The sequence below is a fragment of the Manihot esculenta genome, chromosome 16, assembly GCF_001659605.2.
Source record: "Manihot esculenta cultivar AM560-2 chromosome 16, M.esculenta_v8, whole genome shotgun sequence".
Lineage (NCBI taxonomy): Eukaryota > Viridiplantae > Streptophyta > Magnoliopsida > Malpighiales > Euphorbiaceae > Manihot > Manihot esculenta.
Window position 1 is genome coordinate 2585148 of NC_035176.2, and position 132722 is coordinate 2717869.

The window sequence follows — 132722 nt, forward strand, 5'->3', positions numbered from 1 at the left end:
TATTTAAATTTCTTTATAATCACTTTATTCAACGTAGAGATCTTTCTATCTATTTTTTTTTTCATTAACAACATAAATATGTCTTTACTTTTTTTTTAAATAGATAAAATATAATTTAATTTTTAATTTTTAATATAATTAAGGAATTACTATTTTTTTTTTGAAATAGGGATTGGGGAGTCGAACCTTAGACCTTTCAAGACTACATGATGCACTTTCCACCAGGCTAAATCTTGGAGTACAAGGAATTACTATTTTTAAAACTAAATACTTAAATTGCTTTATAATTAATTTATCTAAACTTCAATTTTTCCATTTATTTCTTGCTGTTAAAAATATAAAAATTTATTTTTTGCCGTTAAAAATATGAAAAATCTCTATGTTACTCCCTTATAAAATTAAAAATATTAAGCATTTGGAGTTTTATCCATTTTTCTACATCTATTAAAATTTAAATACATTAAACCTTTATTTTCATTTGAAAAAAAACATTTAAATCCCTACTGATTTTTGTCCAAATTACCACATTCAATTAATTTTTAGTATTTATATCCTTCAATTTTCATTTATTAAAATATTTCAACATCTGATAACTTTAAAAATTTCAAAAAATGCTTACAATTTCAGACTTTTTAAATGATAAAGTAAACTTTAAGTAGGTTATGAACTTTTACAAAAAGTATTTTAAAAAGAAAATTATACTTTTAGAAATTTGATCACCCACTGACTTTAAACTAATATTTATAATAAATGAAAAAAATTGTGATTTTGCATGAATATAGATAAATTTAAGAATTTAGTTTTAAAAATAAAATAATTGATATATTAATTACGCTAAAATTTCTGAATTTTAGCGCGTCTTATACCTATTTTAAATGTTGTTGGAAACAAGTACACTTTTAGAAGTTGTGTCAAAAGGATTATTTTATTTATATGTCTTAGTATGTAGCTTGTTCATGATTTTTATGCCTTCATGTAAGAAGAAAAAGTACACGTGACAGGATACAACTATTTATTGGCAATAGATGAAGAGGAATCCATAATTTGACGGGTGCTTAAGTAATTAAGTTTCTTACTTCTAATATACTATTCATACAGCTTATATAATGCTAGCAATGGCTAGAGCACTTGTTGCACTGTGCAACTGTGCATAATTCTAATTTTCAATTTGAAATTTACATTCTAACATCGACCACAATCAAATTTATAGAATAATAAAGGACAGAGTCATATTTGAACTTTAATTTCCAAACAAACTGTATTATAGATTACGTTATGGGTACAAACATACTTATGAACAGAACCCAACTTTAAATCCGGAAATCAAACAGATAACTCTCATCTATCAAACTGTATTCAATTTTGATTTTTGATTTTAGCTACTTATATTGATGATTCTTAGCACTATAAAAAGGGGATTCTGATGTATCTGACATCTCATCTTATCTTTCATCTCCTATTTTTAATCATGAATATGTGTGACTAAATTTTTTCTTTTCAGTTAAAATATAATTAAAGTTTCAATCCAATCGGTTGTGAGATTTGTTAGATTCTATAGTTCTCTCAATTATTCTTGATATTTATATTATTTATGTGTTTATTGTTTAATATCATTCTGTGGATTGTTGCATTATCAATTGATAGAATGATAGATTACTATTCAGATTAGTTAAATCCATAATTGTTTAATTAAACTAAAAATATTTAGTGAATTAGGTTGCGTAAAACCTTCTTAAGGAATAGTATAATATAATTTAAATGAACTGAGCCTCTCGCGTTTGTTAGTTAGAATTAGATTCTTTTAATTCCTAATGCAATAATTGGATTAAATTCTAGGAGCGTCTACGGTTGTTAAAAAGTTAGGGCTAATTAACGAGCATCTCTGAACTAATTTAAAATTAATTGAATGAATTTATAAATTCATATGATAATACAACTTGAGTGCTCTAATTTTTATTTTTTACCATTGATCTATATCTTCTCATAACTCAATTTTTTCGTTTCAAGACCTACTAACTTTTCCTTGATTCATATTTTAAATGTGGTTGGAAAACAAAAATCCTTTTAGAAGTTGCATTATTTTCATAAGCACAATTGACACTACATAACTGTATATTGACAATAGATGAAGAGAAAGACAAAACTTAAGGATGTTTTCTAATATTTATTCAATTAATCAAGTTTATATATATATATATATATATATATATATATATATATATATATATATATATATATAATTTATATTAATAATTAACTTTAAAATTTAAATTATAATTCAAATATAATTTTTCACGAAAAAATTATATAAATTTATTTTAAGAACGGAAAACTACAACAATAATGAATTGAATCGAAACTAAAGAAATGAAAATCGTACTAAATTAGAGTCAAAATAATAAAAGATCAAACCAAAACTACATTTAATTGTAATTCTTAAATAACCTCAAACTGAAATCGAAATCACACGCTCATGGTCGATATCACTTTCATAAGTTTTTAGTACATTACATATCAGCACATAGGGGAGAGCATAAATCGGTCTGAATTAAAAAATCGAACCGAATTGATCAATTTCGATTTAATGGTTCAATTAATCGGAAGGTTCGGTTAGTATTTTTCAATTTATTTGGTTTTTGATTCGGTTCAGTTTAAACGTGTTAAATAACCGAAAAATCGAAAAACCGATTTTATACATAGAAATACTGATTTTATATATATTTTTAAATTTTATATGGATTTTTATGGATTTTTTTAAGTATTCTTATTATTATGTATTCAAACAATATTTATTGATAAATTTATGTGAAATATTTATTAAATTATTCTATTGAAATTAAAAGTAAAAAATTAAAAAAAATTACAGATTTTGGTTTGAATCAAACCGAACCGAACTAAACCGATTTTTATCGATTCGATTCGGTTATATTTTTATAATTAATTTTTTTGATTTTTAATATTTTTATAATCTGATTTTCAGTTTTTTTGATTTGATTTGATTTGAAACTGAACCGACCGATTGTAGAGCCGTATCAGCATGGGTATCAGCCACACAAACTAGATCATGTCCCTGCAAAGGTTTTTTTTTTTTTTTTTAAATTATTCTCTTTGATAAGGATTACCATTTGTGTGTTTTTTTTTTCATCAAATAACCATTTGTATCTTTTTTTTTATCAGATAACCATTTAATTTTAGGGTAAAGTGTAATTTAGTTCCTCTGGTTTAGTGAAATATAACCTTTCGTCCCTCTGTTTTAAAAAACCTTCAATTTAGTCCCTGTGATTTTTAAAAACTATAACATTAGTCCCTCCGTTAGATTTTCAGTTAAATCACCGTTAATTTTAATTAAAAAGACTAAAATACCCATTCTCTCTCCTTCCTCTTCCTCTTCTTCTTCTTCTTCTTCTCCTTCCCCATCTCCTTCTTCTTCTTTTTCTTCTTCTTCTTCTTCTTCTTCTTCTCTTTTCCGATCTCTCTCCTTCCTCTTCTTCTTCTGCAACCCAGTACTCTTCCAAGAATCTATTCAAATAAACAAAGACCAAAAAGATGAAGCAAGAACAGAACCCCGAGGTGAAGATGGTGAAGTGGTTGAAAATCTTTAATCTTTCTTGTTTTTGTTGGTTTCTCTCTTGTTCTTGCTTATTTGCAAAGGAAGCTGTGCTGGGTTGAGTTTTAAGATAAGAATCATTTTAGAGAGAGAGAAAGAGAGGTTTGGGGATTTAAAGCGTTAGATTTGTCACAAAATTCACTTACTGGTAGCTTACCTCCAAGCCTGTTTCAGCTTCAGAACCTGACAAAGCTTCTCTTAATTGCTAACGACATTTTCGGTTCGATTCCTCCTGAGGTGGGAAACTGTGTCTCTCTTATTCGTCTTCGGCTTGTTAATAACAGAATCAGTGGAGAAATTCCAAAAGAAATCGGGCTCCTGAAAAACCTCAGTTTCCTCGACTTGTCTGAAAACCATATTGGTGGAACGCTGCCAACAGAAATTGGCAATTGCAATGAGCTGCAGATGCTGAACTTAAGCAACAATACCCTTCGAGGCACTCTGCCTAGCTCTTTATCTTCTTTGACAAGGCTTGAGGTATTGGATCTTTCTATAAATCAATTTGTGGGTGAAATTTCAAGTGGTTTTGGCAAATTTAGTTCACTCAACAGACTCATCCTCAACAAGAACTCTCTGTTTAGAGCAATCCCTTCCTCTCTTGGCCATTGTTTGAGCTTCAACTTCTTGATCTTAGTAGCAATGCACTATCTGGCATGATCCCAGTGGAACTTTTTGATATTGAAGGTCTTGATATTGCTTTGAATTTGAGTTGTAATGCACTCACTGGGACGATTCCACCCCAGATTTCTGCTCTGAACAAATTATCCATTCTTGATCTCTCACACAATGATTCTTGTTTTATCTACGCTGGCAGGGACAGAGCACTTTGTTTCATAGAATTTTTGGTCATGAGGCTGGAGGGTATGTAAACCTCTGCCATGAGTATTTCATGTGTCTGATCCGAGCACATGTTCACATTTTTATCTTTTTTTTTCTGGGGGGGGGGTTTAAGGATTGTGGAGAGTGTTGGTGAGGGTGTGACAGAACTCGAACCAGGCGATCACGTCCTGCCTATATTCACAGGCGAATGCAAGGAATGTGCACAGTGCAAATCGAAACAGAGCAATATGTGTGAGCTCCTCAAGGTTAATATAGACAGAGGTGTGATGATTGAAGATGGAAAATCAAGATTTTCGATCGAAAAAGAAGAAGAAGACGGAGATCGAAAAAGAGAAGAAGAAGAAGAAGAAGAAAGGAGATCGGGAAGGAGAAGAGAAGAAGAAGAAGAGGAAGAGGAAGGAGAGAGGATGGGTATTTTAGTCTTTTTAACTAAAATTAACGGTGATTTAACTGAAAATCTAACGGGAGGGACTAATTGCATAGTTTTTAAAAATTACAGTGACTAAATTAAAGGTTTTTTAAAACAGAAGGACGAAAGGTTACATTTCACTAAACCAGAGGGACTAAATTACACTTTACCCTTAATTTTATTCACTCCACTTGAACACAATAGTAAATGTAATTTTATATAGACTAACAGATATTTGATATTGGGAGGGTTTGATATTGGGAGTTACAGCCCTCCCGAACTGATTTTCATCAGTCCAGCTCACCTAGACAAAACCAGAGCTTTCATAAGATACAGAACCACGCCTTGAATCCTAATTGAACCCAACCCTAACCCTAACCCAAACCCAGTCATTCTAGTATGAGCATTACCAAAATCCGAGCTTATGGAGCCCTGCTATCATCACACATGACAATAGATCTTATGATTAATTCAAAATTTTAGTAGTTTTACAACGAGAGTTTTTCTTTTTTTAATTTTATTTTTCATTCTAACCAATCTTCTATAATATGTTTCTTTCTGGGGTTGGCCAATAATTTCTGGGCTTGCAGTTAAAACTTTGTTTTTTTTTTTAATAAAAAGAAAAAAAGAAAGCAGAATTGAGCCATCCTGTTAAATCAATCTCAACAAGTAATGCTGCCTCAGTAGTTGATTGCAAATATCCAATGTTGCTTAGTTGGTAATGTCGAAACTGCAAGACGGTGATTTACCGGTGGATGTCAGTGGTTCAAGTCCGCTCGTGAACTTAGCAGACACAAAGCTCTACCCTAGGGTAGTATAATTCTTTTCAATTATTATAATTTTTTTTCTCTTGAAAATTGTCAACTCAAGAACACGAGGAAAAGAAAATGCACTTGAATTTCAGCACAAACATATACCTTCAACATAGAAGCTTCCCAAAACGCCAGAAGATCTAAAAGATTACATCTCACATATGCTTCATCTCATCATAAAAGCTGCCTTAAACTCACCCAACTTCTGCTGATTTAACTTCTTCCTTAAGAATGTGGGGTGAGGATATACATCTTGCAAGCATGAGGGGCAACGTAAGCAGTTAGCCTATATCGCTTGCTCATCGAAACAACTGAATGCTGCAGATTATTAAAGAAAAGGCGAAATTACGAAAACTTTCTTTCTTCTTGTTTATCATGATATGAAGATGTGTTTGCAAAAGCATTAGGAAGCTAAAGTTTGTTACTTACCGCCCACAAGTCTCTAACAATGACTGGACTAAATGGAGAAAGTCCGATTTCTCTCCATCCAACCGATATAGGAGCCTGAGATCCACTCCTATTCAATAGAACCACCACCACTCTTTTTCTCGACAGTGGCCCTGCCCAAATCTGCATAAAATTGATGGAATCACATAGCCTCATCTCAGTTCTGAACTAAATAATGATTCCTGAAGAAATAAACCTTTTAAAGAAATTAGCAAAGGCGAAATTTGCATTCGGAACATACCTCTAGACCAGCGTTTGATCGTATTTTCCTGCCTTGAACTCCCAGTGGATCCTGATTAACATCTATTACCTCTTTGTTTCCAAGGATCCTAAGTGTCTGTCTGCTTGCGGATCGGACGTCGCATCCGATGAGCAGAGGAGCCTATAACAACAAGGTTTGGAGATTATTTACGTTGAAGATATGGAGACAAAAAAAGGCTCCAGGATCAGGAAACACACTTTCATTAAAGCCCAAATGCTAAAATGAGAGCGATACTCCTCGAGGCTCATCCCTCCATTGCCCACTTCTAACATGTCCGGATCTATTATGATTATTGTCGCATAGTACAGTGTAATGAAGTCAGATAAACAAGCATAACTTTTCACCGTTCACAAAAGATTAATGCTAAAAAATTGTTTTGTTACCATTCCACCTGCCAGGCCCTGCGTATCTTCCCCAATTGTTGTTTTCGTCTGCAATTGACGTTACACTGAAATAACAAGCTAACAAAACCTCAACTTAGGATCCTGTTTAACAAAAGATCAGAAACCAGAAAAAGGCGAAGAGCCAGAGAGCAGGACCTTCCCCAGGTGTCATTAATGTCCCCTGTGGTTCTCCAAGCATTACCATACTGGCCGGCCCATTTCGCTGGGTACTCTTCTCCCCTGTGAGAATGTTGGTTGGTTAAAACTCTTATCTAATTGTATCAAACAACTTCTGAATACATCATGAGACTAAACACTTTAATGCCTAATTTTGAATCTCCCACTTTATAGAACACCATCAGAACAAGAAGCAATATAGACATGCACACAATATAGAACATGCCTAAGAGAAATTTGGAGACTAATTTGATGGTCTCGTATGGTCAACTTACCATTCGCATATAGAGTAAAGAATTGGCCGGCCCACCTTATGCAACGCATCACTCATCCTGGCATACCTGTTGCCAAAGGAAAAAAAAAAAAATTGCTTGGTGATAGTGAAACTTTATGAAAAGCTACAATTTATGCCACATTACTTGGCATATGGCTGATTTGAGTTTATTGAATAAACTTTTCATGAAAATTGAGAATAAAATATGGAAATGTACCTGTCTTGAGGTGTGGAGCCGTCATGGTAGCAATTATCATACTTCAAATAGTCCACACCCTGTAACCAAATTTAACATATATAAATGAAATTATCAATCTTTCAGCTGGTTCAAATTAAATCTTAAAGAGAAAATAATAATAATAATAAAAAAAAAACTCAACCACCATAAGTGAATAAAGCATTAGCAGACTAGTAGAACACTGACCCACTGGGCAAAGGTGCTTGCATCTTGCTGTTCATGCCCAAGAGAGCCTGGCATTTTCTTGCTGCAGGTTGTATATCTGAGGAAATAAAGAAAATGGAAATTGTCTACTGTCTTTAGTCCATGTTAATTATTGCACTAATTCTACACGTATAACGTATAGAAATTACCCTGCATCAGAATATATGCCAAGTTTTAAGCCTCTAGCATGGACATAATCAGCAAGAGCCTTAATTCCAGAGGGAAAAGTTGAGGACTTTGGCCTCAGATTACCCTTCGAGTCTCTGCTCTCTTCAGCCCAACAATCATCTGCCCTTTACAAAACAATTTAGGAAGATGATCATCTGCCATTGATAATGAAGAAATTTTATTATACAACAGTTGTATGTACAACGGTTTTATTACAACCATTGATTATGGTATGTCCCACATAGGTCCTATCATAATCAATGATCAATATCTAACCGTTGGACGTACAACGATGGCATTGTAATAATTTTTCTGGATAATGACCCTAGTAAAATATATAGATCTTTTTGACTGGGACCAGAGAAAGACAGCCATTTGCATACCTATATTAACATATTTGTACCCAAGTGCAGCTAACCCAGTTGAAACAAGAGCATCAGCTGTCCTCAGAAATCAAAAAAGAGAGTCAATGTTGGCAAAAAGGGGGCATTGGAAATAAATAGACAACAGTTCTTAAATTCTATGTCTCATTACACAAGTTAGCTTAGCTTGTCGTAAGGTATGACTATTTCTCTCTTGATTTTTTTTTTTATTGGTCCAATTCAAACACTCCCACCATATGGACTCACACGCTTAACTGATTAATCGGAGATCATATAATAATTAAGAAAGTTCTTTGCGCATTTCTAGTTGAGTACAATAGGGGCGAAAAGTGCCAAAACAGAGTATTCACAGTCATCTTCAAACATTTGACAATTGATATCTGAAAACTAAGTAACAAGGGAATGGAGTTGCAGATTTCATTAACTAGTGAAAAGCTGTAGACCTTGTGTTGAAGATTAGTGCAGTGAAATTTCCATTTTCACAAAAGAAAAGGCAGCAGCTAGCAGTCCTTTAGAATAGTACAAGTACTTGTTGGTGGTGGTCATGGTCAACAAATTAATTAATGAAATATTCAAAGCATGTGAAACCCATTAAGATCTCTAGAGTCTTCTGGGTATGATATTAGGAAAGTGATGATTTGATTTTGAACAATTCTACAAAGGAAAAAGAAAAAGTCATTCTTTACCAGTAGTCTTAACAGTCCACTCATCTATATTGCATTGGAAGTGATTCCAGCTATTCCAACTGCGAACCACAAAAAAGCAAAGAATAACTCAAACTTTGACACAGTCGTCACCTTCAAAAGCAACAAAAAAACTTAAAGGAGATGTATAATTTAATTACCCCATTGGCGGTGTACGTCCCACGCCATTAGCCAAGAGGAACTGAGTGTAGTCTCCATCCGAGTTGCTTCCATTATTCACTGAAATTGTCAACTTACAGAAGCTTAGAACAAGAACGAAGACAAACCCAATTCTGAATATGGATTTCATCTTCTATAGAGAGAAATTTTTTAAAGAAATTTAGCTTATTGTGGTATATATAGGGAGGAATTCCACAGGAAAAATTGTAAAGATTAATGAAAATTGGTGGTAAGTAGTACAGTGGTATTATGTCGGTGGGAAACACTGGGATCTTAGCTGCAACAATTGTTTAAGTAATATCCAGGTGCTGTGGGGACAAATTTATCTTCTGTTTATGTGTTTTTTCATCGAAAGTACCGTCGGAAGAATCCGCGCGTGTCCTAGCAGAAAGATATGGACCCCTTAATCAGCTACCTAACATCATTATGTCCGCCCCATGCCCGCGCGTTGCGACGGCAATAATTATATATAAAATATTTTTTAAATTAAAATTAAATAATAAAAATAAATTATTTTATCAAAAAATATTTTTTATAAAAAATCTTTTTTGAATACAAATTATTTTGTATTATAATTAAATAGAATTTTAATTTTAAAATTAAGATTTTATTTTTTTCACGAAAAAAAAATATTTTTTATATTTTTTACTGTCACAAATTTTTTTTTTTGTAAATAAATGAAAGTTTAATTTTATATCTGATTCTTAAAAATGCACATATTTAATTTTTATTTATCTGTTAAAAATAATTTATATTTAAAAATATACAAATATTTTATAATAAAATAATTTATTTTTTTATTTATTAAATTATAATTTAAAAAATAAAATATATTAATAAATTTATATAAATATCTTAATAGAAAAACTAAAACATAAAAAATAAAAAGTTATTATTCTTAAAATGATTTAATTTTTTTATTTGAAATATATTTTTTATTTTTTAAATTTTTTAAATACTTTAACGTTAAAAAATATAAAAAATGTTTTTTTTAGAAAATATTTTTTATAAATCAAACGAAATTTAAAGTACTTATAAATAAATAATGTCTTTATTTAGAATAGTTAATTTTGAGAGAATTTAAATAAATTGAATTTTTTTTTAATTTTTATGTTTGACAAAATTAAAAATATAAGATTTCAATTGTATTAAATTATTATAAAAAATGATTTTAAATTAAAAGTAAATACCGTTAAAATTGTTAAGATTTAGTTATTCATATTAAAATTACTTAAATAGCTTTTTTAAAACTCCAAATTTTATTTCTTTTCCTTAATCCTAGGGTGAGCAGTATTCGGTTCAAATCGAAAAACTTGATTGAACCGAATCGATTTGAAAATTTGATCCAATTTTTTATATATTTCGGTTCGGTTCAATTTTTAATTTTAAAAATTTTGGTTATTTCAATTCGGTTCGGTTTTAATAAAAAAAAAACTGAAAAAATCGAACTGAATCGATTAGTGATAATAATATGTTTTTTCAATAATATTGAGAAATTAAATCATATTAAGATTAAAATATTTTAATTAAATTTTAAAATATTAAAAATAAATTGTAAAAAATAAAAAAATTATTAAAAATCGAAACCGATCAAATCGAACTGAATCGAACCGAATCAGACCGGTTCGGTTCGATTCGGTTTTTGACCAAAATCGATTCGGTTCGATTTTCATAAACACTAAAATTTTGATTTTCATTTTATTCGGTACGGTTCGATTTTGAACTGAACAAACCGAATGCTCACCTCTGCTTAATCCTGTAATTTTTTTTTATTTAAGCTTTAAATTTGCTTGTGCTTGTTTTAATTATTAACTTATCTTTTAAAATTTAATTTAATATTAAGTATTAGTATTTAATGCATCTGTAATTCCATTTCAAAAGAAAATGCATCTGTAATTAATATTTAAAAAAATTATTACCTTATTTTGTTAATTTTTTTAAAAAAGAGTCCATTTTAATTTATATTTCCTTAATGATAAAAAAATTATATAAAGTTTTAAATTTTAAATATTGTAAAAATTATTTTTAATGTGATAAAAATAAAAAAGAAATATTTATATTTAATTTAGAAATAATAAGGATAAAAATGAAATAAATCAATTTAAATTTGTTAAAATAAAAAAATTTAATTGAATTCTATTGTTTTAATATTTATTTTAAGGAAAACAAATTTTATAAATAGAAATTAATTGTATTCTATTAATAAAATTTTTAAAAATTATATTAAATATAGTGGGACCCAAATTTTAATTATCTAAATATAAAATAAATTTTATATTACTTTAAATTATTTGAATATGTTTTCTATTATACATCCTAATTTAGATTGGTATTACAAAAATTACAGAATAAATTTTATATTTATTTTTCATTTGGAATTAGATTTTCCATTCAAAATACCTCTAATTCAATTTTACAAACAATTAATTTAAAAATAATTTAATTTTTAATTTAAAATAAAATTATAATATTATTTATAATTTGTGAATTTAAGCAATAATGAAAAAAGGTTTTCCAAATCAGCACGGCAGGGACAAACTTTTGCTTTTATTTGCTTGAAATTCAACTCTCTTTCTTCTTTTTGTTTGTTTTTTCTTGCATACGACATCGATGCATAGACCACAACACACAGAAAATGTTAAAAACGCTGTCGCTTTCAAGATTGTCTTTTCAATTCCCCAGAATGACAAAAACTTGCACATGTATCTTTTGTCTCTTTAAAGACATGCTATCTCAACCTCAATCATCTTCTTCTTCTTCTCTGATGAGTGAGATGCGAAACTTTCGGCGATGATGATATTGGCCGTGGGTCCAACATTACGGCGGTGGTTTGCCTAATTTTCTCTCTCCATGACCATTTCTCCGGCAGAATGCCTGCATTATAGAAACTTCTGTATGTAACTCTAATGAGAAAATTCAATTCATCATATGATAAATTATTTGTTTGTATTTAAAGAAATTAATATCATTTTAGTTAAAGAAAAAAATTAAATTTCACAAGGTTGAATTATATAAATTTTAATTTTGTCAATGCAATAAATTTGGATGAGTGGAATAATCAATTTTTATCACAATTAAATTTAAATTATTTTCAAACCTTCAAAAACTTATCATGTTATTTATTATATATAAAAATATATTAAAATATCAATGATATTTTTAAAAATATTTATTAATTAGTTAATGATATTTAAATTTTTTTATTTAAATTATTTAAAATATTAAATAATAAATTTTAAAATTTTTTTAATATATCATGTACAATTAATTAATAAATTTTATCATATACATATATTAAATAATAATTTTTTTTATATATGGGTTTATTTTTCACAATTACTTGGTTGATATCCGGTTCATAGTCTTAATTATCATATCAGTTGTTCATTTAATTTAATTATTTCAACAACATAATCATGAAATAAACACATTTCATCCCAAAACATTCTTAGTCTCATTCTGTCGTTATTTCTTCAGCATTTTCACTAATTAATCAGAGATCTGAAAGTTATCAGATGAGGATATTTGAGGAATAGTTTGATTTTTGTGAGCAAATCAATGGATTTAACGAGCTCCGGTGAATATTATGCGGTAGTTTAAATTAAAAAAATTGATTGAACTGAATTAATTTAAAATTTTAGTTTGATTTTTTATTTATTTCGATTCGATTCGATTTTTAATTTTAAAAATTTCAGTTCAGTTCGATTTTGATAAAAAAAATCAAAAAAAATTGAACCGAACCAATTAGTGATAATAATATATTATTTTTAATAATATAGAGATTAGACATTAAGTTAAAATATTTTAATTAAATTTTAAAATACTAAAAGTAAATTTAAAAAAATAAAAAATTTATTAAAAGTTCAAACTAATTAAATCGAACTGAATTAGACTGATTCGATTCAATTTAATTCAATTTCTTATCAAAATCAATTTGATTTTTATAAATATTAAAATTTTGATTTTCATTTTATACGATTTGATTCGATTTTAAATCGAACCGACCGAATACTCACCTCTCATGAGAAGTAAATGCAAGAAATAAATAAGAGCTAACTAATGAGGTGTTGAATTTGAAAATGTTAAAATTTATTGAGGAAAGACAAGATGGTGGATTAAGTAAGAGTTAGGAATGTCCCGAACTTGGATTAAACGAGTGATATATATGTATCACTGGACATTTTGACATCTCCTATGTCACGTCCTATTGAATTGGTTTGGGATATCTTTTTACAGATATGTCAGATTGCTAATGAATTATAAATACGGAGCCGGTTAATTTATACATTTTTATCGTGTGCTCTTTAATTTACTGCATATGCATTTATGAATTTAAAAATATACAGAGGAGACGTACCAGTCTATAGAAGATCGATATTCTACTTTAATTTTTTTAAATCATGTGCGGCCTATTCGATCTATATCGAATTCTGATCGGATTATAAATACGTGTTTCGATAAGAGAAATTTTATACCTTATATGTTATAAGACTTCATTAAGACAATGAAAATGTGACAAAGAAGAATTTAAGCACCTTTACTTGAAACAAGAGTACAAGATTTACAGTTCATTGAAGAGTCATTCTAATCCTGTTACAAAAAGATCTCAATTTAATAATCAGCTAGCATACATGGGTTAATTAGCTATAATCAGAATAAACCAACAAATCAAAAAGGGCAAAAATCGAAAAAAAAAAATCCTTTGAATTAATGAATTGGACATCATTAATTGCACTGCTTGCTCCTTATTCAAGATCATGCATGGAGATCGTCGTGCATGTTTGGTCTTTATTGCTTTGGACAAAGACAAGCTTTTCTTATCTTCATTCACAACTTCTGCACAAAATTTTTACGGTTCTTACGAGCTCTTTCTCCCTCTAGTTCAATCAAGTTTTTTACAATCGCAGACGTCGCCGTCGTCAAGAATTCCGACCAGTCCCTGCACGTAAAATCATATCACTTGAATATTTTAATATATTTTTTAAAACTGAAGAACCAATAAATTATAATTTTTTTTAATTATTATAATTTATTAGTTTAATTAGAGTAGGAGAGTGGAGCTTAAAGGAAAAGTTTTACGTAGGTCTCTCTATGAAAATTAAAGAAACCCATTTGTGTTTTGGAGATTATGTAAGATTTTAACATACCCTTTATGCGAGTCAAATGTAAGTCCCACCGTGTACTTTGCCTCTTCAAGAGCATCTTCAAATCTTTGAAGCTCATGGGGAGGACAGCTTCCATTGTTCTTAACACGAAGCTGAGAAGGCTTAACGTCGTAAAAGATTGGAATCACTCTTTTCTTAGTCTCCATTATCAAAGACAACTCATGCAGACAAAAATACGAATCACAATAACGAGGGGAGAAAACCGCAACCCCTAGCTTGCATTCTTCAATGGCAGAATCAATTTTTTCATATAATCTATCACCAGGCTTCATGTTCTTGCTATCCAAGAAAGGCTTGATGCCGAGTCTTGAAAGATGGTCATAGAGCAATCCTGCAATGGTTCTCTTGGTATCAATTCCTCGATGATTAATGAAAACATCACAGGGTGGTTTACTGGCGCCGGGGACTCGGCTGTGAAGTTGGTGGTAGTGGTGGTGGTGCAAGATATTACGAGACAAGTTCTTAGCAATGGAGGACAATTTTTGCATGGCTCCTTGAAGAATTTGCAGTATTAATTAGAGAGAAAAAATGGGTTGTTTCAGCATTTGATTGATCTGGTGTTGATGGGTATTTATATAAATGTGTAGTTAATAAAATCAATGAAAGAGAGAGATTTTGATTTTGAATTTGAAGAGAAAATGCAAGAATTCTAAATTAGCCAACAACTGAAGAGAGAAAATACCAGGTATTGTCGCAACAAGAGGAAGTAAAAAAATTTAAAAGGTTTGACTCATTGGATTGAGGCTCTTTTGTGCTTAATCCTTCAAACACGTCTATTCAATCTCTTTTTCTTTTTCATTTCGCTGAAGTAGTCGTTCTTATTATTCTTCAATTTTTCTTTTCTTTATTTTAGTATAAAAATCTTTAAATTTTGAAAATAATTCAGATATAAATAATTTAATAATAAAATGATTACCGTATGGATCAACTACTTTAATTTTTTATTTTGATCAATTTCAATACAGATTCGTTTTAGGGACATTAATTAAATATTAAAAGTTATTTTTATAAATTTTTTAAAAATAAAATAAAATAAAATAGAATTAGAGTAGTTAATTTATATATTAACATAATTTAAAAAAATGGTTATTAAAAATTTTAAAATAATTAAAAATAATAATAAAAATTATGGAAATGATGAAATATTGGTTTTAGCAAAAAAATATCAAAATAACTTTATTATATTTTTTTAATGAAACAATTAACTATCTAAAATTTTAGTTCACACTAAAAAAAGAGATTATTTGCGACCAAAAATACGTTAATGTCGGTAACTTTTGGGACGGGTTTATCAACAACAGAAAAACATGGCAAATAATGAACAAAATAATTGCTTAATTAAAATTTTATTTTAAATGATAAATGTGTTTTTATATAATCAAAATATAAATACAGATTTTAAATGCTATCAGTAAAAGAAAATAATAAAAAAAATCAATGTATTAACTAGCACTTTTTCATACGAAAATTGGTAAGTGGTCGGTTTGATGGGTATGGCCGCACTAAACTTTTCAATGTATCCTGCCATCAAACAATGATATCGCGGCCATGCAAAATAAATACCCGCTTAGACTAAGTCACATCCTACGAAGGTAGATCAGTCTCTAAGTTCGGAACACTTTTAAACAGAGCTGTCCAACAGTTTCGACTCAAACTTCAATATGCATGACAGGCCGGATCGTCCACGAGTTCAAGCCCGAAAAGAAGGAAGTCGGCCCGGTGATAAAATATGGAAAGAAACAAGCAGGCCTGTCCCTTCTCCCTTTGCAACTCTATTCGCATGTGTACCGGAAAAAATTAAATGGCCGCCTGACAATAAAGTAACTGATACTGTACGTACGGGTCTGACCGACAGAGACAGAGACAGATACCACAGAGAGGCCATAAGAGGCTATTAGCAAATCAGAATACATGATACAGGGGAGGAAAAAGAAACCTTTTTAATTTTTAAGATTACACACCTACTTAAAACCTTATTCTCTGAATTTCAGATTATCAATAATAAATTAATAGATTAATAATAAAAAATAAAAAAATTATTACTTGACTTTTATAATATATAAAAATTTATTAATTAATCTTTTAATTTTTAAAAATATATTTAATATTTTAAAAATATATTAATTAATTTTTTTATTAATTTTAACAAGTTAAATATTATAAAAAAATATTTTTTTATATAAAAAATTAATTATTAATTTTATAAAATTAAAGAAATTAATTAATAAGTTTTTTAAAATTATAAACAATAAATAATAAAATAATTTAAAAAATTTAATGAAAGACTTTATTTTTAAATCGTTAAAAACATAATTTTTCAAAATTAAAAAATTAATTAAAAAATTTTTTGATATCATAAAAATTAAATATTAATTTTATTTAAAAAATATTTAATCTTTATAATTTAATTAAAATATAACCATATAGTCTCATATTTTAAAAAATGTGCTAAATAATCCCATTAACTTTTTAATAGTTAATTATTTAATCTCTATTTATTAAAGCCGCTATTAATGTTTAAAATACTAAAATATCCTTTCATTTATTGAATTTATATAATTTAAAAATATAATTATTTAATATATAATTTTAAAATTATAAATATTTAGTATCTATAATTTTAAAATAATAATTATTTAGTTATTACAATAAAGAAACTAAATTATTAACGGTTTATAAAGTTAAATTAATTAATTACTATATGAAAAATTAAATAATTTTCACTTACAATCTCTTAATTTTATTCATATTTTAAATTTAATTATTAATTTCATTTTTTAAAATCTCATTCAATTTTAATTTAATTATCGTAAAATTTTTTTGAATTGCTTGAGATATTGTTTTGGAATATATAGTTTATTTTATAAAAAAATTAAAATAAATTATTTCACAATCATTTAGTATCTTTATTTTTTGAAGTAATTTTTTATAAGAGAATTTAATAAAAGGAAATTAATTAAAATGAATTTATATAAAAAATTTTATTTAAAATAAGAAAAGAATGAGTGACAAAATGGAAGGAGGGACGGAGCCAGAAGTATGAATACGGTACGGAGCCGTGATGTTGAACAACGTGGGTCTGACTCGGTGGGGGTCTTTTGACTCCGAACCATTCGCTTTCTGTCTATTCCATTGAATTAAATTGAATTAAATAAATTAAAAAATAAAATTTTAATATTTATAAAAATCAAATTAAATTGATTTTAATTAAAAATTAAAATTTAAGTTTGATTGATTTAAATTTTTAATTTTTATAATTTATTTTTAATAATTTTAAAATTTAATTAAAATATTTTAATTTTAATATAATCTAATTTTTCTATATTATTATAAATAATACATTATTATCTCTAATCGATTCGATTTGATTTTTTTAATTTTTTTTAATTAAAATCAAATGAATTAAAATAATTAAAATTTTTAAAATTAAAAAGTGAATCGATTCGAAATAAATAAAAAATTAAACTGAATTTTTAAATTAATTCAGTTCGATTGATTTTTTCGATTTGATCCGAATACTGTTGACTCCGATCTATTATTCATTAAAATATTATTATCTATAAATATTTAATATTTTTTTGGTGTACAGTATTTTATAATTAATTCAATTAATAATTATTATTATTATTATTGATGCTTTTATTTTATCCGTTAACATATTTTTTCCCAAATATGTTTTTTTAATTTAAAAAATTATAACATTTTTTTATAAAAATTGAAGGTTATAAATATGTGTTTAGTAAAAATAAAAAAAATCAATTTGGGTACACTATGAATTAAACAAGAATCATATTATTTGATTTTACTATTGAAAATGTTATTAATATTTTTTAGAAATATTAGTTAAAAATTATTAAAATTAATTTAACATATTTTAATCATTTAATATCCCCTTTCAAGATTCAATCTTCATGTATCACGCGCATGGAAATGAAGTGAAATTGTGAGGAAATTACAAAGGGAAGCTAGTACTTATTTAATGTTAATTATTAAAAAAAATATTATTTAATCCTATTATATAAAAAAAATTAATTAATTAATTTTTTATTTTTATAAAATATATTAAAATATTTTTTAAATTTTAAAAAAATTATTAATTAATTTTTTGATTAATTTTAACAGTTAAGTATCGTAGAAGGAAGAAAAGCGCATCAGATCTACTGCGAAAAGACCAGAAACCCACTAGATCAATTGGAAAGCAACTGTTAATACTCAGAAAACATAGGCATAGAAAGTCTTACACAACTGAAATCTTGCATGTTGCAAACAAACCTCAAACTCCAACAAAAGAAACCATTGCTCACCTTCATCACTCATGCGACCAGGTTCAAGGATGGAGCAGAAGAAAGATCATGAAGCAGTCACCATCAAAAGGAAGAAAGAAGAGCTTTGGGCGTCCCACTCACACCTTATGGGTGGCCATTCTTTTCACCTTCAATCCAATGAGTTTCCATCTATTCTGCCGCCGCCTTTAATATAGAAAATCCTCGACTCACAACATAAGTTCTCAAAGAAAACACAGTCACTCAGGGGCGGAGGGAAGATACAGCAAGGGCACGTGCCGTACCGGCGACCGGGCGACCAGAAAATGCTTTGATGGAGATGAAGGTGCCGCAGCGGCGCAGCCGGTGCCTTAAGCTCCCGGCTCCGCCACTGGCACTTAACCTCTCCCTTTCACTCTCCTTTCTCTCACCATCAGTTTCTTCATTCTCACATATAACTCATCCTCTTGCATGTTCAAAACATGCCCTCTACCTCTTCACCTTGCAGCAGTATCCTTTCAATCCATATCTCATACGGACATGGTTGGCTTTTTTCAGCAGTTGCTTCAGTCTGATGGTTGAAATTTCTGGCGTCGAAAGTTTAACCAACAATCCTATCAAGAGCTAAAAATCATTTCCAGCAACCATCTCCTCATCATGTAAAATGAGATTGCTTTCTTGATCACCCTAGTTTTTTTTTCCTTCTCTTTTGAACCTAATACAGTAATATAACGAACTCCACTTCAGCAAATATCATCAAAGGTGAGCAACAAATGACTGTTAAGACGGGTTGTTCTCACTGTTCGCAATCTAGGCATCAATGATTATTTTATAAAAAAGTTATAATAACTATTGCTATTGAACTCTCCTTAATTTCATTAGTACAGGTTTTTTTTTTAAAAAAACAAAATTATAAATCTGTATTTTTTTAATCAAATCAAAATAATAAAAAAATACTGATACAAATTGTCTTTATATGATATTTGCTATCAACTATCACCTTTTATGATATTTATACATTTTTTTTATATTTATTTACATATTTAAGTGAGTATAACGTGAGTATCTTTTTTATAAAATTAATTAAATATTTTTATAATATAAGTATTTTTTTTATAAAATAAATTTATAGAAAATATAATCTAATAATTAATTTATAATTATTATTTTTAATGAGGTAATTATATAATTAAAAATAACAAATATATATTATTAATGTTTTGTATTGCTATATATAAACTATAAAATAAAAATATATTTAGATTTTAGATGGCTGGTAAAAAAATTTAGGAATTAAAATATTTATATATATTATTATTTTAAATCCTACAGAATAAGTCACATATGTGTTTCGCTGAAAAATTCAATCGAAATTTTATTTGAGTGACTATTTTCAAAAAATATTTAAACGTTAATAATTTTTCTGCAACAGATTGAAGTTCACTCACCATAATAAATAATAACTAAAATTTGGTGACCATGAATAAAAATTACTCTATATTCGTCAGTTTTTAAAGTTATTTTTTTAACTTTTCTAATTAATAACTTTGATTAAAATATGAGAGCACACTAAATAAACTCCACATAAGTCTATAGATAAGTCGCTATTGTTTGATTTCCACTTATAAGATTGCTCTTTTTTTCTCAAAAATAATTTTAAAAAAATGCTCATCAAAATAGTGTTGTTTTCATATTATTTATTTAATTTAGATTTTTTTTACATAAACATAGGATTATTTAAAATTTAATATTTTCTCCATTCCATAATTTATCTATTTTTTATTATTTTAACTTTTATTTTTATATCATAGTAATATATAAATCGATTATTATAACTCTATTTAGTTTATTTTATTTTCATAAAATTTTTTAAAATATTTCTTAATATTTAATAAAATTTAATACTTTTAAAGAGAATCTTTGCATTTAATTATGTCGGAAATATTTTAATTTTGCATTTAAAAAACCATCACAACCCACTTTGGGCAGAGGCAGCTACTACAGAGAACAAATAATAATAATAAGAGTAAAGCTTAACGGTTGGTAGTTGCAGTATGTGTCCTAGTGCTAAAAAAGGAAGATGCAGTTTCCTAAAGAAACTACACAACTAATGTTGATTCCTGTGATATGTGATATTCTTAGGAAAATTTATAAATTTTAGAATAATTCAAGAAGTGGGTAGTTTTTTTTTTGTTTTGATGAGGCAGTGTTGAAGACATATACAAATTTAGGAAAATATGATTAATTAAAACAACCTTAACACAGATATTAATGTAATTAGCTGTCCAGTCCCAATTATCATGCAATAAAAGAAAAACATTTGTCTAGATTAACATTAGAAGTTGAGCTCCTCCAATCCCAAAACTTTAGACGCTAAAGGGTAATAACAGAAACGAACCATAGCAGCAAGACAGGAACAGCTTCTGCCGGAGGGAGGCCAGCAATAAAAAGGCAAGCTATCTTCTCTGTCTCTTTGGCTCTCTCTCTCTATCAGAGGATTTCCAGAGACTTTTTTTTTCTTTAGGAATTTTAATTCTTGCACTTCCAATGTTTTTTGTACCAAACCCCTTTGCATTTTGAATGTTCTTCTGTTATCCTGCAAAAAAAGGGGGAAAAAAAAAAGAATTTTGAAATGCAAAAAGCTAGAATTCTCTCAGGAATTCAGCCTGATAATGTTTTGAGGTACTGCAAATGGAAGAAGCTTCCGAAAACTGGAAATGTTTTATGAATATGCTTTGAATATTGAAATATTACACACCTGGATAACTTATCTGGTGTTGTCCTACCAATTCTGACAGAAACACCAATATTGCTGCAGATACTGAAAATGGCTCTCCAATCAAAAAATCAGAAAAATGAATTGAGCGGACCAAAGATGGAGTGGCCGCACGAATGTGCAGGCAACTTCATCTTGATAATGGAACTTAGGAAGAAGATCTTCACCTTCAGAGACATCATTGACCTGCCACCTTGTGATGGCACTGAAAGCATAAATGAAGTAGGACTACTCATCTTTTTCTTTGCAACAAATAAAAATATAAGAAACATTGTATTGAATCTCAAACCATTTGTGTTCTTGCAGTTAGTTTCAAGAACAATGATAGATCTGCACAATTTTCATCCTGATAGCATATCGAGAAGCCAACTGTCAGAAATTAGAGGAGCATCTATCGACAAGGTTTGCCATTTTAATACATCATGAATTCTCCTGATGTAATTGTTGAATGCTATTTTCATGAACATCTAAGTTAATTCCTTAATGATCAAACAGGTTCTATTTTGCTATTGTGAGGCTTTGATATCCATTGGAGATTCGTGGATGGTGAATCAATCATGGATAGAAGAAGTGACATCTGATAAGTTTAGCAATATTGAAAACCTCACTTCAGAAAAACTTGGTACGCTATACTTCATCCCATAATTTTTATTCATCTTACTTTTTCACATAAAGATATTAAATTTTATTAAATATTAAAAGCTATTTTCACGATTAATGAAAGATTGATTTTGAAATAAAGATAAAATTAAATAGGATTATAATAGTCGATTTATATATTAACTATGTATAAAAAAGAAAAATGGACGATAATTTTGAGATAACAAAAAAAAGAAAGATTGATAAAAATTATAAAAATTATGGGACAGAAGAAGTACAATTAATTATTTTGAAACAAAATAAAATTAAATAGGATTATAATAGTCAATTTAGATTAACATGTATAAAAAAGAAAAATAGACGATAATTTTAGGCTAATAAAAAAAGAAAAATTGAATAAAAATTATAAAAATTATGGGACACAAGGAGTATAATTAATTCTTTTTGGATGTTGAGCTAAGGAAATAATATGATTAGGAAACATTAAGAAAGAACACATTTGAGAACTTTTGAGCAATTTCCTTCTCTTTCCCCATGACTTCCCAATAACTAATAACAAAATGAAACCCCAAAAAACTTTTAAGTTTCTTGATCGACTCTGACAGCATTTATTTGTTATTTTTGCTTCTCTTGGCAGTTGAAATGACACTGGTAATACTCAATTGCCTAATAAACATAGCAAAAGAGAAGTTTGATATTATGGACGAAGATGAGCAGTGGGAACATACTATACCTGCTAGTGCATTTGGAAAAGTTTTGATGGCCTCCTATTCAGAAATCAACACCTCCTACGGCACTTCTCCTGTCACCCCAACATCTGTTCTGCCCTCACAGTTTATGGGTTCTCTGACTTCAGATGAATTTGGAAATATTTCGTGTTCATCACCTCTTCTCCGGTCTTTGAGAGTTCAAGCTGTGGGGAAATTGAACCCAGTTGATATGAAACGCCTCTCGTTCCACATGCCTCCAAATATGGGAGGTCGAGGCTACAGAACTTCGAACCTAAAGAAAAATGAGGATGATGAGATAATGGAAGATGTAGAAGCTGAGAGTAAATCCTTGAACCAAAGGAACAACGTAGATGAAGAAATGGTATTTGAAATAGAAGCAGGTGACAATTCTGAGGGAACAGAAGTTGCAAAAGTCAACAATGAAAGCGATTGCTGTATGGAAAATAGCACACCAGAGATTGAAATGGCTGAGGCAACTCTGACCCCTGAAGCCAGAGAATTTTTAAATACACCAGATATATTGTCACACTATGTAGAATCAGCTCCGCCACCCACTTCCACACTGATATCACCCATGTCATGGGCTGATGTAGGAGCACCATTGCCACGATGTGATCCACTGCCAGCACCTATGCTGCAACCAAATAGAGCAGCCCTACCTCCTCCACCACTATTTGTGCAGCAACCAAATGTGAAGCGGCAACTACCACCATCCCCACTATCACTGCCTCCACCCATGTTGCAGCACAATATAGCAAAAGCAGTTGCCGAGCTGTCACAATTGCCTTTGCAAATACTCTTGCCACTACTGCTGCCACCACCACCCATGTCACTGCCTAATGTAGCAGCACAAGTAGGTGCTCTAAAGGTCCTGCCACCACCAACACACACCCCTATGCAATCAGAAACATTAACAGGAGTACTACCACTGCCACCACCACCACCTCCATCATCCACGATTTCTTCAAATGGATCAATGTCATTGATGCCTGCACCACCCTCAGCACAAGCAAAGAGAGCTGCTCCACCACCACCTCCACCTGGTGCCACAAGATCCTTATGCCCAAAGAAGGCACAGACAAAACTGAGGAGATCAAAACAAATGGGTAATTTGTATCATATTCTCAAAAGAAAGGTGGAAGGAGGAAATCCAAATATTAGGTCAGCCGTACGAAGAAAGGGTTCACCTCCATCCTGCAGTGGTGGAAAACAAGGATTGGCTGATGCACTAGCAGAGATGACAAAGAGGTTTACTCATTAAAGACTTTTTAAAAAATAGATTATGATCCATTTAAATTAATTTCATCTGAGGGACACTGGAAAATCCATGAAAATTCTCTTCTTTGTCTTTCAGATCAGCTTATTTCCGACAAATTGAAGAAGATATTCAAAAGTATTCAAAGGCTATCACGGAGCTGAAGACTGCTATCATTAGTTTCAAAAATAAGGACATGGCTGAGCTTATAAAGTTCCACAAACAAGTTGAATCTGTCCTTGAACATTTAACTGATGAAACACAGGTAATAACAGCAGAATACTTAGTTTGGTTCCACTACTGCAAAAAGGTTCTATTCATAATCAGACCAGCAATTTCTCTATGTTGCAGGTGCTTGCAAGGTTTGACGGTTTCCCAGAAAAAAAGTTGGAAGCATTAAGGACAGCAGCTGGACTACACTCAAAGCTGAATAGAATAGTACATGAACTTCAGAATTGGGAGATTGTGGCTCCCTTGGGGCAACTCCTTGAAAAGACAGAACGTTATTTCAGCAAGGCGAGTTTTAAATTTTAAGAGTTATTGATATGTAAGCTTTGCTAATTCCAAACTTTATAACTCACTGAAAGAGAACATACAGATCAAAGGAGAAATGGACACCTTGGAGAGAACCAAAGATGAGGAATCCAAGAACTTTCAAAGTCATAATATCCACTTTAACTTCCATATCCTTGTGCAAATCAAGGAATCACTGGTGGATGTTTCTTCCAACTGCATGGAACTTGCACTGAAGGTAGTTGCATTAACATTTGTTATAAGGCAGATGCCATGATCATTTGCCAAATGGGTTGACTAGGAGATTTTTCTTTCTATTCATTTTTCTTTCTTTCTTTTTGGATGTATTCAGGAGAAGAGAGAAGCAAGAACAGCAAACCGTAATAAAACTAATGGTAAAATGTTATGGAGAGCTTTTCAATTCGCATTCCGAGTTTATTCCTTTGCTGGTGGACATGATGATCGTGCAGACAAGTTGACAAGGGAATTGGCTCATGAAATAGAGACTGATCCCCATCACAAGTAATTACTTGAAAAACATACATAACCCTTCAAAGAAAACAAAAAAAAAATGTACATATATGTTTGTAGATTAAAAAGAAAAAGGAAAGAAAACCCCATTGTTTACTACATCTGTTTTTATTTTGAGGATGTAGGACTTACAGCTAGAATTTTAATCACTTATTTCATGTGAATTTTAATCACTTATTTCTATCAAAGAATCGATAATAATAGACCGTTAGCTAATGCCCATTTCTCGTATATAGGCAACAAAACACTTATTTTAACAATTTGTTTAAAGAGTGAATACTTCACTCACAAACATAACAACAAACATGTGGCGTGCAAAAATTACCAAGCATTTCCATAACCTGGAAAAGATTGTAAGGCTAGAACTTACCCTGTGAAGAATAATGCATCGCCATCTTGCAGTGAGCCAACCTGTTGTTCTCCTCTTAGCCAAAATTTCGCAGTAGCCGGGGCCCTTTCTTACATGTACTCGGACCCTTGCGACTAGGATGGGCGAGTTGGACGGTCCAGTATTTGATTTAATTTAATTTAATTTTTTTTTTTTTAATTTGTTTTGACTTTTAAAATTTGTCTTTTTAGTTGAATTCACTGCTAGAATAGAAGATTAATCGCAATAAAATTTAACTTTTTGTCAATTATTATAAATTTCTAAATTTTTATAAAATTTATTAATTAATTTGCATTTCAAAATCTCTAAATTAAAACATGCTATATCTTATAAAAATTAACTTTTTAATTATTGTATTAAAAAAACTATTAATTACTTTAAATATTTTTTTTTTATCTTTATTATTTTAGTTATATATTAATTAATTTTATAATTTTAAATATTCATTTAATAAAAAATTAAAATAATTAATAATTTATTTAATAAAAAGCTAAAAAAATTTAACTTTATAAAATAAAAAGTATTTTAATTGAGTGATTTTAAAATATTAATAAAATAATAATTTTTTTAAAATTATAATAATAATAATTCCTTTAATCTTCATCCATTCACTTAATTATGAACATGTAAACAAAGAAAATAATATATATATATATATATATATATATATATATATATCCAATAAGCATTTTTAGAGATAATCAGTAGCTATCTTATTTCTTATTCTTCTTCCTGCTTTTTCTTTCGAGTAGAGCAATTCCATCTGCTACCTACTGCTTGGCTGGCTGGCCAGCCACTGATGTTCCCTTCATGGCTGGCCAGCAGCATTCTGCCCCCAGCTCAGCCACCAATCAGACAAGTTGGTCTCACTGAAGAGCAGGTGATTCCTTCTTCTCCCCAGCAGCTGAGATTGGCTTCCTGTGCTTAATTTTATGAGAACAATTGCAGGCTATGAAAGGATATGGCGACATCAATTCTGCACAGCAAATTTCAGGCCGTTGAAGGATTGAAAACTCAAGATATAAGCTTTGATCCTTCATCTTAATTATATAAGATTTCAATGAAAAATTTTTAAGTTAAGAGAATTGAGCTCTTTCATTCTAAAAGAGAGACATAGCATTGGTTAAATAAAGCAAACAAAATATTTGAGATACAGTCTGTGTGATTCCCTCAATTCATTGATATAAGCTTTGATCCTTCATCTTCTCTTTATTCTTGTTATTTTTCTAATTTGAGATCAGAAAGACCTTGTTCTCTCCGAGCACAAAGCAATAAACTCAAAATTGGGAACGAAATTCATCAAAGGGATTGTAGTGGTTCACTATGAATTATGAGATAATGAGATTATGCGAAATTGGGGATTTTTGGGATTTGGAAGCTGCTCCAAATAGCATATTCAAAACTCAAGATGCCTACTAGCCCTCAATATCCGGGAGGCAAGATAGCAGTAAACTTAAACCAAGGTAACAAGGACAACCATAGTAGAAAGCACTAGATTTTCATCAAATAGCAACACCTTATCCAAAAACCTGACTTGCAGCATTGTATTTGTATCATTAATAAAAAAAATGCAGAAAACCCTTCCGCAGCTAAACCTAATGGCAGAAAAACCTAAAGATGTTACAATCACCAAATATGGAAACAAAACTTTGTTGACAAAACAGAAAGATTGAAAACTCGGATAACCTTACTTAGTCCCCAGATCACGAGATGCAGCTTTGAGGCATTTTCCACTTGACAACTCTCATGGAACCTCAATCAACTCAACACCTCAAGCAAAAATGAATAGTGTCTATCTGAATCACCTGTACCGTTATAAACATGAACCCGAAATATGAGGTGCCAGAATCAGCACACCAGCAACACGTATTTGATCTACGCATGATGGTAATGATGCAACTTGTATAGCAATACTTTCCCAGCAGCATTTCCTACAGCCATGAAACCTCCACCAGGACTGAAATCCAAACAGCGGGGATAATGTAGACTCCTATTTGCTGGAGGCCAGTTAGAGAATGTTGTAAATGATGGGACATGTATCAACTTTAAACTGCTCTTCTTCATGTGTGAACAAATGGCTAATATCTGAGCGTCATTATTAAATTTCAAAAAATCCACTTTAGTGGTCAAATTCTCAATTGCCTTTATTGGTTTTCTCTTCCCACCTAAAAACTCCTCTCTGTTGTAAACATTCACAATCCCACTGTCCGAACCAGCAGCAAAGAAGCTTCCATTAGGGGAAGTGCAAAGAGCCGTGCCATTTATGCAGCCTTCATCAACAGCCTTATGGATGCACATCCTTGTTCTCAGATCCCAGTGGTACACCTGCCCATCACCCCCATGGCTTAATAATTGATGTCCATCATCAGCAAAAGCTAAAGCTCGAGCAGTTCCATTCATCTTTAGGGTTCCAATGAGTTCCTTTGTTTTGGATGATACCAGTAGGATATAACCTTCATTTCCCACAAAAGCAATTGTACAAGAGTCTGGGGATACCTCAAAAACTTCCAAGCTCTTCTCCTCCCTGCCAACCAGTGGGCCTATTTTATCAACTTTAGCTTTCACTAAATCAAAACTGTAAAAGAACTTTCTTCTTCCAGATATAATAACTTGTGAACCATCAGGTAAGAAAGATGCCTTGCGAATAGGGCAATCATCAATGAAGATGCTCTGAATTTTTGTATTACGTTTCCCATCAATCTGAAAAAATCTAAGCCTTCGATCCAATCCAGCAGCAAGCAGCAACTGTGCATTCCGATGGAACTGAACAGAATTTATTGAACCATTGGATGCATCCTGAGCATTTGCATCCACAAGTCTTGAGTACTCAAGAAGCCCAGGCAACAGTTTGGTTCTGCTCTTCACTACAAGATCTTCATTTGTTCGAAGGATGTCATCAAAACCTTCAACATGCTCATAACCACGTGCTGTCACAATGCTGTTCTCCTCATCTGATGATTCATATTGATAATCTTTTGACTGAAAATCAAGTTGGGCCCACTCAGTCCGTGGATTAAGCTTTGCGTGCTGAGCCCTTAATCTTGCAACATATTCCCGGCCAGAAATCAAACTCTCATCCTCTTCCTTCCTCAGCTTCCTTAATCTATTAGTCGTAGCAATATTAACTGTGTTGTTTTCCTCATCATCATCAACCCAAGCAGCTTGTCGCTGTTTGTTTTCCTCTTCGACATCACTTCTCTCAGTGAATCCCATATCGTCTTCATAAACAGACTGTACACTATTTGCTGAACGGTCCACAAAGAACAAAGCAGAACCATCTCCAGCCTCATCATGAGCCTTTTCCTCCTTATTCTTTCCAAATTCAATAGGGGAATATAGGGATCCAAACAAAAAGTTCTCCAACCTTTTCATTTCCCTCCCTTCATCAGCTTCCAATTGTTCTCCCTTTTCTTTCTTTCTCTTTTTTTCCCTCAACATAACCAACTCAGTTTCCCTTCCATCCTCATTCTCTTTATTTCCTTCCATAAATGCAGGTTCCTCGGCCCCCTCCTCTTTAGACTTAACTCTGTTTTTAGAGCCAACATTTTGAGAAATCAAACTCATCTTTTTCACTGAAGTAACTCAGCGCCTGCAAAATGGAACCCACTTTAAAAAGGCTGCTATAAAATTTGCAACACAGTTTTGACGATTATATAAATAAACCAAAGCATGATAAAAATTATAGAAGCTACAAATAAACATCAAACTCCCTAAAATGACAATCTATTAATAGAAATAAGCTCAGAACTTCAAAAGCCATTTGTTTCTAGGTTTTGAAAAAGCTCTCTTTGCAATGAATATTGCATTCAAATATCGTCATATGCACACAAACCTCAGCATTTCAGAAACAGAACCAGACCCGTTCAAAGACAAAAACCCATTAAGCCACAGAATAAAAACCCATTCAAACACCAAAAAACATTCAGCAATAAATATCAACTATTCAAACAAACCTGCACCGTGACCCTGGGAGACAGAAGCAGCGGCGATGGAGGATGGACAGCAGCGAAGAGACGGTAGCAGACTCCAGAGAGCAGCGGCTGCAATGGAAGAGCTGCAGAGGCGAGACACCAGCGCGACTGATGATGAGCAGCGCGACGACTAATGATAAGCAGCAGCGGTGACGGCAAAGGACGCACGGCTAAAGGCGGGTTGGGGGCGGCTTTGTGTTTTTCTGACGAGTGGTTTTAGAGTTTAGGTTTACTTGTATTCTTTTTGATATTTCAATTAAATTATATGGGAATTTTTTTCAAGGGAGATTTACAATTAAATTAGATACGTCTTTGGATTTTAACGTGCATTGGCTCTAACTATGATTTGATTTGTATTGGGCTCTTAATTATGTAGCTATTTGAAATCTAGTGGTTACCTTTATGGGCCTATGGCCTGCCTGCGCAATGGGCTTTACGCCTTTTTAGTTAAATTATTACCTTCTGATAAAAAAAAATATTTTGAATATGTATCACATCCGCCATGTCACGATCATCGTCATCTTATAGGAACTAGTATTGGATCTTCAGTCAACTTCTTTTTGACAATAAAATGTTTAGAGAGAATTTTTTTTTTATGCGTCTGTAATTAACGAATTCGTCATTTTACTTTTAAAAATTAATATTCTTGACATTTAATTTTATTAAAATTAAAAATATTTCTATCAAAAATACGGTTAATAATAACAAAATAATCGAACTATTTTTTTAAATTTAACACTTTAATTTTTAAAATTTAATTTTTATAAATTTATAAATTTTTTTCTTAAATAATTGAAAGAAAAAATATATTTTTATCTCTAAAATATTAAATAACTAATATATTTATCCCTTTATTTTTTAAATTCAACACTTTAATTTTTAAAGTTTAATTTTATCAAAATTTAAAAAAAAAAATTTCAAACTCAATCTCCATAAATAAATAAAAATTTCAATAAATTTAATATTCAAATATTAAAATATATAAAATTTAAATTATTAAAAATAAAAAAATTAAAACTCAATAAAAATTATTTTTATGATGCCGCTCGTTATCGATTACTTCTTATCCTTTAAAAAATTCATTAAAATATTTTTGACATTTTAAAAATTTTACTAGTCAGTCTTTTTATTAATTTTAATCATTAAGCATTATAAAAAAATTTTTAAAATACTCCTAATATAAAGAGACTAATTAGTAAATTTTTAAATAATTTGAGAAATTAATTAATAATTTTTTTAATTTATTAATTTTAATGGAAATTTTATTAAAATTATAGTAAATTATATTTTAATCTCTAATTTTATAATATAATTAATAGCTTGATTTTTTAATTTTTAAATTTATATAATTCAAAATTCTTATATATTTTCATTTATTTCTATTGTTTGAATATAAAATTACAAAAATGTCCTCCATCCTCCAACAACCACACCAATTAAAACCATATAATCAAACTGAAACCAACAACTACCCCCGTTATCAACAAAACCAAAAGTCATTAATTAGGAATAAATCAAGCATTCCTTCTGCCTAGTAAACAATCCAACAGTAATTGTAAATAAATCAAGCTGACTCTTGAAAATTTACAAGAAATAATTATATTTGTAATAAGATAAAAAATAATTTGACAATTTCTATATGTTTTTTCTATTAAAATAACTATATTTCTATATAGATTATAATGACCAATTAAGACAACTCTTAAAATGTTTTTTATTAATCAATAGTATCAATTAGTCTATAATTAACTAATCTCCTTTAATTATGTATAGATTATATTCACACTCTAATATTTTCTCTCAAGTTGGAATATAAATATTTATCATGTCCAACTTATTATAAAAATATTATATTAAAGGTCTATTTAAAGTTTTGATAAGTAGATCGCCCAATTATTCTCCTATCTTTATATAAGTAGTGAAAATTAACTTTTCTTGAATTTTTTCATTAATAAAATGACAATCAACTTCAATATACTTAATCCGTTCGTGGTATACTGGATTGGAAGCAATATGAAGAGTAACTTAATTATTATACAAAAGTTTTGCAAGTAATACAATATTCAAATTAACTTTTTTCAACAAATTATTTATCCACAAAATCTCGTAAGTAGATTGAGTCATGACCCTATATTCTGAATTGCCATTGGATCTGGACACCACAAGACGACCTCGTAATAAGAACCGGAGGCTCACTAGAAGTGACATTCTCCTCCATATGCGGACGCGTGATAGATCAAACCAACCTTCAAATGGCGCATGAGATCCACTCACCGATAGAATGACCCCTAGATTTTAGAAAATGGCAAAAAACACTCCTGTGGGACCTTAGGAATCCAAAGATGAGATCAAATGGGTATCGTATTCTGGTAACTCACTCAAACAGTTTCTCTTTACCGATAAACTAAAAGAAAAAAATAGAAAACTTTTAAACCCAAATGCTCTAATATCATATAACAAGATAAGAAATAATTGGATAATTTATGTGTATTTTCTTTATTGAAATAATTATATTTATATACAGATTATAAGATTTTGTTAAGACAACTCTTAAAAATTCTCTATCAATCAATAGTTTCAAATAGCTTATGATTATGTAATTTATTTTAATTATGTATAGATTATATTCACACTCTAACAATATTAAATCCAAAAACTAAACACCTAACTATTTAATGAAGAAACTCGAGGTCAAGAATGTGATAATTCATCACTTCTCTTTCGGCCTTCACTTGTATAGAGTAATTCATCTCTTCCCTTACAACCTTTCCTTTTTTATTCTTAAAATCTTTGAAGCATCCACTCATGAACTTGACTAAGGCATCTGTTTCTGCAATCACCAAACATTTAAACGCCTCCTCTATTGCCTTCCTTATTGTCCGATTATAGCTGCTCAAAAACTCAACAAAAAACTTTCTATAACAACTTACCTAGCACAAGCAAAGGTAAAATAGATCATGTGCTAAGCAAAAAAATCTAATCTTATCAAATCTTTTATTCTCAAAATCTTTTATTCTTGAATTTCATCGTGTCATCTTTCTCCACAGCTACCAATCTACCGAATACCTCCATTGTTGCTTACAGCTGCCAATCTACCGAACGCCTCCATTGTTGCTTTTCTCGCTGCTAAAAAATTTAATCAAAAACTTTCTATAATAGTTAATTTAATACTTTTATCCTTATAATGATTTCAAGGCCTCTCTTATATTAGCACGGATTGATTTTTCTAACTCCTTTCCCTCTAAATCTAGCACCAATTTGATTTTGTGGCTATTGTGTCAAGCATCAATTCTGACACCAAATTGATTTGGTGCTATTGTGTTTAGAGGTGAGCAGTATTCAGTTCAAACCGAAAAAACCGACCGAATTGAACTGATTTGAAAATTTGGTTCGGTTTTTTATATATTTCAGTTCGGTTTTTAATTTCAGAAATTTCGGTTATTTCGGTTCGGTTCGATTTTGATCAGAAAAAATCGAAAAAACCGAACCGAATCGATTAGTGATAATAATATATTTTTTCAATAATATAGAGAAATTAAATCATATTAAGATTAAAATATTTTAATTAAATTTTAAAATATTAAAAATAAAGTGTAAAAAATAAAAAAATATTAAAAATCGAAACCGATCAAACCGAATCAGACCGGTTCGATTCGATTCGGTTTCTGACTAAAATCGGTTCGATTCGGTTTTCATAAACACTAAAATTTTGATTTTCGGTTTATTCGGTTCGGTTCGGTTCAATCGAACCGACCGAATGCTCACCCCTAATTGTGTCCAAGCATCAATTCCATTCAATCATGCTAGCAACTTCAATTAGGCTTATGGTGGTGTATTATCCAAAGGTGCTAATAGGAAAAAAAAATTACAAGCCTTTTTGATAGACAAGCAAAAGATTAAAGAAAGAAAGGGAAAAGGATTAGAAATGAGAGGATATGTACAGAATTAAAATATATTCTTTCTCATTAATAAATATCGGGATACGTGATAAATTATCTTTTCTTTTTTTAATGAGATCGAAAATTTAATTTTTATGAAGGGAGTAAATACTCGCTCGAACACTTTATGTTTTAAATAGATAGATTCGATTTGAATAGAATTTAATTTTAATTTTAATTTAAATAGAGTTAAAATTCAGGATTTAAGGGCTTAATATATTAATTATATTAAAATTTAAAAAATAAATATAATCGACGCTTAAAATTATTTATTTATTACTATATTTATTTTTAAAATCTTTAAAAATTTGGATGGTCAATTACCCACACGAGAATTTATGATCTCAATGAGGTCCACGTGACAGCCACAATAATTAGCTTATAATTAATAAATTTATCATAAAGACAATAGGGACTAATAACTTTTCCCGCTCAATAATATAACTATTTCCTCCTTCCCATTTCACTTACTAATATATATATATATATATATATATATATAATTTTTTAATTATATTTATCTTTAAAATATTAAATTTTATAAATATTAAAAATATTTTAAAATACTCTTTAAAAATAAAATAAAATTATAATAATCAATTTATATAATCTCAGTTACAGAACGCTGATTAGTTAGTGAATTTATTTAACGGTTGTATAAAAAAACTCATTTATTTGTATATTAAATTAAATTTAAATAATTATTAAATTCAATTTAGTTAATTATATAATATAAATATTTAATTTAATAATTATTAAATTTATATATAAGATTGAGTTTTTATTTTCTTAAAAATAAGATTGAGTTTTTATTAAAACTCGGCATATGTGAAAATGATAATCACACAAATAATAAATTCTTCTTATAATAGTGAGAGCAGAAACGTAGTGTATTTGAGCGGAACACCTGATAATCTCTCCAAAAGTGAAAGAATACTGTGACCCGAATCACGAGTCAAAGCGCCGTAGCCCATCTCCTGTGGACGCAGACTTCAGACTTATCCTTTTTTTTTTTCTTACCTTGTCTTAATCTTCTTAGTCGAGAAGCAAAACCGCTCGTTCCCAGAGGCGTGCATGTGTGTATAAGGTATTTAATGTTGTAATTTATTGTAATTAATATGATGTTTATGATTAAAATTCATGTGTTTTTTCTCTAACCCTTTAGTGTCTTGTTGTGTTTAGAGAGATAATTAAACAGAAAAGGAGAGATTTTCTGCTGTGGTTTTGAATTTTTGAAAGATGGCTTCAGCACTGTTGCTGTGGATTGTGTTTGTGTTTGATCTGGTTGCTTTTGCTCTTGCTGTTGCTGCTGAGCAGAGAAGAAATACCGTGAGTTTCTCTCTTTTCTTTAATTTTTTTTTTTTAATTTTTTTGTCTCTGGATGTTTGTTATTTTGTCTCTATGGGTCCTTTTGTTGCTTTCTGGGTTTTACATATAGAATTGTTCTGGTAAACTTTGTGCAAATCTCTTCTACTTCAGTTGGACATCGATTGATAAATTTTATTACTTGTTTATGCATGAGAACTGAAAATTTTCAAGAGGAAAAGTTGACGGGAAAGAATCCATGCGTATTCTCTATTGCTTTCAAGATTCAATTCTAGATTTGATGCGTATCAGGAGACCTGTGCCTTGTATTTGCTTGGTCATAGCTTATTCAAAGGTCATGACATGTGGGGAATGGCTAGGATATAACTTATCAGCAAGAATCTGACCCTGAAAGAATTAACTGGAGGAAAATTTTTCAATCTAGGTTCTTACTCTGTACATGGTGATGGTAGAAACTAGAAATGATTTGCTCTTATAGTCTCCCCATCAATACTCATTAAGAGAAAGGGGGGTTTTTCATTGACTTCTTATAGATGGAAAGTATCCAATGAAGATATTTATAAGTTTACATTGAAGATACTAAGCTTCGGCAAATTATACTATACACTCGGTATATCACGTGTATGTGAACCTTAACTCACAAAAATTCAAAATTTTCCTTGAATTAGAGATGGTGGGTCCTCTCGGGTGAGGGAGCAACCATGCACCGTGTTATTTGGTACTTTCTATGAGATTTGTTAAGCATATTGTGCTATTGTTAAGTTCTGTAAGCCTATTGTGTAGATTCATGTGTCTTTGGTTCTGTCGGATGATGGATGTAACCAACAAAAATTCCTTGTTTCTGAAGTAGATTATTCATTACTCCTTAGTCTCTCTCTCTCTCTCTCTCCATCTTGGTGAAAAGCAAGTCCTTTTTCCTTTCTTTTCTTTTTCTATGGGTGAATGAGGAGGATTCTTTTGCTGTTGGTTCTTAAACGGCTTAAATAATCTGATTGAATTAAGTATATCTCTATCCATAATTGTTCATTTAACTCAAGGAAATAAGCAATTGCATATAGTATTTGAAAGGCGTCTGTCAACATATACTTTCGCCATCTTGTTTTACAGGCAGAGGTCATAACACAAGGAGATTACAGATACTGTCAATATGATTCAGATATTGCAACTGGATTAGGTGTGGGTGCCTTGGTGGCCCTTATGGCTAGTCAAATTTTAATAATGGTGGCTAGTAGATGCTTGTGCTGTGGAAAGGCCATGAGACCTAGCGGGTCTAGAGCCTGGGCTATCGTTCTATTTATCACCTGCTGGTATGTGCTCAGCCTAATTTTTAAGATGATTTCATTCTAATGCTGCTCATATATCTTCGCGACAAAGTTTAAGTTTCGCTAATTTGCACTCGGCATTCTTATGTCAGGGTATTCTTTTTCATTGCTGAAGTCTGCTTGTTAGCGGGTTCAGTTCGGAATGCCTACCACACAAAGTACTACTTGTCGCCAGAACGTAAGCTGTCATGCCGGCAACTGAGAAAGGGTGTTTTTGGTGCTGGTGCTGCATTTGTTGTCCTTACAGGCATAGTATCTGAGCTTTACTATGTATCCTATACAAGGGCAAATGATGGTCAGGCTTCGTATGGCAGAGACACTGGTGTGAGGATGGGGAATCTATAGCTCAATTTAGTCGGAACGAAAGGCAAGAATATTTGTCATTAAACTTGTAGTTCATTTGACTTGCATATCATGAATATGGACGTATAAGAGTTAACATTAGCATTCATTTACTTAGACGCATTATGGTGTTCGAACTGTGTGTTAGAGCAGTTCCATCGCTCTGTAGTACAAAGAAAAAAGTAGAAATCTTGCAGGAGGAGAGCTACTTCTCCTCAATGAGAAAGAAATTGTCTCTCAGATAACCTTTGGCATTGAAATTCTTCATTTATGAGAAATTTTTAGCCCTCGAAGAATTTTTGCTTTATTTCGTTGTTTTCAGAACTGTGAGATTGCGTAAGAAAATGGATCTGAGCCTAACTCAATCCTTCATGAATACTTAACAAACCCTTATCCTTGTCTCGTTCAGCGAAGCTGTAGTGTCGGACAATGATGGCTGGATACCCATTTCTGCATGAACGTCTATTGCGAAGTTTCATCTTGAAATCTAATAGGCGGAAATTGGTCTGATGTAGAATTCTAATTCAAAGAAAAAGCTTTCCATTATGATGAAGATTAGTGGAATCTGAAAAAAGATTAAAACTTGATTTCTACTCAAAATGATTCAATTTGATTTTCACAAAATCTAAAATTTCGATTTAATTTACTCGATTCGATTTTCACAAAATCGAAAATTTTGATTTAATTTACTGATTCGATTCTAAACTGAACCGTGAAATGGTTAGAGTAATGAATATGATGGATTTTATTTTTCTATCCTTTCTCTGGGACGATGAGTATAGAATAAATTGGGACGGTGATCATCTTAAATATATATATATTTTCTTTTATTAAATATATTATTTTCCTCTCATTAAAGTATTATGAAAATTAATTTTTAAATTAAATTTAATATATTTTAAATTTTTATTATCAAATACTAAAACAACAAACTGGTATTTTTAATTTAATTTTAATAGTATTTAAAATTTTTTTAGCTCTTAAAACTTATTTATATAATTTTTAATATTATTAAGTATCAAAAAGAAAATCTATCAAGAATTTTAATTAAAATATTTATGCTCATTATTGTGTTAAAAAATATTAAAAATTATATACGTAAGTTTCAAGAATTAATTAAGAAATTTTAAATATTTTTAAAATTAATTTAAAAATATTATTTTATTATTCTAACATGTGTTAATAACAATTAATATATGTTAAATGTATTTAAATTAATTTATATAATTCTTTAATTACTGAGAAGGTAAAAACAATATAATTAAAAACATAGAATATTATTGAATTTAATGTAAATAATTAAAATGAAAATAATTATTTTAAATTATTATTTTGTTAATGAAATAAAACATTAATTTTTTTGAATTTAATTTAATGCATTTTTTAAAAATCGTTACTAATTTTAAATTTTAAATTTTATTATTCAAAAATAAAAATTTAAAATATAAACGTATTTTTTTTGTACATATCTAGATTATTTTATTGAATAAATTTTTTAAAATTTTTTAATTTTTTTTTTAAAATAAACAAAAAATAACATGAACTATAAATACACTAACATATATCTATAAAATCTTAATAATTATACATAATATATAAATTTTAAAATTAAAATTCATTCTATATTTTATAATTTTTAAAGAATTATTTTTAAAATTTAAATTATTTAAAAATATTATAAAAAATCATATTATTTACTAATTGAGATTTTAAAAGTTATTTTCATTCTATTTTTAAATAATTTAATTGCGAATAATTTAAATATTAAAAAAACTAAGATTTTAATTCCCAAGAAAGGAGAATGGCGTCCAACAGCCGAGTCCTATTACAAAGACACAAAGGTATCTGATTGTGCCTACTGATTAATAAGTGCTTGTCCATTTAGGACACCGTCCATACAGGTGGAGCCGAATGAAATGCCAGATGGGAGCCCACCACCTGACCTACAGGATAGGATACAACAACCAACCACCACATTTGGTGCAGTCGCATCATATCAGAGGTCCTTGTTTCGATATCTTCAGTCCAATTGAAGATCTCATATCGCATCCTCGAATTTAACTTTTTTTTTTTTCTAATTTTTTATATGTATTCTATATTTTAAATAATTAAATAAATAACTTAACCATTTCTTACAATAAACTTATTCAATTCAAATTAAAAAATTTAATTGAATTGAATTAATTTAAAATTTTAATTCAATTCTCCATTTATTTTGATTCAATTTAATTTTTAATTTTAAAAATTTTAGTTATTTCAATCGATTCGATTTTAATTAAAAAAATAAAAAAATTAAACCGAACTAATTAATAATAATAATATATTATTTTTAATAATATAAAAAGATTACATCATATTAATATTAAAATATTTTAATTAAATTTTAAAATATTAAAATAAAGTGTAAAAAATAAAAAATTTATTAAAAATCGAATCGAATAAAATCAGATCGATTCGATTCAGTTTAATTTCTATTTAAAATAAATTCAGTTCGATTTTTATAAATATTAAAATTTTAATTTTTAATTTATGAGATTCAAATTGATTTTAAACCGAATCGATCACATATATAAAAAACATTAATGAATTTGAAATTTGGTGACCGGCATTCTAATCCCTACAAGGTCCACAGCCACATTGGATCGATCAAATAAACCTGTCATGAAATAGAAACATCAGTAATGTTTCCGGCAATAAAAGAAAAAGTTGCATTTTCCCAGAAAAAATCAAGCAGAGTTGAGTCAGCCTTTTTTAACCCATTACTACAACAAGGTAATTTACATGTATTATTGTCTTCTTGGCAAGGCAAGGACAGGCCAAGCTTAAATAATTCAAGAATTTCGCTTTGCAAATGTGTTCAAATGCAGAGGATTTACAGAACAAAATTACCATACATTTGCAATTAAGATTCTAAGATGTGCAAGAATTATTGCAAAATCTACTTTACAGCAAGAATGGTGTCAGGACAAGCAAAAGAGAATGATTCTAAACAAGTGGTGACCAAAACCAATCCCCACATGGAATACTATTATTCTGATATCCAAATAAAAGAAACATATCCTTAAGAATCTTCAATCACATCTTTTTAAGTTAAACCACCATAGCTGGATGAGAACCCATCTCCCTGCCTCTTCCCAGCTCAATCATCCCAAGTTAACGAGAATTTCTCCAAATTAGTTCATAAAAAATATTAGGGGTGTAATGACTGTTGGGCTTCTGCCATTTGGTGCGAGGCCAAGGCACAAAAAAACTCACTGACCCAAAACCAATTAAACTGTTCTCAAGCAGACCGATCCCATAATTCAAGTCTAAGTCTGGACGTTTGAAACAGGCCGGATCCACCGTAAGTCTAGATTCAATGAAAAGTAGTTCAGTCCGGTGACGTGACGTGACGTGAGGGAAAATAGCTGATTCAGTTATTTTGCAGCTCTGTTCGCATGTGCGCCGGAGAAATTAAATGACCGCCTGACATGAAGAGGGATATGATGCATCCGTACATACAAATCTGAATAATAGAGATACATGGCAGCGTAGCAAAGAAGTCGTTAGACATTATTAGCATATAAAAGGAAAAGAGATAAAAGGGAATAAACATCTTCCTCTCCAGAAGAGTTTACACACCTAGGTACATCTTATTTTCTGAATTTCATAACAATTTCATAACATCAGGTTGAATTTTAAAAATTTGAGATATTCGACTGAAGCTGAAACTAAAAGGGACAGCTTCAATTACTCTACTTTCTATAGTAGTTACACTATACATTATAAATGACCTCAAAATCAGAGAATACATGAATTTTGACGAAGGCATTACACATGAGACTCATCCCCATCAAACACAAACTCCCACCAACAGGCTCACAATGGTCAATTCAAGCCCCCTAACTATGGATTGAGCTCAGAATCATTCCAGGGAATATTGAGATCAGTGGAGACGAAAGTGTCTATATCATCCCAATTCCAATAACTCGTCATATCCATACAACTGCTTGTATTTGGCACTTGCCATTGTTGAGTACTGACGGTGCTGCTTGTGATGGGCATGGGGGTGGTGATGGTTGAATCTTCCATAGCTTCTCCAATGTAGTTATAAAGATTTGAGGACTGCAAGGAGGTGGAAATTGAAAATGGGTGTGTGTCAAAAGAGGTTGATGAGCTTGAATAAGGAAAATATAGCCCTTGATTTTGTGGAAGAGACAACGTTGAACCCAAGAAGACGCTATTGTTGCTGGTGCTGAAATTTTTACAAACAAAGCTGCTGCTGCAGCTTTCAGAACTCTGTTGCAAAGCTGAGGATGGCAGGTTAATCATTGGTTGGCAAATAATTTCAGATACGCTTTTCTGATCACCAAATGCAAGAGAAAGATTCTGCTTTTGCTTCTGAGCATTACTGGTAGTTGTACTAGTGGTGCTTGTAGTGGCGGCGGCTGCTGCTGTGGTGGCTTTGGCAGTGGTTTTACAAGTTTTCAGACGCTTGTTTTTGCGGCCAGCTCCTAAAGGAACATTACGTAGAGTGCCACCTCTGGTCCAGTGTCTCTTACAAGTCTTGCAAAAATGCCTTGGCTGAGACTTGTTGTAGTTGTTATAATAACAAAACTTGGTATTCGTTGAGTCACACCTCGGGCACTTCAAGGGCTCCGATTGCTGGTGGTTCTGTTGCTGTTGCTGTTGCCGTCTCGCAACCGGAGTTTTTGGAAGCTCCAAGGTCTGAGCCTGCAAAAGGGTCTGGCTCCAGCCTAACCCATCCCAAGAAACCTGCTTAGAACTCAAACCCATCCCTTACAACACCCCAAAAATCAAGAAAAAAGATGATTTTAATGAAATTCTAGCCTTTGATCAAGAAGAGAGATCAAAATGAAAGATAACAAGAGAAGAAGATTTGATTTGTCCTTATAAGAGAAACACTAGTACTGAATAGCTTGAGAGAAATTGGTGTGAAATGCAAAGAAGTGACAAGGTAGGTGATAAGAAATGAGCATTTATCTCTTGAGTCTCTATCTTAATCTACACTTGCCCTGTACATAGCTATCTATACAAGTACTCTATATATCTGTAATAGGAAACAATAATGATGATGATGGGAATTTAACTAGATGAAGGTTTACTCAAAGCTCTGTATGCTTATGTGGTCCAAGCAAAAGAAATTAATTCTTGCAGGAGATGTAATTCTAGCGAGAATGTCATATATAGTGCGAGTCTCGGATCTAAACCGTTTAATTTAATTGCTCTCAGAGATGATGACCGCGAGTCTCATCTATCCTGAGTAAAGTCGGACTCAAAAAAACAGCGTTGGCCCAAAGTTCATTAAGCCATCTTTAACCAATTTATTCAACATTAAATCTTGATCCAGACACACGGAGCAGGTCGGGTTGACCGCGAGTCAGGTCCAACAGGAATAAGGAATAATCCAGTCCGGTAATGTGACGTGAGAAAGAATAGCAGACCCAGTCACTTCACAGTTCTGTCCGTATGCGCGTCGAAGAAATTAAATAGTCGCCTGGTATGGAGAGAAAATCTGACACGTCCGTACATATGGATATGAGTGATAGAGAGTCACTTCGCAACTCTATCCGTATGCGTGCCGGAGAAATTAAATAGCCGCATGGCATGTAAATAAGATTTGACACGCCCGTACCTACGGATCTGAGTGATAGAGACAAGTAGCACTGATGTCATTAGCAGACAAAGAAAAAAGGAATAGAAGGGGATAAATATCTTTCTTTCCAGCTAAATTTACACTCATATTGTAAATTTTATGCTAAATTTACACTCATATTGTAAATTTTATTTTCTAAATTTTAAAATATCAATAAACATGGTACTTAATTTTAAAGTTTTTTATTGGATTTCTCTTAAAAATTTTAAATATTAAAAACACAATAAAAAAATGTTATTTTTTAAAAAAATTTAAAGTAAAAATGATTTTAAATTGAAAATTTAACAAAATTTTCTATTTATTGATGAAAATACACCTCTTCCCTCTCCACCCAATTCTATAGAGAAGTCATTTACTTAGTCTTGAAGGTGAACGTGGGTTATTTGACACGTGGATAGTGGACTTGTGTGCATGAGTTGTAAAGAGGATGTAGATGTTTTTACGCTATCAAATACCAATAATTTAGTTTGAGGGTGTATACTAAGCTAAGCTATAGTATAAATATGTATTAATCCATCACAATTTGACCTTGACGGTCCCAGCTAGCTAGCTAGCTAGGTGGGATGATGTGGGACCATTGACTAGAAGGCTTGGCATGATCACATGATTATGGGTACCACTCTAGGGTTTGGGAAAGGGTTGTGATTGAACCACCGTGGGCCTGACCACATGTGATTACATGTTATACACAAGTTAGTGTATTATGACTTCCATGCACGTGGAAGTTGGCCTCGTAGATGTATCTTTTATTTTTAGATCACAATGGAAGCTAGAAAAGCTGCACCGTCCACTTCATCAGTTGTCAAGTCATCAGAGGCTACCAACAATTAATTCATCAAATTGTTGTAGAGATGCAGTGGCTGGCTGGCTGGGAGTAAGAAAAAAAAAATAATTTAGTCTTTTTAATATATTTTTAATAATAGAAATAAACGAAATTGAACTAAACAACTATTTTGAAAGAAAAAATAATAATAAATTTTTAAAAATATAATGACTTTAAATAATTAATCTTCCAAAAATATATAGAGCAGCCGACGAAGAAACGCACGTGCACATAATTAAGCCACGAACATGGCATGAGGTTAATTTAATGTTAAGCAAATTATAAGTTATTTAGTAATGTGAATAGAAATTAAGAAAATCCAAATTATTGGAGGGTTTGGTTAGGTTAAGTAGATAATAAAGTGAATTAAAATTAAGTGAAATTGGGCATTTTCCACATTATCGAAAGTGACAGAACAGAATGTCTTTGGAACAAATCAGAAAAGTGAGCATACCCCATGTTTAGCTTAATCATTCATCTAACTTTTATTAACAACAAATGTCTAATCTGTCCGCCCCATGATGTTACCACATTATTAAAATACCTTAAAATTATATTTTTCAAAAATTATATCTTTAAAAATTCGCCTAATGAGAAGTATATATATATTTTTAAAAAATTATTTTTAAAGTATAATAAATGTATTTAATATACAAATCAACTTTTGAGTAAGTAAAATTATTTTTAAATTATAAAAAAATAATATCTATAATATAATTTTAATTATAACGAATTAAAGAATAAACTATTCTACTATACAAGTTTGAAAAAACCAAAAAAAAAAAAATGTGAGAAATAAAATCTGAAAGAGACAATACAAAGGGATAATATAAAAGGGTGAGAATCACATTGGATTTAAAAAGTTATCTACTATTTGGATACTGGTGGCATTAAAAAAGCTCAACTTAAGATTCTTGGCTGCTCAAAACAATTAGATTATCCATCAGATAAGCTGAAAAGCAAAAAAAATTCAAGAACCTGTATAGATACTTTTCTTTCAATCTGTGAAATAGAACAAGATAAACAACAAATAAACAAAATGTTAAATTTGCTAACATATAAGTCTAATTTTACCTCTAATTATCATTAAAATGTCAAATAATCTCATCATTTATCAGGATTTTTAGACGTGAGTTACATTATTTAATCTATTTGACCTTTTAATAATAGTTCAGAATCAATTTGAACTAAAAAATAAAATTTAATATTTTTAGTTCTTACTGTAATGTAAATAATTCCATGAGAACAAATTATAGTCCAACAGTTGAAAGAGTAAACTTTTGTTGATTATAAAATTTAAAATAAATTATCTAAGTGTGAGTGTGGAAAAGTATTTCAGATTAGAAATAATAAAAAATAGCCATGAGCAATTGACAAGTAGCAAAGCATATCAGAATCATTCTAAGGTTTAAAGGAATGTTAAAAAACGATGACTTCAAGAAATCCGAATATTTCAAATTAGGTAAAGAGACTTAGCACCTTAGGTTGAGAATTAAGAAAACAAAGAGAAAACTATACAATAATAAATCCAGCCTCCTTAATGGTGAAGAATCTGTTGTAGAGCAAATTGGTAATAACATGATGACGTTGATTCACTTTAAGAATCTTAAGTGCATTTCTCCTTCCTTTACCTTTGCACATAAAGCATATGCAAATGCAAAATCCAACACCTCATCCTCTTAGCTTTTCTTTTTCTTATGGTCTAATACTCTTTTTTTAAAAGATGCCAAATTTCTGATGATTTTACTTTTACACGTCATTTTACTTTTATACGTCAATAAACAGGTACAAATGCACCATATGTCAAAGACGTAGATATCATCCTGCCGGCTAGTCAAGCATCTGTCCCTCTTGACTAAGCAATTCTAATGGTATTAGCAGCTCATCATAACTATTTTTACAAATATTAACCTATACCCTAAATATAAATTTCAAAATTTTTGTTGAATAAAGCTTCAGGAATATAATGTTGACAAAATTACAATAAAAAAATAAATAGAAAAAAAAATTTACAGACATACTCTACATTACGTAAAACCAAACCGATGCAGCAGACCTTTATTGATTTGTCCCCTCTATGATATAACAATCCAACAATTTTGTTGCGGTTCAAACTAAATCTACAGTTGAATTCATTACTTTCTTAGCTTTCTACTAGTTGATTAGAATGTTGCATGAAAGAAAGCTCACACATTAATATAAAAACCCTTAACACATAACAAGAGTTGCACTAAATTAAATAAATTATTTAAATTAAATGGCTTAACTTTTAATAAAAGCTTCAAAAGCTTAAGTTATACAAATGAGTCAAATATTAAAATGTTACACCATATACAAAATTTAGCAATAACAGTTAAAATTTAAAGCAGATAACAGATCTCAAATGCCAATTTAATACGACTTAAGGTGGTTCTGCTTGTAACAGAGTTGGCTAAGAAACATCCATTGTGCTCACAATCAATGGAAGAGCAATTTCATAAAGGGCTGCTCAAAAGAGGTTACTAAAAGAGCAGATCAAACTTTTGAAAGCATACAGGTTCCTCGTTGCAATCTTAATCAAATCAAACAAACTACTGTTTTATTTCATTATATCATACATGCTTTCGTTGCAACTCTAGTACCCGACCACCATAAAGTGATGCTGTAATTGATAGCATAACTACACCATGGAAGATGGAAAATTAGTGATACTTTGCTGGTAATTCATACTATATAATTTTAGATAGTACATCAAAACTATGACAACATAGACAAATTCTCGGCGCCTAATAATACAAGCAATTTCACTGCAGAAACTAACAAATGCATTTAATTTTCTTTCAGTGATGGGGTCAGCCTACCGCTCTAAAACTTGAAATCCTTTTTCTTTGATTTCCCCTCCTTTTCTTGCATCTTTCGCTTCCTTTTCTTTTCATTCTGCAGCAAAATCAACAGCCAATACAATCATTGCTTAAAACTTATATGATATCAAATGGACACAGGATCTCAAGAATTGTTTTATCTAAAGCAACACCACTAGTATAACTCCAGGCAATCTAAATCATAGGATGCCTGCAAAAGATCATGAATTTGGCAAGAATGCAAAATGTAACATACCTCTGCAACCATATCACTGAAATCCTCACGTTGGCTACGCAACTTCTCCTCCTCTCTTGCTTCCTCATACCTGCCAAATTCCCAACATTATGAATACAATTAATTATAAAGAACAGTCGCATTCAAAATAGAACATTTAAAAGAGCTCCACTAACTTCGCAGGCAAAACATTGTCCAATGCATCCAATTCCTCAGGTTGTAAAGTGACATCAACTCTATCTGTTTTCTGGCCTCGAAGAAGATCAACCTGCAAAAATTTGATAAGCTTGTTAACAATCATAGATCCATGCATATTTGACCTATGATTGACCTTATGCTGTGTTCTCGAAAGGAGAGGGGGGGGGGGGGGGAATGAGAAGAAAGTGGGCTTGGAGTCCAAAAATTTGTTGGTCCCAGACCCATTTTCTCCCCCTTCTCCCAAACATAGGGTGTGAATGTGCAAGGAGAGAATATATTGATTTGGTTATTGAATTCTGCAATTAGCCCCTTCTGGAGCTGAACATACAACAGGTCCGATATTATAATTTGACCTCTGCATCCTCTTACCCTTTTGGCTGCTGACTTGTCTTGAGTGCCACTGGCAACCACATACCTAAAGGCAAAAACAATATTTTACACTCAAATGATATTGGAGAAAGTATCCAAAGAAAAATACAAAATTTCAAGAGATCAGATAACATACGTGTGTGTTGTTCCAAGTAAAGTCCCTGGAGCAATCCTCTCTTCTTTTTCTTCAAGAACCTTTGAAGGAAATAGAAAGAATCCATTAATGTCACCCAAGTGATTTCATAAAAATAGTATAGTTTCGCATGATAATACTCACTTGGTAAAGAGGCCTTTCAGGTTCCTTTCTTTGCTGCTTACGGAGGTCAATGACATCTGGTGTTTCAACACCAGTTGGTGTACTGGGAAAAGAAAAAGAAAGAAAGAAGAAAATTTGAATTTGTTAAATTACAACTTCCAACAAAAAAAATAGAACTCCTGGTTAGAGAAAACAGAATTCTGGGAGGAATGAACAGGCACATAAAGAAGCACAATCATCATATCATAATCAATAACAATAGAATAACAAATAAACAATGAATGACTAATGTTATTATGCTTAAGCACACAACAGTCCTTTGATCTACAACCAATATGCCATGACAAAGTGTTTTGGATGCATGCATCAATAGAAACATAACAATTCAAGGAATTCAACTCCACACCTTGAGAGGCTATCTACGGATTGAATGCCATCCTCCAACTCCTCTTCCTCAATCTCTTCCTCCTCTTCCTCTTCTTCCTCCTCTTCCTCTTCCTCCAAATCACCCCAATGCTTGGTTTTATCAACTGGCTCTTCCTGAAATAGTGGTTCACACCAGAAAATAAATATAAATCAGAGTTCAAAAACTTTAAGTGCCACGAAATTACAGAAACAAGTAATATAGGAAATTACCTCATAATTGGGCTGTTCTTGTTGCTGAACACCAAAAACATCTCCATACAAAGGACGACCATGCTATTCACATTACACAGAAGTAAGTAGTCACAATGAAAAATGGTCCTTCAAAGCAGATGCATAAAATGACTTGGGTGGAAAACAAATATATTATACATATTAAGAGCTCACAGAAAGCTTTAAATCCTAAAAACAATAAGTAAAATTACTTACTTCATCAACAGGAGGCTTTCCCCAGCCACCAGGATGATAACCAAAGCTAGCTCCAGGTGGAATTGGAGCATTAAGTCCAGGGATTTTCAGGTGAGGGTAAGATGGTGGAGGGCCATACCTCTGTATCATATATTCACATTTAATAAATATCAAAAAGGGAAGGAGCAAAGGGAAATCTGAAGACACATGTCTGCTAATCTGACCTGCATATTGATAAGCCAAGGAGGAGGAGCACCCTCGGGCATACCAAGAGCTTCTTTTAATTCTTGTGAAAGACTACCTGGCTTCATCTCCCTAAGCTTCACCTGCACATCAGGGGAAAACATAAATAATAAACAAATCTGAGAAAAATACATCCCAAAGTTTTCTGTTATTCTCACGTGTCTTAAATCAATTCCATATGCTAAACAAGACAGGTCACCATGAGTAGAAACATGATACTGAGTAGAAATGATACCTCAAATTCTTTTCCTTCATGATACAGGTCACCATGAGTAGTAAGTTTTGGCTTTGTTTGGTACTTAAAAAATGCATCATGGAGCACCTAAGCAACAAATCATAGATATGACAGAATTAAAAGAAAATAAGAGTAACAAGACCACGCCATGAAACAAAAAATAATCAAGGAATGTGAGAAACCTGATAATCGATATCCATTTTTCCCATCTTGGGCTGCATACGTTCACGTTGCTTCTGCTTCAACTTCTTACTATCCTCTTTTTCAATGTAAGCCTGAAAAAGAAAAAAGGAGCAAATTTTAAATGCCATTAAAAAAGTGATGTACATAAGAAACCAAGAAACAATAAAATATTGCACTAGTTTGATGCCCAATGGATGTAGATCCGCCCAAAAGACAAAAAAATTACTAATTCTGGCAGGCATACTGGCTAACAGAAGTTTTTTCTCGATTGTAAAATGGTTCCAAGATCCCACAATAGAAAGGTATGGAAAGGCATCCAATTTCCACAATTGTTACTTGCTACATCATAACTACCTGTCTGATTTTCTCAATTCCTGTTGCAGCAATGAAATCAGGAAGCTGAAAAGGTTGCTTCTCAATACCACGCTTTCCCTGCAAAACAAATCCAAGATCTGATGAGATAAATATGCATGCACACATATGTACTAGAAGCAATCAGAGCAGATCACTTTAAGAAAAAAAAGATAAAATATAATGTTAAATTTAGAAGATTCTAGCCCGAGCATTTAGCACAATGGAAAGGCATCTGAAAATTCAAAGCAGATGAATTAGCACTTCAACAATGAAAAATCCCCATATACAGCATGCATAGAGACATCATGATTGAATGGAAAAAAATCAAAATAAATTTCCAAAAAAAAATCATATGAATGTCTAACATCCCCAGCCACACTAGGAAATTATAATAAAAGAGAAATCACTCAAGGGTCCCCTTTGCCAAACACATACAAGTCCATGGCTCCATCACTGTCACAGCGGCTCCCCTGCAAGAACCACATATATACATATAAGACAAACCTCATGGACGTTATCTTCCCTCACCCTCTTCCCTAAATCTCTCATGGTGCACCACGCCCATTAATCATGCACATGTTAATCCATATTATTACTTTTACAAGGATTTTACTAACCTGCAAAAATTTCCTTTTCTGGCACCAATGCCTTGGCACAGGAACAGAATTTCTGTATGATTTCAAAAACACTAGCAACTTTGGGTCTGATGCAGTAGCATCCCATACCTGCACAGTAGATAAATGGCCAAAACAACCAAACAGTCATTATTAATCATGAATAACCAAACACAAACACAGCCAAACATTCAATAGCCATAGTTACCTCCACAACATCCGGCCTTGAGCATATCTGTTTCAGCTCTGCAATTTTCATGCGCCGCAGAAGCTGACAAAACAAAATAAACAATTATTAATTTAGTACAATGATAAATATATGAATTGCATAAACTGTAACAACTATAGCATAACATGAATTACATAAACTGAAATAACAACAAATATCATTAGAAAAAGAACCTTTTTCCTCTTGTTCGATAGGCCTTTGTCCTTCTGCTTAGTATCTTCTTCTTCCTCTTCTGAATCTGAGTCAACCTTTTTCTTTGGATCAGCATTTTGGGCAGATTCATCTTTTTTATCAGTCTCCTGTTAAGTACAATAAATGCAGGACTTAGAAACACCATTTACACACGCAAGTGACGGCTGACATCTATTATCAAAGAAATTAACCACCATACCTCAGAACCAGCAGCTTCATGAAAATTAAATTTCTCAAAGATCTTCCTGAATTCGTCATCCAATCCATCTTCTAACTCTGCCTTTTCTGGAACATACTCGACTACCACTTGCTCCAAGACCTATAAGGTCGAAAACAAAAGAATTGTACCAATAATGAGAAAAATACATTTCACGCACATTCTAATTTGACCATTTAGCCATTCAAGGAACACGCATATCATAAACCTAACCAACAAAACCATAAAACCCTAACTTGACGAATTACTGCCACGATATGACATCAAATAAGCTCAAACAAATTCTTCATCCATTCAAGTAATGACGTGCATATAACAACATTAACAAATAAAGAACAAAAACCCTAAAGATCTACACTACCTGTTGATGATCGGAGTTCTCCTTAGCTTCGTCACCGTTGTCATCGTCACTTTCGTTGCCGTGAGCGGTATCATCGAGAGACTGAGAGGCAGCCTTCTTGTTCTTCTTCTGCTTGCGCCTGCGACGGCGCCTTTCGCTCTCTCGGGACTTCTTGGCGGTGGCGTTGTTAGAGGTAGGGTTAGATGTGGCCAGATCTCCACTAGAGACGACGCCGTTCTGGTAAGGCAGAGTTTCGGCGGTCATTATTATTCCGGAACTGCCCGGTGTAGCTGATATCCGTGAAGAAGGAAATGAATTAAATGGGGTTTTGTGTGAAGAGATACGAGTGGCTACGGCTAATCGGCTGCGGCAAATCGCGCTTGTATTGGATCTTTATCACGTGAGAGGCAGTTGTTGGGCCTTTGGCCCATATTTCCAGACAAATAATACTGGGCCTAAGGCCCGATTACAAGATGGGTGCTGAATACAGAAAGGCAAACCATACGCCTATCAGCTTAAGGTGAAGGGAAAATTATTCATATTTCTGTATTTTTAAGAATATTTATTGATTAATTTATATTTTAAAATCATTTGATTAATACATCGTTGTTTTTTATAAACTCAAACTATTTAACTGTTTTTTATTATATGAATCTTTATGAATTTTATGTAAAACAATATCCGATCATTATTATTTTAATTTAAAATTAATTAAATTTATATAAATAAAAATATAATCTCTATTTTATCATATAAAAAATAATTGCTACTCTATTCATTATTACTTTTATTTTTTAAATTATAATTTTTATGATAATTTATCTATTAGTTTATTAATACAGTTATATTAATATATATTAAAAATAAAATTTATAAATTATTAAACTGATCAAATTTAAATTAATAATTTTTGGAAAAGAAGAAAGATATAAGAAAGTAGAATATTATATGAAAACAAAAATAAATTTATTTGTATATAGAGAGATAAAATATTATAAAAAGATCTTGGCAATTACACAATTATTCACATTAGATTTGATTTTCTAATTTTTCCTTATTAAATGCCGACGTCCGTCCATTGCAGTAACTCTGCCCACCGACGCCGAGGGGCGAGGAGGGACGCGGTCGTTGTCATCAGCTTACCAAAACGCAAAACTCCCACCAAATAGGTGGACCCGTGAGGTGACGTGGCATTAAGTGGTTGGCTAATAATAAGAAACAGTACCATTCAAAACTGTCGCTTTTGACACTTTTCGTCCAGGAATGTGGCGTTGCCTTGCTTCCTGCGTACTGACACTTGGAAACAAAGAGGAAAATAGGTCCCACATTACAAGCGTGGGCCCCACCTTCAAGCTCTGACTTTGACCTCTAATTCTTGTCTGATTCTTGTCCTCCATTTTTCATCGTCTCTTATTTCTTTTCCAAAGATAGTCTTCTCTGTTCCTTCGTTGCCAGATTTGAGAAGTAGAATATATCCACAGAGAGAAACCGGAAGGTTTTTGGTTTCTCTTCTCTCTGCAACCTGAAGAATAAAGAGAGGAGACAGAGAGACCCAGATATACAAAAGAAAGGAAAATTGGAAACCAGAGAGATGGGGGTGCAGGAAAGTGGGAATGGAGTTGGGGACAAGCACAAGTACAGGAGGATGGATTTTGACGCTGCAGAGGACGTTTTTTTGTTGTCAAGTAATGCTCAATGCCAAGAGGATGTTTTCAAGAGGAGAAGAGATGTGCAGAAATTTGTTTTTGCCTGTGCCGTTTTTGCCTCTCTCAATTCTGTGCTTATGGGTTATGGTTAGTATTTTGACATCTCTCTATCTTTCTTTCTCCATTTTCAATTTAATCTCTTGCCCATGTGTTGAATCTGCTAATTTTTCAATAACCATGCTGGCATTATCAGTTCTGTTGCGTGTATATGTGTTCCTCCATTTTTGTTATTTGGAAGGAGGAGTTTTACGTTTTCACCTAATTTGTTTATTAGTTAAAACATTTTGGTTGCCGCCCTCCATGTAATTCTTAGGCTTGTTTGGATTTTTTTTCCCTCTCTCAATATTACTAAGGAGAGGGAAAAAGATGTGAGAATTTGAACTTTGACCTATTGGACTGTTTAGTTATTAATTAGAAATGCGTGGGAATTTTTGAGAAAATGATTGTGATGGAGTGCAGAATTGCAAATGAACTTGTTTGACCGTAAGATATGGATTTTTGTTTATCAAGGTAATGGAAAAAGAATTGGTTATTACTTGGTTGGGAAGGAAAATACCCATATAGGAATGGTGCAGGCATTTTATCATATAGTGAAAGAGCATGGTAATTTCTAGTTTGTGTTATGATTCAGTTAGATGCAAATGTAGAATCAATTGTATCTTTAATCAAAATAACATTACTGTAGAGGAAAATGTGTCCTTGTACTGCAGAAAAAGCTTGAATTTAGATTGGAAATGCAAGTGGAAGTGAATGGATAAGTGTTATATATATACATATTTATTCATTTAGGACAGTATAATAATGGCTTTTGTCATTGAAGATGGTCGTTTGAGCCTTTTTTTTTTTCAGTACTGATTGAAAATGTGCACTGCTTGTTCTGCAGATATGGGTGTTATGAGTGGAGCAATTTTGTTCATTGAACAAGATCTCCAGATATCAGAGGTACAACAAGAAGTTCTTGTTGGAATTTTAGCCATAATTTCGCTTCTTGGTAGCTTAGTTGGAGGCAAAACATCAGATGCCATTGGTCGAAAGTGGACTATAGCATTAGCAGCCATTGTTTTTCAGACAGGGGCAGCTATAATGACTTTTGCCCCTTCCTTTGAAATTCTAATGATAGGCAGGCTCTTGGCTGGAATAGGGATAGGCTTTGGGGTCATGATTGCACCAGTGTACATAGCAGAGATATCACCTACTGTTGCCAGAGGATACCTTACCTCCTTTCCTGAAATTTTTATAAATTTCGGAATCCTTCTAGGATATGTTTCAAACTATGCCTTTTCAGGACTTCCAGTGCATATAAATTGGAGGGTGATGCTTGGTGTGGGAATACTTCCCTCAGTGTTCATGGGTTTTGCACTGTTTGTGATTCCTGAATCCCCAAGGTGGTTGGTGATGCAAAATAGGGTTGAAGAAGCTAGAAAAGTGCTGTCAAAGACAAATGAAAATGAAAGTGAAGTGGAGCAAAGATTGGCAGAGATACGAATGGCTGCTGGGTTTGCTAATGCGGAGAAATATGAAACAAAAGCTGTTTGGCATGAAATATTATATCCTTCTCCTGCAGTTCGACAGATGCTTATTACTGGTTGTGGAATCCAGTTTTTCCAACAAGTTACAGGTATTGATGCTACAGTGTATTATAGCCCCACAATCTTTATGGATGCTGGAATCAAGGACAACACTCAGATTCTTGCTGCAACTGTTGCTGTTGGTTTTACTAAAACCATATTCATTTTGGTAGCTACATTTCTCATTGACAGGTTGGGCAGAAGACCTTTGCTTTTTGTAAGCACAGTTGGGATGACGATCAGCTTACTTGTTTTGAGTCTGTCGTTATCTTTTACTGGGGATGGAAAGCTTGGAATTGGGTTGGCAATTTTATCAGTTTGTGCAAATGTAGCTTTCTTCTCTATAGGACTCGGCCCTATTTGTTGGGTTGTGTCATCTGAAATCTTCCCTCTAAGGCTTCGAGCACAGGCATCTGCTCTTGGGGCAGTAGGAAGTAGAGTTAGTAGTGGTGTGGTTTCTATGTCTTTCCTCTCAGTATCTCGTGTAATCACAGTAGGAGGAACTTTCTTCATCTTTTCAGTGATTTCAGCTATTTCTGCTCTTTTTGTCCATACATGTATTCCAGAAACAAAAGGCAAGTCTTTGGAGCAAATTGAAATGATGTTTCAAAACGAGGGAGAGTGGCAAAGAGGGGAGGTTGAATTGGGAAATTTAGAAAGACTGGTGCAAAAGTAATGAGCAGGTAGTGTTCTTTGAGGGTGCTTGTTATTATAGACCAATTCAAGTGATGGGTGATTTTCACACATCTTGTGAATGCTATACACTTCAAAATCATTAAACATTCTTTGGAAAATTGCAAGTGTTCCATGAATGGTAGTTGTACGCTGACAGAACAAGAAGCCTTTGGCAAAAGAAGCTTGAAATCATGGCAGCTTGATGTGCATATTTGATCCATTTTTATCTGGTTTCTTGATTGTGGAGATTGAGCATGTATTTGGTTGATTAATTCATTTAGATTTGTAGGGATAAGTTACCTAGTCTGCTGCTCCTACACGTGCAATTATGCAAATGTCCAGAAAAGATGTTGGTCTAACATCCACCTCAGGAAGACAACTGGAGAAGATAAATCTTTACAACAGTGGATTGTTGAACTCAACAGCTGTAACTCTTGAGACAATATATATTCATCATTTTTCAAACAGGATATTTAGGGATGTACAAGCAATTTTAATATAAATAATATGTTAACTGTCTGAAATCCTTCCATTTCTCTTCAAATTAGAGAGACATTTTGAGTTAAACGAAGTGAATTTGGAAAATTACTCCTTCTTTTCTCTCTTTTCTCCTCTATTTATTGACTAAATAAGAAAAATGTTAGAATTTCAATTTCTCTTCTCTTTCCTCAATTCAAATAAAGAATAAGCGATATTTATCATCTGGTTCGTAGGTTCGCAGTCCCTTTTGTTTGGTGTTTTCTTTTGATACTTGAGATGGGTTGGATTTTCTTACATGCTTTCTTAAATTTTTATTTTTGGCTAGATTTTACTATGTAAAAAATCAAAATACATAGAATACATCTCATAAAAATTAAAAAAATTACTATTTAATTTTTATGATACATATAAATTCATTAGTTGGTATTTTGATAACATTTTAAAAAATCTAATAATTAGTCATTCTATTAATTTTAATTATTAAATATTTTATTATTTAATTTTTATAATTTTAAAAAATTTATTAATTAATATCTCATATTTTAAAAAAGTGTATTAATTAATCCTATATAATAAAAATATTTTAAATTTTTTTACAATACTTGATAGTTAAAATTAATTGAATAGCTAACTAGTAAATTTTTTAAAACGTTAAAAATATTTTAATATATTTTTTAAAATAAAAAAATTAATTAGAAAATTTTTTCACAACATAAAAATTAAATATTTTTTTTTAAACTATTATAAAACGAAAGATGTATTCTGCGTTATAATATTCATAACAAAATAAATAGCACGTTGTATGGAATTGTGCTTAGACCAGCTTTGAATATGAAGTGAGCATTCGATCGATTCAATTTAAAATCAAATTAAACTAAATAAATTAAAATTTGAGTATTTTTAAATATCAAACCGAACTGATTTTGATCAAAAATTAAATTGAACTGAACTGGTCTAATTCGATTCGATTCTATTCAGTTTGATCGGTTTCATTTTTAATAAATTTTTTATTTTTTACACTTTATATTTAATATTTTAAAATTTAATTATAATATTTTAACCTTAATATGATCTAATCTCTTTATATTATTGAAAATAATATATTTTTATCACTAATTAATTCGATTCAATTTTTTTATCAAAATCGAACCGAATCGAAATAATTGAAATTTTCAAAATTAAAAACCGAATCAAATCAAATCAAAATAAATAAAAAATCAAACTGAATTTTTAAATTAATTCAATTCGATCGATTTTTTCAATTTAAATCAAATATTACTCATATAAATGCATATATTAGGCATTATATAACATACTCGCAAAATAAATGCTATAGATGTTACATCCAGTGTTATAATAATGGATGGTATTAGTAATTACTGCATATAAATGCTATAGACGTTACATCGAGTGTTATAATAATGAATAGTATTAATAATAACTGCATCGGTTAGAGATTATTATATTATTTTGTTTTATAATTTTTATTTATTTTATTTTTTATATATATTAAAATTAATTTTTTAATTATATTTATTTTAAAAATATTAAATTTTAAAATAAATTACCATTTAATCTCTTTAATATTAAAATACTCAATTTTTCTATTTTAAAAAATACATTAAAATATTTTTTATATTTCAAAAAATTTATTAATTAATGTCTCGTTAACTATCGTAAAAAAATTTAAAATACTCTTATTTAAAAAGACTAATTAATAAAAATTTAAATAATTAATTAATAATTTTTTTAAAATTATAAAAATTAAATAATAAAATATTTAATTAATTAAGTAAGAGACTTTCTAATAAATATTTTAAAATGTCAATAACATTTAATATATTTTTTAAAATAAAAAAAAACAACTAGTGATTTTTTTGGATATTAAGATTAAATAGTATTTTTTTAAAATTTTATTAAATATTAAAAGATATTTTTAAAAAGTTTTAAAAATAAAATAAAATAAAATAGAAATATAATAATTAATTTATATATTATTATAATAAAAAAATAATAATAATTTTAAGACAAGTAAAATATATTTTTAATGTAGCAACTAAATTCTAAAATATGTGGGCATAAGAACAGCCAAGTTCTCTTGGGCGCCATTCTAAAATTTAATAAAAATCAGATGTTAGTTTTTCTTGTTTTAATAAGAAAAAATATTTAAATATTTTATTTTATTAATAAATAATTTTTTAATAAATTTACAGTTAGCAAACAATAAATTAAAGAAATCAACTAAATTTAAATCATTACAAATATTAAAAGCACAGAACTTTTATTTTGAACAGTGATTTATGAAAAGAAACTTATGTGTTTTAATTACAAGAATTTAAATTTTAAATAAATATTTTTTTCAATATTATTTAAAATAAAGTTTGTATTAAAAAAATATTTTTTTGACCTTTTAACTTTTAACCTAGAAGGATTAGCTTGCATAAGTCATGAATTAACTAATTAATTACAATTTTAGAGAAGATAGATCACAAAAATTTCATGTGCTAAACCTCCTTAATTAGATAACCACTTCAGTATTCGGTTCAAAATAAAAAAATTCACGAATTAATTTAAAATTTTAATTTAATTTTTTATTTATTTTAGTTTGGTTTAAACTTTAATTTCAAAATTTTCAGTTTAATTTGATTTTAATAAAAAAAATTAAAAAAATCAAATCGATTAATAATAATAATATATTATTTTTAATAATATGGAAATTAGATTATATTAAAATATTTTAATTAAATTTTAAAATATTAAAAATAATATATAAAAATAATAAATTTATTAAAAATTCACACGATCAAATCAAATCGAATTGAATTGAATCAAATCGGTTTGATTCGATTTAATTTCTAACTAAAATTGATTCGGTTCGTTTTTCATAAATACTAAAATTTTAATTTTTAATTTATTCAATTTAATTCAATTTTAAACCGAATCGATTGAATGATCAACTCGTCCCAAATATTTAAATACATATCAGTTATCAGTCTTTTTCTCCTAAAAAAATGTTTTTTTTAAAAAAAGTCAAAATTATCAAACCCACATAAGCAAGCAAACATATTTTATTGCTAAAAATCAAAATTATCAAACCCACATAAGCAAGCAAAGATATTTTATTGCTCTATCCATTGACTAAAATATGAAAATATTCTATTTAAAATTACTATTTAATTTTTATAAAAAATTTATTATTAAAATATTTCAAATATTTTAAAAAATTTATTAATTAGTCTCTCCATTATTTTAGAGATGAGTATTTCATCAATTCGATTTATAATCGAACCATATCGAAAATTAAAATTTTAGTATTTATAAAAATCAAACTAAATCGATTTTGATCAAAAACTGAATTAAATCTAACTGATCCGATTCAATTCAATTTAATTAATTTAAATTTTTAATAATTTTTTTATTTTTTACATTTTATTTTTAATATTTTAAAATTTAATTAAAATATTTTAACTCTAATATGATTTAATTTTTATATATTATTAAAAATAATATATTATTATTAATTAATTAAATATTTTTAATTTTTTATGATAAAAACCGAATCAAATAAAAAATAATCAAAATTTTTAAAATTAAAAATCAAATCAAATCAAAATGAATAAAAAAGTGAACCGAATTTTCAAATTAATTTAATTCAATCGATTTTTTCAAATAATACTATTTTAACCGTTAAATATTTTACTATTTATTTTCAAATTAGTCCATTACTTAATTTAATAAAAATCCTATTAATTAGACATTTAATTTTCGGGTATTTTAAATTTTTTTATAATTTTTTTTGAAAGTGATTTTTTTATAAAATTTAATAGCTAATTTTAAAATGTTAAAAATTCATGATGAATTGGGTCGAAATAATTTTTTTTATTATTTTATATATATAAATAGAACATAGAAACATAAAAAGAGGCAATTTTTCTTTCATTTTCTATTGTATTGTAATGAAATCAAACTTGAAGAATTGCAGAAGATACAAGAATCCATCATTAGATGATTGATGATGCTTCCATTTTCAACTTTAAGATTTCTACTCTGCTTGTTCCAGAGATGAACTGCTAAGCTTTCTCTTCTTATCTGCTCAAGCTTTCTATGCAACCATTTGGAATGCAGCTTATCTCCAGGCTTCTTGAACAGACTTGTAATTCTACTCCAATTGACTGGATAGAAAGCATATGGGGGCAAAATAGTAAAATCAATTCCAGCCCTACCATTGACTCTTGAAACAACTCTAGAAACTAGATAAGGACCATTATACCCCCACTTGTTTCCATTGAATGTGAGTGAAAATTCTTCAATGAATTTGAAGAGCAAAGGATGATTCTTATCAAAAATCAACACAGCATTGTTCAATCTGCTCCAATTCCCAGTTTCAAGATCAATGGTTTGTGCTCCAATGACATTCCTCAATTTCTCAAAACTTTTCAAAACTATAACATCTGTGTCTATGTAAACACCACCAAATTTGTATAACAATGCAAGCCTAAGCAAATTTGAGAGATTTTGACCTAAAGAAATCTCTCCAGGATCAACATTTCCTTTGTTTAATTCATGAAACCATGATTCTGCTGGAGTGTTCTTGAATATGTAATCAAAATCAGGCTTAACTGCAAGAACTTTGAACCCTTTATCCAAACATGGCCTTAAGGAAATGCTTCCCTTTTTAGAATCCATGGAATTGGAAACAATAGCCAAACAAGCATTTGGGTGAGACTTGAATAAACTCTCTATAGCAAACATCTCTCTATCACCAAATGAATCCAAAGAAGAAATCCAAGTCATGAAGAATCGAATCTTACATGTAGAACTCCCAAAGAATGTCCTTATTCTTGACGAAAACTGCTTTGATTTGGATCCATGTCTGAGAATTTTGATCACAGCTCTGTGTTTGTGCATTTTCTTTGGCCTTGAAACTGAAGAATTGTTAATGGGTATCGTTGGTTTTGGCAAAATGGGAAAGTGGGTCTTCAAAATGAGTGGTGGATTTTCTTCTTTTACTGCATATATCAGTGAAGAAGAAAGCTTTTTCAATGATTTTCCTGCTGGATTTTCCTGGGAAAAATTAGCATGCTCCTGATGGGATTTGGGTGGAATGGGAAAACGAACGTAGAACACAGAGGAGCCATTGTAGATCAAAAGAAGAAACAAAATAAGAGCAAGAAGAGAAGTAGGCAAGCAAGAGAGCAAGGCAAAGATGGATTTTTTGAAGTTGTGTGCATGTTGAATAAAGAGAAGGAAAGTCTGAGAAACTTTGATGATTAAATACATATTGTGAGTGTTTGGTGCTTTAATGGCTAAAATGGATTCTTGGATTTTGCTTTCTGGTTCATTGTGGATTGGTGAGAAGCTTAGCAGAGACACCGAGAGAAGAGAGAGGAGGGATGTCAATGGAGAAGGTGGCAAAATATGCTAGAAGAGAACTGGTTGTGCATTGACATTGGGAATGGGAATCATAAACAAATATCAATTGGTGAGCTCTTCTGCTTCATAATAGTACAACTACAATAATTTATATGGTATAATAAATTAATAAAAAATAAATAATTATATAAATATAATTTAATAATAAATGAGTGAATCCTAAAATTATAATAATTAATTCATAATTATCTATTTTTTATTATTTTATTGTATGATATAGATAATTTTATATGGTACAATTGTATTACTATTTTTTTTTTTTTTTACCATGGCTAGCCTTTATATGCCACTTCACATTTTACCCATTTTAAAAAGAATGGTTGGTCTTCATCTTTGGAAATTTACTAGTGATTTTGTCGCATGAACTAGAAACTACCACAAGTTCTGGGAGGCTAAGGATGGATTACTGCTGAGGCTGTTCTTCATGAGTTTTGCTTTGGAATTGTTTGTTTTTTCTGCTCTTATGGCTATGTGGATGAACAATCTTTGAGTTTTGTTTTGGTTTTTTTTTTTGTGGTTTGGTGTTTTTTTTTCCCTAAAAAAAAAAACAAACGTTAGGTTTGAGGTGTGAATGTTGTTGTTTTTGAGTTTTGTTATTTATTTATTTATTTATTCTAATTCTAATATATTATCAAACTATTAAATTAAATTATTATGTAGAAAAGGAAATGGATTTGAATTGGGGATGGATCAAATGAAAATAAATATATTTTTATAAAGCAAAGGGATTATTATTTTGATTTTTTTAATAGGAAACCGAAAAATTAGAGACTTAAATCTAAGGGAATTATATATATAAAAACTAAGTTATATGCTTTTTTTTTTTTCAACAACGGAACCAATTCATATTGTTTTTTTTTTGTTTTGTTTTTTTGAAATGGCCAATTCATATTGTTATAATTATTATTATTATTTGAATAAAAAGAAGTGTTGCCTAAGGCATGTATTAAATGGTCATAGCCCAATCGAGGTACGCCACGAAATGTATACCTTCTATATTATATCTCAGGCAGTTCAATATATATATAGCTCAGCAAATTGTTTTAGCATATTATGTAAGCTTTTTATTTTGCTGTCAGGCTTTGCTTTTGACTTTCATTTTCTTTTTTAAAATGAGGACATGAAAGCTGAGTCTCATAATACCTCATAATTTCTTCATTTAGATAATTGCTTATTTTTAATTATTCAATTTTAATTTATATCAATATATTGTTAAGAAAAAAAAAATTATCTTTTAATTTTTTTATAAAAATTTATTAATTAATCTTTTAATTTAATTAAAATTATTAATTAATTTTTTTATTAATTTTAACAATTAAATAATATAAAAAAAATTAAAATAATCATTAAATATTATAAAAAAATTTAAAATGCCATCAATAAAAATATTCTCTCTTTTATTTTATTTATTTAAATAGAAAAAAAATAAATATGGAATGAAAATAAAATTATTTTTATCTTATTTGAGAAGGTATAAAACTAAAAGAGCAAAGAAAATTATAATTAATTTATAATTCTATCCTATATATTAATAGAAAAAAAGAAATGACTTCAAAGGTAATTTTATAATTTTGAATTTTGATATATAAAGTACATTTTTCTTCTTAAATTTGATATTTTCTTTTCAAGTTAGAGAAAGAATAAGATGAAGAAGAACATAAAAGTTTATTTTCCTTTCTTATAGATATCAATTAATTTTTATTTTTCCCAATTTATTTTCCTTCCACATTAAGGCCGCATCATCTTTCAGAAGAAATTCAGTGAAGTAAATTTGGCAGCTCTCACCCCTTCATCTTTGTTTACCTCCTGAACTTACCAAATAAAGAGAAAATAAATGGTACTTGCATAAGCAGTAGCCTTCCTGGTTTTCTTTAAAAAAGAGAATCTACAATCCAATTGCAGAACAAGTGACCAAATGATGAAAAGGCTATATGCTCAAATTTAAGACCTCCACCAAGTAATCAACTTATCCACAAAAAAACTTCCACAAAACTTGGCAGTCTATCACTGAATATAACGAAGGGAACACCAAACACATCCTCATAATACAATACAACTTCAGAAAGTAAATGCAAGATTTCTTCTCTTCTTGGTTTCTGGAAACTACTCTTACCGATGTCGACCAAAATCAATGATCTCCGCACTTATATGATGATCACAACCCATAGATGTGCAGGAAGACTGCTGTAGAAGCTAATTTTACCAGAAAGGAAAGCTGATCGGTGCAGTCTACACTTCAGAGGAGTCCTCTTCTTCTCTTGTAGTCACTAACAGTCAAAGTCAGAGCATGCCTCCTCCCATCATTCTCAGGGACACGGCATCCAACAGTTGCTTCTATCCGTTGTTTCCTTGCCATGAACCCTGCCTGAGCTCCCTGCGCTCCACCGAATTTCTGAAGTGCAGTCAATGAGATTGGAATGTCAAAATCATGAAGTGTATTCGACTCTGTGCCTTGATCCACAGGAGCAGCTGTATCAACCAACTTTCCTGCATCAGCTGCCGCTTCCAGGGCTGCTGCTGTAGCAGCCATGCCAGCCTCAGCTATAACTCCTGCTGCTGCCCCATTACTATTTGCAGCAACCACTGTGCCATTGGCCACACTATTTGTTGCTTCAGCCACATCTTCTCCAGCAGGCTTTGACATATAGTAATTCCTTGACCTTGTCCATCTTCTTGAAAATGGATCATACCCAGCCTCCCCTGCTTTCAGACTTGCATTCACAGGCTTCAGTCCTGATGCGTTTCTGAAATTCTCAACTCTGTTCTTTCTGTTCATCTCTGCCAACCTAACAGCCTTTGAATCTTTTTCCTGAATTTGCCGAGATGCCTCCAGTTCCTGAATTCTAGCTCTTATCCGCTCCACCTCTGCATCATCTTGCTTAAGTTGTGCTACTTCCAACTCCCTCCTCAATCGATCTTTCTCAGCAGCAACATTTAATGGCCTTGAAGAGGCAGATTTTTTCTCCTGCAACATTTGCTTTACAGTAGCTGCTGAATAGACAAATGTATTTGTCTTTTGTATGGCCTCCTTCTTTTCAAGAATATCCTGTTTTGTTGGCATCCGCCCACTACTGCGCTCCACCTCTCTCACCCACAGTCTATACTCCTCCTCGGTAGGTCCAGAGTCGGAAACCATAGCCATCTGCCACCTGGCAGCAGAGCTTTCATTGCCCCAAACAACATTCAGATACTTATATGTTGTTTTATTCTCCAGCTTGTACTGGCGGTCAGGGTCTGCAGCATCCACATTCCGGACCAAGCAGAGCCTGTAGATTGGCCCAGACTTTGACCTCCCAATCCCAACCCTCACAAAGCAACCCACAATCAACTCTTCAAACCATGGTTCCATAAACCATTTAGCAAGTTTTGACCTCCGGATGGTGATTTCCTTTATGTCATCAAATGTTGGACCCTCAGACCCAGGATCCCTATCGTCATCACTGTCTCCCATTCCACCATCACCGGTAGACCCTTCATCTTCACTATGAGACCTGCTATCGCTCTCACTGCTAGAGCTACTCAGGCTAGCTGAAGTGAAGTGTTTTCGCTTCATTGGTGATAAACCACGACCGCTTGAAGTTCCTCTAGACACATCCCTTAACTTACGGTGAGCTTCTGGGTCTTGCTGCTTCAACCGTTTAGCTCTCAATTCATTCAATGCATCATCTTTGGCAGCTGCCCTGTCAGCAGATCTAGCTGACGTGCGAACACCACGAGATGATGGAAGAGGTGGAGTCTCTTTTCTAGATCGGGTTGGTTTCTCACTGTCCCGTTTTGATCTAATTCTCTCAGTTAGATTCCTATCACCTTTTTTGTCTGCCCGTTCAGATAATATCATCTCCCTCTCAAGTTCACTCATCTGAGCAAGCTTCCTCCGGTCATCCTCATCCTTGTAAAGGTCATCACCAACATCCGATTCATCACTGCTGTCACCCTCACGATCAGAACCCCCATCATCATAGTCACCTTCATCCTGGCTACCCTGATCATCATCTCTTTCAGTAGGGTCCAACCTCTTCTTCAAAGGAACTTGAGATCCAGACGGCTTCCTGCTTGCATAGCCACGGCCATCATCAGAATCATCATCTCTAGAATCACTTCCGCCATCAGAATATGAGCCCTCACGTCGCCTCCTAGAAGATGGAAGCGCATTCCTGTTTCTTCCTGCTGCACCAGTTCTTCCTGCTGCCTCTAGAAGCAAATTTTCCAAGTCTGCCATGATTCACAGCGACTTCCTGTATGTTATGGTAACTAATACAACCTCCTGATTAGGCCTCCAAGTGTCAATAAACTAGTTTACCTGTCAACAGCAAGAAACAGGTTATTTAGGCAGAATCTAGACAGTAATGTCTTCATAAATGTGTAAAAAAAATTAAAAATCCTCACATATGGAACTTGTTCGCATATTATCGTATGCATTTTTCTTCCTTAATCACACCAGACAAAACAAACAATCAAGTTTACATTCCATCCATTGATCTCAAAAGGAACATGGATTGATTGCTTACGCAATCATACACCTCTTTTCTTGGAATCATCTGCATCTTCACAGTAACACATTCCATTCTTCCTATTGGGCTAATCCAAATCACCAACAATGAGATACAGACTCTCAGACCTGTCAACCAAAAGGGGGCATTGTACAACATAACACGCTTATGCACAACATAGTAACTTCCAAGTGCAACTCGAGGTAATTCTACTGATTTATTCATTTGGAGAATCCCAATAATAGCTGAACCTATGTGGATAATTTAAAAGTGTTATAGGCTACAGGAAGTAAATATGTTAATATAGAAAGTAAATATTGATAGATGGATCGGTTAGGATTGTATAATCATAGCCTTGATTTTCCTTACTGATTTACAGCCTCTCATGTATAAATAAATTATAATCTCTATTGTAAAATAGAACAATTATTATCTTTCTACAAAAAGTTCAGACAGTGGGCAACAGCTACAATTCACGAGAAGCAAACCCAATTAGGCTCAGGTATAGGACTCAACAATGCAAGTAAATGATATTCTGATCATTCATTCAACAGAGGTATATCTCAGTGCTTATGTGGAGAATGATTACAGTCTGTGGAACAGCGACCACATACATAATAAACATGAGCAATACCCAAAATTAAAAGATAAATACACCCAATAATATTTTGCCAGTTTCAGCACTATTAAAATGATTAATTGAGGTATCCTCACTTGAATAATAACCCATTAGCACTCGATGTACTAATTAAACCATTAACCATCCGTTGATCCATATAAAGCCGTTTCCTGCAGCTCTACCGTAACCACTCGCCGGCCACGCAACCCAAACGGGTTCATAATTAAAGGCACGAACGAATTAAAGGAAAAAACTCGATCAGAATCTACGCATGTTTATCTATTCGATGGATAGCAGGCATTAGAAAACAAGTTAGAGGTCGCGAAGAAACTAAATGCGATTAAAATGAGAAACAGGAACAATAACTATGAGAAAATCAATCGATCGATAGAGAGAGAGAGAGAGAGATAGAAAAAAGGCGGTCTACCATGCACACCAACTAAAACCTAAACAAAAGTAGCCGATTACTTACCGAAATCTTCCTTTTGTCGGTATAAAATCCGTAATTTCACCGATTTTGCTACTGCTAGGGTTATTTGGATTCTGAACTGAACATGTAAGACCCCCAATTTAAAGTTGCGATACTTCCGTCATAGGAAACTGAGAGAAAAGCGACGGAGAAGCGTCCGGCGACTAGCTGGACAGATCTAGTCCAGAAGATTCTGAACAAGGCTCTGCTCAGAGCTGGGAAGCCCAATTATAAATAGAGAAATTATTGACTAGCTTTGTTATCCTATACCTGAACCTAATTGGGCTTGCTTCTCATGATATCCCCATCTTTAGAATTCCATAAAAGCAATTAAATTAATTTTATATAAATAAAAATTCCATTCATATACGTGATAACTTAATTTATTTTCAGTCAAAAGTAATTAAAAAAATTCAAATTCAGTATAATATTTTTAACATTTTAAATATGATGCAATAAAAAATAAGTAAATTTTCTATTTAATTTTTTAATATTATTATTATTAATAAATTAATTCTTATATTTTTAAAAATCTATTAAAATATTTTTTTATCAATAAAATAATATTTTCATTTATTTCTTCTGTTAAAAATTACCTTTCTATTACAACTAATTTTACTATTTTTTATTGTTCTTTCAAATGATTTTTTTTTATTTTTTTTTAAGAAATAGAGATTATTTTGTTAACGAAAATAAAAGATACAGATATTTTAATATATTTAAGAAAATATAAAAAATTTTAATAGATTTCTGAAAATATATAAATTAATTTATTAATAATAGTAATACCCATAAATCAAATAAAGTGTTTTATTTAAGAGTAAATTTAAATTTTAAAAATTATTTTTCTTATTTTTTATTTATTTTTAATAGAAAGAAAAATAAAAATATTATTTTTTTAATGGAGAAAAAAATAAAAACATTTTAATAAATTTTTGACAATATGAAAACTGAATTGTTAATAATGAAAATACACGGTGATTAAATATTAAATTTTTTTAAAAAAATAATATTACTCTGTATTAATGAGTATTAATAAGCACTTGCATTTAATATTTTCATTATCATTGAAATTAAAAATTAATTAAATAAATAAAACATCAACACCCGTGTACACATAAATTTATTATTTATATTAAGTTTATTCATTCCATTCAATATTTGTTTAACAACTTGGAGACCGATCGACGTTTAGTGATCAATTGTCGAAACTACCTGGAGAGTAATCAATGGAGGCGAGCGACGGCCTGATGGGTGTTGGAGGCGAAACAGATGGTGGCAGCTGTGAGAGGAATATGCATGAAATTGAATATAACGACATGATGGGTGTTAGAGTTGTAATAACGAATAATAACACATAAAAATAAGATATATTGATACATAAATAGAGAGGGAACATGTTGATAGGATATTTTATATATATATATATAATAATAATAATAATAATATAATATATAGTATAGATAAATTAAAAATAAATTAAATTTTTATATTTTAAATAAAAATAAATTAAATTAAATTTTTGTCAATTCCTTAATTTCAAACAAGGGGGAACAGGAATTGGTTTGCTATTTTTAGTCTTAGATGTATTCTTTGCAATTTAGGCTTTTACTTATTCTCTCAATCCTCTAACCCTTTGTTTGATATTAGGTTTTAACAAGTAATGAAAAGTTTTTTAATATTAAAAAACCTTGGATTTATATTTGAAACAGTTGGATTTTTAAATAATTTTTTATATATACAAAATTTTTATTTTCAAACCATAAAATTTCTCGTAAAAATCTTAAACGAAAAACTATTAAATGGAATTTTTAAAATAAAAAATATTTTTTAAAACCACACTAACTTACAAGTTTAAATAATAATTTTTCTCCAGCACTTTTGATGCAAATTTTTCTCTGTAATTCCTTTATGACTCGTTACTCTCACTTTTTCTTTCTCATTAAATCTAATTTATTCTTTTCCCTCAACAATTTCCCATAAAAGACTATATGTATCAATTGACTATCGTAGAAGAAAAAGACGTTGTTATTCTATTAAAAGCTACAGAAATATTCTGATCGTCATTTATAATTTATGTATAGTAAAGACATTTCTCATATACAATCCAATCAATTTTTAAAATATGCAGATCTCTTTGACTGATTTATAACATTTTTTAGAGGGACATCTATTATGAAATTAGATGCAAAAAGTTATCTATTTTGATTTTTTTAATAATGTTAATTTTAAAAATATAGGGAACGGTGCACTTAATTGTACAATGAATTTGTAATTATTTGGAAGGAAATACAAGATAATGAAAATTATCTCCATATTTCTCTAACTCATTCTTCATATTTCTCTAATTAATTTTAATTTTTAAATTTTGATTAATGATCTCTTTTTTGTTAATGAAACGTTGACTAAATTAATCGAAAATTTTGTTAGCCACTATAAAAAATATGATATGCAAAATGCTTTACCAAAATTTTTAATAATTTATATTCTAGAGAAAACAAAACAGAGAAAAAATATTTTTACCAAATTATCTTAAATAAATTTAAATAAATATTTGAGAGATATTTTTGAAAAATTATATTTTAACAAAAAAATTTATGAAGTGTGAAATAATACCCTTCTTTATTTTTTATAAAATTTTATTAATACAATAAAAAAAATAATTTTTCCGTATAAAAGAGCCCAACAATCTATCACTCTGAAACATCACTCGCAGACGTAAATCAATATTACCTCAAATGGACCAAATTCAGCACAAGCACATCCAAGTACGAGGACTCAATCTCCATGTGGCCGAGATCGGAACAGGTGGCCTTCTACGCCACTGTGCTCATCCCTACGTTATTTGCTATACAGTACTACTGTGTTGATCGATCACTGTGGCTTTAATCTCCAGGTGCCAAAGTCGTCTTGTTCTTGCACGGGTTCCCTGAGATATGGTACTCTTGGCGTCACCAGATGATTGCTCTTGCCAACGCTGGGTTCCGCGCTATCGCACCCGATTATAGAGGATACGGACTCTCCGACTCTCCACCTGAACCCGAGAAGACCACGTTTAGGGATATAGTCAGCGACCTTGTCGGAATCCTAGATTCGCTCGAGATCACCAAGGTACTAAGATTTTTCCATGACGATTCGTGTTCTGTTTTGTTTTAAGGATAGTAGAATTTTCCAATCTTAAGTTGTGCTTGGTCGCTAAGAAATCACAGGAAAACTAACAAATCATAATATGCGACTTCATCAATTGTTATTGTTATTTTATATCTAAGGTCAGATTTCTTTTTTCTTCCTTTACACAATTGATTTCAACTAGTGCTCTCAATGTTGGCATATTGCAGTATCAATGTATTAATTTCCATCTTAATTTAAAGGGTAATTTATGGTATAATCCTTGAGATTTTGCAAACTTTAATACTAAACAATTTAGTCTCTATTTTTTATTTTATTGATAAAATAAATTTTCTATTAAAAAACATGAATCAACTGCTAATAAAAAAAGTCAACTCGAATGTATTGTTATAAATATTAAAATTAGAATTAAATTATTATAAATTATTAAAACTAAATGGCTAAACTTTTATAAAAAGTGAAAATTTGAAAATTTGGATGCGCGTGAGAATAGAGTTAGTGGCCCAGAGCCGGTTAATAAATATGAAGTTAGTGAGTTCAAGGCTAAGGTGTTCGAGCAGTCTACTTGCTCAGTCTCCTAAGAGCTCGAGATTGTAACGACCCGAAATCGAACCGCTACCGGAGCTAAGATCTAGATCGACTTAAGGTCGCTGGAACCCGTAGCAAGCCTAACATACAACCTGTCATACCTGATAATCCTGATAATCCTATACATGATCAAATATTTACATAAAAATTTTAATAACCATAACATAAATCCCACTCAAGAGCTCTCATCAAATGCTCTAGTGGGACATCATATCATACATCAAGTTTGGTCAACATTTCTTAACAATAAAACATTTTATAACGATCATGTACAAAAAGGGGATTAACATAACATTAGGGCCAAGCACAATACTAAACCTCAATGCAATTTTATACAATATCTTGCAATACATTATATTATATTATCTTTCATGTCCACAACTAACTATTTCAAACATAATACTTCTACTCTTGTTGATCTCTTGGTCTATCCCGAACCTGCAAGCCTGGGGTTAAGGGAAAGGAGTGAGCTACTAGAGTCCAGTGAGCAGAATAGTAAAACAATATATTAAAACATATGCTTTCATGGAATGCATCACGTCACAAACAAATCACGTCACAAACAAATCACATCAAGGATGGACTTGACACCAATAGCCCTCTACACATTCCAATGGTGCCAGGGGGTAGAATGGGCCTCACTGGTCTTTCTCTTAACATAACATAACATAACATTCCAATATGTCAGGGGCGTAGAATGAGCCTCACTGGTCTTTCTCTTAACATAACATAACATAACATTCCAATATGCCAGGGGCGTAGAATGGGCCTCACTAGTCTTACAGACCGTATCATCGTCATCATATCATATCAAGGGCTAATGGATCATCCAACATCCATCCACATCAACATCATAGAATGCAATGCAACATATTCGTGAATTCTAATGCAAACAACCTAGTATATATCATAGCATTCATGATGCATGAACATGCTCAAAATTTATTTACTTTAAAACATAAAGATCCATTCTACTCACCTCAGGCTGACTCTGAGAAGACTTTGAAGCAACTGTCTCACTGCAGGGGTCCTCGGTTCCTCGAGTCCGAACCTACACAGGTGGACTCAAATGAGGGACCAAACATACACTAACATAACTCCAAACAACTCCCCAAAAACCCCCTGAAATACCATAAAACAATCATAGAAAGCATGCAAAGGAAGGCTGAACATGGCACTTTCGGCGGCAGGTTCGGCGGCCGAAAGTCCCTCCAGAGCCGAAACTCAGTCACCTTCGGCGGCAGGTTCGGCGGCCGAAAGTCCCCTCTAGAGCCGAAAGTCTAAACTTTCGGGGGCAGGGTTCGACAGCCAAAACTGCCTCCTCAGGCAGGTTCGGCGGCCGAACATGGTTTCGGCTGCCGAACCTGAGTTCTTCCAGAATGGCAGAACTCGAGTTCCTCTCCCTCATTCAGCTAACTAAACCTTCCAATCAAACCAAACCATGCAAAAACATGCATAAACACACTCTTAAGCATTTAGGGGCTTAAAACTAGCCTATACCCCAACAAAATTACATTTTAACAAACAATAAACATACATTGCATCATTTAACTCACATAAACCCTAACATTTACAACTAATCTAATCATGCATCAAAACTTTCTAAAACCCCTCAAAACTTACTAAAATCATAATAGAAGGGTAGGATCTACTCTTACCTCTTCAAAAACGAGAGGAGAGGCGGTCCAAACTCGGAGATGGGAGAAATCGAGCTCTGGGGTCTCCAAGCTTCAAAACTTCGATTTTAACTCAACAATCTTCAAAACCAAGATAAAACTTGTTAAAACTTGAAGAATTTGAGGAGAAAACACAAGATCGACCAAAAGGGGTGGCGAAGACCCACCTTGCCTGAAAAGAGAGAGAAAAACTCGCCCATTTTCGGACAAGGGGCCTTTTATAGGTGGCTGACCAGACCACCTTCGGAAGCCAAAAGTGCCTCCGCAACTCCACCATGTTCGGCGGTCGAACATGAGGTTCGGTGGCCAAACCTGGGTTTCTCCTCCAAAACATTTTCTTTCAAAAACTCAATTTCTTTCTTCATTAAAACCATAAAAACACATTAAAACATTTTAGAAAAACATATTTTACCCTTCTAGAGGTTTCCGACATCCGAGATTCCACCGGAAAAATAGGAATTCCGATGCCGGGATCTAGCCGGGTATTATAGAGATTCTCTGGTTGTTCCATTCAGTACTCTTTGTGCTGTAGAGTATGATTTTAATGGTGATAAAGTGCAATATGGCCCTAACGATTGTACTCTTTCCAAAGTTCGTCCCCTATTTGAGAAGGTGATACGATTGTGCTCTTTCCAAAGTTTATCCCCCATTTCAGAAGGTGATACTTTAACAAATTCGACTGTCGCGACTGCTGAAGAATGCCTACTTGACTGGTGACCTTGTCTCTACTAGAGAAAATTGAGAATTTGCTTCTCGTAAACAATTTTATTTATATGTATGTTTAGGCTATTCTTTGAGTTGTAATACATTCTGATTAATGAAATCTCGATTTTATCTACTTGGTTTATGGTTTATGCTTTGTTGTTTGTAAAACGTTATGCTTTCTCTTAGATGACGATCAGATTTAGACGGCCATACTTAACCCTGATTATTTATTTATACAAGCCTTAGATCTTGTTAACTCATTATGCGGGGCAATTACAAGTACTTAGTATAAATAAATAATAACTTTGCAATAAACTTTGCGGTCTCCTGAAGGTCGGTAGAGCATGTGTGCCTTTACTTAGCCTTTATGATCTGCTGAGCTGAAGCTATGATTAAAATGGCTTACTTGCTAGTTAAAAAGCATTCCTAACTTTTGCTATTATAGTTTTTGGTCTTGATATTTTGTGAGAGGTTTTATCTTAATGCCTTTTCTTATCCTTTTAATATTTTTCCAAGTCTATTGACTATTTGTTGCCTTACGGGCTCTTAACCCTAGGTCTTCTTTCAAGCATTTTGCTCTTAAATGTTTTTCTACTCCTGGGTTTTCTTTTGAGCATTTCGCTCTTGAGCTTTTTTCGGACTTTTAACTCTGGGTCTTCTTTAGAGCATTTCGTTCTTAGGCGTCTTTTGGGCTCTTTGCCGTGGATCCTCGTCTGAGCGTTTTTCTCTCGAGTGTCTTCCAAACTCTTAGCTTTGGGTCCTCATCCAAGCGTTTTGCTCTCTTTTTTTTTTGAAAAAAAAACATTTGTGGTTTTATAATTGCATTAAAGAAGTCACAATAAAAGGAGGTGAATTAACATACCAAACTCCCAAGCCTGACTCGGAAAGGGCACCCGTTGCTAACAAATGGGCAATCACATTCGTTGACCTATAGCTAAAACAACATTTAGTATCAACGATCTCACTCAAAGGAGATTTACAATCACTAACAATCAAACCAAATGATGATCTAACGGCAAAACATAATGAATTAATTGCTTGAACAACTCAAAGGGCATCCGATTCAATCAGAACTCGCTGCCAACCTTCACTCTTTATCCAACTTAAAACTTCAACAATGCTTATAGCTTCTGCGTTTTTTGCTGAGAAGAATCCTGGATAAAGCCAGGCTTTAGCCGCCACAAACTCCCCATATGAGTCACGTACAACAACACCTAAACCCATAAAATCCAGACTCGGGCTGATAGATGCATCCACATTGACCTTCATCCATCCTTCCGATAGTCGTTGCCATGAACGCAGGTGGTCTGAATTTGGTGCAGCAGCAGTAGCTAAGAAAGAAGCAGCAGCAGCAGCAGTCCAATTTTGTAGGAACCGTGAGGCCATATGGGAAACTTGAGAGGGAGATTGTCCTTTATGTTCCCACACAATAGAGTTCCTATTAGTCCACAATGTCCAACAAACTATGAGTATTAATTTACATTTATCAGACTGGAGCAAATACAGCTAAGAATCAATCCATCAATGAATTAACACCTGGATATGCCATCCTATATCAGTTTGCATCCAAACTTCTCGAGCAAAAGAATATTGAATCAGCGTTTTGCTCTTGAGTGTCTTCCGGACTCTTAACTGCGGGTCCTCGTCTGAGCATTTTGCTCTTGAGTGTTTTCTAGGCTCTTAGTCCTGGGTCCTCGTCCGAGCGTTTTACTCTTGAGTGTCCTTCGGACTCTTAACTTAGGTCCTCATTTGATCATTTTGCTCTTAAGCATCTTTCGGGCTCTAAGCTCTGGGTCTTCTTACGAGCAATTTTCCCTTAAGCGTTTTTCGAACTCGAAGCCCTAGGTCTTCTCTGAGCGTTTTGCTCTTGAGTGCCTTCCAAGCTCTTAGCTTTGGATCTTCTTCCGAGCATTTCACTTTTGGGCGTCTTTTGGGTATTCAAGCTCATGGCACTAACTGACAATTCCGGAGATTCAGGCTTGTAGCTCCACTAGCGATTCCGGAGATTTAGGCTCCTAGTCTTACTGGGTGATTCCGAGAATTCAAGCTCGTAACCTTACTGGCGATTCCGAGAATTCAAACTTGTAGCTTTACTGGCGATTCCGAGAATTCAAACTCGTAGCTTTACTAGCGATTTCAAATATTCAGACTCATAACTTTACTGGCGGTTTCAAAAATTCAGGTTCATAGCCTTACCGGCGATTCTATGGATTCAGGTAGCCTTACTGGCGATTTCGGTGATTTAGACTTGTAACCTTTGTGGATTGAGGCTTGTAGCCTTGTTAGCAATCTAAATCTATCTTTGAAATAAAACTTGCACAATATATGGTTAAAGATAATAGTGAATTTCAATAGTATTTATTAACAAGAGATGCCTTACTCGTTATCTCGTCTTTTTAGTTGAAAATTAATATTGATTCTAACTGAGCCTAACGCTTCCATATTTATGAACTGGAGAGAGAGTAGTTTTTTTTCATATTCGGTTATGTTTTTAGTGGCAAGTCACAATTATTTTGATGGAAGATATCAGAAGACTGTTATTTCACATTAATTATAAAATTACACATAGTAACTCTTGAGGTCTAGGCATGTGGTTCTCTCTTTCTGCTCAAGTCTTTTAAATGAAATATCTCCGGTCTGATCATTTGATGATTTTGAACGGCCCTTTCCTTGACCTTTTCTTTTCCTGATGGCAGAGCCAAGTCTCTCACCTTTAATAACCTTTATTTAACCTTACGATCATGGTATCTAAGAATTGAGATCAATAGATCTGGTGGCTCACTCAGACGAAGACATTTGGACAAAGGTTCGGTCTCACAGTGAAATCAATAAATCGGGATGGGAGGTTGGAGAGTTAATAGGGCAGATCGTTGGTTCGAGTATGTTAAGGTTTTTTGAGGTTGTCTTAGTAAGGGATTTTTATGGAAAGTGTTAGTTGTCCGATAGGGTTCTTATATATACCCTGATCTCCTTGATATCCTCTGCATTATGTCTTGTCTAATCTGTGTGTTAGGTGGTTCATTAATAGCAGGCAGTCGACTAATAAATACGGAGCTAGTTAGTTCATATTATGTCCTTTCATCATTTGTGTTACATCAATCGGATTCACAGTACGCACATTTAAAACTTAGAGGGGCTAAGAGGGTTGTCCATCATGCTGGCCACTTGCACCTACCTCTTAATCATATCAGGTCGTGCTTGGCCTGTTTGGCCCTTGTCAAGGTCGATTTTTTTCATTGGCTCAAATCGGTCGGACCGAAAATACGTGTCCTGATCATAAAAGTTATGATATTTTATAGGTTATCACTATACTATATATTACTCCTACTTTAAATGTTTTGTAGTTCAACGACAAAAGGAATTTATTGGAAATTTTACTTTATAGTCATTGCGATTTAGGACTGTTGTATTATAGTCATTGCTTATAGATAGTCTCATGTAAGAGAATTTTAATATAGTTATTAGCCATGGTATCATATAGATGTACTACGATGAATTGTTAATATCTAATATGCAATAATTAATTTGAATAATTTTTCCGTATGTAAATCTCTGTATGATAAATCATCATTATCTGATTATTATACATACAATGATTGCATTGAATACTTTTTCTAAAAAAATGGATTGATCATGGTGGGTTTTTGCTTCGTCGAATGTGCATAGGTTGTTCTTGTAGCAAAAGATTTTGGGGGAAGGCTTGTCTCCATGTTTACGCTTCTCCACCCAGAGAGAGTCTTAGGGATTGCGACAATAGGAGCGCCACTATTATACCAAGGTCGACTCAGTCAGTCCAGTAAAAATCTTCCTGAAGGCTTCTATATTCATAGATTCCGGGTATCTGCACTTACGGACATTCTTGGTTTGATCATCGACAAGCATTGCCTTAAATTTTATGTATGTCTTTTGATTGCTGTCTTGTCTACTGCTAGGAACCTGGACGAGCAGAAGCTGATTTTGGTCGGTTTGATGCTAAAACGGTGGTGAGGAACGTCTACATTCTCTTCTCCAGAAGTGAAATACCAATTGCTGCTGAAAACCAGGAAATCATGGATTTGGTCGAACCTTCTTCTCCCCTTCCCCCTTGGTTCACTGAGGAAGATCTTGCAACATATGGAGCATTGTACGAGAAATCTGGTTTTCAGACAGCTTTGAAGGTTCCATACAGGTAATGAGTGTTAATGACCCAAAGAAGGTGTTTATAAAACTTATTTACTAAACTTTGTGGAGTTGAAACATATTTACCAAAAAATATGACTTTTAGCTAGTCACGACTCAAAATCGCATTTAGTTATTATTTTATTAAAAAAAGTCCAATTACGACTCTAAATCGCAATTGGACCGACATGTCAAAAGTTATACAACTTCAAATAGCGTTCAATCCTGACTAAAAAGAAAAAAATTAATTAAATTTGATAGCTGGATGCGACCTTGGAGTCGATCCAGTTGCGATTGATTTTTTTTTTAATGAAAAAATAGCTCGACGTGATTTTGAGTTAAAAATTTTAGTTTGGTTTTTGGGGGTGTTGCAGGTCACTTAATGAAGAAGATTTGAGCATAACAGATCCTAAAATTAAAGTTCCAGCGCTACTCATCATGGGGACAAAAGATTATGTCTTAAAATTTACAGGGATAGAAGACTACATCAGTAGTGGGAAGGTTAAGGATTTTGTCCCTGATCTAGACATCATATACTTGCCTGAAGGAAGCCATTTTGCTCAGGAGCAATCACCTGACGAGGTTAATCAGCTCATATTGAATTTCCTTAATTCTCGTATATGGTCTTGAAAATTTGCAGGATAATGTACATTTGTGAAATCCCTGAATAATGAAAAAACTCACTGTACTATTGAACTTATGAATGTTTATTTTACTGTTCAGTTACCCTTCGGTCTCATACGCATCATCTCTAACAACCCAACCGTTGATTATATTATTTTGCTGTTCATAATATATTCATGCATAATTTAATTAGTTAAATTTTTTAAATGACTATTTATTCACTTAATGTTGCTGTTATTACCATTTTCATCCATCTATTTTTGAAAAGGAAATCTCTATTTTGCAAGGGTATTTTAGTCTTTTCATTGTGTTGGTAACTAAATAGATAGACAGTTGGAAGTGTATAGTGGATTTAAAATTTATTCAAGTTTTAGTTTCTGAATTTCTTCACCCCCATTTTTATTTATTCAGCTTATCCGTACTTTTCTATATGTTTCTGGGTATGTCTAGTAGTCATGGTTATATTTAGGGGTGAGGTTGATTCGACTTAAAATTAAAAATTAAAATTTAATATTTATAAAAATTAAATTAAAATTGAACGAAAATTAAATTGAATCGGTCTGATTCAATTTGATTTTATCTCATCTATCCGGTCGGGGAGGGATGGCAAGCGAAAGATTGCAATGATAAAAGAGTATTGATGCATTCTTTGTCTTTCTTTTTTTTATATATATATATTTGTTCATATTGTTATTGGGATGATAATTGAGAAAATTATTTTATGTTTTTTATTATATATTAAATGTGTTAAATCTTTGAATTTTTTTCTTTTCCTTTCTAATCTGATAATGGTATTTGCTGTTGAGAATTTTTTCTTATAAAATTTGTTATTGCTAAATTGGAAATCGCAGATTGATTAGATCTATTAGAATTAATTTGTTTAATTTGGGATTTATTAATTTAATTTAGGGTTGGGATTTGTTGATTTTGTATGAGTTGTTGATTTTTTGGTATCGGAAATTGAGATTTTGTCTTCTCTAGGTTTTCTGTAGATTTGGAATTCTAGAGATGGCTGATGGACCTTTACAAAATTAACGGTTTGATTTTAAATTGAAATCAAATTGAACTGAACCAATTCAATTTGATTTTAATTTTCTCTACATTTCAGTTTGGATTATATTTTTTTTGTTAAATTGGATTTTTAGTTTTTCAATTTCGGTTCCGAATCGAGAAAATACTCTCCCCTATCTCCATCTGGTTACACAAGAGTGGGACTGTGCTGCATATCACTGGATCATTTCCCAAGCTTTAACTAAGCTCTGAAGTTGGTGTAGTGATATCCACTATCCAGCGAAAGCAAATAACTGGTCAACTCATAAACCCTCTCTCTCTTTTTCTCTCTGTCTATCAATGGAGGAGATTCAACATAAGTTTGTTGGCATAAGGGGGGTGAAGCTTCATATTGCTGAGATAGGAAATGGTTGAAAAAAGAAAAAGATTGAATCTTGATATTCTATTTTGACACAATAGCTCTTTCCATCTTTCACTAATCTATAAAAATTTGTTCTTTTCATCTGCAGGCCCTTCAGCAGTGATTTTCATACATGGGTTCCCAGAGATTTGGTATTCATGGAGACACCAAATGGTTGCAGTTGCAAAAGCTGGATACCATGCAATTGCTCCTGATTTAAGAGGCTATGGATTATCTGAGCAACATCCACAGCCTGACAAGGCATCCTTCAATGATTTTGTGGAGGACACCATTGGCATCCTGGATTGTTTTCAGATTCACAAGGTAGATCTCATCATATTTTTACTGTGTTTATTTTCAAATCTTTAAGCTTGATCTAAATGGTGATAAAATCACAGGCTTTTCTGGTTGGAAAAGATTTTGGTTCTTGGCCTGTTTATTTACTTTCTCTTCTCCACCCAACAAGAATTTCTGGAGTCGTATCATTAGGTGTGCCGTTCTTTGTTCCAAAGCCTCGGCGATACAAGGAACTTCTTCCTGAAGGTTTCTACATCTCTAGGTGGAAGGTATCCCACTATTTTCAGTGATAATATTTAAAGATGTTTTTGTGAATCATTCTAAGTTATAAGAATTGATTATATTTCATATGGATCTCAGTATAATGAACGGTCATAACCATTATAGGAACCTGGACGAGCCGAGGCCGATTTTGGCAGATTTGATGTGAAAACTGTATGGAGGAATATTTACATTCTCTTCTCAAGAAGTGAAATTCCAATAGCAGAGAAAGATAAGGAGATCATGGACTTGGTGAATCCATACACCCCTATGCCACCATGGTTGAGCAATGATGATCTTACAGTCTATGAAACATCATATGAAAAATCTGGATTTGATTCTCCAATGCAAGTCCCTTACAAGTATGCATTTTTCTATTTTCCTGAAACTGAAAGCTGCATTACCTTGTATATGATCTCATTGAACTGATACTAATATGCATTATATCTGTGCATTATCATAGAGGACTGCCTGAAGACTTCGCCATGGATGATCCCAAAGTTGAGGTTCCAGTGCTTCTAATCATAGGAGGGAAAGATTATTTCCTCAAGTTTCCAGGGATTGAGGAGTACGTAACAAGTGGAAAAGTAAAGGATTTCGTTCCTAATTTAGAGATGAAGAGCTTTCCAGATGGTACTCATTTCATTCAAGAGCAATTTCCAGACCAGGTGAATCAGCTAATCATCAGCTTCCTGGAGAAGCATGCTTCTTGAAATAAACCCCAGCTCTTCTTTTAAGATCCAATTCACACATCAGGCAATAGCAGTTGCTGGATAAATGTTTTCCCTTAGTTTTTATTTCACTTGGTACTGAATCCTATAAACATTAACATTCATAATTTTAAGACCCTGTTCTGCATATATTAGCTGTTATAATAGTGATTGGAATGTTCAGTACACACGTTCATAGAAACTGCAAGTGTTCTTCAGCTACAGAAATGTGAGATGTGGCTTTTTTTTTAAAACAACAACCAGGGTTAATAAGTTATTACATGCAAGACTTCTGAGCTTTATCAATGCATACGAGAGGAACCATAGACAAAGGTTAGTACACAGATTTCATTTTATGACAATACATTGATAACAACATAAAATGAGTTCTGGCTACACACTGATGAAAACATCTTAAAACTCACTTGAGAAAGCAATACAAAAGGACATGTTTGCCAACAGAAAGAATATGGGCTGAGGGGGAAGATTTAAGATTACAAAAACACATTACATAGATAATGCACAAAGGAATATAATTTGATTCTAACTATCATTTTTGTATACAAGCAACTCAGGCTCTCAGCCAGCAACATACACAAAGAATACTGTAGAAAGGGGGAAGCAACAAAAAGGCGGGGAAAAAATATTCCCAAAGGTCAATCAGATAAAGTGCAGGCAGGTAGTCAGGTTTGATGGGCGTGCCAGAGCAATCTAATAGCATGCGAAGTTGATCTGAAAGAAAGGCAAAAGTCTGTACAAAATTTGCATTCGTTGAGCTTTCAAGGTATCCTACACGATTCGATTACTTCACTCACAGCTTTATGAGTCTCCGGTGATATCATGTTTAACGTCAAATGAAATGCCTGGGGAAAGGGAAAAAAAAACATTAAACATTCACTAAACCAATGCATTATTCCCTACTTTGACCGACTTAAATTTTAATGTTTGAAGTTGCTTCACTGGTTCCCAGATGAGTTTCATATGCTATTCTACAAAAATTTATCTGAAAGTGCATTTGCTAACCCTATTCATTTCTATAAACTGCCCAGATTATTTTTAGTTATTTCAAGGGTGCAGGAGGTTTACATACAGCGCAAGTGCATACAAGAATACTAGAGGCCAAACAACCTAGTTTAGACATACCACAAATCTCTCCAAGACGGGAACAAGAACAGCCAGGCTCTGATTTGGAAGGCAATGGGCGATAGAATCACGAATGCTTTTACTGTCATGGAACCAAAAAGGGGCTGTTGAGACAAACAGCAAACTGTAATAATTTAAGAGATCTAAGAAAAGGTAGCAAACAAAAACCTTTCTGTTGAAAGGAATGCAAGGAGGAGTGCTGAATAAGCCTCTACAATCATCTTCTCAGCTTCTTTCTCTCCCTGTAGCACAGCTGCCTCGTCATTCTGTACAATGCATATTCAAGACATTAGTTGCAACTTGATTTTCTCAAGTGAAAATTCAATATTCTCGGGAACAGAATAACCAATTCAACCTTATGTATACTACACTGCACCAAGAACCCTTCAAATGGTGCATGCACGAATATTATAAAGTTATAATAAATTTAAAAGAACACAACAAAATATTACATAACACTATTACTCACCCATTCTGCAGTATTTCCTTCTCCAGATGCATCACCTGCTCCTTGGTTCGCCAGAAAGATTGAACACAGTAGTGGAATTACATCTCTGCGATTCTCCTCATGTAGCCCTTCTGAGCTAGGCAATGAAACAGTTGTTGCTGCAAGCCTTGACCTACAGTCAATATTAATAAAAGTTGAGTAATGATATGACAATATAAGCCAGGAATGCTTACTACAAGAACAAATTAAGGGAATCCTTAGAGCAAACTAGTGAATATTTTTTATTTTTAACTGGAGCATACTAGTAACTTGAGAGGTCCAAATTCCACCAATAAAAAAGAGATCCAACTGGGCAAGTTACAACATCATATAAATTAAGGATAGCTGCCATTTGCTCACTAATAACTACAGATCAGGATATAAATCACTGGCATAATATGCATAATGATATCCTACATTATCTAATCACCAAAATTAACAAACAGGAAAGGTTAGACTCATAACTGGAGGGGTATGGATAGAAATAGCACAAAGGATAGAAATAGCACAAAGAATCCAAGTTATATGAATGAGAGTGCTGGCTTGAGAAATTGTGGCAATATAAGCAACATTGACAATGTTCCAAAAATTGGTATATTTGTCTTCCATAAAGAATATTTTTTAATATCTTAGATAACATAAAAGTAAAATAAGAATGAGCAGAAGTGCAAGAAAATAGATCAAGTTTTCGTAAGCAAGATGCTAAGATGTAGCAACAGAATTAAAGAAACATTAAAAATCAGCCACAATTGCTTCAAGCAAACAACACGTGCAGGTGCATGAAAAGTTATTGACAAAATTAACCTGTTATGACCATCCTTCTCAACCAAGTTCACTAGTAGGCCCAATATAGCAACAAGAAAATCCAACTCCTGATCAGTAAGATGGTTATCATTCTGATTTTCAAGTTCAACACCTGAAGCATCCTCTTTTATCTCACTGAAGGAAGGTAAAGGTGAGCTGAATGAAGGGAAGTGGCCAGCAATCAAAGATGACATAGTCTCAAGTCCTCCACATGCAGCAATTTGTTCACAGCCAATAGGGTTATCATTTGTTAAATTCATTAGAACCTGCCAACCAGATACATTAACAACAAACACAAATAAAATGTGAAGAAATCAATACTCTGAATCAGAAGAACACCTTGACTGCAGTAAGAAGACAGTCTGCCAGAAGGGTGGAATATTCTTTCTCAGCAGCACTGACGTGGGAGTTTTCCTGTGAGGGATGATGTTCCAACTGTCTTGATTTTTGTTGATAATTTGCACCATTACTTGATTCTTCAAGGGCCGTTAGCTGACATTGGTACTCATCTTCAATGTCTTTTGAGATTGCACGGCGATTTCGAGGCCGAGATTTTTTCTTTCTTCCAGATAGCAAGTCCCACTTTGTCAGCTGAAATTCATCTTCATCAAATGCATAAGGATCTTGGTCATCCTCTAAGAGTTCACACTTGGTAATTTTTGTACAATTAGTTCTCTCAGGAAGCCCAAATCTTGTCCTTAACTCATTACTGGTTGTAGGTGTTCCACTATTAGTAGATCTCCTTAATGTCCCATTCCCACTACATGAGCTGGACGTAGAAGAATGCACTCTCATCCTTAATTGGCAAGCATCGTTCATGAATGTAGAGGAACTTTCAGAACTGGAAGCAGAAAAACTAAACTGGGAAATGGATTTCTGAGATGGATTAAAGTTTTTTTTAGAGGATGTCCTCTCTGCACCAGAGCAATTTCTCGAAATTGCATCCGCACTTATTGCATCCGCACTTACTGCAAATGTAAATGAAAGATCAATCATTAAAGAGGGAGAAAAGAAGCATTAGGAGGAAGCAGGAATATTAGCACAGATAATCAAGTACCTTTGTATTCTGTTATTAATGCTGAATCAGAAGCATGATTACTACCATCAGAAAGACTGCAATGCTTCCCATTATTGGAGACTCTAGCAGCACTTTTAAGTAGATAAAGACCTAGAAATCAAGGCCATGAATAATCATATAACGCAAACCTCATTAAACTTCCTACCTAGACCCACAAAAGAAACAAAAGCAGACAAGGAAACTTACCAGACAGAATTTTGATGACACTTATAATAAGTTTCGTAAAAGAAAATTGGTATCCATGAGAATCCAAATGTCGTTTCATCCCAAGCAAATGGCTCTATATTAAAGGGGGAAATAATTTATTAATATCTGATAATCCAGCACCAACAGCAGCTGAGTTCTGCCAAATGGAGGAGGAAGAGAAAAAGGAATTTAATATTGACGCAGCAAAATTGCACTAAAATTTACCTGATTATCTTTGCTAAGGAATGTAGCATTTTCCATGATTTTCAAACATTTTAGAAGTAGCACCAGGCTCTGCAAGCCTGACTCCTCTCTTGCATCCTGAATGGTGGCTGAAGCTCGTCCTTTCCAAGTCTGAATAAATTTGTTTAAAAGTCAACTTTTTCAAACGAAAAACACACAGACCACAAACTATGACTCTACAAAAGAAATCAGCAAAGGATGACTACAGCATACAATTAGAAAAATTTAGAGATAGATTTAGAATTTGATTTTTCTTTTTGGGAGGCTGTTGCGTGGCAGAGGGATAAACATCAGTGCTTTAAAACTAAAAGGAGGGACATTATGAAGTTTATCAATACAGTACTTCATCTCCTGTTCTTTAGATGCTCCACTTGTCTACTAGTGGTCCCTCAATCCAACCCCAAAAAATCCATACATAAACCAGGAAAATAATTCTTCATTACATTACATACAGGCATTGATTTGTCACATCATTAACTATTATGAAAACTGAAAATAAGAAATATTCCCAATTATTCAAGCAACATAACTCTTAATTTGTATTAATAAAACAAAACCATTAATGAGATTATACAAACATACAAGCTCACACCTCCATAACAGAGTGACATTTCAAGGCAACCTCAAAGACAGCATCAAGTCCTCCCAGCTCCCGTAACTCCTCCTTAAAGTTTCCACCTGTCTTTCTTATCATGCCAGATGTATCTGAAAAAATTCAAGGCAGATCACGGAATAAATACACAATTAATAACATCTGCTACTCATCCCATGATTAAGTTACCTGACAACATGGAATATTACCAATATTTAGTACTAATACAAATAAATATATATAACAGAAGTGAAAACTATTAGTTTCTTATGCACATAGCAGAAGGATGATAGCTAGAATACCTTCAAATGATATCTTAGATAAGCAAGCTTTCTCTATAGTCAGCAAAGCTATCCACTTGGGGCTCAATTCCGGCCTCTCCATTCCATTATCATCCTCAGAATATGAATTCAAGTCCTTGGAGCTAACAAGAATTCTCTGAACTTTGGAAACAATGTCAGCAGAGCTGGAATCTACCAGTTTTGTTGTATCTCTCAAGATATCAGAATCTTTGCGTAATGATAAAAGCTTATTGCCAATATTTCGGGTTTTATCTTCAGCAGCAGTAGAAATGACTGGTTTCAACAATTTAATTAGAAAACGAATGCAACTGGGTGATTCCAAAAGGTGATCATCTTGACCCTGAAAAGGAGAAATCATATTCAGAACCTTCAATATGGAGAACTCATTGAAACAAACATGGGAATCAAACAAACAATATAACATGAAATTAAATGGTTAAAGGACCTGGATATCAGCATATGATTCATCCCGACAATTAAATCAGGCATGATATTTAGACAAATATTGTACTTCAGACGGAGCAAAAGACATTTGAGGGCACAATTTCACTCCACTTCATGCCTTTGCACAGATATGTTAAATTATCATTTCCAATAGACAGCACCTCTGATTGGTGCTGCCAAAAACAACTTGACCCATTTGTCAAAGAAGTAATTTATGAAGAAGAACAATTAAGTATATCCTCTAATGTGGCCTTCAATAAAATCACCATCAGCAAAGCAGAACAACTTACATCACCCATCAAAACATAGAAAAGAGTTGCAGCAGCAAGATTGCTGGATGAGTCATCAAAGCTAAGACCCAAAATAGCATCAATTATTGTCTTTGCCAACCTGAAAGCAGGAAACTTGAAGTCAAAATACAGAACTAAATTCTGATTTCTGCAAGCCAAGAATAATAAATATGCACCAAAAAAGCGTAGGCAACCATATTATTATCTACAGGCTACCACACTAGACATGAAAACTTATTCGTTCTCTTTTCATTGTTAATTTTCAAAATGATATAGAACAATAAGCAAATACGAGAACTATTTCTAAAGCCTAAACTCACGCTTCAAAATTCAAAATACAAGAGAAAACTTCTCAATATGTACTGCTCTTTAAAAATTGCAAATTCACTCCCGTCTAAAGAGTCATCAAAATTCCAATGACAACATTGAGGTAAATCTTTCAGAACAAAAACAACCAAAATTATCCAAAATTCAGAACACCCACATACCCTTGAGTCCTCAAGAGCCGTCGCTGCTGCGTTGTACCGCAAATCGACAAAAGCGACGACAAGCTAGCCCTCCTGATTCTAACAGGTTGGCCTTTCCTCAACCCATCAAGCCCAAAATTAACCTCATCAACATGCTCCATCATCTCTCCAAATTCCTGCGCCTCCATCAAAGTCGAAGTCACCGGAACTAACGACTTAGAATTACTACTCTTTCCGGCAGGAGCAGGTCTATCCAATTTGCCATTCCTCGGTTTCTTCGACTTCCTAGAAACAACGCCATTTGAAAAAGCATTCTCCTGCGAAGAATTGAAGTTGTAGGGATCGGGATCCAAGGAGGGCCAGAGAGACGAAGATTCTTCGGATGAGAAAGGTAAACTGTACAAATCTTGAGATGGGTTTTCTTGGGATGACGAGAGAGTAAAAGAATCCCTGAAGGGGTTTTCCGGAACGTCGTCGTCTAGCGAATCGGAGAAGGTCCCTGTTGAGCCCCGGTTACGGCGACCATAAGTTCTAACGATCATGTTTGAATTTGCTATCTTGAAAAATACAGGCTTGGATTTGGCATTACTGGAGAAGAAGAGGGGCTTTCCGGGAAAGGAAAATTTAGAAACACCTCTCTCTCTCTCTCTCTCCCCTTGAATCTATGGAGAAGACTGAGTACAGTGGCTATGGAGAAGGTGAGCTGAAGAAAGGGGGGCTTTAGGACAAATTGCAGACAAGGAAGAGGTTGAGGTCGTTGGTTGGTTAAGTTGGTGATTTTTCCAATATGGTTTTAGGTTTGGATTTTTCACTCTGAAATTCTGCGCTTTTAAAAACGAAATCGTTTTGTGGATAGTTTGGTCAATTTGATGATGAGCTTGAGAAATTAGGATTTCAGCTTAGTTTTATTACCGAAATTATTATTTGGTCCCAAGTGGTATACTAAAAAGTTATTAGTTAACTGTTAAGTTTAAAAATATATTAAAATATTTTTAAAATTTCAAAAATTCTATTAATTAATTCATCAATATCATTAATATAAATAGATTTTTTTTATAAAACTAAAATAGTAATTAAAAGGTTTTTTCATAAATTTTTAAAATTAAAAGTTTAATTAATAAATAAATTTTTAAAAATTTTTAAATATATCTTTTAAAATTAAAAAATTAATTAATAAAAAACTAATTAAGATATATTTTACAAAATTAAGTGACTAAGTGAATTAAATAGTAAAATACTTAATAGTTAAATTAATAAAAAAATTAATTACTGTACTATTTAATAGCTTAAATATATTTTTATTTTTATTTTTTTTAAATTTATAGGTAATTAATGAGTTTTTCTATATTATATAGATTAAATAGTAATTTTTTTTAAAAAATACTTTTAATATAGTGAAAATAATTAATAAATATTTTTACGAAACTGAAAAATCAACTAATAAATTTTTTCATACTACAATAATTAAATAATAATAAAATATTTAATGATTAAAATTAATAAAAAAATAATTAATAAATATTTTTAAATCTCAAAAATATCTTAATATATTTTTTAAAATTAAAATTTTAATTAATGAATTTTCATATTATAATAAATAAATGATATTTTTTATGATAATAAAATAAAAATATATTTTATAAATTAATTGAATGAAGAAGTATTTAGAAAAATGAATTTAATTAATGAAAATAAAATTTTTTTGATGATAATTAACACTAAAAAGGCAGTGAGCCAAAACTTTTTTGCTTGCATCAACAACAGCAAAAGGTGGGCTGAAACATGAAACATTCGTTTGAAATTAAAAATTTTATAAAAAATTAAATCAATTTGATTTTAATTCAATTTTAAATCAATTACTGTTTTGCATTTGATTAAATTTAAATTCTAGATGATGAATCGAATTCAGTTAAAAAATAAGTTGAAATTAAAAGAATTTAAATAAAATTAAATAATGAGATAAATATCAAATATTATTGACTTGATAATTGAATGAATAAGTAAATTACACAAAAACCTATATATTTGCATTAAAAAAATAAAACAATATTACATTTAAATGAAAATAATGTTCTGTATAAATGAAAAAAATATAACTTTAAATTAATTATTTGATATTTATTAATTTTGTGGTACAAATTTTATTAGATTATTTATTTTAAAATTTTATAATTTAACTAAATTTAAATTAAACTATTAATTTAAATTTAATCGATTTTATATTTAATTCAAAATAAAAGGACTCTTTAATTTATAGTTACGATCCAATTGAAAAAATAAAAATCGATTAGTTGATTTAATTTGAAATTTGACTGATCCAATTTTTAATTTAAAATAATTTTTTTTTTAAACCGATCAGTTGATTTAATTTAAAATTTGACTGATCCAATTTTTAGTCCAAAATAAATTCGGTGGAGACTCAACACACCTTATGTGAGTAATATTTAATTCAAATAAAAAATTAATTAAATAGAATTAATTTAATTTTTTTCTATTCAATTTTCATTTTTAAAAATTTTTATTATTTCAATTTAATTTAATTTTATCAAAAAAATTTGATAAAATCAAATTAATTTACGGTAATAAATAATAGTATCTTATTTTTTATAATATATAAAAATTAAACTATAATCAAGATAAATTTAATTTAATTAAATTTTAGAATATTAAAAATAAAATGTAAAAAAATTATTAAAAATTCAATCAATTAAATTGAATTGAATTAAATTAAATCAAACCGATTTTAATTTAAATCAATTTTTATTTAAAATCGATTTGATTTCATTTTTACACATATTAAAATTTGTTTATTTTCATAGTTAAAAAGAAAAAATAAAGTAATTTTCTTAAAAGAAAAAGTTATTGAGAATTTTATTACCATCGTTATATATAAATTTAATATATTTTTATTTTTGATATATATTACAATCTAAGTTTATCCTTCTTTCTTTTTTTTTTTTGAAATTTATTAGTTTTTTTTAGGGAAAAAAACGTAATTTACTATAATTTAATTATTACAAATAATTTAATTATGGATTCAATTGAGTTACTTTTTTTTTTTTTTTTTTTTTTTTTTTTTTTTTTGAAGTTCAAGTTTCAATCTATCTATTTTCGGTGGCTAATGGGTAATGAGTAAAAACAGCGGTTGTGAACCCACCGTCTGACTCCTGTAGCTAATATGGTAATGGATAACTAATGCTCGAGGCACCTAATTTATTTATTTCGTTTTTATTTCTTATAATTTATGTTATTGAAATTTTTTTAATTAAATTAATATTTATTATAATCTATGGTTAAACTTAGTTTCTTATAATTTGATATGTTATTTGGTATAGTTTATTTGATTTTTTATTATATTTATTTAAATTTATTAAATTTAAATTAATAATAATACACAAAAAAAAATTAACTCGAAAAAAATAGCATCTAAAATCTTTATTCTTATTAGCCGTCAACTCATATTTCCTTTGTTAAGATTCAATTCGTCCTTTCTCTTCGCATCGAGTAGAAAGTCACCAACACATTGTAAAAATATTTATTCTTGTATTCCAACAAAAATGGTCTATCCTTGAGAGCCTCTCTATGGTGTATATTATAGTCACAAGATCCTTCTCTTTACCATTATAAACTCCTGTCATATTAACATCACTGGAATTAAGGATAGTAAAATTATCAGTGGTACATTAATCCAAATTAGAATTATGAATTTGTTAGGTCTATTGAAGTTATTTTTGCTATCAAGAGAAAGAAAAAACGATAGAGTTGGTGGAGGAATTTAACTGATAAGGCAATCGAGGAGAGGTCTACGGTCAATGGAAGTAGTGAAATAAGAGTTTCTAGGGTTTAGAGATTGCCCTATTTGGAGTAATTTTTTTAGCATTTGGAAGATTTTTTCTTGCCTTTTCTTCCTCCAGTCCTCCTCCTCCTTCTCCTTCTTGAAAATCAAGAGATATGTTGTGATTATGACCATATAAGTATAAAGGTGATTTTAAGTTTTTGAATATATAGGTGATTATAGGTTTATTAATTTGTAATTGAATTATATGTTTGTGAACAAATAGGTGATTATAAGTTTGATAATTTAGACTCTTATTTCATGATTTCAGTCATGTGATTTGTTTGAAAATTTGCAATCACATATTAAAATTTGGATGTTGTTTTAAAGAAATAGAATGGAATGATTTACTCTACTGCATCATAGTAATGAAAATAAGTCTATTTATTATTGCACTCACAAGTTTAGCCTGGTGGTAAGTGCATTTGAGTAAATATGAGAGGTATCAGATTCTACTTTTCAATTTTCAATTCGACTTATTTGACCCTCTTGAAAGTAGAGGAGTATATTTGGATTTTATTCCATTTTTTTCTCTCCAATTGAGTCATGGTGTTCTTTTTACATGTTTAGAGATAAAAAGTCGAGAGTGACTCCTCTATCTATTATCTGTGTATGTAAAAGTTTAATGTGCTAAGTTTATGCTAAGTGCGTAAATAATAATATATTCATACAAGAAACGTAAAAAGTGACTAAATTAAGTCGTGCAGTTGTACATATGTAAGGTTATTTATATTGATAATCATTTTGAATGCATATTTGTAAAATATTAATAAATTATATAATTAAAATAATTATAATAAAGTATAATTATGTTTATTTTAATAAAACGTAAATTTCATTAAATTTAAGAACGATAAACTTAGAAATACAATCGGCAGTTCATTAAACTTAAGAACAATCAACTAAAAAAACAATTGGCAGGTGAGAAAAATACCTCAATCAAGCTTTTAAGTGGTATTTTTAAAAAAATCTAAATAATATTATAATTTATAATTATAAATGATAATTAATAATTTTCTTTTTAAATGATAATGATGATAATCATTACAAATGATAATTATTATTTAAATAATTATTTTAATATGTATTAAAAATTTATAAATAATTATAAAATTATAATTTAAATATACTGAAACTTATTTTTTATTCTTTATAAAAAAACTACAAAATTTCTTTATTTTTTCTCATAATTCCTTTTTTGTTTGTTCAATTTTATTTTTTTTTAAATTTAAGTTAATTTTGATTAAAATAAATTGATAAATATAAATTTTCAGATTTTATAAAGTGTTAAAAGTACATCAATTTAGAATTATAAAATTTTATATAATTATATTGATTAAATTAGTATAGATTATTACTCTAATGTTTATATTTTGATTAAAAAATCTATTAAATATAATCATCACACTTTGAAATGATATCTCTCTTTATTTTATGGAATTTTATTAATACAATCGATAGTTTTATTTTTTAAAAAAAATTAATATAGATTGTTTAGTAATTTTCGTAGATATTTCATTCTAATTTTATTCTTATTTTATAAAATTATTATATTCATAAATAAATATTGTTTAATATTTTATATTTTAATAGCATTGTAATGGTTGGTATTCTACTTATTATCATTAGAATTTTATTTTTTTTAAGAATATTTATAAATAATTTTTTTTATATTTTATTCATCGCTTTATTTTTAAATTTACGATAAAAATAAATAAATAATTTTACTAATTAAATTTAAATATTATTTAATAAATTAAATTAAATTTATTGATATTTTATTCTTCATATAGATTTTTTGAAAATAATTAATAATACTTTATTATGATAATAAAATATTAAATTTTAATATTTATTAAATTTATATAATATAATATATTACATAAAAATAATAAAAATATATTCTCAATGAATAATCGATGCAAAAGTACTTTAACAAGTAAGATAAATTTTTTATATTATTAATTTTAAATTTTATTGTGATAATTATTTATTGAATTTATATAAATTTTAATATTTTAAAAAATAATTAAATTTATAATGCAATATTTATATTTTTTTATTTGTACATAAATAATAAAAAATAAAAATTTTTGAAAGAAGATTATTAATAAGTTTTAATTTTGAAATAAGTTGATTGTGAAAAAAATTTTATATTTCAATTATTTATATTATTTCAAAATTTTGATAAAATGATGAGATATACAATTTTTTTGTATAATTATTTATAACAAATAATTTTTTAAATATTTATTATGATAAATAATAATTATTTTTTGAATGTTAATTGATAATGATAATTTTAAATAATTGTTTTTAAATGATAAATGTATCACCATAATTTTAAATAATTATTTTTTAAGAAAATGAGATTTTATAGTTTAAATTTAAAAATGTTTAAATATAAATTAAAATTTAACATGATAACAAATTATTATTATAATAAAATAAAAATATAAAATATAAAAATAATATTAATAATTTATAGTAATTAATTTTAAATTTAAAATAATTAAATTACTTATTATATAATAATAATAAGTTATTGAATTTAATAATTTTTTTTTGAATCAATGAATTTAATAAATTTTAACATTTAAAAATTTCAATTATAAATATATATAATTTAATTTACATTTATCTAATTATTTACAAGTATATAACTAAATATAAATTTTAAAATAGATAATTATTTTATTATTTAAATTAATTTAAAGTTCATAAAATTTCAGTTCTATATATTTAAATTTATAAGTGGATAATAATTTTATATTGAATTTAAATTTTAAACCTATAATAATTTTATTATTTAAATTAATTTATTATTAATAAAAATTTAAATTTTGATTTACATATAAATACTAAAAAGATAAATTTATAGTTAAAATTATTGAAATAATACATTTAAATATTAAATATATTAAAAATTAAAAGATAATAATATATTATTATTATATATATAGTAAAATTGCTATGATGTAATTTATGTAATAAAAAAGAAATAAATATCTAATAAATTTAATTTAATTTTTCTAATCAATTAAATTTTTATATTTTTATTAAAAATTAAATAAGTCTTGATCTAATGTAATATTATTTTTTCAATAATAAAATATTATTTATATAATGAAATTCATTTTTGCAATTTTAAAAGTTATTTATCATATTTATGTATTTTTTAAAATTTTAATATTTTAAATTAAAAAATAATATTTTATTGTAAAAATAATATATTAAATAAAGAAATATTAAATAAAAATATAAAAAATTAAATTATATTTGAGCATTGAATAAAAATAAAAAATTATTAAAATGGTAGTATAAATTTTTAAGACGAATAATAATAGTGAAAATAATTTTCAGTCATATTTATATATATATATTTTTAAATAATTTAAATGAGGAAAAAAAAAAAAAGCTATCTTGTGTGAATGGTCTAGGAATCCGAATAGACAGCCACAAATCTTATGTGGCGATTCTGCTAGAAGCATCCACGTAATATGTGATCGATAATACGTCATGTACACGTATGAACAATAGTTAATGAATTTTAAAATTAGGCTTCCTTTACCATTAATTTTTTAAAATAATTTTTATTATTTTAAATAAAAATGAATTATAAAATTTATTTTGAATTGTATTTGATTGATTTAATTTAAAATTAAATTAAATTAAATAAATTTAAAATTAAAATTTTAATATTTATAAAAATAAAATTGAATTAATTTTGATTAGAAATTAAATTAAATTGAATTGATTTGATTCAATTCGATTTAATTAATTTGAAATTTTAATAATTTTTTTATTTTTTATTTTTAATATTTTAAAATTTAATTAAAATATTTTAAATTTAATATAATGTAATCTCTTTATATTAATAAAATAATATATTATTATCACCTATCAATTCGATTTATTTTTTTTTATATTTTTATCAAATCAAATTAAATTAAAATAATTAAAAATTTTAAAATTAAAAATCGAATCAAATCGAAATAAATAAAAAATTAAATTAAATTTTTAAATTAATTTAATTCAATCAATTTTTTTAATTTAAATTGGTATGGCTGACGACTCTATTATTAATATTTTTCTGTTTAGCATTTCTCTAAATTTGTTCATTTAGTATTTTAAATTTTAATTTTAGATGGCTTATTAGCTATGATATGTTAAGGTTTTTTTAAAAAATAAATTATTAATAAAATTTTAATTGAAGAAAATTAAATTTTTTATTAAAAATTAACTACCACTAAAATAATTATTTACAATTAAAATAAATAATAATTATTAAAATATTATTTAATAATACTGATTATTTTAATAAGTAGTTATTAATGATTCTGCTTTAATTTATAAATATCTAATTAATTTTTTTGAAAATAATTATTAATTAAAAATTAAAATTAAAAGTTTATAATTAGGCAGTTAAAATATAGAAAAAGAAGAGATTATTTAATCTTTAACGGTGTTGAGAGTTCTGGTTAAAGTGGGAAACTACAGAAATCTAGAAAAAATTTGGAAGATGAATTTCTAAAAAATTAGGAAAAATCTCAACGAGTATAATTATACTTTGTTTTTTAAAAATATTTTTAAATCGACCATTACGCACAGCGCAGGAGCACTTTTTTTTGACCTTTCGCAATCTGGATCTAGGGTTTGCTCTTTTTTGAGAATCGTTCTCTGCCATCATCTGAAAAAAATAAGAAAGCCAAACCCTAGCACCACCTTGACTGGTATATCCATCTATCGATCAAATCAATCGGAGCAATTCTCACTTACCGACAATCCTTGTAGAAGCGAAAGTTGTTTTTAGGGTTTGGATTTTGGATCATCTCAATTACAGATCTATTGTCTTAAAATCTGAGCAAACAAGATCCCTAATTTTGATTTGCTTTTGTTTGTATGTGATTTTTCCCCTCTCGACCTTTTAAATTTCACAAAAATGGGATCATATCTAAATCATTATGTTGACGACGATGATGGGTTTTGATGATGGAAACTCTTGTGACATTCAAAAGGTGAAACTTTGAAGATAAATACTGGAGATTTTGATTATTTTTGGTAAAGATGTATAAATCGGCAGTGTATAGAGGGGATGAATTACTTGGAGAAGTAGAAATATATCCACAACAGCAACAAGAGGAAGAAGAAAAAGAAGAGAATCACAACAAGAAGAGAGTGATAAATGAGATATTGACGGGGAAGGAAATCAGAATAAGCCATTTTTCTCAACAAAGTGAGAGGTGTCCTCCACTGGCAGTGCTACATACCATTACATGTGGGATGTGCTTCAAAATGGAGTCCAAGAATTCACTCTCTCTTGACACGCCGCTTCATCTTTTGCACTCCTCCTGTTTCCAGGAAAACAAGGTATCGCATTAAAGCATAATAACCTAATTTTAAGAAACTACCACAACCTAATAAGAAAAGGAAATGAAGAATAGGAAACCAGACTAGAAAACCCAGAAACTTCCTAACTTCACCCAGTTCATTTTGTTGCACAATGGACTCTGGACTAATGGACAAGTGCCCGTTTGATTTTTTTTTTTTTTTTCTTTTATAGATATTTTGCAGCGAACCCTAAATCTATACTAACTTCATGAACTCGAACAATTCGTCCCAGATAATGAGCGCAACCCCCCCCCCCCACACACACACACACAAAAAAAAAAATTATATAATTTTGGTGAAGCAATTTGACACTAAATTCTTGAGAATTGCCTGAAATTTACAATTTTCACGAGCTGATATCGTGAAACTCTGATGAAAGATGCTAGCACCAGTCTTGCTTACTGATTTTGCAGTCATATGAAGAAGAATATTTGCTTGTCCAACTGTGGGATACAATCATATGGGAATTTGAGCATGATGATTCGGGAGTTTATTTGCTGGTTGTGTGGATGTATTGATGTTGGATGTAAAAATGGAAACTAAATGGTTTACATGAAAGCTTCTTCTGATATTGCCTTTTTAGACTCTTTGAGAACAGTTGTGTCTTATTGAAACTTGAATATGAAAATAAACTATTGCAATTTGTCTTTGTTCTGTGTAATGAAACATGAGTTTGTGTAATTGTTATGTTTCTCCTTCTTTGTTTTTTTTAACTTTCAAATAATTTCTCATTTTTCGTAATGCTTGTTCTTGTTATCTTATATATATATATATAATTTAACTTCTCCATATTGTGTAAATTTTTGGTAACATTAATTATTATTATCATTATATGATGCCTCCAGACTGCCATAGTGCCACTAGGAGGGGAGGAGCTCCATTTGGTGGCAATGTATTCTAGAAACAGTGAAGGACAGTATCCATGCTTCTGGGTTTTCAATGTCTCAGCAGGGCTTTACAATTCTTGTCTTGTCATGCTGAATCTCAGATGTCTTGGCATTGTATTTGATCTTGACGAGACTCTCATTGTTGCAAACACAATGCGATCATTTGAAGATAGAATAGAGGCTCTGCAGAGGAAAATAAGCTCTGAGATGGACCCACAGCGTATTTCTGGTATGCTGTCAGAGGTAAAGCGTTATCAGGATGACAAGACCATTTTGAAACAATATGTGGAAAATGATCAGGTTATTGAAAATGGAAGGGTGATCAAAACTCAGTTTGAGGTTGTTCCTGCATTGTCTGACAATCACCAATCTATAGTGCGCCCATTGATACGAATGCAAGAAAAGAATATTATTTTGACACGCATCAACCCACAGGTATGTGCTTCATGAATTCCAGAATAAAAAAATTGGCTTTAAATCATGATTCTGGAGTTCAAATGTTGCATCCCTGAATCACACCATATCAGATGTCAAGTTTCTAATTGTTATTTGTTTAGTTAGTGTGAGTTGTATTATATGCATAAATTGATAGGATGGTATACTTTCAGAATTATTCTTGCATATTTTTCTTGCCTTGTGCTGTACTATTTATTTAGCTAATTATGGTCCAAGTATCAAATAAAGATTCTATTTTGTAGATTCGTGATACTAGTGTCCTTGTGAGGTTGAGACCTGCATGGGAAGAACTTAGAAGTTACTTGACTGCTAGAGGGCGCAAACGTTTTGAGGTTTATGTTTGCACGATGGCTGAAAGAGATTATGCTTTAGAAATGTGGAGGCTTCTTGATCCAGAGTCAAACTTGATAAACTCAAAAGAATTATTGGACCGGATTGTGTGTGTCAAATCTGGTAAGTGAATTGGTCCAAATAGCCAATGGCATTCAATTCCTTCAGCTGAGCTAATTATATCTGTGATTTGTGACCTGACCTATTTAGTGATAGTTGCATTTTCTGCTAATGGTGAGTTCTTTGGTTATTTATTTGTAGGTTCAAGGAAGTCATTGTTCAACGTTTTTCAAGATGGAATATGCCATCCTAAGATGGCATTGGTGATTGATGATCGCATAAAAGTGTGGGATGACAAAGATCAACCTCGGGTGCATGTTGTTCCTGCATTTGCTCCGTACTATGCGCCACAAGCTGAAGTATAAACTATGTGCATTTCACTATATAGCTGGAATCTTCAATATTGCAATATCACAAGATTATGCACTCCCTTTCCCAATGCATGGTAGCATGCACTTATCATAATTCTAATGTTGCAGGCAAATAATGCTGTTCCAGTGTTGTGTGTTGCAAGAAATGTTGCCTGCAATGTCAGAGGTGGTTTCTTCAAGTAAGAATGCAAAGCCCTAAGAGATTTTTTTTAGTGTAGACACTATACATGCCTATGTACTGTCACCATTGAAATTTATGTTTCTGACTATTATTCTCATCTAATTTGTTTATCCGCATGATCTTCTATGGCCATGCAATGACATTTGAATATTGTAAAGAGAATTTGATGAGGGTCTTCTACAAAGGATATCTGAGATTTCATATGAAGATGATATGCGTGACATCCCTTCTCCCCCTGATGTGAGCCACTATTTGGTTTCAGAGGTTAGTTGCATCTTGATCTTACTGGTTGTTGGGATCTGTGTTGATACAGCCTTCTACTTATGCCTTGATGATATATGCTTGAATTATGTGATCATATCTTCTTATCTCTTAGAAGACCTATACTCTCTTTTTTGTTTATGATTAAAACTTTTGTGCCATGTAGGATGATGCTGCTACTTCAAATGGACACAAAGATCCACTTTTGTTTGATGGCATGGCAGATGCTGAGGTTGAAAGACGATTAAAGGTAGTTAAGATCCTTATTCCCCAAAATGACATGTACAGTGTACTAGGAATTTTGTAAGTTCAGTAATTATTATCTGCTCTGTTCATAGTACATAGCCTACTAAAAAGGCTCCATTGTGTGTTGATGTTGAGATATGGAACTATTCCTTTTACACTTCTGGATTTTTTGGTGGTTAAGTATATTTGCGTCATTTACATTCAAGTTAAAAAGGGTTTCATTTTGTTCTTCTATCTACTTTTTCTTTCATTCAGGAAGCACTTTCAGCTTCTTCAATGTTCTCTTCAACGGTCACCAATCTAGATCCAAGGCTTGTTCCTCCTCTTCAGCATGGAGTGGCATCTTCTTCAAGTTCAACTCCAGTGGCAACATCACAGCCATCGGTAATGCCATTTGCAAGCATGCAGTTTCCTCAGGCAACTTCACCAGTCAAACCATTGGCTCAGGTTGGGCCTCCAGAACCAAGCTTGCAAAGTTCTCCTGCTAGAGAAGAGGGTGAGGTGCCAGAATCAGAATTAGATCCTGATACAAGGAGGCGGCTCCTTATATTGCAACATGGACAAGATACTAGAGATCATGCACCAAATGAGCAACAAATTCCTGTAAGACCTTCAATGCAAGTTTCAGTTCCACGGGTGCAATCTGGTGGAAGCTGGGTACCGGTGGAGGAAGAAATGAGTCCTAGGCAACTGAACCGAGCAATATCAAGAGAATTTCCTCTGGATTCAGAACCATTGCACCTTGAAAAGCACCGACCTCATCATACACCCTTTTTTCCCAAGGTTGATAACTCTATTCCATCTGATAGAATGCTTCATGAGAATCAAAGATTGCCAAAAGTGGTAAGTTTACTGTGTTTGTCTGACTATTTTAACTTTTATGTTGAAAGGCTAAAGTTTCCATTCCTTGATGCATCTTATTTAGCTGCAGGCACCTCATAGAGATGATCGGTTGAAAATAAACCATACCATGTCCAATTATCATTCTTTCTCAGGTGAGTAAAGACAATTGCACATATTTTTCAAACCCCATTTAGCCATCTGCGAGAATTGGCGAGGTTGAGCTCTGCAACTTTAGTTTAACCTCCTATATAGATGAGGTATTTGGGATGCGGTGCAAAGGCAACTAAGCTCTGTTATTTTGTTGACATAGTGGTTTATTATTTGAGGCGAGCATGAGAATCATAAATCCCTGCTTCTCAGTCCCCATGAACATCTTCTGAATTCAAATTCCAATCAGAATGGAAGACTTTTGGCTTTTGATTTTCTTCGCTGATATTAATCTTTATTAGTTTTTTAAAATTTTATGCTACTTGTGGAGTATTTATGCCGGGTTTTTTTTGGATACATCTGTGTGTATGTTGTGCAATTTGTTTTATTTTATTACTATAGTGGTGTTAGATTTTTTTTTCTTTTTTCTTTTTCTGAAGGGGAGGAAATTCCATTGAGTCGATCATCCTCCAGCAACCGAGATCTTGATTTTGAATCTGAACGAGCTGTTCCAAGTGCCGAAACACCAGTTGGAGTGTTACAAGAAATTGCAATGAAGTGTGGAGCCAAGGTAATGAGTGAAGCTGCATTTTGAGACAAACGCAAAAAAGTATTCAGGGCTGATAATTCATGCATATTCCCTTGTATGCACGTAATTCTATGCATATATCTGTAGATAACTTTGAGCTTGACATACAGGTGGATTTCAGGCCTTCACTGGTCGATAGCAGAGATTTGCAGTTCTCCATTGAGGTTTTCTTAGTTCTTAACTTTTTTTAAGTTCATTTTTTACTTTCAATATTTGTGAAATTTCTGTTTGTCCATCTGGAATTCAAAATAGTTGACAATGTCCCCCTCCTGACTGCAGCAAATTTCTGGATAGACCTCTTTTATCTGATAGAATTGGCGTAATTTCTCAATTATTATACAGTAATGCATAATGCTTCTCTTTTGCTTTGGGCAAACCGAGAGAACATCCATAGCAAATCACTTACTGATCAAAATCAAAACTAGGATGACATTTTTTCTTGGGACATAATTGCATATTAACAAACCAAGCTTGGCCACCGAATAACTCTTTTCTAAGATTAAGCTGGAACACATGCTTGCACACATACTGTCATGGTCACCTTAGATTAGAATCTTAATGCTATGAGGAGCAAGGAACCTAAAAGACTCGAAACGTTTTTTTTTTTTTAATCAGGGATAACAAAAGGCTGTAAAATTCAGTGCGATCTAATTACTCCTTTCTTTTTTTCTAAGGAAAGGAGGTGCTTTTTTTTAGAGGGGAAAGAAGGGTTGGAATTTGGATTTTTTTTGGGGGGGGGGACTATACATCCATATGATTTACTTTGTCTGAATGGAGGAATTGGCACAGTTGCAAATCTCATTCATTACTTTTTCAGGCTTGGTTTGCAGGAGAGAAAGTTGGTGAAGGAATTGGTAGAACAAGAAGGGAAGCCCAACATCTTGCTGCTGAGGGTTCTATTAAGAACCTGGCAAGTAAGTTTCCTCATTATGAGTGTGCTGTTACTTAGCATGTCAGGCTATGATCAAGTTACTCCTGTTTGTTAGCATGTTTTATTATTGTCCGGAATATATGTTGTGCCTAATCAGTGTACAAGGCAACTACTCTACGAACCTTGGGCCTCTAGAAGTCATTCTTATCAATATTAAATTATTGATTTTCTCTTTGTTAGTTATGTTTATTGGATGGCACTCTGAAGACTTTCAGAATCCCGGACTTGTCATTGATTGGAGCTTAGGCTCTAACTGAGAAGTCCAAATTGTTCAATTTCATGTCGATATACTAAATACCTCAAACTTGCCATGTGATGTAGTTTACTTGAATAGTAATATGGTATATTTGTTGTAAATTTCTTCATCTAGGCTTTTTTTTTTCCTTTTGAACATGATGTTCTAATATGTGTCAGGTTGGAAAATTTTCCTCTCCTATCATTTTTTTGTGACCATGACAGATTTGAAAATGTTTTTCCAGACATATATATGTCACGAGATAAGTCAGATAATGGGACATTGCATGGGGATGCGAGCAGATATCCTAGTGCAAATGAAAATGGCTATTTGGGTAATCTGCATTCTTTTGGGTGTCAGCAATTGCCCAAAGATGAGCCTGTCTCATCTGCTGCAAGCTCAGAGCCATCAAGGCTTCTGGATCCAAGACTGGAAGGCTCTAAGAAATCAATGGGTTCAGTTACTACACTTAAAGAATTAGTAAGTTCCAAGGAACTGATGCATCGTTGTTGGTAGTGTTTTTTACTTCTTCCATTGACTGAAGTTTTCTGGTTGTTGATTTGCCATGGATTGACATTTATTGTCTTCAGTGCATGATGGAAGGCCTTGGAGTAAATTTTCTCGCACAGACAGCACTCTCTTCTAATTCAGGCCAGAAGGATGAAGTACATGCACAGGTTTGCATTGACACAATTGTTTAATTCAATCCTTTGAATGAAGTTTTTAAGGCTTTTTTCCTGAAGTGCTTATTTCACCAGTCTGTTTGAGTAAGTTGCAGAATGATTTTGTGTCAACTTCTTTAGGTAACTAAATTGATGAAAGAATTAAAATAAAAAGGAAGGGGATAGGGGATCAAAGGATTTTATACTTACAGCAGTACAGATACTTGGTGACTAAAATTTGGAGTATGGCGCTTTTCTGAACATTTTGAAAATTGTGCCTGTCCCATTCCCATGCGTCATGCTTTTGCATCTGGTTTGTATAATTATTGCTTTGTTGGTTTGAAATTTAGCCATATCTGGATGAATTAGCGGATTAAAGTTCCTGCACACAAAAATGAGGAGAAAGAAGAAGTTGATGACCGAGGGTCTTGTGTTCTTGTTTAAGCTAATGGCTGAAAATGCTATGTTTCTTTGTTGTGCTGTTTAATCCATTAAATTGAAGCAATAATTTGAGTTCTTCCTTCCTCTTTTACTAATGTCTTATTTTTTCTCGGTGTCCAATTTGATTGTAAACAAATTTTATATTTCACTTCTTAGGTCGAAATAGATGGACAGGTTATGGGGAAGGGGATTGGGTCAACATGGGAGGAGGCGAAAATGCAGGTATTTTTTTTAATGGGACTAAGAGATCCTTCTTGTTTGAATCTTTATTGAGCTTAATTAATCTATTTAAGCTATTGCATGCTTAGGCTGCTGAAAGGGCCTTAAGAACAATGTACGGTCAATTTCCACCAAAACGTCAGGGTTCCCCAAGGTTTGTGATTTAAGCTATTGCATGCCTAGGCTCCTGTTGAATGCTTAATTCTTTTCCTGCTTCCTATGTTACTTTTTGAGCCATGAGAATACGATATGGCCTGCTTGAGTTCCCTGACTCAAGATGAGATTTAATATCATGATAGTTGTAGGGGTAAGCATTCCGTTAACCAAAAATTTATTACTGATTTGATTGAAATTGAGAAAAAGCCGAAGCTTAGTGAAACCATATATATATATATATATATATATATATGTAAATTATGAATAAAAATGTATCTATAGTATTTTTATTAATGAAAAATTATAAATGTGATTTATTATTAATAAATACATATTACAAATTAAATATTGTTAATAAAATCATAAAAAAATAATCATAAGTAATATATTACTAATAAAATTTAATTAATGCATTAATTCACAAATTTCGTTATCAAATCAAAGTTAACCAAATGAAAAGTTGAAAACCAAAATTTTCTATACTAACAGAAATCGACCAAAACAAAAATATTCTTGCCGAAGGTTCTGTTTACAATACTCTATCACTATTCATCCCATTGGGTGTTTTGAAAGCATGCTATGCAACAGGATCTTTCAGCTTTTACTTATTTCAACCCTTTTTTGGGTGCATTAAATTCTTTTTGCAGTCTACTGTTGCTATGGCTTTGCGTAGCATAGTTTGAAAGAGTTGAACAATGATTCCAATTTCCAAAATTTTATACAATAATATGCATTCAACTTTTTCCTGTCACTAATCTGGACCTTTTGCAAGGAATTGGCATTCCAGTTTCCTATTTACTTACTTTTCTTTTATTTCACGTTCAACTACATTCTTATTTTGTAATTTTGGTAATGTTCATAAGGCCAATGCAAGGGATGTCAAACAAACGTTTGAAAGTTCTGCAACGGATGCCGTCATCTGCTAGATATCCCAAGAATGCTCCTCCTGTTCCTTGAAGATGATTACAACTTTTTATGTTCCACTTTGATGTTAAGGACTGGCAGGCTGTTTAGTTCCTGAAACCAACCTTCAGACTTCTTGATCCATGCGAAACAAAGCCAAGTGGAACACCAACCTGACAGACCTTTTTGCAGATTTTGCTTCCTGACTGCTATTCAACGATGTTCATATTTCTGGATTTCAAGCCACATTTTTCTCCCCACTTTGAATGCCGCCGTCAAATTCCTCTGGTAGAACAACTCTTTCCAATTCTCAGAACACTCTAGCTCGGCACGGAAAGGGAAGTTGGTTCTTTATGTATCCCCAATTTTTTTGTGTGGTCGATGCTGCCAGTTGCTGAGAAGAACCCACTTGGCTCGGACTGTTTATATTGTTCGTATGTTTTAGCAGAAACAAAGAGGTGTGGGTGAAGAGCAGCTTCTGGCTGGTACTTAGGGTCTCTGCATATGCTAACCATTGACAATGTTATTGTAAGCTAATCAATCAGTTGCTTTGGCATTGTGCTCGTGACAAGGTTAAGCTGCATACTGAGTTAGAGTGAGCAAATGTAATTCAGTTGTTTCTTTTTTCACTTGGTTGAAGGGGCAGAAAATTTTCATCTCAATTCCTCTTCATGTGGATGACTATATTTTTCGGTCGAGATACATTAGGCTGAATCTATACTTACCTCTTATACTAATTAGAATTAGCTTGTTGAACAGTTAACTAAAATTATTACCTTTTAACACCTGAATTGTTGACTAATTTAAATTTAATTAATTGTGCTCTAAAATTTTATATATCGTTAAAGTAGGCTTTTAGCCTAAGAACAAAAGACGGATGAGAAATTTTACAAGAATCTTTGGGAGGAAGAGGAATGGCAAAAATACTTCTCCTTTAGACATTTTGAAGGTTAAGCAAACGTTTGGTATTGTTAAAAAATAAAATTTTAAAATATATTAATTAGAAAATGTTAATTTAGTATGTTTTCTTTATAAAATATTAAAATAATAATATAAAATTGTTAAATAAACCCATTTCAAAAAAAAAAAAAATTGTTAAATAAACTTTCAATAGTTTTTTCATATCTTATATATATACATTAAATTTGAAATTCAATTTTAAACTTGAGGAATTAAAATTTTAAAGTATATGTAAGTAACTCGCACACATAAAAATTGAATAATTATAAATATTAGAAATTAATAAAAATTAGATTATTAACTGACTGTTTATATAAAAATCATGGACTAAATTAAGTATTCAATCATAAATTTATATGTCAACTATTTATAATAGAAAATTTATGTACACTCTTAGACATAAATACCCAAATTGATATATCATCTAAAGTTTTAATATTTCCTCTATTCTATAAAAATAATTTTTTTATTTATTTTTTAATTATATTTATTTTAAAAATATTTAATTTTATTAAATATTCAAAGATATTTTAAGATATTTTTTAAAAATAAAATAAAATAAAGTTATTATAGTATAAAAAAAACAATAATTTTAGAATAATAAAAAAATAAATAAAATTATGGGATGATAAATATATAATATTATAATTTTTAATTAGTTAAATGTATAAGTTAATATAAATATAATATTTTAATTTTTAATTAATTTTTTTTGGAAATGTAATTTTGAGTTAGTTGATTATATAAGTTAATTTTATGCATTGAGTGTCTACAAGAATTACAAAAAAAAAAGGACGAAAACAACGTCGTTTAATGTGGGCAGCAAGAAAACACCGTCTCTTGGGGTAAAAAGTAAAATCAAAGTAAAAGTAAAATCCTATGCCTTCTTTTCCTTTCGTTTCTGGTTTGTCGGTCAGCGTCACCGGTAAGTATATAAAATGGTCAAACAAAAGCATTAAAGAAACTCTTCTCATCTACGTTTGAATAAATTGAATCTTCTCTACTGTATATTCGCAGAGAAAGCGATCTCCATTTCTACAGAGCTCTAGAGAGAGAACCTCTCAATCGGAGAGAAAGCATCTCATGGCTTCATTCGATTCCTTCGGCATCGACGGCGAGGAGATTCACACTTCTAATCACAGATCTTTCCAAGAAGAAGAAGACGATAGCTACTCTAACTTCGGTTCCTACTCCAACTTTACCACCGGCGAGTTCCCTAGCGCTGATGTCCCCGTAGATCATGCCTCTGCTTCGTCTCCTGATGTTTTTGGATTCGGATCTTCCTCTGTTGATGTAGATCCGAATGCTAGCTACTCGCAGAGTCCGTTCAGCCCGATCCACGTTGAAAATGGCAATGGAAACGGTTATAATGTAGCTGGAGATGACGTCTTTGCTTCGGATGGGCCTGTGCTTCCTCCACCTTCTGAGATGGAGCCTGAGGAAGGATATGCCCTTCGCGAGTGGCGGCGGTAAGGGTTTATCATTGTTTCTTTTCTATTAGATCTGATGTTTTTTACTGTAATTTTGTTGAGATCTGCTCTACTGACCTAGTTTATAAGCTGATTTATATTTTAAGTTATGCATTGAAGTATTCTTTTAGCTTGGGATTCTTCAACTTCTGCCTTTGATGAAACGTAGTATAGGAGTTGCACTGGTTGATCTGGTTGTAGGAATTATTTGAATAATTTATGACTTAATTTATTGTCAGCTAATTTTCGGTAGTGGGGCTTTATATGTACATATAAATTTAGAAATTTTTTGTGTAAATCATGAAATAATACATAAAAGTACAGTAGATTCTATCTATTCTACATATACATTGCACATATTTTTATTTTTGGTCTATCATAAATAAGGTCTGTGTAAAATATAGCCGTAAGTTTATATTCTCTCATTTCGTATATTTGATGCGTGTGCTGTGTATATGTGAAATGATTTGACGAATGGTTAGAAGTAGTTTACTTCAATAAAGATTTAATTATTATATATGAAATTATATTTTATAAATAACTATGGCTTCATGAATGTATTTGATAACTCATTTAAAATGGATTTAAAATAACATTTTTATGAAGTATTTCAAATCCGTGCTCATTATAGTTTTCCTTATCTTTTATGGTTAATCTAATTTCATGACTCTATACTAACCTCAAAATTATAATTTAAATTTAGTGCAAACAATTTATATGTGTGTGTGGGCGGGCGGTGTTAAATTATTGCAGTCTTTTCTAAATATATTCGAAAGAAAATGAGGGGGGCCTATAAATAACCCTGCCTGTGAGAGAGTTATTATTTATTGTGGTTTGCATATGTTATTGACTCCAGTGATCCTGTATCATGTGATTTTGTATCTCCAGTGAGATTGTGACACTCCCAGTTCTACTAGGGGATTGTTGCAACTCTCGAGGCCAGGGAGTTGGAGCTCAAAATGGACCACCTCCACCCCTTAATTTCTTTCCTTTGCCTATTTAAATCACATTACCAGCACTCTTCTTCAATTGGATTGAACCTGTAAAAATCTAGTTGTCATGCATGGAATATTCTATCTAATTGGGCTTGGTATCCTCTAGCTATGTCCTCTAGCTAGCACAATGAGCTTCACAACTGAGTGCACCTTGATTAACTTAGCTCATGGATTTTGGCTTGCCACAACTGTGCTTCACTGCTCTAATACCATGTTGGAACTCTCAGGCCTGTAGCCAACAAATATAATTGAGCTTGGACTTGTATTCTAACACTCCTCAAGTGCAATTGGGCTGGACCTGTTGAGACATAGTTGTCACTTGGTACTAGAATGGTGAGGCTCAATGGCCGGATAACTGAAATCCAGAATCATGGTGGGTGAGCTGCAACGAGCGAATGGCTTGGCCATTTTGGTGAAGGTATCCAAGTCTAAGCCCCATTTTTCGCTCCAACTCCCCACCAGGAATTTGGATGCTTTATTCTACATTTATAACTGAATTGTAGAGAAATTTTTCTTGTTTTCTCCCTAATACTTAGGTAGTTTAGTTTGGTCTTGGGATCTCTGAAACGAGGGCTCTCAGTTTATTTCAATTTTGCTGTGGATGTTATGTGTTGGAAAACAATGTGCTTAGTCCCTCATTGATTAACTGTCTGATCCTAAGCTATGAAATCATTTAATTAGGTCTTTTAGATAGTTTTTGGTATTTTAGATGTGTCACGAGTCATGACTTCGGAGTGTACAAATATGATGATTCACTTTGTTGAGGCTATTGTTCATGGTTTTCTTTGGATATTCCAACATCTACATTTGGCAAAAGTCGAACTTCCCAAATATTTTTTGGTACCTAAGTTTTGGAACACTTCACTCAATTTGGATTTGGTAAGATGTGTCTCATATTGGATTGCATGTTTGATTCATTTGGGAATTTGATGCCTAGTTTAAACTAAACAGTCTCTGAAGACTCATGCATACCAAGAGTAAATCTGAAGGTGGCATTGTTCCTTATAGATATGTGAAACAACTCGGCCCAAACCGACTCAAATAATTTTTGGATCCACTTTTCCACTAGGTCCAAAATGGTTAATCCAAATTATTTAGTAGTTTCGTGCTAGCTATTATATATAATTTAGAATTGTCGTAATCCGCTGATATGGGATTGAATCCCAAGCAGGCAGTTTGTCACAGATATGTGCCTATATTGACATCTGATATCTTCTGCTTTGATTTTGCTGGGCAGTCAAAACGCCATTCTTCTTGAGGAGAAGGAAAAGAGGGAAAAGGAAATGAGAAGGCAGATCATTGAAGAAGCAGAAGTGTTCATACATGCTTTCTATGAGAAAAGGAAGCTTAACATTGAGACCAACAAAACCAACAACAGGGAAAGGGAAAAGGTAAAATTGTCCAACCGAGTAATCCATTTTGCTACATTTTTTGTCTATTCCAGCCACTGCGATATTTAGATGTTTGGTTGTGCAGGTATACTTGGCCAACCAAGAGAAATTCCATAAAGAGGCTGACAAGCAGTACTGGAAAGCAATAGCAGAGCTTATTCCTCACGAGGTTCCCAACATTGAGAAGAAGAGAGGCAAGAAGGATCAAGAAAAGAAACCATCAATTACTGTAATCCAGGGGCCAAAGCCAGGAAAACCCACTGATCTTTCAAGGATGCGTCACATACTCGTGAAGCTGAAACACACACCCCCACCTCACATGATGCCCCCTCCACCTGCACCCAAAAAGGACGCCAAAGACGGAAAGGATGGAAAAGACGCCAAAACCGGAAAAGATGCAGCAGCATCAAATGCAACAGGCTCTGCAGCGAAGGAGCCTGTTGCATCTGTTAAAGATGCCACTTCAAATGGTTCATCGGACACTCCCAAGGAAGAGGTTCCTCCCGCTGGTGACCAGCCTGCCAAAGAACCCGAATCAACACCAACTGCTTAATCACTGGCATTATTACCTTGTCTTCACTAGCTTTTTCAATTTTATATTTTGTATGATCTTTTGTCCACTTATACCTTTGTCTTTATGAGCTATTGTCTTTTATCTGATGCAGATGTGACTCTGGATTTTATTCTTTGAAGGAGGTATATTGCATAAAACTGGAATTTAGTTTTCTAGACCAGTTCGTGCTTTTTATAAAGCTTGTTTGCTGGCATTGGAAAACAACTGAAATTGCCCTCTTCTCCTCTTGTTCATGCGATTGAATTTTCTATCAATATATTATTATTTTTTTCTAGTCTTTTCTATCAATATATTATTTTTTTTCTAGTCTTTTCATGCAAATATTAGTGTGTGAATTGAAATTTAATATCATTAATTACTCGTATGCTCATTTATCAATAACTGAATGTGATTTACGCAAGTAAACTATTATAGGTCGCATGAAAGTGTATATACTCACCCTTCGGCTGCCAGTACCAGTTACCACGTAATCTCTTCCTTTTTCTTTTTCAACTAAATTTCACTGGTATTGATTAAAATAAAGCTCACTTGGATTTCATTTTTCATCAACAATATTAAAAAGGAAAAAATAGCAATTCCTGCTTACTTTATCTTAAGAGCTTCAACTGAAGAATCAATGGTATAAAGTAAAATCTGTCTTCTCCGGATTAAAGATATTTTCTAATAGTACTCGGTGGTCTGTGCATCTTATGGTGTGACTTAAATTAAGGTTAATAATGTTTAGAAAAATTTAGCGGTTTGATGAAACTAAGTTAATTTATATATTTTCCTTCAGAAATTAGATAACCCCTGTGATTTTAAATAATTAGCTAATTTTTCCATCAAAAAAACTTGACCAGCTTCTACATGAATGTATATACAAGGACAACCCAATAGTACTAAAAATGACTAGAAAGCAACAAATGATTCTCACTTTTAAACTGTATAATAAGAATATTTTCCTAATATTTAATCTGCAGCCTAAAAAGCGCTACCACGCTTAGTTTTAACTTTTTCTCTTTTTTTTTTCCAGGAAAAAAACCCGAAATAACTATACAACTTGCAAAATAGATACTATACTGGGATTGACCCATGGCGTTTGGCATGTGCAATGCAAAGGGTACAATAATTCATGTTTATAAACTCAATACTCCCTCGTTTACACTACTGCAATCAAGCCAGCTACTAGCACGAAAGCAGGAAATTTCTTCACCAAGAAAAATAATTGCCTCATGACACTGAAAATACTTAAAATATCACCTTCAGCAACAAATATAAATTCGCTACTTCACTGGTGTGAAACTCTCCTCTAACTTTCCCTATAAATGGGAAAAACATGTATATGATTAGTATGATGCACCTAACGCACAATGCGATTAATGAAACACATGAATGTGTCTAGTAAATAATTTTTCCCGTTTTCCAGTTGAAAGCTCTTACCGATGCTCGAGTATTGGTAGTAATTAAAAGAATCATTTTTCATCTTGGTGTCACCTCAGTGATTGTGACAGGAATAGAGCTCATCTGGATGCTAGTACTAGAAGATTCAGCAAACAACTTTTTTGTTGAAAATGGTGGTCCACTGGAGCCTACTGAATCTTGGAAGAAACCTGGCGCTGAAAGTAGCTTCTCATTAAGCCGGATATTCCTTGAAAGCATGTCAACAACCTGGCTAATAAGTGGCCTCCGGCTTGCTGCTGCCTGGGTGCAGAAAAAGGCTACTTTCATGTATCTTATGACTTCCTCCTCTGGAAAATCCCCCAGGTCTGGATCCACTAGTTCTAAGAGTTTCCCCTCTTCATGAAGCTGCCACGCCTGTAGAAGCAGACAATGGTTGTTAGACAGAACAAGATGGAAGTAATAAGGGGAGTGATAATGTATAACTTCTTCAACCATGTAAGAGCATGTTGATTGCTTGGAGCAGAGATGTAACACTAGGCAGGAAAAAAGTTCACTGCTTCAATAATTAGAGGGAAATATGGATGTATTAAACATCACAAAAATGAATGCATGCAAGCAATATTGTGGAACAAGTTGATAAACTGAAGGGAAATTAAAATCTTAAGTTACTAGGAATCACATCTAAAATTGGTAAAGGAAAAATAATTGTACCAATTCTAGAAGGAGCTTTTCCATTCCTCCCCAGCTGGCCTTTGCACTGCTTCTGCCACTAATTATTTCAAGGATAAGAACCCCAAAACTGTACACATCAGCCTTCATGGTTAACTGACCGCCCATTGCATATTCTGGTGCCAAATAACCACTGCACAAGGAAGAAGATGAGAAGACAGTTGATTATTTTTATTTTGTATTACTCACAACAAACAATTTATTTAGAAAGAACAGCACTCAAGTGGTATATGAACCCCAATGATTTGGTTGCTTAAAGGGCATGACGGTTACATCTTCAAATGAGGTGTTCTTTTTTTCTCCTTTTTTTAAGGGGAGGGGAGGGGAAATGGGGAGAAATGGTAAAAATATATATATTAAACAATAATTTTTATTTATTAAATCCTGACTAGGGTAAACAATATGATGTTACTGGTTCATCATAAATGTTTCTACTTGCAATTAAAACACCCTTTTGCAAATCCAGGTCCTCTTAACGGCCAAAAACAAATTTACTGGTTATGGGGATTTCTCATGACAGCAAAACCACTCAAATTGTCGTCTAGATCAACTACTTAAAGCAGTAAGCATATCAAAACAGAAAAGAGTCGAGGACAACATACGTTGTTCCTGCTACTCTTGTGCTAATATGAGTGACATTATCTGGAAAGAGTTTAGCCAACCCAAAATCTCCAATCTTCGGGTTAAACTCTTTGTCGAGAAGTACATTACTAGCTTTGATATCTCTATGCACAATATGTGGATCAAGTTCTTCATGAAGGAACGCAAGGCCCCTAGCAATGCCCAGGCAAATTGCAGATCTTTTTCTCCAATCCAGTTGAATAGTTGTATTCTTTGGACCTGCAAAGATAAGGCAAAATACAACATAAGAATACCTTCCACTTCTACTGTGTTCAGAAATATCTGAGGTTTCATCTGTCATACTAAAACTTCCAACAAATTTACCTAGTAATGCACGATCAAGGCTGTTATTTTCGACATACTCATACACTAAAATTCGGTTAGTTCCTTCAGCACAACATCCTATCAACTCAACAAGGTTTGGATGCCTAACTTTTGATATGAGAGTAATCTCATTCAAAAATTCCCGGACTCCTTGCTTTGATTGAGCAGAAAGTGTCTTTACAGCCACTTGCCTTCCACTTTTGAGGGTTCCCTGATAACATTATAAATAAGGGAAAGGCTTTACAAACATGACATAAACAAGAAATAAAGCTGGTATATATACTAATAGAAGAGTGAGACTTTAAGATAACTGAAGGAAAAAGGAAAGTTGAAAAAGAAGATTATCTGAAATGATAATTTATGTTCTTCATGAAAATTAAGTTCACAAGTTTAAGCAAAAACTACAATATAGCAATATGAGAATATCAAATCTCTCTAGCCTAGATGCTACAGGTTTTCCTTTTCCCCATTACAGTTGTGTTACGAGTTCGATGGAGAAGCTTGTTATTTACATGTGTAATGATGTGTACTCAACACATCCAGCTATAACTAATGTAAGAATCCACATATGTCCAAGAATAAATGATTTGTATTATCACATGCTTCAGATTTTTGGAACAATCACTTTTGAGCCAGGCCATTCAATAAACTTAAGTTATAACAATCATACATCAAAACATTGGACCATCAAACTTACATAAGAAACAAGTTGAAAGGAGTAGTATCAAATATCAATTCAATTTTCTGAGTGCCTTTCAAACAGTTAATATCAAGTTCAGCAATTTCCATTAGCTTAATGTGCTAAACCATCTGTAAATTCTGAGCACCTTGTAAACAGTTCCAAAGCCTCCTCGTCCAATCTTATTGGTTGGATGAAAGTCATCCGTTGCTGATCTCAACTCATTATAAGAGAAACGGTTAACGTCGCAAATTAAATCCCCTGGCAACAGGAAAAAAAAAAAAAAAAAAAAAGAGAGAAAGCCAAGATGCAGTAATTTATAAGAAAGAATGAGAGAGAAAAATGAAAATTTAAGTCACTAAATATACAGTGGTTGAAAGTACATCAACAGTATTTGTAACACAATCAAAGTTCACAACTTGAACCTAGATTGAGATAATGTATAAAGCACTTGTAAAAGACCCATGAACATCTTTTTACTGGTTGGTGATAATGGAGAAACCATTACAGGTAAGGCTTAATGATTATATCAACCCACAAGGACCATATCACAGAAATATCAAAAATTTGTCTAGCTCTTAATCATATTACAACAAATATATCTAAGCAAATTTTGTCCAAAAACATAATAATATAGTGTAGGTCTTTATACTGTACAAAATAATGTTTACAAACAGCTATGGCATTATCAAAATCGGCCTTGTGCCGTTGCAAGTCAAATGGTTTTTAAGATGAGCACAAAACTTCTAAACCTCCACCCTTCATACAACTTCTACAAAAGTATCCCTAAAACCCACCACAATAATCCATACTTCCTCTGTTCCTCAAGCAAGATCTAAACCCCTTTCAACAACCCACATGTCAACAAAAGTGTTATTGAGCTGATAAAGTAGACAAATAGACCTTGATTCAGACAACAGATCAATTAATTACTGCCTTTCTTAGGTTTCGCTTCTACCTTTCTTTGCTAATTAAAAATGGAAAATGCAAAACGTCATCCAACAGTTAGAAGCATGATATGTATCAGTTGCAGGCATATTATTAACCTTCAGCAATTATAATTGCTCAAGATTTGTATATACAGCAGCTTGCCAAACAATCTCCAAATGTGAAAATAACCAAGTATCTATTTTGCAAGATAAGATAGAACATGTCAAATCAGGGATTAAAAAAAACATCATTAATTGGTTGGCAAGGTAAAACTTGCAAGCAAAGCATTTAAGTGCTCTGAAGCTGAATCCGTAGGTTAGAATTTAGACTCTAAGTAGCCTCATAATATGTAACAGAAAAACAATAATGACAGGCGGCCATCATAAGGCACAAATAGATAAGATATGAAGTAACTTCCATAACAATTAAATTTTGTTAAAAACCCAGAAGAAATTCTCACCGTCTGTATCACGATAAGCTCCATTAGCTCTCTCTTTTGCACCAAAACAGCTACACCTCATATCCGCCAGAAATTTATCTGCCGCTGCCTTCAAAATCACATAGTTATACCTTCCAAAAAGGAAATTCAATAATTGAAGAGAAACAGATAGGTAGAGATGGTCAAAGAGGAAAAAGGCATTCAATGCATTTGATTCTATTCTGGTTCAGGCTATTAAAAACATTGAATTGATGCGTAAGTCCTAGAAGCAACCCATTCCACAGGAAACTTCACTATCGCTCACCATGAATTCAAAGCCTTCGAGCTTTCCATTCGAATCCAATCAAAAACAGCCAAAAAAAGAAACAAAAACACTTTCACTCATGAGCATCAACAGCAATACATAAAAAGTTGACTTGATAAAACAATTCAACAATTTGCTATTGCAACAACTTCCATTTATATCCAATTATTAGTTTGAAACATGCATTCAATTCAAAATGCCCAAAAAGAAAAGAAGAAGAAGAAACGAACTAGAATCGTAATTGACAATTGCTCACCGCTTTTACCGCAGAAAACAAAGTTATCGAGAGCTGCAGACTTAGTTGCAGATTTTATTTCTATTGTGGAGAAATCAAAGCTGCTTTTTTTCCATTTCGGAATTTAATTTTGAGATTAGAACAGACTAGTTTATGTTGATCGGGTGACGACTGAGACGGAGAAGAAGTCCGCCCTCGAGTCATAAACTCGGTTTCTACTGCCATGATTTTCTTTTTAACGGCTTCAATTCAAGATATTGACCGTTAACGTGACAGCAAGGTCGCCAGTCGCCACCTCTCAACAAACCCAGCTACTGCCCGTCTAGACCTTAATCCGCCCGCTGACCCGATCCAAAACAATTTTTATTGAGAAAATAAAATATATTAAAAATATAGCATTGGTCTAAAAAAAATAAAATCTTTTATTTTAATTTAAATTAAATTATAGTTGAATTTATTTTCATGTCAACTTCCAATTAAGACTTTTTCACCATTAATAGATCATGTCTCTATTTGTAGGTGGCAAGCAATGTCTTTGGTCTAAATGATGGTATTATTACTCGCTTGTCTATTTGGCAAGATTAACCCTAATTTAAAAAATTTTATACAAAAGAAATTTTTTCACATATTTAACAAAAAGCTCATATCTCTTGCTTCTTCCCTCCCCACTCCAATTTTCAGTTAGGTGTCACTCTCTCTTGCGTTAATCGACTATCGCAAGGGTTTTCATGGTTTCTCAACATTTTAAGGAAAATTATTGATTTATTTAGGCTTATTTAGGTTGATTACTTATTGATTCTAAGTAAAAATTAGGGGTTTTTAATTATGAAAAATTATCTTATAATGATTTTTTTTTTTATAATTCTTGATGTAAGAAATATAAAATCACTCATAAAGTCTTCAATTTTTCATAGTATCAGAACTATTTGTGATTTTAGGATTTGAAATTGAATTTTTAAGGTTTTCAAACTCTAGATTTACTATTTTGATATTGCCATATTTAAAGACCTTTTTATGTCTGACCGCCATCACTAACAGAGTCATTGAACTAACATCGACCTATCCTCCAACTCTAATACTAGATTTCTAAGCGCATGCAGTGCCACTCACTATATCGATGCATGACGTCTAGTTGTCTTTGATGGTTTTTTCGGCCTATTTTCGACCACTTCCTACTGTTACTTGGTCAACTTGGTGCTTGGTTAGGTTTTCTTGATGCTTGTAGTATCTATTGGTTCTTTAAAAGTTATACAATTTCTTCTTCTTTTTTATTATCTCTATATGAAAAAAGAAAAAAGAGTTTTGACTACTAATTCTCGTTATCTTTCTCTGTAAATTAATCCAGTAAAATTTGATGGAAATAATTATCTTATTTAATCAAGGTCTTGTTTATTATTTATCAAAACTAAAGGATTGCAGGGTTATATCAAAAAGCAATTAGATAGCAATAATCAAAGTTATGCTCAATGAAGAATTCTATGCAACTCTAGAACTCTAAATCCTATTTATTGTTTGACACCGCTACAAAGATATGAAATAATAATGTCTTTGACTTATTCCAAAATGGAAAATAGTGCTCAAATTTATGAAATTCAAAATAAAATTCATAGTACTAAGCTAGGAGATATGACAGTCTCTCAATTTTATTCTAGCTAAGTGGCTTATGGCAAGAACTTAATTACTATCAATACTTTCAGGAAAACTATACTAGATGCAATCAAATTTCAGAAAAATGATTGAGAATAAATAAGTTTATGATTTTCTTACGGACTTAAATCGAGTATAATCCAATTAGGGTCCAAGTTTTGGAAAAGATTCATTTCCTTCACTGGAACAAGCATATGCCCATGTTCAACAAGAGAAAAATAGGAGTGTTATGCTCCATATAACACCAGTTTAAAAGGCCAAGTTAGCTTCTTGTTAAGAAATACATAAGGTCTATTATGAGAAAGGCAAGTTGCATTTGTGACTATTGTGGAAAAACCAAGGAATACTAAGGAGATTTCCTAGATTTATATGATCGACCTACTAGAGGTCGTGGGGGAACTAGGTGCCTCAACAGCTTAAAGTGCTTAAACTAATTTATCAAAAACTATGGAGGGCCTATCTCACATTAATACTTTTAATTCTGATATCACATCTAACTTTGTAAAGTCAGATAATACTTAATCTTTTGATATTACTTTATGGATTATTAATTCTAGAGTGAATAAACACATGACAGACTCCTTTAAAAGTTTTTTTAATTATTTTTCTTTTCCAACCAAAGGCAATATTAGAATTGTTTATGTCTCTTCTGGTCTATTTGTACTTTCAATGTTAAACTATCATTTATTCATAATACTCATTTTCTTATCAATCTTTTCACCGTTACTCTTAACTATAAAATTAAATTCTTTCTTAACTATTGTGTTATTCAGAACCTTCAAATCGAGTGAATTTATTCTAATAAATTATGTTTTGAGTTATTTTAGAGTTTAAAGTGATATATGATAACAGACATTTGTTGCTAATAACTAGTAATTAATTATTGATTCTAATTGCAATCGAACATTCTAAACATTTGGTAAACTATATCGTTACTGCTAATGTAACATCATCTGGGCCCACACCAGTGAATATTGTCCGTTTTGGATGTGGGATACCTTTGATCCACCTACATGGGATTCCTTCCCCATAAGGCCTGAGCGTCCTCGCTCAGCACACCGTACTCATGAGGCCCAGGCTCTAATACCACTTGTAACATTCTCTGGGCCCACACCAATGAATATTGTCTGCTTTGGGTCAAGTGATTGAAACCCTGTCTTGTCTTCCCTTACGGGTGGGTCAAGTAATTTACTATCCTGTCTTTCCAAAATGCGTCCATTAGGGTCTCTTGGACATAGGCTTATAAGGCCCTCTCCCTTTTAACCTCGTTCCCAAAATGCGTCCACAGCTAATATGTAAGATGAGATGAATAAAGGTGTGTATATATTGTATTATTTATTTATTATTAAATATATAAAAAATTAGTAATTTATTATAATACTTAAGATTTAAAAAAATGATTGGTAATAAAATATAATTTATGTTTAAATATATATATGCATTTTTATTATATAAAAATACATAAACTCATTTTTGTAATATTATATTTATTTTATAAGTACAAATAATTGATTAATATATATTAAAATTTATTCTATTATGAAATTTTTATAATTAATAAATATTAAAAGATAATGTGATATAAGTAAAAAATAAAACCTCATAATTTATTAACTAATAAAAAAAATTTAAAATTAGAGTTGATTAAGAAGGCAAATGATTAACAAGGCAACTTTAAATGTTGAGAAAAATATTTTCATTTTATTGTTTTTATTTTTTTTTTCAATTTATCTTTATGTCTATGAAAAATGTAAAACTTAACTAAACACTTTTATAATTACAGTAGTAGTTCATTTATTTCACATAAGTTATTTTAAAAAAAAATATTTTTTTATTTGTTATTTTTAAAAATTAATTAATAAAAAATATTTCTTATACTCACAGGTTTAACTTGATGATAAATATATTCGAATAAATCTCAATTTTACTCTCTGAATTTTTATTTAAAAAAAATGAAGTATTTTTTAATTAAAAATAAAATATAATCATTTTTTTAATCTCTCATTAAAAATAAATCATTTTATACCATTTAACAACGTGATTAGCATTGTTGTATATAAATTTATTAATTTTTTTAAATTATAATAAAAAATAAAGTATTTTTTTTAAATATGTTTTTTAGCAATTTGATTTTGAAACAATAGGGGCTTAGTAATATCGATGATTAAATCCCAGGGTGGTATAGCAGAATTAGCAAGTCGGAATATAACATGAAAGTTAAAATTGAAACAAAACGACATGATATTCTGCGCTCTTTTATTCTAAACGACACTCGCTAAATTGAAGTAGTAGATTCTATTATTAACGTCTCTTCGAGCTCCAGCATCTCCAGAATCCAGTCGTCGTCGTCGTCTTCCTAGTTTCGCTTCCAACTCACTGGCCTATTATTTCAGTTTCAAAAACAATCCATTGAAAGAGAGAGGTTAGTCATGAGCACAACGCAAGGGACGCACTCGCTGGCCTTTCGGGTGATGAGGCTATGCAGGCCTTCATTCCAAGTGGAACCCCCACTTCTTGTAGATCCCGCCGATCTTATCGTCGGCGAGGACATATTCGATGATCCAATTGCCGCTTCACGGCTTCCTCCTCTAATCGACTCCCATGTCACCAAGCTCACCGACACATCTGATCTCACCTATCGCACTAGATTCCTCCTCCAACACCCCTTTGATTCATTTGGGCTCACTGGTCTCCTCGTCCTCCCTCAAGCTTTTGGGTATCGCATCATATCAAGTTCTCTTTCTCAAAATACCTGGTTCATTATTTGTTAATTTGAATTTTTCTTCTTCAGGGCTATATATTTGGGGGAGACCTTTTGCAGCTATATAAGCATCAATAACAGTTCCAATTTTGAAGTTAGGGATGTTACAATTAAGGTGAGTGTGTCTTCCCGTTGATTGCTAGGGTTATTAAAATCTCTCTCTTTCATCTACTTGGTAATGCTTGATAAGTATGCTTTTACAGCATGAAACTATAGTTCTAAAGCAGTTGCATTGGCCTAGATTATTAATGAGAAGTGCTATTGGATGTCAATTTACTTTTGGGAATTTTTATTTTCTCATTAATTGAGCAATGAAACAAGTATAGGAATATTGTTGTGCATTGGAATGTGATTTATAGACCTGGAATCTAACATAAGTTCATGTTTAAATGTAGGCAGAAATTCAAACGGAGCGGCAGAGGATCCTCCTATTGGACACATCAAAAACTCCTGTTGAGTCCATACGAGCTGGAGGGCGTTATGATTTCATTGTGGAACATGATGTGAAGGAACTTGGAGCACACACGTTAGTTCATTCAAATTAGTAGTGAATATATGTATTTAATTGTCTTTATGTTAATTTTGTAAATTTTTTTTTTCTAATTTTGAACGTTTCATGTGGTTACAATTGTTAGGTTGGTCTGCACTGCACTCTACAGTGATGGTGATAGTGTCAGTGAACGTAAATATCTTCCACAGTTCTTCAAGTTCATTGTTGCCAATCCCCTTTCTGTTAGAACAAAGGTACAGTACCTTGCATGGCATATATCATTCACTTTGGTTGTTGATAGAGTTTGTATTCACAAATAAAATCATCTTGACAAAAATGACCACAATATTTAACACCAGAAGTATTATTGCTTAGTGGTATGCCACTTTTGGCGTCATTCATGCTCCATTAGATTGATTTAAATGAACACTAATTTAATATGTTTTTCTTTTCAATGTGCAGGTCCGTGTTGTCAAGGTATGTTCAGCTTGACTACCATATTGTATTGTAAGTTTATGATCCTTTCCATGGAAAAAAAAATGATAGTTTTAGAATTCACTAATGTAGATTGAATGTAAATGGAAGTAACAACAAAAGTTGACCATCAAGATTAGATTTCATTTTGTCTTCTTATTGTATTTTGCAATGATTTTGTTTTGGTTTTGCAAAGTTGAATTTCTTACCCATTTCCTTTTTCTATTTATTTTTTCCCTTGGTGGGGGGGAGGGGGGGCAGAGAGAGAGGTGTGGGTGCTATTTCAGTAGTGGGTAGTAGAATGTGAATGTGCATGTCTCATATCTCTTTTTGAGCTGCTGATTTCTGTTGGGAATAAAGTCTATTAGAAGTTGATAATATGAGGGAAAAATCTTTCAGTGTCTTGTTTAGTTTATAAATGTTAAATTGCTGCTAGATTGACCTTCACTGAAGACTGAACACTGCTGTTATTATACTCTTGACTGAAGGTGGATTAACATATTATTTCAAGTTATTAAGAGTTTACAGGCAACCTGAATGGAGCCTACTGCCCCTTCTTGGTTCAACTGTTTTTATTGATACCATTCAATGATTTATTCAGAACATTATTGTTAAATCGCAAGTTGTCTCGGATGAGTTTATGAGTGATAGCCATCTAAAGTAGGCAAAATATTTAGAAAATTGAAATCAAATAAATTGAGATAAATTTACGTTTTATAGTGAACCGATTAAAAAAATATCAATGCAATTGTATGATTTTACGAGAAATAAGCAAATAACAAAGATTTTGATAAACTAGAAGGTAATGATTTAAATTTTGTCCCGAGTAAATTTTTTTACATTGTTATTGTTATAAATATGAGCTTTTGTATTGTTCATTAAAATTATAATATTTTTCTTATTCAGTATATTCCTATTATTTGTTAGCAACTTTTCAAAGTTGATATTATGCTTTCAAATATGAAATATCTATGTATTAGTTAATCAAATTATTAAATAACTTTAATTATTCTCATATTGATAACTTGGTGTAGAAAATATTGCACTTAAAATTGAAATAATTTGAATATTAGACTTTATAATATATTAGGAAGATTACTTTATAACTTTCCATAAGGAAATGAATATGTTTTACAATTAGTTTATAATGTTCTTAAAATCTTATGATTTTATTAGTCAATTTTACAATTCAATTTTATAAACCCCTCATATATTCTAGTTTAAAAAAGCAAGTTTGACAACATTTTTACAGATACTTTTTAAGAACTTGTAATTACATTGTTGTCTATTTGAATGTTGTCATAAATGATCAATTTTGTAGAACCAGTTGGTTGTTCACTATATTGTTCATACTTGCTGTAACTGCTGCATCATCTTCCATCTCAGGAAACTACATATTTAGAGGCATGCATTGAAAATCATACAAAAACAAACCTTTACATGGACCAAGTTGAGTTTGAGCCAGCACAGCACTGGAGTGCCAAAGTACTAAAGGCTGATGAACACCTATCTGAGAAAGATTCTCTAACCAGGTGTGCATGGGCATATTATTTTATTTAAGTATAATAATAACATTGCTATTTCTCATTTAAGTTTCATTATAAATAACTGCATTTGTTCACGTAATTTTTAACCATTTGTGCTGTCAAATTGTAACAAATTTATTTTGTTGCTAATCATATGCTGACAGGGAAATATTCAAGCCTCCTGTGCTGATTAGATCTGGTGGAGGAATTCACAACTATCTTTATCAATTAACATTGTCTTCAAATAGTTCTGTACAGAGTAACATTCTTGGTAAGCTTCAAATAACATGGCGTACAAACTTAGGTGAACCTGGTCGCCTGCAGACACAGCAAATTCTTGGCACTGTAAGTCAGCTTCTTTAATATTAGAAAAAGCAAGCTCCACACCTTCTTCAAGATATTATTCACATATTGGAACTAATCTTCCACAAATACGTCTGTTTTAAAATTCCAATCTGCCCTATATGTTATCTGTTCTTTTTGTTGCATAAGTTGTGCCTTGTACATCATGATGCCATTATCCAACAACACATTACAATTGGAGGCATGTTATTGCTTTGGCCTTCCCTTTTTCCAGTTCACAGCATAAGCAACATGAAAGTAATAAATTGACCTTGTTACAATTTACTGTAATATTTTGGGGAGCTTCTTATAATAATTAATCATGTCTTCAGATTTGATCCACATATTCGCACTTCTGCAGTTGTCTTGTCTTTCTTTGCATATATGAGATGTCAAGAAATATAAATGATGATTGTATTTAGCATTTGATACTTTCCTTCTACAGCCTGTCACGCATAAAGAGATCGAGTTGTGCGTTATGGAGGTTCCATCTGTCATCAACTTGGACAAGCCATTTTCGGTAATTACAGATTAATTTATGCATTTTCTCTTAGGTTGTGTTGGATAACACATTCCAAATACAAGGATTTGAATTTTGAGTTTTCAGTTCAAATTGTATATATCAGGATTTGAACTTACAAAAGGATGAGAAGGAAGGAAAAATGTGTTTCAATTCTGCATTTGAAATCATGTCACTTCATAGGATGTTTTTGTTTTTTTCTCAGTTTTTTGTTTTTGTTGTTTTATCTGCCATCGATGAAGCTCTCCTCAAATTATTCAATGTTGTTTATTGATCAAGTACTTTTTCTTTGGCACCTTACCATGTCCAATCCATGGTTATTTCCAGTTCATCCTCAAACAAGTATTCATATAGATTCATGAATCCATTGTCCATTCATGACAAGTCTCGACTAAAAAAAATGTTATCAATCATTGAACTCATTCATTTCTGTTATGAACTTTTAAGTTAATCATATCACTTCTACTACCTTAAATGCTTTATTTGTTATTTGTAATACAATTCTGTGTAGCCTTGGATACTTGATTGATTTAGGAACTGAATCTGTGCACTTTCTGCAGGTGCATTTGAACCTCAAAAACCATACTGACAGAGAATTGGGCCCCTTTGAGGTTTGGTTATCACAAAATGATTCACTTGATGGGAAGGCTGTTATGATAAATGGCCTTCAGACAATGGTAATGCCTTCCTTGTTGGGCTTTAAAGCAACTCCTTTTCTCAATATGTTGCATTTTTTGTCAGATTATGCTCATTGATCAATGTAAAACACCTTTATAATATTCACTCGCCATAGTAATTTTGGCATTCATATGCATATAGGAATATCCCACTCCTTTAAAAATGGGTTTGAATCTGTGAACTCAAGTTTGTAGCTTACAAATATAAATTTAATTTTATGTGGCTAGGAAAAAAATCAACTTGCACTGTATTCAAATTAAAACTGTTTGAATTTAGGAATGATTTGGATGATTGACCTATTTTTTTTAACAAAAAGTTGGGAATTGAGACTTCTGTGAAGAGAGAGCTCTATATGTTGAATGTGAGAGTCATCACAGTAATTCTGAATTTTAGGAATGATTTGGATGATTGACCTATTTTTTTACTTATTTAATTTTTTTTAATTACTAAACTGTGGATGTGGCACCTTTGCACAGGAACTACCACAGTTGGCGGCATTTGGAGCCACTGATTTCCGCCTGGTATGAAGAATAATTCTGAGCTTTCCTGAACTGTACATTTTCATGCTCTGATTCTTTCCAAGTAAATAATTTTGTTACTTTGTGATTTGGAGCATGGAACCAATCAAGTTTTATGTAAAATTTTGGATTTTGATTTTGGTCCAAAAACTGCTTCATTAGATGATAGAAATAATTATCGTCACAGTAATTCATACAATGTTATCGTGCTGGACTGATATATTCATCATTGCTTAGGCTTGTCGAGAGTGGAGATGAAATGTGATCATGTTGTTTTTTATTTTTGCAGAACTTGATAGCTACTAAAATTGGAGTACAGAAAATAACAGGTATTACGGTGTTTGACAAATCAGAGAAGAAAACCCATGACCCATTGCCTGATTTAGAGGTTAGTCGTCTACACTGGCCTGCAGTGATTTTTGGAGATCACAAACATTGTGAATGCCAAATATTGTTCTTCAATTTTTATTTTATTGTTTTCCCCTATGTTCCACATTTGAAACTCTTTAATGCAATCATGCTTAAACAGCTAAACATTGACATTTAAAAAAGCTTTAAGCTGATAGCTTGGAAAGTTGTCTCTTGAATCTTACTAATTCAACTATTCTAGTAGTAGCATGAACATTAATGAATTTCTAAAGAATCCATTTCAGATTACGCACAATATAATCTGTTTATTTTCATTGTTTATTTTCTCATATAATGTCACATGATGCAGATTTTTGTGGACGTGGATTGATACAGAACAGTTTGGCTCAGGACTTCTCATTCCATCTTGGAAAATTGGTTGATACTCGTTCCTCTACTTTTTATTTGTTTTTCCTGGAACTCTTCTTAGATCTTCTGATCCAAGTGAATTAAAAAGGATATTGGACTGATTTGGATAAATTATAATTAATTTTTGTTTCTATTTAGGGAGTAGGATCTCCATTGTCATATTTATACATTCATTGCATCCATTAGAACTACTGGAAATCAAATTCTATATCTACAATGCAGGATTCTCTTGTTCATTGAGTGAGACACCAAGATAAACACCGAGTTATCAAGTCCTAACAAAGAAAATACAAACAAAGCACTGAAAATAAATTTTAAAAAGAAAAAAAAAACAACAAATGACTGGGGAGGTTGCACACGCACAATATTAACAGTTAGGATTTTTTATCCCCAAGCTATGAAGGCTTGGGCAGTTAGGCTTGCGAACCCCACAAAGCCCAGTTGGCTTCACTGCCAACACGAGGCATGCTGCTAATCCTGGATTTATTATCAGCCTTGAAGTTGGCTCCACACATTGCCCCCTCACTATCAATTCTAGGCATTGCCTTCATTTTGCTCATTGGATGTTCAAAGCTCATCAACCCTTGTTCGCTATGGAACATGCACCCTGATGGAAATGGTGCAAATGACTTGGCACAGCTTCCTTTTATGATCTCCAAGTTGTCAGATATCACCACTGATCCATCGCCCGCAATCCCCCAGAACAGCCCCACGCCTTCGTTTGCACCCTGCACCACCAAGCAATATAAATGTAAATATGTATTGCATTGTGGCTTTTCTACATCTCTAATCATAGAAAGAAAATTTATTAATTATACCTTATAATATAAAAAAAATTTATTAATTAGTCAATTTATTTTTTAAAAAAATAGATTAAAATATGTTTAAGTTTTTAAAAAATTTTATAGATGTTTTTATAAAAAAAAATTAAAAGATCAATTAGTGAATTATTTTATAATGAAAAAATTAATTAGTAAATGTTTTTAATTTAAGAGATAATTTAATTTTTTTATGAAAAAATTTATTAGTAAATGTTTTTAATTTAAGAGATAATTTAATATATTTAAACAAATGAGAGATTAACTAATAACTAAATAGTAAATTTTTGTTATAGAATGGGCTTCAAATCGGCTTACCAGGGCGGCAAAGACATGGCCAGCTTTGGTGTCATAGATGACGAATCCGAAAGTGCCATCAAGATCCTTGAGGACTTGGTGGGCTGGGTATGGACCACGATCACGTAGAGTCCTGTAAGCTTCAATCACCAACATGGCTTCGTTGGTGCCCTTTGATAGCCCATACTGTCTATTGAGGCTGCATAGGTTGTTCAAGCTTCCCAAGAAAATGCAGTATATGTCATTCAATCCACAGAACAGCCTGCAATACAACAACATCATACAATGCTTAACAAAACTGTCCTAAAAATTTCTGTGACTCTGAATAATTCAGAAAACGTACACACTTGAAATATTCAAAAGTTGACATCCTGATAAAGTTCTCGGGTGTAAATATACCTCTGGTTAATAGAGTAAGGATTTTGTGGAGGAATATAAGCAAGAGAAGCAACATCCCCAAAGCTAACTGAGAAAGTATTAGAAGGATTAGAAGGATTAGCAGATTCAAAGTCCTTGAGAATCTCTGGAGCAAGCTTTGGCTTTCTTGATGAAGCCAATGAAGCTGGGCTATTCAGCTCCTGAGGTGGTTTCACCAACTCTTTCTTGAATATAGCCAACATATTTCTTCAATCAAGATTGAAAAAAGACAAAAAAAAAGATCTGAAAATAGAATGAAGCAGATTACAGATTGTGATGCTATGGAGATCAAACTGGGCTTTATTGCATCTTATTTATAATGCTGGGAAATGAGAGAGAGAATGTTTGGTTAGCGTGGCAACGTTATCCAAACTCGAGAATCGAGGATTCAAATCCGCGTTGTTATTAGTTAGGTGAGTTGTTTTCTTCGTAGACCTTGTTGATTCGCTTTCATACCAGCCCTTCAGATCGTATAATCGCTGAATCCAATGGTTTATGCTTGCTCGTAGCTCATATGCATGAACGGTTTGTATGGGATTGGTTCCATGGAATCATTATTACTTCTTACAGGATAATCTCTTAATTTAGATTTTTTGGATAAGGGAGTTTAACTGAGACTTTAAGCTTAGTTTGGATGAAAATAAAATAAAATAAAATAAAATTCTAAACTAAAAATGATTAATAAATATATAATAAATTTAAATAATTTAAATTAGATATTAATTAATTTTGATATATAGTTTAAATTTATTTTTTTAGATAATTTGAGTAAAGAAAATAAAGAAAGAAAGAATACGTGGCAAAGCGTTGAGGATCTTATCCAAAAGTGTATGGAATGTGGTGAAGTAGGTGAGTTGATTGGTGACAGTGATCTGAGTCAGCATACACAGGTGGCAGGATCATGACTTCTTCGACAAAGGGCCTACAATCAATTGCCACGTCCTTCCTGAATTTTAAAAAATTTAAATGTATTTATTTTTTTGAAAAATGTATTTACATAATTACATTTCATTGCTCAATTAAAATATTTATAGATTTTATAAGATTAAAACATTTAATCCTTTTGTTTAAAAAAAATAGTCAACTTAACTTACCTTATACTTATTTAAAGAGTTTAAATACTATAAATATTTAAAATTATTAAAATTAAATGATATATAATTAAAATTATTCAAATAAAATAAATTAATAAAATTTTAATTATTTAATAAATAAAATTATTCAAATAAAATAATAAGAAAGAGTTCTATACGAAGATGAGAAACAAAAAAAAATAAAGAAGAAGATGGTGGGGTGAGCAGTATTCGGTTCAAATTGAAAAAATTGATCGAATCGAATTGATTTAAAAATTTAGTTCAGTTTTTTATACATTTCAATTCGGTTCGATTTTTAATTTCAGAAATTTTGATTATTTCGGTTCGATTTTGTTCAGAAAAAAATCGAAAAAACTAAACTGAACCGATTAATGATAATAATATGTTTTTTCAATATTATAGAGAAATTAAATCATATTAAAATTAAAATATTTTAATTAAATGTTAAAATATTAAAAATAAAGTGTAAAAATAAAAAAATTATTAAAAATTGAAACCGATCAAACCGAATCGAACCGAATCAGACCGGTTCGATTCGAGTCGGTTTCTGATCAAAATCGGTTCGGTTCGATTTTCATAAACACTAAAATTTTGATTTTCGGTTTATTCGGTTCGGTTCGATTTTAAACCGAACCGACCGAATGCTCACCCCCCCAGATGTTGATTATCGAAGAAGCAAAAAGAAAATAAATTTGAAAAAGAAAATTGTTGCTGTGTTGAGGTGTGGTAAATTTGGAATAGCTTAATTACGTTTTAGGAATTTTTGTCTTTCTTTATTCATAAAATATTGCGATATTTAAAATTATGAAATTCATATTTACTTGTTAATAATTAAAAATCATTATTTTACTATTTTTGTTCAAAAAGTGAATTTACTTGAATTTAAATAACAGTTATAAATTTATTTAGAAAAAAAATCCTTATTTAAACTTACCTATATGAAAAATTCAAAATGTGTTGCTATTTTGTTATTTAATTCAAAATTTTAAAAAATTTATAAAATTATAAATTTTATTAAAATTATATTTAAATTTAAAATTTGAATTTAAATATATTTACTTTTTATAATCCCTACTCAAATCGAACCATGGGACAAAAGTATTTTGGAGATCCTCTACTTATGAAGCAATCCCCTACCAATAAATATATTTATTTTACTTGTTTATTTTTTTAGATATAATTAATTTTATAAAAAATAATTTAAATAAATTATTTTAAAATAAAAAATTAATTAAATTAAAAAATTATTTTTTCACTTGTTATTAAAAAATTAATTGAATTAAATTTTTACAAAATTGTTGATTTTTTTTTTAAATTACTAATAGAGGGAATAGAACCTGAAATCTCTCAGATTTATTTAGATATACTTATCACAAGTACACAAAATTATTTAAAATTTTTAAATGAAGAATTAAAATTGGAATTACATATATTTTTAAGGCAATTTTTTATGAATTTTTAAATTTCTAATGGATGTACATATTAACTGTTAAGGATTATTCAATGCACTTTATTAATATGAGACTGTAATTTTAGCAAAATGCATCCAATTGTATGGTAAAAGATATATTTTTCATTAAAATAGTAAATTTTCATAATGATAGGAAGAGTGAGTATTTAATTAGTTTGATTTAAAATTAAACTAAATTGAATAAATTAAAAATTAAAATTTTAGTATTTATGAAAATCGATCGATTTTGAATAGAAATCGATTTAATTAGGTTTGATTTAATCCTTTGGATTTTTTAATAAATTTTTTATATTTTATACTTTATTTTTAATATTTTAAAATTTAATTAAAATATTTTAATTTTGATTATGATATAATATTTTTATATTATAAAAAATAATATAAGGTTCAATTTTATTAATTTTTTTTATTAAAATTAAATTAAATTAAAATAATTAAAAAAAATTAAAAATTTAAAAATTAATTCGATTCGATTTCGAACCGAATACTATCTTACTGATGAAATATATCAATTGAATCTTAATAGATTCTATAAAGGGTGCATTAAATGAATTTCAATATGTGCATATTTCCATCAATTCAATTTGTCTCTGACGGTGGATCGATGTTTTAGCGTTTGTGAGTGGTTTGATTTTGAATTATTTTGAAAGAGTGGTTCGATCTTATAAACTGAGCTGGTTTGATTTAAATATTTTTAGATTTTGTTTTCGCCTTTTATTTTGGCTGATCCACCTCAGAAAATGCAATCCACTTTATATTGGTAAAAAAAAAGAAGTTTTGAAAATAAATAAATAAATATATCTTTTACAAATTTTATCATCACCCCTTGGCTATAATTCTTCTAAGTGTTTCTTCTTTTCAAAACGATGTGAACTTAATTTCATTAGGACTTCAAGTCAAATTTGTCTACATCTAAGTGCGCAATTCAATTCTAAGTAGGCCATCATGCCTCGTACGTGCCGTACGCATAAGCCCACACGTACGGACAAAACAGAAAAGCAACTATGACAACGACTCGTTTGTCTTCGTCCTAATAATATAATTCATCGCACCCCCGATTTCATATCCTTATCTAATCAAACCAAACACGGCAAATATACGGAATGGGTGAGGTCCGCACACGTGTCCTTTCGGCTGATAGTTGCATGAACACTTGGTGGACCCACAAAGTTCGCTTGTTTTTAGCCTGTAATTGATTTGTCCACCCCGTCAAGTATTAACTGTGGTTTTATATAAATTACTTAGTTTGAGTAGCTAAAATTATATTATTCACCTGAAAATGAAAATTTGAAATTTATAATCCGATCCCTTATTAAAAAAACTGCTTGAATATTAAAAAAAATAAAATAATTTATATATTAATAATAAAAATTTTATACAATAGCTATTTTATATATTAATACCAAATAATATTACATGTATATATATTTTCTATCGAAAAGAAATAATTTATGTGTTTTTTTTTTCTTTAAAAATAATCTTGTTGATGTAATACAGATATATATTAAAAAAATTTAATACAATATAATAAGTGATATTCTCATATTTAGAAAATAAAATTTACCGTATGTGTATAAATATAATTAGAGAATGTTCATCTTTTTATTGCAGTGTCATCTGTATTTATCACTTAAATTATACATATGAATTACTTAGAATATTCTTTTATATCAGATGATTATTTAATTTTTTTTAGTACGTGTATTAATAGGGCTGCAGTGTGACTATACTTACTCTTCTTATCTCTTATCACGTTGTCAGAATAATTTTTTCTTAAATAGAATCTCGTATGTGATTAACTCGATTTACTTTAAATCATCGAATTTGATAACTGAAAGCTGAATTGATCTACTGACGTGTAATCTGATATACTTTAAAACTGTATTTTTATTTATCTGATGTACTTTAGTCTGTATTTTTATTTTGATACTCGATCTCGGGCCAATGCCTGAAAAATTAGGTGTTCATCAATAAAGATTTTACATAACATCTCCGAAATATAGCTCTCAAAACGTCACTGCTGACGTGGGATTTGATTCAATTGTGGCTCCTGCTGTCCATGAATATTTGTGGAGTCCAGTAATTTTGTACATTGATATCCGGCGGTGTCGTTTTCACAAGTTGGTCAGATTCTATGCCATGGGGCCACATAAGCGATGCAATAAAAGATTAGAATGTGTTGCCTTTTCGCATGTAACTTTTAGGTTCCTCAAAATTAATAAGTATATTTTTTTTCATTAAATTTTAACAATTTAACTTTTACTCTATTAAAATAAAAGGTCATTCTATTTAATTTTTTAGTAATTATTTTTAAAATAATTAAAAATATCCTTAAATATATTATATTTTTAATTATTAGTTTATATCAAATATAATACTAACTAATTATATATTATAGTTATAATTATACTTTTTTTCTTTAATTTTTATATTTGTTTAAATATAATACTAACTAATTTTTTTATATTTTTATTATTAGAAGATTAATATTTCAATTCAATTATTTTTACTTTTTATTTTCTAAAAAATTAAAATTAATCATATTTTTATACCTATAGTATATTATACAGATACATTTTTTTTTCAATAATTAGTTTAAATGTAATAATTTTTTAATTTCTGTAAAATTAAAATTTATCACATTTCTTAAAAAGTTAAAATAATGTACATAATTTTTTTTTAATTTCTACAAAATTAAATAAGCCATATTTTTAAAAAAAGTTAAATTAATATGTATATTTTTTTATTTTTTAATTTATATAAAATTTAAAAATAGGTATATTTCTAAAAAAGAATTAAAATAATGTGTAAAATATATTTGATTTTTAATTATTATAAAATTAAAATTAATTACATTTTTAAAAAAATTAAAATAATATGTTTACATTATTTTAATTATTTTAATTTTGGAAAATTAAAATTGAAGTTATTATTTTTATTTTGAAGTTAATATTTTTTTAGTTTATAAGTTTTAAAGTGTATAATTTATAAAATTAATTAAATGTTTTTTTTACTTCTTTATTATTTAAAATGTAATATCTAAATTTAATTATTTTATTTTTATTTAATTTTTATGATACTTTTTAATTTATACTTTTCGATCGTATTTTTATTATATTAACAAATTTGCATTTGAAATATTTTTTAGTATATTTTATAATTAATATAATATTAATTACTAAAATTTATTTTAATAATTACAAGTTAACCGATAATTTGAATGTTTAATCAATGAATAAAATATAAAGATTGAATTGAATTTATTACAAAATCAAATAATTTCAAATCAACCATTGAATACCCCTATGACCATATATTCAACATGCCAACAAGGATGTAGGTGTGGCTTCAAAAAACTTTTCAAGACTGAGAGCACAAGAAAACCCTAAGGCAACATTCAATGAGGCAATGGCCGTGAGAAGGCAACAAGGATGTACCTGTCTTTTGAAGCTTATGCAAGTATAAGACAGAGAAAAATTGTGAATCACTGGATGAAAAGTTTTAGAATTATATTAGAGCGTGACATATTTATAGGAGGTTTAATGTCGATAAAAAAATTTTGATACTATATTAAATTTGGATCAGATCTAATTCGTTTCAAAAATCAATTTAAGGGAGAGGAGTGCCTAAAATCTTTATAAGTGACACATTATTCCTATATCAAATCGATGTAAAATTCAACAAAATGAGCAACTATATAAAATCAGTAATAAAAATCAATATATTCATTTTAACTCTCGTCATTTAGTATAGATATACTCATCTATCAAATAATAAAAATATTTATATTCAAATTCATGGTCGACGTGAGAGGGGAAAACGACCTCAGGCAGGGGAGAGTCATGGAACTGCAGGAAGAGAAGTCTAAATTATAGACAAAAAGAAAAAGAAGAAAGAAAGATACGAAGAGGAAGAGGCATTTTAAATTACATATGTATGGCTGTTCTCCAAAAGTCAATTTACATGTGATCTATACTCTATTAGTATATTTGATCTTATTTAAATTTTTAACGATAATATAAAAATAAATTTAAATTAAAAATTAATATTTTAAACTCGTATAATTTAAGGTAAATTTTATAAATTTAACTTTTTTTTAATATTCATTATTTGTAAATCTAGATTCCTCCCCTGTTAAAAAAAAAAAAAGTAATAAAAAAGCTGGAATGTGCTTTAGTCTATTTATTTAGACATCAACGTGCTTAATAAAGAAAAAGAAAAGAAAGAAAGAATCAAGACAAGACTGATTTACCAAATGACAACAACTGCACCAAAAACCACAATTGGGAACAATGATATTTCACGAGGAGCCAGACAGGACTTTTTTTTCTTTTTAAACCGGACAGGACTTTACATTAACGCGTGAAAGTGAAATTCAATAATCAATTAGCAATTTATTTATTTTAATTTTGATTAAAGTAAAAAATTTTAAATTATTAATTTAAAATTATATGTTAGGAAAATACTTTTCTAAACCTATCTATTATAAGCCAAGTCAATTGCAATATAAAATTGATGTTTATTATATTCAAAAATCTCTATTATAAATCAAGTCAATTGCAATATAAAATTGATGCTTATTATATCCAAAAATCTTTGTTTATGAGATTCTAATCAATTATTCTAAGTATATCAAATTTGTAAATTAATGGTGTGTATATATTATTTTATAGGACAAATTGATAATTTATTTTTAATTGAATGGTTCAAATTATGATTATCTTTAATATAATTATATTAGGTAATACGATAATCGCTAAAAATAAGTTATGAACGGTTACCATAATATAGGGTCATGTGATAATGGTTTGATAAGTCGATATGTGATCTCACCTGTGGAAATGAAGACCCAGACACTGAAGCATCCGGTTCTTTATCAAGACTCGCCCTCCTGAATAGGTCGAATCTTCACATAAAGTTGCCGTTAGCAGGTACAATCAAACAGATCTCTATCAATTAGTCTATAATCACAGGATCTCCTATAAATTAGCCGGTATCTCAGGAGATGCAATAATTAACTCTATTTTATTACTGTATAAAAACTAATGATCACAGAAATCAAGGTAGGCATTATTACACAACTACTCTTGAATTCTAAGCAATTTATTACACTCGCCCTTTTCTTCAGTTTACTGACTTGAGCGTCGGAATGGCTGTCGTAGGCACTAACCACCTCACATTCTCTTTCTTATAGATTGACCAATTGCGGCACAGTTTTATTTCAGCCACATCATTTAGTTTCATTGCCGAGAAATCCATTAAATTCTCTCTATTCATTCGGATTAAAACTAATCTCTTATCCCCTTCCTCTTAAAAAGAAATCTTTCTTTTTTCTCTCTTGAAATGGCTAGAGGTTCACGAGCTGCTGCTAAGGTTGTTACTAATGAGAGTGCTAATATTTTTTTTTGCTCCTGGCAGTGAAAAAACACACCCTTTATGGTCAACAAAGCAAATCTCAACAATCTGAATATTGAGCAAATGCTCCAATATATTAAAAAGTTGCAGCTATTCTCGAGCAATACAAAACTCGAGGAGAGACATCATTTATGGCTCCCAAAGAAGGGAGGACGCTTCCATTAATATCCCAAATACTCGAATAAAAGCGATCCAATCGCAGTCCAAAAGGAAGGCCAAATTGGAGGATGAAGAGTCATCGGATGAGGCTCCGAAAAAGGTCAACT

General features: G+C 31.2%; 17 protein-coding genes across 33 annotated transcripts; 7 read left to right on the forward strand and 10 right to left on the reverse strand.

Moving 5' to 3' along the window:
• Positions 1–5734: 5734 nt before the first annotated feature.
• Positions 5735–9326, reverse strand: LOC110603372 (alpha-galactosidase). Its single transcript, XM_021741080.2, has 13 exons — positions 9049–9326; positions 8891–8949; positions 8205–8261; positions 7803–7941; positions 7636–7711; positions 7429–7487; positions 7213–7278; positions 6917–7000; positions 6761–6825; positions 6575–6657; positions 6357–6497; positions 6098–6238; positions 5735–5986 (listed from the first exon to the last, which is right to left on the reverse strand). Exons 1-13 carry the CDS (start codon positions 9195–9197, stop codon positions 5894–5896), a joined length of 1212 nt encoding a protein of 403 aa, XP_021596772.1. The 5' UTR covers positions 9198–9326; the 3' UTR covers positions 5735–5893.
• Positions 9327–13833: 4507 nt separating this feature from the next.
• Positions 13834–14720, reverse strand: LOC110602909 (TIR-only protein). Its single transcript, XM_043951783.1, is given in 3 exon segments — positions 13834–14006; positions 14244–14273; positions 14275–14720. Coding segments are annotated over 3 exon segments (588 nt in total). The 3' UTR covers positions 13834–13894.
• A 6535-nt stretch (positions 14721–21255) lies between these two features.
• LOC110603420 (uncharacterized protein At4g04980) lies at positions 21256–24992 on the forward strand. Its single transcript, XM_043952067.1, has 8 exons — positions 21256–21492; positions 21577–21672; positions 21766–21892; positions 22508–23849; positions 23956–24121; positions 24208–24372; positions 24455–24607; positions 24722–24992. The coding sequence occupies exons 1-8, from the start codon at positions 21322–21324 to the stop codon at positions 24893–24895; spliced, it is 2394 nt and encodes a 797-aa protein (XP_043808002.1). The 5' UTR covers positions 21256–21321; the 3' UTR covers positions 24896–24992.
• Positions 24993–26668: 1676 nt separating this feature from the next.
• Positions 26669–29519, reverse strand: LOC110603907 (U3 small nucleolar RNA-associated protein 18 homolog). Its single transcript, XM_021741913.2, has 2 exons — positions 29242–29519; positions 26669–28877 (listed from the first exon to the last, which is right to left on the reverse strand). Exon 2 carries the CDS (start codon positions 28850–28852, stop codon positions 27164–27166), a length of 1689 nt encoding a protein of 562 aa, XP_021597605.1. The 5' UTR covers positions 28853–28877; positions 29242–29519; the 3' UTR covers positions 26669–27163.
• Positions 29520–34140: 4621 nt separating this feature from the next.
• On the forward strand, positions 34141–36494 carry LOC110602961. The gene is made up of 4 exons (XM_021740582.2): positions 34141–34284; positions 34380–34526; positions 35631–35830; positions 35938–36494. The coding sequence occupies exons 2-4, from the start codon at positions 34437–34439 to the stop codon at positions 36188–36190; spliced, it is 543 nt and encodes a 180-aa protein (XP_021596274.1). The 5' UTR covers positions 34141–34284; positions 34380–34436; the 3' UTR covers positions 36191–36494.
• A 3269-nt stretch (positions 36495–39763) lies between these two features.
• LOC110603489 (dof zinc finger protein DOF1.4) lies at positions 39764–41829 on the reverse strand. Its single transcript, XM_021741232.2, has one exon. The coding sequence runs from the start codon at positions 40961–40963 to the stop codon at positions 40073–40075; it is 891 nt and encodes a 296-aa protein (XP_021596924.1). The 5' UTR covers positions 40964–41829; the 3' UTR covers positions 39764–40072.
• Positions 41830–45218: 3389 nt separating this feature from the next.
• On the reverse strand, positions 45219–50375 carry LOC110603854 (splicing factor 3B subunit 2). Its single transcript, XM_021741804.2, has 18 exons — positions 50024–50375; positions 49645–49764; positions 49427–49552; positions 49233–49295; positions 49028–49135; positions 48411–48488; positions 48056–48148; positions 47874–47960; positions 47620–47721; positions 47417–47536; positions 47201–47263; positions 46971–47104; positions 46586–46667; positions 46445–46503; positions 46309–46354; positions 45918–46009; positions 45763–45832; positions 45219–45582 (listed from the first exon to the last, which is right to left on the reverse strand). Exons 1-18 carry the CDS (start codon positions 50264–50266, stop codon positions 45511–45513), a joined length of 1758 nt encoding a protein of 585 aa, XP_021597496.1. The 5' UTR covers positions 50267–50375; the 3' UTR covers positions 45219–45510.
• A 1175-nt stretch (positions 50376–51550) lies between these two features.
• Positions 51551–54423, forward strand: LOC110604269 (probable polyol transporter 4). Its single transcript, XM_021742432.2, has 2 exons — positions 51551–51795; positions 52592–54423. The coding sequence occupies exons 1-2, from the start codon at positions 51594–51596 to the stop codon at positions 53950–53952; spliced, it is 1563 nt and encodes a 520-aa protein (XP_021598124.1). The 5' UTR covers positions 51551–51593; the 3' UTR covers positions 53953–54423.
• A 3877-nt stretch (positions 54424–58300) lies between these two features.
• Positions 58301–59910, reverse strand: LOC110604274 (uncharacterized protein At4g19900). Its single transcript, XM_021742439.2, has one exon. The coding sequence runs from the start codon at positions 59709–59711 to the stop codon at positions 58368–58370; it is 1344 nt and encodes a 447-aa protein (XP_021598131.1). The 5' UTR covers positions 59712–59910; the 3' UTR covers positions 58301–58367.
• Positions 59911–61705: 1795 nt separating this feature from the next.
• LOC110603606 (protein RTF1 homolog) lies at positions 61706–65661 on the reverse strand. Of its 2 annotated transcripts, XM_021741398.2 has the most exons (3): positions 65446–65661; positions 64251–64482; positions 61706–64164 (listed from the first exon to the last, which is right to left on the reverse strand). In XM_021741398.2, exon 3 carries the CDS (start codon positions 64081–64083, stop codon positions 62101–62103), a length of 1983 nt encoding a protein of 660 aa, XP_021597090.1. In that variant the 5' UTR covers positions 64084–64164; positions 64251–64482; positions 65446–65661; the 3' UTR covers positions 61706–62100. The 2 variants fall into 2 exon arrangements, with proteins under 2 accessions (XP_021597090.1, XP_021597089.1); XM_021741397.2 differs by lacking the exon at positions 64251–64482.
• A 2464-nt stretch (positions 65662–68125) lies between these two features.
• Positions 68126–79151, forward strand: LOC110604044 (epoxide hydrolase A). Of its 5 annotated transcripts, XM_021742089.2 has the most exons (6): positions 68126–68250; positions 68339–68553; positions 75207–75377; positions 75473–75708; positions 76073–76280; positions 77843–78005. In XM_021742089.2, the coding sequence occupies exons 1-6, from the start codon at positions 68181–68183 to the stop codon at positions 77855–77857; spliced, it is 915 nt and encodes a 304-aa protein (XP_021597781.1). In that variant the 5' UTR covers positions 68126–68180; the 3' UTR covers positions 77858–78005. The 5 variants fall into 5 exon arrangements, with proteins under 5 accessions (XP_021597781.1, XP_021597779.1, XP_021597783.1 ...); XM_021742087.2 differs by lacking the exon at positions 77843–78005 and having other exon boundaries at positions 76073–76437; XM_021742091.2 differs by lacking the exons at positions 68126–68250; positions 68339–68553; positions 75207–75377; positions 76073–76280 and adding exons at positions 78132–78299; positions 78418–78653; positions 78755–79151 and having other exon boundaries at positions 75570–75708; positions 77843–78057.
• Positions 79152–79325: 174 nt separating this feature from the next.
• On the reverse strand, positions 79326–85844 carry LOC110604043 (wings apart-like protein 2). Of its 2 annotated transcripts, none has more exons than XM_021742085.2 (13): positions 85059–85844; positions 84571–84670; positions 83837–84176; positions 83535–83647; positions 82925–83053; positions 82700–82793; positions 82493–82603; positions 81775–82388; positions 81436–81701; positions 80614–80764; positions 80313–80410; positions 80145–80226; positions 79326–79864 (listed from the first exon to the last, which is right to left on the reverse strand). In XM_021742085.2, exons 1-13 carry the CDS (start codon positions 85577–85579, stop codon positions 79781–79783), a joined length of 2703 nt encoding a protein of 900 aa, XP_021597777.1. In that variant the 5' UTR covers positions 85580–85844; the 3' UTR covers positions 79326–79780. The 2 variants fall into 2 exon arrangements, with proteins under 2 accessions (XP_021597777.1, XP_021597776.1); XM_021742084.2 differs by having other exon boundaries at positions 81775–82403.
• A 7618-nt stretch (positions 85845–93462) lies between these two features.
• LOC110603401 (RNA polymerase II C-terminal domain phosphatase-like 1) lies at positions 93463–102950 on the forward strand. Of its 3 annotated transcripts, none has more exons than XM_021741117.2 (17): positions 93463–94242; positions 95109–95585; positions 95849–96059; positions 96198–96355; positions 96476–96546; positions 96707–96812; positions 96976–97059; positions 97311–97898; positions 97987–98050; positions 98486–98616; positions 98745–98798; positions 99452–99548; positions 100045–100280; positions 100391–100477; positions 101060–101125; positions 101212–101276; positions 102142–102950. In XM_021741117.2, the coding sequence occupies exons 1-17, from the start codon at positions 93940–93942 to the stop codon at positions 102233–102235; spliced, it is 2892 nt and encodes a 963-aa protein (XP_021596809.1). In that variant the 5' UTR covers positions 93463–93939; the 3' UTR covers positions 102236–102950. The 3 variants fall into 3 exon arrangements, with proteins under 3 accessions (XP_021596809.1, XP_043807812.1, XP_021596808.1); XM_021741116.2 differs by having other exon boundaries at positions 93464–94242; positions 97981–98050; XM_043951877.1 differs by lacking the exon at positions 101212–101276 and having other exon boundaries at positions 97981–98050.
• Positions 102951–104098: 1148 nt separating this feature from the next.
• On the forward strand, positions 104099–107844 carry LOC110603404 (clathrin light chain 1). The gene is made up of 3 exons (XM_021741127.2): positions 104099–104610; positions 106843–106996; positions 107082–107844. Exons 1-3 carry the CDS (start codon positions 104225–104227, stop codon positions 107547–107549), a joined length of 1008 nt encoding a protein of 335 aa, XP_021596819.1. The 5' UTR covers positions 104099–104224; the 3' UTR covers positions 107550–107844.
• A 765-nt stretch (positions 107845–108609) lies between these two features.
• On the reverse strand, positions 108610–113456 carry LOC110603402 (putative serine/threonine-protein kinase). Of its 9 annotated transcripts, XM_021741119.2 has the most exons (9): positions 113233–113456; positions 112977–112997; positions 112694–112781; positions 111452–111564; positions 110625–110835; positions 110282–110519; positions 109662–109812; positions 108990–109364; positions 108610–108868 (listed from the first exon to the last, which is right to left on the reverse strand). In XM_021741119.2, exons 2-8 carry the CDS (start codon positions 112977–112979, stop codon positions 109029–109031), a joined length of 1140 nt encoding a protein of 379 aa, XP_021596811.1. In that variant the 5' UTR covers positions 112980–112997; positions 113233–113456; the 3' UTR covers positions 108610–108868; positions 108990–109028. The 9 variants fall into 9 exon arrangements, with proteins under 9 accessions (XP_021596811.1, XP_021596810.1, XP_043807813.1 ...); XM_021741118.2 differs by having other exon boundaries at positions 108610–109364; positions 112977–112990; positions 113233–113455; XM_043951878.1 differs by having other exon boundaries at positions 108610–109364; positions 113233–113455.
• A 3674-nt stretch (positions 113457–117130) lies between these two features.
• LOC110603882 (probable trafficking protein particle complex subunit 13 homolog) lies at positions 117131–123276 on the forward strand. Its single transcript, XM_021741868.2, has 12 exons — positions 117131–117574; positions 117650–117734; positions 118015–118145; positions 118255–118363; positions 118572–118586; positions 119970–120115; positions 120274–120454; positions 120897–120971; positions 121532–121648; positions 122126–122170; positions 122457–122555; positions 122886–123276. Exons 1-12 carry the CDS (start codon positions 117288–117290, stop codon positions 122904–122906), a joined length of 1311 nt encoding a protein of 436 aa, XP_021597560.1. The 5' UTR covers positions 117131–117287; the 3' UTR covers positions 122907–123276.
• LOC110603883 (stem-specific protein TSJT1) lies at positions 123134–124771 on the reverse strand. Its single transcript, XM_021741869.2, has 3 exons — positions 124459–124771; positions 124081–124321; positions 123134–123672 (listed from the first exon to the last, which is right to left on the reverse strand). The coding sequence occupies exons 1-3, from the start codon at positions 124677–124679 to the stop codon at positions 123358–123360; spliced, it is 777 nt and encodes a 258-aa protein (XP_021597561.1). The 5' UTR covers positions 124680–124771; the 3' UTR covers positions 123134–123357.
• Between the last annotated feature and the right edge of the window lie 7951 nt (positions 124772–132722).

Excerpts from the sequence above, each read along its gene's own strand:
- LOC110603489 (XM_021741232.2), bottom strand. The coding sequence starts at position 40,963 with ATGGGTTTGAGTTCTAAGCAGGTTTCTTGGGATGGGTTAGGCTGGAGC.
- LOC110604043 (XM_021742084.2), bottom strand. The coding sequence starts at position 85,579 with ATGATCGTTAGAACTTATGGTCGCCGTAACCGGGGCTCAACAGGGACC. Across the intron at positions 84,671-85,058 it reads CGGCTCTTGAGGACTCAAGG|GTTGGCAAAGACAATAATTG; the intron begins GTATGTGGGTGT and ends TCCTGCTTTCAG. Across the intron at positions 82,404-82,492 it reads ATTAATAACAGAATACAAAG|TAAGTGCGGATGCAATAAGT; the intron begins GTACTTGATTAT and ends TTACATTTGCAG.
- LOC110603401 (XM_021741116.2), top strand. The coding sequence starts at position 93,940 with ATGTATAAATCGGCAGTGTATAGAGGGGATGAATTACTTGGAGAAGTA. Across the intron at positions 96,813-96,975 it reads GCCACTATTTGGTTTCAGAG|GATGATGCTGCTACTTCAAA; the intron begins GTTAGTTGCATC and ends TGTGCCATGTAG. Across the intron at positions 100,281-100,390 it reads TTACTACACTTAAAGAATTA|TGCATGATGGAAGGCCTTGG; the intron begins GTAAGTTCCAAG and ends TATTGTCTTCAG.
- LOC110602961 (XM_021740582.2), top strand. The coding sequence starts at position 34,437 with ATGGCTTCAGCACTGTTGCTGTGGATTGTGTTTGTGTTTGATCTGGTT. Across the intron at positions 34,527-35,630 it reads CTGAGCAGAGAAGAAATACC|GCAGAGGTCATAACACAAGG; the intron begins GTGAGTTTCTCT and ends CTTGTTTTACAG. Across the intron at positions 35,831-35,937 it reads GTTCTATTTATCACCTGCTG|GGTATTCTTTTTCATTGCTG; the intron begins GTATGTGCTCAG and ends TTCTTATGTCAG.
- LOC110604269 (XM_021742432.2), top strand. The coding sequence starts at position 51,594 with ATGGGGGTGCAGGAAAGTGGGAATGGAGTTGGGGACAAGCACAAGTAC. Across the intron at positions 51,796-52,591 it reads TTCTGTGCTTATGGGTTATG|ATATGGGTGTTATGAGTGGA; the intron begins GTTAGTATTTTG and ends CTTGTTCTGCAG.
- LOC110603404 (XM_021741127.2), top strand. The coding sequence starts at position 104,225 with ATGGCTTCATTCGATTCCTTCGGCATCGACGGCGAGGAGATTCACACT. Across the intron at positions 104,611-106,842 it reads GCCCTTCGCGAGTGGCGGCG|TCAAAACGCCATTCTTCTTG; the intron begins GTAAGGGTTTAT and ends TTTGCTGGGCAG. Across the intron at positions 106,997-107,081 it reads ACAACAGGGAAAGGGAAAAG|GTATACTTGGCCAACCAAGA; the intron begins GTAAAATTGTCC and ends TTGGTTGTGCAG.
- LOC110604044 (XM_021742087.2), top strand. The coding sequence starts at position 68,181 with ATGGACCAAATTCAGCACAAGCACATCCAAGTACGAGGACTCAATCTC. Across the intron at positions 68,251-68,338 it reads TGTGGCCGAGATCGGAACAG|GTGCCAAAGTCGTCTTGTTC; the intron begins GTGGCCTTCTAC and ends TTTAATCTCCAG. Across the intron at positions 75,378-75,472 it reads TCTATATTCATAGATTCCGG|GAACCTGGACGAGCAGAAGC; the intron begins GTATCTGCACTT and ends GTCTACTGCTAG.
- LOC110603907 (XM_021741913.2), bottom strand. The coding sequence starts at position 28,852 with ATGAGTTTGATTTCTCAAAATGTTGGCTCTAAAAACAGAGTTAAGTCT.
- LOC110603402 (XM_021741119.2), bottom strand. Across the intron at positions 110,836-111,451 it reads GCTTTGGAACTGTTTACAAG|GGAACCCTCAAAAGTGGAAG; the intron begins GTGCTCAGAATT and ends TAATGTTATCAG. Across the intron at positions 110,520-110,624 it reads CCTTGATCGTGCATTACTAG|GTCCAAAGAATACAACTATT; the intron begins GTAAATTTGTTG and ends TTATCTTTGCAG.
- LOC110604274 (XM_021742439.2), bottom strand. The coding sequence starts at position 59,711 with ATGTATTTAATCATCAAAGTTTCTCAGACTTTCCTTCTCTTTATTCAA.
- LOC110603883 (XM_021741869.2), bottom strand. The coding sequence starts at position 124,679 with ATGTTGGCTATATTCAAGAAAGAGTTGGTGAAACCACCTCAGGAGCTG. Across the intron at positions 124,322-124,458 it reads CCTTACTCTATTAACCAGAG|GCTGTTCTGTGGATTGAATG; the intron begins GTATATTTACAC and ends GTTGTATTGCAG. Across the intron at positions 123,673-124,080 it reads GCCATGTCTTTGCCGCCCTG|GGTGCAAACGAAGGCGTGGG; the intron begins GTAAGCCGATTT and ends TTGGTGGTGCAG.
- LOC110603420 (XM_043952067.1), top strand. The coding sequence starts at position 21,322 with ATGGCTCTCCAATCAAAAAATCAGAAAAATGAATTGAGCGGACCAAAG. Across the intron at positions 24,373-24,454 it reads CAGAACGTTATTTCAGCAAG|ATCAAAGGAGAAATGGACAC; the intron begins GCGAGTTTTAAA and ends GAGAACATACAG. Across the intron at positions 24,608-24,721 it reads GCATGGAACTTGCACTGAAG|GAGAAGAGAGAAGCAAGAAC; the intron begins GTAGTTGCATTA and ends GGATGTATTCAG.
- LOC110603882 (XM_021741868.2), top strand. The coding sequence starts at position 117,288 with ATGAGCACAACGCAAGGGACGCACTCGCTGGCCTTTCGGGTGATGAGG. Across the intron at positions 118,146-118,254 it reads AAGGAACTTGGAGCACACAC|GTTGGTCTGCACTGCACTCT; the intron begins GTTAGTTCATTC and ends TACAATTGTTAG. Across the intron at positions 120,116-120,273 it reads GAGAAAGATTCTCTAACCAG|GGAAATATTCAAGCCTCCTG; the intron begins GTGTGCATGGGC and ends ATATGCTGACAG.
- LOC110603606 (XM_021741397.2), bottom strand. The coding sequence starts at position 64,083 with ATGGCAGACTTGGAAAATTTGCTTCTAGAGGCAGCAGGAAGAACTGGT.
- LOC110603372 (XM_021741080.2), bottom strand. The coding sequence starts at position 9,197 with ATGAAATCCATATTCAGAATTGGGTTTGTCTTCGTTCTTGTTCTAAGC. Across the intron at positions 7,712-7,802 it reads GGCATATATTCTGATGCAGG|ATATACAACCTGCAGCAAGA; the intron begins GTAATTTCTATA and ends TTATTTCCTCAG. Across the intron at positions 7,488-7,635 it reads CAAGCACCTTTGCCCAGTGG|GGTGTGGACTATTTGAAGTA; the intron begins GTCAGTGTTCTA and ends ATTTGGTTACAG.
- LOC110603854 (XM_021741804.2), bottom strand. The coding sequence starts at position 50,266 with ATGACCGCCGAAACTCTGCCTTACCAGAACGGCGTCGTCTCTAGTGGA. Across the intron at positions 49,136-49,232 it reads CAAGGCCGGATGTTGTGGAG|GTATGGGATGCTACTGCATC; the intron begins GTAACTATGGCT and ends TCTACTGTGCAG. Across the intron at positions 46,355-46,444 it reads TTACTTGGAACAACACACAC|GTATGTGGTTGCCAGTGGCA; the intron begins GTATGTTATCTG and ends TTTTGCCTTTAG.